This window comes from Lutra lutra, chromosome 2 (assembly GCF_902655055.1).
Source record: "Lutra lutra chromosome 2, mLutLut1.2, whole genome shotgun sequence".
Lineage (NCBI taxonomy): Eukaryota > Metazoa > Chordata > Mammalia > Carnivora > Mustelidae > Lutra > Lutra lutra.
Window position 1 is genome coordinate 85,543,628 of NC_062279.1, and position 144,179 is coordinate 85,687,806.

The following is a 144,179-nucleotide window of genomic DNA, read 5'->3' on the forward strand; positions in this document are numbered from 1 at the left end:
CATCTTTTATCCAAATCTGTAAAGATAGCACATAAAAGAAAAAATTAAAGATCAGTTTCACATAAACAGTAATAAAAAAATTCTAAAGGAAATGTTAACAAATAGATTTTAACATCACATTAAGAAAATAGTTCAGCATAACCAAGTAGGTTTTATGCCAAGAGGGTTGAGCATTAGAAAATGTATTAATATCATTCACCTTAATAATAATCTTAAAGAGAAATATCATATACTTATCTCTATAGATGGGGAAAAAGACTTTGACAAATTCAACAACCTTTCCTTATACAAATATTTGAGAAAATAGGACTAGATGAATACTTAACATTATAAATTATATACTATAAAATTATAAAAAGCCAGCATTTTAATTATATAGAAATACAAATGGCATTCCTGCTAAGGTCAAAAACAAAAAAACAAAAAAGATGTCATCAATCTCTACCAGTTTTATGAATGGTATTAGCCAATGCAATTAGATAAGAGAAAACAAGTAGAAACATAAGAAGCAGAAAAAAAGAATCAAAACTATGTCTATTTGAACACGATGTGATAGGATACCTGGAAAACTTCAGAGAATTAATCATAAACAAATTCAAAAAAAGAAGACAGCAGGATGTAAATTACAGTTGACCTTTGTCAACACAGGTTTGAACTGTGCAGGTCCCCTTATATGTGGATGTTTTTCAACAAATACAGTATAATACTATAAATGTGTTTTCACTTCTTTATGATATATTTTTTTAAAGATTTATTTATTTGACAGATCACAAGTAGGCAGAGAGGCAGGCAGAGAGAGAGAGGAGGAAGCAGGCTCCCCACGGAGCAGAGAGCCCGATGTGGGGCTCAATCCCAGGACCCTGAGATCATGACCCGAGCCGAAGGCAGAGGCTTTAACCCACTGAGCCACCCAGTGGGTGATTTTTTAAAAATATTTTTATGATATTCTTAATGATTTTATGATACTCTTTATGATATTCTTAATAACATTTTTATGATATTCTTAGTAACATTTTTTATGTTTTTTATGATTTCTTTAATGATATTTTATGATCTTTATGATATTCTTAATAACATTTTCTTTTCTCTAGCTTACTTTATTGTAAGGATGCAGTATATAATATGTATGGCATAGAAAATGTGTTAATTGACTATTTGTGTTATCAGTGTTTTCCAGGTAACTGGAAGCTATTAGTAGCTAAGTTTTTGTAGAGTCAAAAGTTGTATGTGGATTTTTGACTGTGTGGGGGTTGGCATCTCTAACTTCTGTGTTGTTTAAGGACCAACTGTAATATGCGAAACCAATAGCCTTTGGATACATAATAACCAGTTAGAAAATAAGATCGAAGGGAAGACTCCATTTGCAATGACAACAAAAAGGATAAAATACTTAGGAATATACTTAAAAACTTCAACAAAGAGATAGAAAATATCTTTAAAATATAAGAGCTGTAAGAATACAATAACCGAAATGAAAAATATACTAGAGGAAATCAACAGCAGATTAGAAGATGTAGAATAGATCAGTGATCTGGAAGACAGGGTACTAGAAAGCACCTAAGTTGAAGAGCAAAAAGAAAAAAAGAATAATACAAAATGAGAATATGTTAAGGGAACTCTACAACATGATCAACCATAATAACATTTCCATGATAGGGATCCCAGAAGGAGAAAAGAGAGAGAAGGGGGCAGAAAATTTATCTGAAGAAATAATAGCTGAAAACTCCCCTAATCTGGGGAAGGAAATAGACATCTAGGAAGCACAGAGAGAGCACAAGTTGAATTCAAGGACACAAGACGTGTAATAATTAAAATGGCAAAAAGTAATGATAGAATATCTCAAAAGCAGCAAGAAAAAAGAAAACAGTTACATACAAAGGAAATCCAAAAAAGCTATCAACTGATTTTTCATCAAAAATTTCTGGGCAAAAGGGAATGGCATGGTGTATTAAACTGCTGAAAGGAAAAAAATCTACAACCAAGTATACTCCACCTAGCAAGATTATCATACAGAATTCAAGGAGAGCTAGTCTTACAGACAAACAAAATTTTAAGGAGTTTATTGCCACTAAATAAGCCTTATAAGAAACATTAAAGCAGGGAGGCCTGGGTGGCTCAGTCGGTTAAGCATCCAACTCTTGATTTTGGCTCAGGTCATAGGCTCAGAGCCATGGGATCAAGCCCCAGGTAGAGCTTGGTGCTCAACAGGGAGTCTGCTTGAGATCCTTTCCCTCTGCCCCTACCTCTAGCTTTCACACATGCTCTCTCTCTCAAAATATATAAATAAATCTTAAAAAAAAAAAAGAAATGTTACGGGGAATTCTTTAAGGGAAAAGAAAAGACAATAATTAGGAGAAAATTATGAAAAGAAAAAATTTTATAGTTAAAAGCAAATATATAGCAAAATAATAGATTTTATAAAGCCAGTATGGAGGTCAAAATACAAAAGTAGGAAAACATATTTACAAAAATTAGTCAAGGGTTACACAAAATAAAAATATGTGAACTATGACATCACATACATAAAACACACAGGAAGGAGTAAAAATTTAGTACTTTTAGAATGTATTTGAACTTAAGTGACCATCAACTTAATATCGACTGCTATACATATAGGCCATTATCTATGAATCTAATTGTAACTACAAATCAAAAACCTATAATACTTACACACAAAATAAAGAGAGAGGAAACTAAGCATTACACTGAAGAAATCCATCACATCACAAGGGAAAGAGTAAGAGAAAAAAGGAACAGAGAAAAACTACAACAACCAGAAAACAATGAACAAAATGGCAGAGTACACACCTATCATTTAAATATAAATGGACTAAATGTTCTAATCAAAAGACATAGGGTGACTAAATGGATAAAAAAAGAAGACCCTCATATATGCTGCCTACGAGAGACTCCTTTCAGATCTAAATATATATACAGACTGAAAATGAAAGGATGGAAAGATATTCCCTGCAAGCAAAAGCAAAGCAAAACAAAACAAAACCCAAAAAACAAAGAGCAAGGGTAGAAGTACTTTTATCAGACAAAATAGACTTTAAAAGAAAGACTACAGAAAGAAACAAAGAAGGGAATTATGTAATGACATAATGACCAATCCAACAAAAGGATATAACAATTTTAAATATCTATGGGTCCAACATAGGACCACCTAAATAACAAAGTAAATATTAACAGATATAAAGGGAAAAATTGACAGTATTACAATTGTAGGTGACTTTAACATCCAACTTACATCAATGACTAGATTATCTAACTAGAAATTCAACAAAGAAACAATGGCTTTGAATGACAGGTAAGACCACATGAACCTAACAAGTATATACAGAACACTTCACCCTAAAGAGTAGAATACACGTTCTTTTCAAATTCACATGAAACATTCTCTAGGAGAGATCAGATCTTAGGCCATAAAACAAGTCTCAATAAATTTAAGAAGATTGAAATTACACCAAGCATTTTTTCTGAACACAACCGTATGGAACTAAAAATCAATTACAAGAAAAAGAAAATTTAAAAAAACCTACAAACACGTGGAGGTTAAACAATGCTACAGACAAGATAACCAATGGGTCAACAAAGAAATCAAAGAGACAATAAAAAATACATGGTGACAAATGAAAACAAAAACACAACAATACAAAATCTTTGAGACACAACTAGAGCAGTTCTAAAAGAGTTTATAGTGATAGAGGCCTACCTCAAGAAACAAGAAATATCTCAAGAAATCTAACCGTACACCTAAGGGAATTAGAAAAAGAACAAAGTCGAAAATTAGTGGAATAAAGCGAAAAATAAAGATTGGAACAGAAACACATGAAACTTAAAATGAAAAAAAAAAAAAAAAAAGAGGGACGCCTGGGTGGCTCAGTTGGTTAAGCAGCTGCCTTCGGCTCAGGTCATGATCCCAGCGTCCTGGGATTGAGTCCCACATCGGGCTCCTTGCTTGGCGGGGAGCCTGCTTCTCCCTCTGCCTCTGCCTGCCATTCTGTCCGCCTGTGCTCGCTCTCTCTCCCTCTCTCTCTGACAAATAAATAAATAAAAAAAAATCTTAAAAAAAAAAAAAAAAAGAAAAGAAAAGGAATCAAAGAAACTAAGAGCTGGTTCTTTTTTTTTTTTTTTTTAAAGATTTTATTTATTTATTTGATAGAGAGATCACAAGTAGGCAGAGAGGCAGGCAGAAAGAGAGAGAAGGAAGCAGGCTCCCTGCTGAGCAGAGAGCCTGATGTGGGGCTCGATCCCAGGACCCTGAGATCATGACCTGAGCAGAAGGCAGAGGCTTGACCCACTGAGCCACCCAGGCCCCAGAGCTGGTTCTTTGAAAACATAAACAAAATGGATAAGCCTTTCGCCAGACTCATCAAGAAAAAAAGAGGACTCAAACATAATCAGAAATAAAGAAGAAATAACAACTGGCACCAAGAAATATAAGAGAATATTATGAGAAATTATATGCCAACAAACTGGACAACCTAGAAGTAATGGATAAATTCCTAGAAATATATAATCTTCCAGAAATGAATCAAGAAGAAATAGACAATTTGAACAGACCAATTACTGGTAACCAAAGTAAACTGGTAATCAAAAACTCCCAACAAACAAAAGTCCTGGACCAGATGGTTTCACAGGACATTTAAAGAAGAGTTAATACTATTCTCCTCAAACTATTCCAAAACAATAGAAGAGGAAGCAACACTTCCAATTCATTCTACAAGGCCAGAATTATCCTAATACCAAAACCAGACAAAAACAATACAGAACCAAAACCAAATCAAACCAAATCAAACCAAAACTGCAGGTCAATATCCCTGATGAACACATGTAAAAATCCTCAACAAAATATTAGCAATTAGCTAACTAACAAACCATATTAAAACTATCGATTACCAAGATCAGGTGGGACTTATTCCTAGGATACAAGGGCAGTTCAATGTTCACAAATCAATCAATGTGATACCTTACATTAATAAGAGAAAGGAGAAAAACTATGACAATCTCAATAGATGCAGAAAAAGCATTTGATAAAATAAAACATCCATTCATGATAAAACACTCTCAACAAAGTGGTTTTAGAAGGAACATATCTCAATAGAATAAAGGCCATAAAGGAAAAACCCACAATGGTGGAAAGAGAAAATCTTTTCCTCTAAAATCAGGAATAAGATGAACACATCCACTGTCACGAATTTTATTCAACACAGTTTTGGAAGTCCTAGCTGCAGCAATCAGATTAGAGAAAGAACTAAAAGCCATCAAAGATGAAGTACAACATTTACTATTTGCAGATGACATGATACTATATACAGAAAACACACACACACACAAAAACTATAAGAATAAATGAATTCAGTAAAACTGCAAAATACAAAACTAATACACAGAAATCTGTTGCTTTTCTATAAATAATGAAATAGCAGAAAAAGAAATTAAGAAAGTAATCCTATTTACAATTGTACCAAAAAGAATAGAGTATTTAGGAATAAATTTAACCAAGAAGGTGAAAGGCTTATACCCTGAAAACTATAAAACACTGATAAAAGAAACTGAAGGTGATACAAATAAATGGAAAAATACACCATGTTTATAGACTGGGAGAACCACACATTGTTAAAACATCCAAAATATCCAAAGCAATGTACAGATGCAATGTAATCCCTATCAAAATACCGATAGCATTTTTCACAGAACAAGAACAAATAATCCTAAAATTTCTATGGAACCACAAAAGGCCTTAACTGGCCAAAGCAATCTTGAGAAAGAACAAAGTTGGAGGTATCATAATCTTAGATTTCAAGATATACCACAAAGCTATGGTAATCAAAACAGTAAGGTACTGGCACAAAAATATAAACACATAGTTAAATGGAACAAGACAGGGAACTCAGAAACAAACCTTGTGTTGTATAGTCTATTAATCTATGACAATGGAGGCAAGACTATACAACAGGGAAAAGACCGTCTCTTTAGTAAGTGGTACAGAGAAAAATGGACAGCTACAAGCAAAGGAGTGAAACTGACCACTTTCTTACAGCATATACAAAAATAAACCAAAATGGATTAAAGGCCTAAATGTGAGACCTAAAACCCTAAAACTCCTAAAAGAAAACACAGGCAGTAATCTCTTGAACATTAACTTTAGCAGCATATTTATGTATACCTATCCTCAAGCAAGAGAAATAAAAGCAAAAATAAACTACTGGGAATACATCAAAATACAAAGCTTTAGCATGGTAAAGGAAACCATCAACAAAAAGGAAAAGCAATCCACTGAATGGGAGAAGATATTTGCAAAAGATATATCTAATAAAGGGTTAGTATTCAAAAATTAACCCCAAAAGGATTCATATCCAAAAGAACTTGTATGACTCAACACCAGAAAACCAAACACTCCAATTAAAAGATGGGCTGAGGACCTGAACATTTTTCTAAAAAGGATATACAGATGGCCAGCAGACACATGAAAAGATGCTCAACATCACTAATCATCAGGAGAAATGCAAACCAAAACCACAATTAAATATCACCAATCAAAAGAGCTAGTATCAAAAAGATAAGAAATAAAAAATATTGGCAAGGATATGGAGAATAGAGACCACTTGTGCACTGTTGATGGGAACGTAGATAGCTACTGTAGAAAACAGTGTGGAGGGGCACCTGGGTGGTTCAGTGTGTTAAGCCTCTGCCTTCGGCTCAGGTCATGATCTCAGGGTCCTGGGATCGAGGCCCACATCGGGCTCTCTGCTCAGCAGAGTGCCTGCTTCCCCCTCTCTTTTTGCCTACTTGTGATCTCTCTCTCTGTCAAATAAATAAATAGAATCTTAAAAAGAAAAGAAAACAGTGTGGAAGTTCCTCAGTCAGAAGAGCATGAAACCCCTCTTCTTCCATATTTTTTAAGAGCATTCAACTCTAAGGGCACCTGGGTGGCTCAGTTGTTAAGCGTCTGCCTTTGACTCAGGTCATGATCCCAGGGTCCTGGGATCAAGACCCATGTTGGGCTCCCTGCTTGGCGGGAAGACTGCTTCTCCCTCTCCCACTTCTTCTTCCTTGTGTCCCTCTCTCCCTGCCTCTCTCTCTGTCAAATAAATAAATAAAATCTTAAAAAAAAAGAGAGAGAGAGAGAGCATGCAACTCTTGATCTCAGGGCTGTGAGTTCAAGCTCCACATTGGGTATAGAGATTACTTAAATAAATAAAACTCTAAAAAAAATAGAAATAGCATACGATCCAGGAATTCCATTGCTGGGTATTTACCCAAAAAGAATGAAACACTAATTTGAAAAGTTATTGCCGTCCTGTTTTACTGCAGCATTACTTACTATAGCCAAAATATGGAAGCAACCCGATGTCCACTGATGAATGGATAAAGATGTATATAAACACTCCATGAAATATTACTCAGCCACAAAAAAGAATGAAATTTTGCCATTTCCTATAACATGGATAGACCTAGAGGGCATTATTCCAAGGGAAGTATGTTAGATAGAAAAAGGCAGAAACCATATGATTTCACTTATATGTGGAATTTCAAAAACAAAGCAAATGAACAAACAAAAAAACAGGCTCCTAAATACATACAGTAAACCGGTGATTGCCAGAACAATCTGGCAAAGTCAGTGGTGGACAAAGTCAGTGAAAGGGATTAAGAGGTATAAACTTCCAGTTATAAAATATACAAGTCATGGAGATGAAAAGTACAGCATAAGGAATATAGTCAATAATATTCTAATAATGTTACATGGTGACAGATGATGACTTTGCTTATGCTCAACATCACTAATCAGCAGGGGAAATGAAAACCAAAACCACAATTAAATATCCTCATACCAATCAAAAGGGATAGTATCAAAAAGACAAAAAATTAAAAAAATGTTGGCACTGAACACTAATGTATAAAATTGCTGAATCACTATGTTGTATACCTGAAACTAATATAACATTGTATGTCAACGCTATTCCAATTAAAAAAAAAATAGGGGTGCCTGGGTGGCTCAGTTGGTTGGGTGTCTGACTTTAGCTCGGGTTGTGAACCCAAGGTCCTGGGATCAAGTCCCACATCAGGCTCCCTGCTCAGTGGGGAGTCTGCTTCTACCACTCCCTCTGCCCCTCCTCCCACTCATGTTCTTTCTCTTTCTCTCAAAAAAAAAAAAAAAAAAAGAAGAAGAAGAAGAAGAAGAAAACTGAAACTGGGGGAAAAAAGAATACACTTAAGAAATGTGAAAAATCCATGTGAAGAAAATTATGCAATCTTTAGAAAAACACAAAGGTATGCTTGAGCAAGTGGAAAGGTATCACCTGCTCTTGGTTCTTGAATAGGATGCTTCATCATCATGAAGATATCAAATCTCTCTATGTTAATTTATAAACTAATACGATACAATTTTAAAAAATAGCACCAGGATTTTTGTTCTGCAGTTTGAAAAGTTGAAACTAAAGTTTGATCTCAGGTCAGTTTGTCAAACTGATATAAAACTGTGACTTAAAGAAGAAAGCTGTGGGGCGCCTGGATGGCTCAGTTAAGCATCTGATTCTTGATTTCAGCTCACTCAGGTCATGATCTTAGGGTCCTGGATCCAGCCCTGCCTCAGGTTCCTTACTCAGTGGGGAGTGTGCTTAAGATTCTCTCCCTCGGCCTCTGCTGCTCCCCCTGCTTGTGTGTGCACATGCATGTGCTTTCTCTTTCCCTAATAAATAAAAAAGTCTTAGTGAAAAAAAAAAAAAGGCAAGCAAACAAGCTATATGCTGGCATTCCTCCAAGAAAAGAACTCATTACCATTGAGTTAGTCCTACTACCTCTAGTTGATTTGTTGCCATGTGTAACGAGGATTTAAGATTACTAAGTCATCCAGTTTCCAAAAGAAGCTCAAAAATCTCAATTTGCAAGTGACATCTTCCATGGGGATACGTTGGCAAGTAATCTAAGTTAAAAAATAAAATACAGGTTAGGCAAAATAAAACATACCTTGCAGGTCATATGCAGCCCACAGGCTGTCAGTTTTTGACCTTTTCGATCAAATTTTTCTGTAAAGGGTCAGAGAGTTAATAATTTTAGGCTTTGCAGGCCGTAAACACCCTCTGTTGCATATTCCTGTCCATTTTTACATCATTAAAAAATGTAAAAGGACATCCTTAGCTCAAGGGCTGTAAAAATCAGGCCTTGGATTTGGCTCTAGGGGTTGTAAATTGCCTATCTTGGTTAATAGAAATCATTGCCTTTGAGATTCAACGAATACTTCTAAAGGCAGCCATGTTATCTGACTTCCATCTCTCACAAATATATATATTTTTAATTAAGCTGAGATAAGTATATTTAAATTCAATGCTGTGGGACATTTCATAATGCAGTACATTTTTCTCTTGGTATATGGAAAATATTCAGAAAGCATATCCTGAAAATGAGTTTATGTGTGATTTTAAGATACAGTCCTACCATCTGTCACATTTTAACTGCTCTTACAAATGATGCCATATTGGCTGAAAATGTTTCCTATTTTATTCCAATCAGGTTCTCAAAAAAAAAAAAAAAAAACCAAAACTAACAGTTTTATCAGGTTTACAATTTAGACTTTTGTGTTCAAGAATTATAAGGGTGGTTTTTGTTTCTTGGCTGGCCAACTATATTCATTTCCTTTTTTAATCCCTTAAAAAGAAGCATGTTTGATAAAGTTGGATAATAGCATCTATTTCTGAGACAGGCCAAGAAATTTGTAATCCCATTAGACTAATGATATGGCAAACATCAGGGGAAAAGTCATATCCAATTCATCCTTACAGATCGTTTTGGTCCTGGACCAACCTCAGAAGGGACATCAGTGATACAATCTGGCCCTGAACAACTGTGAAACTTATTAGGAGACTATAAAATCTTTCTCCTAGTATTCTTTAAAAACAGGATAGTGAGATTTAAAAATAACTACAGGGGCGCCTGGGTGGCTCAGTGGGTTAAAGCCTCTGCCTTCGGCTCAGGTCATGATCCCAGGGTCCTGGGATCGAGCCCCGCATCAGGCTCTCTGCTCAGCAGGGAGCCTGCTTCCTCCTCTCTCTCTGCCTACTTGTGATCTCTGTCTGTCAAATAAATAAATAAATAAAATCTTTAAAAAATAAATAAAAATAACTACATGTGAAGAAGACTAATTAGAGACGGATGTCAGCTCTCAAATACCTTTTAAACTTCACAACTCATTTGGAAAGATACTGGGAGTATCAGTTATAGTATTATTTACCAAACCAAATTTGATCATGGATCACTAGTAATTTGACTCTTGTTCTACTCCAGTTGTACTCAGTCTTCACATCAATAAAAAAACCAGCCTGGGATGAAGGATTTCCTAGAGATTAGCTGGACCAATGCCCTGTGCTTCTTTGTCAGTATCTCTATTTCCAGGGAAAAGCAAGCTTAAAAGCAGCTTTTTTTTTTTTTTTAAGATTTTATTTATTTATTTGACAGACAGAGATCACAAGTAGGCAGAGAGGCAGGCAGAGAGAGAGAGAGGAGGAAGCAGGCTCCCTGCTAAGCAGAAAGCCTGATGCGGGGCTCGATCTCAGACCCTGGGATCATGACCTGAGCCAAAGGCAGAGGCTTTAACCCACTGAGCCACCCAGGCACCCCTTAAAAGCAGCTCTTAAAGATGAAGAACAATGATGTGCTAGGGTAGGCAGGCCAAGTGTTAAGTAGCAGTGAACCACCTGTTAAACACAGCCATCACTAAAGATTAAATTACATGAACTATAATGAACCCTTATATATTAAAAACAATAATATTGAAGGTAACAACTCATCACTCCCTAATTATTTTACATTTTATCCTTCTTTGTATTCTTGACATTATTTGCATCTATTATATCTGTATGGTAGAAATATTTATACCATGCAGATGGACAAATAATATAAATCAGGTCCCATCTTACCTCCTATAGAGTTAGTTTAAACACTTAAAACCAAATTACTGTATATTGGTTAACTGACCATAATAAATAAATAAATAACCCAGAAAGAAAGAAATAACCATATTCTTGGGGGGGGGGGTGCCTAGGTGGCGCAATTCGTTAAGCATCCACAGTTTTGGCTCAGGTTGTGATCTCATGGTCATGGGATTGAGACCTGCATCTGGCTTCACACTCAGCATGATATGCTTGAGACTCTCTCCCTCTACCCTGCTGTGCCTTTCCCACCTCCACTAGTGCTGTCTCTTTAAAAAAAAAAAAATGAAATCTTAAGAAAAAAAGCACATTACTGGCTTGGGAGGGTAGCCTATTCTCTGGTTGGCTCATATACAGACCCCATCTCAATCATTCTTGTTAGCCCCATAATATGGACTTAAAAGAAAAAAAAAGGTGCCAAGCAGCAGATACACATTTTTCTCAAATGTCATAGAGCATTATCCAGAATAGATATGCTGGCCACAAAAAAAAGTCTCAGTAAGTTTAAAAAGCTTGAAATCTCATCAATTCTTTTTTTTTTTTTTTAAAGATTTTATTTATTTATTGGAGAGAGAGAGCCAGAGAGAAAGCACAAGCATGGGGAGCATCAGAGGGAAAGAGAGAAGTAGGCTTCCCGCTGAGCAGGGAGCCCAATGTAGGGCTCGATCCCAGGACTCTGGGATCATGACCTGAGCCAAAGGCAGATGCTTACCTGACTGAGTGCCCCAGGTGCCCCAGAAATTGCATCGATTTGAACCATAATGGTTTAAATCTAGAAATCAATTATAAGAAGAAAACTGGAAAAACCACAAATATATGGAGATTAAACATGTTATTTAACAACCAAAGGACAACAAAGAAATCAAGAAATAAAAAAACACCTGGAGACAAATGAAAATGGAAATCAACATACTAAAATCTATGGGATGCAGCAAAAGCAGCTCTAACAGGGAAGTTTATAACCAACCATACAGGCCTACCTCCAGAAACAAGAATAATCGCAAATAAATATCTAACTTTACCGAAAGGAACTAGAAAAAGAATAAAGGCCAAAGTGGCACCTGGGTGGCTCTGACAGCTAAACGTCTGCCTTCGGCTCGGGTCATGATCTCAGGGTCCTGAGATCAAGCCTCACATAGGGCTCCTTGCTCAGTGGGAAGCCTGGTTTCCCCCTCTCTCCGCCTGCCTCTCTGCCTATTTGTGATCTCTGTCAAACAAACAAACAAACAAATAAATAAATAACGAATAAAGGCCAAAGTTAGTAGAAGGAAATAATATAGATCACAGCAAAAATAAATGAAATAGAGACTAGAAAATACAATAGAAAAGATCGGTGAAACTAAGATCTGGTTCTTTGAAAAGATGAAATTGATAAACCCTTAAGAGAGGGCTGGGGCATCTGGCTGGCTCATTTGATAGAGCATGGGACTCTTGATATTGAGGTTGTAAGTTTGAGCCTCAGAGTGAATGTAGAGATTACTTAAAAATAAAATCCTTAAAAAAAAAATAAGAGAGGGCTCAGAAAATCAGAAATGAAAGAGGAGAAATTACTATTGATGTCACCAAAATACAAAGGATCATAAGAGACTATTATGAATAATTATATACCAACAAACTGGACAACTTAGAAGACCTGGAAAATTTCCTAGAAATATACAATCTTCAAAGATGGAATCAGGAAGAAATAAAAAATCTGAATAGACTGATTACTAGTAAGAACAGAGAATCAGTAGTAAAAAACTCCCAATGAACAAAAGCCCAGGACTAGACATCTTCACCAGTGAATTCTACCAAACATTCAAAGAAGATTTGATACTTACCCTTTTCAAACTCTTCCTAAAAAACTGAAGAGAAGGAAATGCTCCTAAATTCATTTTATGAAGCCAGCATTACCCTGCTAACAAAACCAGAGAAGGACATCACATACGCACACACATTACAGACCAAATCAGTGTGATACGCTACATTAACAAAATGAAGGATAAAAATCATATGATCATTTCAACAGATGTAAAAAAGACATTTGACAAAATTCAACATCAATTTAGGATACGAACTCTTGACAAAGTGGATATAAACAGAACATAACGTATCATAATAAATGCCATATGTGACAAGCCCATAGCTAACATCACACTCAACAGCAAAAAAGCTGAAAGGTTTTCCTTTAAGATCAAAAGCAAGACAAAGATGCCCACTCTCACCACTTTTATTCAACACAGTACTGGAGTCCTAACAAGACCAATTAAGCAGGGAAAATAAATAAAAGGCACTTGAATTTAGAAAGGAAGAAGTAAAACTATCACTATTTGTGGACATGATTTTATATATAGAAAGTTTTAAACACTCCACAAAAAAACATTATAATAAACAAATTCAGTGAAGCTGGAGGGTACAAAACTAATATATAAAAATCTTTTACATCTTTATAAACTAACTAACAGAAAAATCCTAAATAGGCAAAGTAATTCTGAGAAAGAACAAAATTGAAGGTATTACATTTCCTAATTTCAAACAATATTAATCAAAACAAAATGGTAAATGGCATAAAAACAGACACATAAATCAATGGAACAGGTAGAGAGCTCAGAAATAAACCCAAGTATATATGGTCAATCAGTTTATAATGACGGAGGCAAAAATATACAATGGGGGTAAGGAAGGCTTTTTAATAAACAGTGATGGGAAAACTGGACAACCACATGTAAAAGAATGAAACTGGACCACTATCATACCATATATAAAAATTAACTCAAAATGGACTAAAGACTTAAATGTAAGATCAGAAACCATAAAAATCCTACAAAAAAATACAGGCAGTGAGCCCTGTGACACTGCTCTTGGTGATATTTTTTTGGATTGGACTCCAAAGACAATGGCAACAAAACCAAAAATAAACAAATGGAACTACATCAAACTACAAACTTCTATACAGAAAAAAAAAAGTTAAAAAAATTAAAAGACAATCTACTGAATGGGAGAAGATATTTTTTTTGCAAATCACATATTTAATAGAGGTTAGTATCCAAAATATAAAGAACTCATATGGCTCAATAACAATATAAAAATAATCCAAAGAGAAAATGGACAGAGGGGGCTGCCTGGGTGGCTCAGCGGGTTAAGCCTCTGCCTTCAGCTCGGGTCATGATCTCAGGGTCCTGGGATCGAGTCCCGCATCGGGCTCTCTGCTAGGCAGGGAGCCTGCTTCCTCCTCCCTCTCTCTCTCTCTGCTTGCCTCTCTGCCTACTTGTGATCTCTGTCAAATAAATAAAATCTTTAAAAAAAAAAAAAGAAAATGGACAGAGGATCTGAATATACATTTTTCTGAAGAAGACATACAGATGGCCAACAGACACATGAACAGATGCTCAACATCACTACCCATAATGAGATATCACCTCACACCTGTCAGATTGGCTATTATCAAAAACAAAAAATAATAAGTGTTGGTGAAAATGTGGAGAAAAATGAATCCTCATGTACTATTAATAGAAATGTAAATTTCTGCAGCCACCATGGAAAACAGTATGGGGTTCTCTAAAAAAGGTAAAAATGAATGAAAATCCAGTAATTCCACTTCTGGATATTTATCCAAAGAAAATGAAAACACTAATTTAAAAAGATATGTGCAGTCCTATGGTCAATGTAGCATTATTTATAATAGTGAAGATATGGGGGCATCTGGTTGGCTCAGTGGGTTAAAGCCTCTGCCTTCAGCTCAGGTCACAATCCCAGAGTCCTGGGATCAAGCCCCGCATCAGGCTCTCTGCTCCGCGGGGAGCCTGCTTCCCCCTCTCTCTATGCCTGCCTCTCTGCCTACTTGTAATCTCTGTCTGTCAAATAAATAAATAAAATCTTAAAAAAAAAATATAATAGTGAAGATATGGAAACAACCTAAGTATCCATCAACAGATGAGTGGATAAAGATGTGGTACAAAATACTACTACTCAGCCATAAAAATGAATGAAATCTTGCCATTTGCAACAATGTAGATGGACCTAGATGGTATTATGTTAAGTGAAATAAGTCTGACAGAAAGACAAATGCATAGAATCTTGTATGTGGAGTCTAAAAAAATTAGCAAACAGAACAAAACCAAACTAAACTCATAGATACAGAGACCACACTGGTAGTTGCCAGAGGGAAGGCTGTGGAGAGTAGGCGAAATGTGCGATGGGGATCAAGGGGTACAAACTTCCAGTTATATAAATAATAAGTCATGGAGGTGTAATGTCTGTAATGCACAGCATGGTGACTATAGCCAATAACATCATTGCAAATTTAAAAGTTGCCAAGAGTAAATTGTAAAAGTTTTGATCATAAGAAAAATTTTTCTATATCTTTTATATGGTAACTAGACTTACTGTGGTGATCATTTTGCAAAGTATACAAATGTCCAATTGTTACCCTGTACACCTGAAACTAATATAATACTATATGCTAATTATACTTCATGTTTTACAAAGGTACCTAAAATCTTTTAAGGATCATTAGAAATGGCTTCCTTTTGGAAGATACATACACTCTCTTTAAACAAAGAAGTATATTTTCTAATAAATAGCAAACTGTATCTGAGAAATTTTGGAATTTCCACAATTGGTGTTTCTGGGAAAGGCTTATGACTAGTTATTTTTATTTTTTGTCCTTTTGTCTCTCACTTCAAATACTTTCTCCTGTGAAAAGAGCTGTTGCCCTAAGGCAACATAAAATAGCTTTGAGAACAAAGAACAAAGATGGACCAATTTGCTCCCCCCAACCTCCAGGAAGTAATTAAGAAGGCGCAGAGCAACTCCATGCAATACAAAGGCCAGATTCACCAACAAATGGTTTGGATGGTGTGGTCATTTCAGACATATGGGGTATCTTATTCAAGTTACTTAAAAGAACATCAAAATTAGTATGAGACAAATTAAGGCATGTGAGTAAAGAGCATTACACACATTAGTTTTAGTTTTTTTTTAAGTTTTTCTTAGAGTGCCTGCCCATACTCTAAATATCCAAGCTGAACTGGAAAAAAAGTTATACACACAAAACAAACTATTTTTAATTTGCTTTTTTAAAATGTAGTTGAAAAAAAGAAAATCCCTGAACTCTAGTAGGTGATGTGTGGCAGGCTAATGCCACTGTATCTTATAAAAAGTGCATAAAATGGGACAAAGGGTCCCATGCATGTTCTTTACAGTAAAAGGGCATCAAAAAGTCAAAAGAAGTTTTCATGACTGAGAAATTACTACCTAACTCTAAACTTGAGTACACCAACATTTTGTATTTTTTTCTATAGTAAATTCACAAACATGATGCAGTATAGTGAAAATCAACCACATACATTTTCCACTAAATAATGAAAAATAGTAGAGAATCCATTAAAGTTTTAAAGGTTTTTTTCCAAGTATTTATGTGTGGGTATATGTCTGTAATAGGATCTTCAAAGGTACCCTTAGTTCTCAATGTTTAATATTTGAGTGAAACTAAAAAAATGTTATCATGTCATGATGTCTGTGATCCCTAAAAAATTATTTGTAAAGTAGATGATTTTATTTGCATTATCCTACTTTGATGACCACCTGGGAATATGGTCATAATCCTGCTTTTGATAGATCAAAAAAAGAGAAAACCAAGTCCACTTTGTACTTTATTTAAAATTAATTAAATGATAAACACAATTATAGGTAAATGGCAATTCGGTACATTTGAATAACATTTTAAAAATTACATATTCACAAGTACATAGATCCTTTACCAACATTGAACATTTTAGTCTATGTAGTCAAAGTCTTCTGGAATTCCAAAGTTTTTATCAATTTTATTTTCTTCGAAACCAAATTTTCTTTTGGCCCAAGATTTTATTGCAAATATATTATCTATAAAGAAAATTGAGAAATATTTTTAAGAATTAAAAACACAATCATAAAACATGTTAAATATAATATTCTTTTTCGTTATTTCTATTACCTTCAGAAGTGTCAACATAGGAAGTGTGCTTTATTTTCAAAAGTAATGGCAATTCATTTCCGAATTAAGAATATTCTTTAATTAGTATTTTGAGCAATGAGATTGCATATTTAAAAATGCAGGAGATTAGCTGCCATTAAAGAATACTCAATTTAGGAATAATCCAAAAACAGGGAAAGGATAACAATGGTGTTTCTTCCACCATTTCCACAGCAGAGGCTCAGGAATTAAATTGCTCCTGTTCCCAAAGGGTACACATTCTCTCTAGACTTTTTCACAGATAATGATGGTCCCCAGATAATCAGGTCAGTGTGAGGAGAAGGGGAGAGGAGAATAGAAGGTAGTTCTCCTATCTTAAGACTAAGATAGGAGCAGAGGTATCTTTCGTGTCCTCTGAGGGGAATTTAAAATGTATTTTGCCACAGAAGAGGTACTGTATCTTCCTACAAGGATTTATCCCAAGGAAACAAAGTAAATTGTGTACAAAGATTTATGGTTAAATCTTTATTCCAATATAATAAAAGAAAAAGTAAAAAGAATATAACTATCTAATCTCATCTATTGTACTTCACTTTATTGTACTTCAAAGATAGTGCAGTTTCTACATATTGAAGGTTTGTGGCAACCATGTATAGAGGAAGTCTTTTAGCACCATTTTTCTAATAGCAGTTGCTCACTTCATGTATTTATGTCACATTTTGGTAATTTTCACGTACTTGAAACTCTTTCATTAATATTATTATATTTGTTCTGGTGATCTATGAGCATTGATCTTTGATGTTACTATTGTAATTATTTTGGGGCACCACAAACTGCACCTATATAAGATAGCATACTTAATCAATCAATGTTTTGTGTGTCTGTCCCACCAACTGGCTGTTCTCCCATCTCTGTACCTCTCCTCAGGCCTCCCTATTTCCTGAGACACAACAATATTGAGATTAGGCCAATGAATAAACCCTACATCGGCCTCTAAGTATTCAAGGGATAGGAAGCATTGCATATCCCTCACTTTAAATCAACAGCTAAAAATGATTAAGCTTGGTGAGGAAGGCATGTCAAAAGCCAAACAGGCTGAAAACTAGGCCCCTAGTGCCAGGCAGTCAAGTTGTACATGCAAAGAAAGAGTTCATGACAGAAATGACAAGTGCTACTCCAGTGAACACACAAATGATAAGAAAGTGAAAGAGCCTCATTGCTGATATAGAGAAATTGGAGTAGTCTGGATAGAAGATCAAACCAGCCACAACATTCCCTTAAACCAAAGCCTAATCCAGAGGAAGGCCCTAAGTCTCCTCAGTACTCTGTAGGCTGAGAAGTGAGAGTTGGAGAAGTTGCAGAAAGAAGAGTTGGAAGCCAGCAGAGGCTGGGTCATGAGGTTTAAGGAAAGAAGCCATCTTCATAACATCAAATGCAGGAAGAGGCAGCACGTGCTGATGGAGAGGCTGTAGTAAGTTCTCCAGAAGATCTAGCTAAGATCATACACTGAACAACAGATTTTCTATATAGATGAAACAACTTTCTACTGAAAGATGACACCATCTAGGACTTTCATAGCTAAAGAGGAGAAGTCAGTGCTGGGCTTCAAAGCTTCAAAGAGCAGGCTGACTCTCTTGTTAGGGGCAAAAACAGCTGGTGACTTTTACTTGAAACCAGTGCTCATTTGCCATTCTGAAAATCCTAGAGCCCTGAAGGACTCTGTTCAAATTAAGCCCTGAACGATCGACTCTGCCTGTGCTCTCACACAACATCCATTCTGTGGCCCATGGATCAAAGAGTATTTTTGACTTTCAAATCTTCTTAAGAAATACATTGCATAGAGCTATAGTTGCCATAGATAGTGAGTGATTCCTCTGATGAATGTGAGCAAAGTAAATTAAAAACTTTCTGGAAAGCATTCACCATTCTAGATGCTATTAGGAACATTCATGATTTATGAGAAGAGGTCTGAATATCAACATTAACAAGTGTGGTGGAAGTGGGTTCCAACTCTCAAGGATGACTTTGAGAAGTTCAAGACTTCAGTGGAGGAAGTAACTGCAGATGTGGTGGGAACAACAAGAGAACTAAAATTCGAGGTGGAGCCTGAATGGGACTGAAATGCTGCAATCTCAGGTTAAAAGTTGAAGGTATGAGGAGGTGCTTCTCATGGATGAGCAAAGGAAGTGATTTCTTGAGATGAAATCTCCTCCTGGTGAAGATGCTATGAAGACTGCTGAAATGACCAACAAAGAATTTACAGTGTTACATAAACTTAGTTGTAAAAGCAGGGGAAGGGTTTGGGAGAACGGACTCCCAATTTTGAAAGTTCTACTGTGGATAAAATGCTAACAAACAGCATCACACGCTACAGAGAAATTGTTTGTGAATGGAAGAGTCAATCAATGTGGCAAACTTTTTTGTTGTCTTATTTTAAGAAATTGCTACAGCCATCGTGACCTTCAGCAGCCACCACCCTGGTCAGTCAGCAGCCATCAGCCTAGAAGCAAAACCCTCCACCAGCAAAAAGATTACAACTCACTGAAAGCTCAGATAGTTAACGCTTTCTGGCAATAAATTATTTTTAAATTAAGGTATGTGCCTTACTTATTAAGACATAATGCTATTGTATACTTAATAGACTACAGTATAGTAAAAACATAACTTTTACCTGTACTGGGAAGCAAAAAATTGATTTGACTCACTTTATTGCAATATTCACTTTACTGCAGTGGTCTGGAACTGAACTTGTAATATCTCTGAGCTATGTCTATATTTTGTTATGTTACCCTTAACAAATTAAGGGTAATTTGTTACCTTTAACAGATTAAAGTTTGATCACCTTTAAATATATCATTTTAGGAAATTTAATTCCAAGTACCGAATAATAATTACATGTTTGGGATGAAGTTTGTTTCTCAAGTGACTACTACTCCATCAAATAGAATGTTAACAAAACATCCCCAGTTTTTTAAATTAAACTGTAATGGAATATCAGCAGATGTTAAAAAATGAATCTTTATGTAACAATTTAAAGCAAATCTTTAGTTTTCCTGGGGACCTATGAGAGACCACTACTAACATGAGGCACTCCAGAATGATTTGTTTCGTTTTCCTAGAGTCTACATAACCATACATTCTTGTCAGTCACAGTTAAATACTTACACGGGGCCCACTGCTGGGTGAGAAGGGTATGAAGTTATTACAGGTACCTATAAGGTAGACAGCCTGCACTTTCCAGCTGACACAAGAGTTGAGAGAGAAATATTAACTTATTACTAGATAATTCCAAAGGGTTATGTATGTTAAAGAGAAAAGAGAAAGTATTATGCGTATAGCTTCCAGAACAGGCTCCAAGAGCACAGAAAGACTGCCAGCAAATGAGAGAACAGATGCAACACTGTAGGAAGCATGAAGGAACAGACTTCAAACCTGGATTGGGAGAGAGAAAAACTAAGGCAGCACAGTAAGGTTACGGGCTTAGCAGGAAGGAGTTGCTGGTTCACATGAATGCAAGGAACCATTTTATTATAAACATCCAAAGATTACACTCGATCTTTGCCAAAAGGCCGAGAAGCGATTAAATCTCCAAAGATTAAAACGAACAGAAGACCAAACAAAAGCCTATCCACAACAACGCTTCATGGACCAACTCCAAAAGACTGACTAAACCTGTCTCGGCCTGCTGGATGTCTGCCTTCAAGACAATGTTACCTGCGATCTTGATAATTTATTCCCTGTCAAATAAAATTTTTCTATTATGTGGAAATTTTTATAAATGGATAAAAAATAGTTTTTTTTTCCTTTAAAGAAACAGCCTTACGAGTAGTAGGATTTCTGTTTATTTCCATGGTGGCATCCCCAGGATATATGCAGAAATAAAGATGGGCAAAATCAGAAACGTGAAATATGTGTTTAGGACCTCACAACACCTATCCCCCTCCTCACTCATGGAGATGCCTCTCACACAAAGTCATAAAAACTCCACTATCTTAATTATTATGCAAGATTTTATATAAGTTGTTAACTGACATTTAAGGTGTATTTAAGGGGTGCTTGGGTGGCTCAGTGGGTTAAGGCCTCTGCCTTCGGCTCAGGTCATTATCCCAGCATCCTGGGATCAAGCTGCATCTGGCTCTCTGCTTGGCAGGGAGCATGCTTTCCTTCCTCTCTCTCTGCCTGCCTCTCTGCCTACCTGTGGTCTCTGTCAGATGAATAAATAAAATCTTAAAAAAAAATAAGATGTATTTAATGCCATAAATCATTTAGATGTGATATTTCCAGTTATATTTATACCCTAAGGTCATCTCTCATTTTATAAAACTGAAATAATGAATTACAGAACAGTAACTATCTTCCATTCTAAACACATTTTAAGAAACTTTTTAGATAAAAAGAAAGCAAAACCTTAACTAATAAGTAGGTAACAATCTCTGGTTACAAGTATTACCGAAGTTTAATTTTTGTTTGAAGACAGGTTGGTTTTCTGAGGTGTAATTTGTTTTAAATTCCATGCTTTTCTTAACACTTTTAAATTGGAAGGATCAAGTTGTAACTTCAAATGGAAATATGGCTCCCAACAGCTGTTTCTGCTGTGCTAAAAACATGTTCCTTCCTACATGATTTTAACAGTTTCAGGTTCTTTCTCAACTAATAACATAAGGGGAAAAAGTTCAAATTATTCCTTTTTTCATAACTGGACGTTTATGATCAAGTGGAAAACATGAAAGGATTTTTTAAGAGAAGAACGGGAAAGGGGAGTATTTGTTTATCTATGTATCTAACATTGCATGAAAGGGCTTACAAACTGTTTTATTTAATTCTCCCAAAACATAAGGTAGATATAATCTACACGGAGGAAGCAGGTTCAGAGAAGTTCAGTAAGTGATACAGCAGCTAAAGCACACAAGCCGCATTCCTTTTAAAGTGAAGTTCTTCTCACCATATACAAAGGCGGCTTGTTCCTACTGCTTACTGAGCTGCTTTCCCGAGAGCTATTGCGGGAAATCACTTTGTCTTATTTTTAACCTATGAGTCCACTTGTCTTCCTTGCTCAAAGTTTTGTATTTCTCAAATTTTCTATTGATATCAATGTATTTATTATTTAATTATAGTTATTGGACACACATCTCATTTTTCTCTTTTAGTCAATGTTAGCTTGCTGTTTTTACCCTCGTCTGTTCTCATCACTAAAACATTACAATATTTATGAAATGTATTACTTTGTAATAAATAAGATTGCAAATTTATCGGAACAAAAGGACAATTACAATTATTTTATCAACCTACTTAATTCTAAAATAGACAAGGACATGTGATTCGTGAATGTTGTGTGACATACAGAATCCTTGACAGAGTCAGGAAACCTGGCTCAAACCTTTGTACATCCAGTGACTAATTACCTTTGCCTCAAGGCGTCACTTTAATTTTCTGCGTCTCTGTGTCAATAGAATTTTACCCATACTCTCCCAGACAAACAGAACGATGATGAGTGGTACATGTGAAGGTATTACAGACTCTTACCAGGATGGTAAAAGTTCAATTACCATTACTTTAGAACACTAGAAAAACATCAGTGTAATTTGTAGACATGTTTTAACAATACTGATCACACCTGTATATATTTGATAACAATCCTTATTGTCTTCTGCACTTTAAGACACAGCGGAAAATACCTTATTAATTCTCATTTCTTAGAACATCTCTGGTGTAGACCAGAGTGTATATCCATTGGCAAATGGATTAATGAAGTATTTATATGAAAGCAGGTATACAGAGAAGACAATATCATGTAGTGGTAAGAGCTTGGACTCTGGGATCAGAAAAGCTGGATTCTAATTTCCTGTTCATTGCCTAGCCCATGTGTCGCCATGGGCTCCCAAAGGCCTCAGTTCCATTGCTAAAATTAGGGATGATAATCCTATTTAACTCACAAGATTGTTGCAGAGATAAAATGAGAATGCACCACAGGTACTCTTTGTGATGCCTGACTTATAGTCCGGCCCTCAACAAATGTTAGCTATTATTATTATGAACAAGAAGACAAATCTTTAGGATTCATAAAATTCCTGAAGTTTTATCTTGTACTAAAATCATAAAGCTTAAGTAATTAGCCCAAGTGACTTATCTAGGAAAAATTACACAGAAGTTAAACTGTAAGCAGTCGTTGGTTTTACAAAAATACATCGTATTTTACATACAAAATGACTCACAGTACGATTTTTAAAAAAATAAACTTAAGTAGGGGTGCCTGGGTGGCTCAGTGGGTTAAAGCCTCTGCCTTTGGCTCAGGTCATGATCTCACGGTCCTGGGATCGAGCCCCACATCAGGCTCTCTGCTCAGCGGGGAGCCTGCTTCCTCCCTTCTCTCTCTGTGTCTGCCTCTCTGCCTACTTGTGACATGTCTGTCAAATAAATAAATAAAATAAAAAATAAATAAATAAAAAAACTTAAGTAACTAAAATGATTTAATATAATGATTTAATAAAAACTCAATACAGGGATGCCTGAATGGCTCACTCAGTTAAATGTGTAACTCAGTATTGGCTAAGGTCATGAACCCAGCATCATGGGATTGAACCCTACATCAGGCTCAGTGCAGAGTCTGCTCGAGATTCTCTCTCTCTCCCTTTGTCCCTCCCCCTGCTAACACTTGTGTGCACTCTTCCTCTAAAAATAAACAAAGTCTTTATTTTTTTATTTTTCTAAAGATTTTATTTATTTATTTGACACAGAGAGAGAGAGAGAGACAGCAAGAGAGGGAATACAAGCAGGGGGAGTGGGAGAGGGAAAAGCAGGCTTGCTGCTGAGCAGGACCCTGAGATCATGACCTGAGCCTAAAGCAGATGTTTAACTGACTGAGCTATCTAGGAGCCCCAACAAACAAAATCTTAAAAAAACAAAAAAGCAAAAAACAAAACTTAATACATACACTTCTGGAAAGGTATTTTCTTGAACAAAACTAGGCACAATAGCTTCTGCATTTCATATCACAGTAAGTGTGGAAAAAGCTTAACTATAGCTTATCAGTACCATTATAATACATACCAGTCCATCTGTTAGCAGCTTCTTTGGCTATTTTATTTGCTTGACCTGAAAAAAAATTTTATAAATAGTCATATTCATCTATTTATACATTTTTTAAAACATGAACAAAATGTTATACAAATAAGAGTTTATGTAAAAAGTTCAAATAGTGACATATTGCATCCGACAATCCTACTTAACTTTTCAGATTTTAGTTTCAATTGTATTAGTCATGAATAGTCAATGTAAAGAATTTCCCTTAAATGTCCATTATTATTGCACTTGTTCCTTTAAAGGTAAGTGTGAGATGTGTTTCTCAAATAATTATAATATCAAGAGTATAAAATAATTTAAATTTAATGATAAGGATTTTAGAGTATATGTATTAGATTATAATGAATCTGACTTTAAAAAAATATATTATACATCTTACTATTAAATTATCTATGTCTATGTCTCTCAGGTTAATCTACATAGCACATAACAGTGCCATGATCAGCTGAGCACAAATACTACTTATTATGATGGCAATTATTTATTGAAAGATAATTTATATACTACATAATTCACCATATTAAAGTGCATAATTTGGTGGGTTTTAGAACAGAGTTGTAAAACCATCACCACTACCTAATTCCAAAACATTCTCATCACCCAAAAGAAAATCTGATACCCATGAGTAGTTATTCTACATTCTCTTTCCCAACAGCCCCTGGAGACCATTAATCTACTTCCCATCTCAATGAGTTTCCCTATTCTGGACATTTCATATAAATGAAACAATACAATATGTGACTAGCCTCTTTTACTTAGCATCATGTTGTAGCATATATCAATACTTCAATCCTTTTTATTATCAAATAATATTCCATTGCATGGATATACCACATTTTGTTTAGTCATTCATCAGGTGATGGACATTTGGGTTGTTTATTGCTAATATGAATAATTTAATAATTTTTATGTGAACATGTTTCCAATTCTCTTGAATTGGATATATATATCTAGGAGTGGAATTGCTGGCTCAAATTGTAACTCTACTATAACATTTTGGGGGAATAGATAAATTGTCTTCCAAAGTGGCTATATCATTTTAACACTACCACCGGCAAACTAAGAGTTCCGATTTCACCACATCCTCACCAACAATTATTTTCCATTATTTTTATTATAGCCATCCTATGCATTGTGAAATAGTTTCTCATTTTGGTTTTGATTTGCATTTCCCTAATAACTAATAACGCTGAGCATCTTTTCCTATACTTATTGACCATTTGTATATTTTCTTTGGAAAAATTAATAATCTGCCAATGTTTAAATTGGGTTTTTAAATACTGTTCAGCTGTAATTTTTAAAAATATACACATTTTGGATATTGGACACTTGTCAGGTACAGGATTTGTACATATTTTCTCCTATTCTGTGGGTTTTCTTTTCACTTTCTTGGTAAGGTAACTTGATGCACAAAAGTTGTTAATATTGACGAAGTCAAATTGATCTGTTTTTTCCTTCAGTTGTTTGAGCTTTTGGTGTCCTAACCAAGAAACTGCTGCCTCATCCAAGGATACAGAAATTCATCTTAACAATATTGTCTTTTAACAATTATTTTAGTTTTTCTATAAACACAGAATGTCTTTTTAACTAATGAATTAATTAGTTATTTTTTTGAGAGAGAGAGAGAGATTGAGAGAGAGAGAGCACATGAAAAGGGAGAGGTCAGAGTGAGAAGCAGGCTCGATCCAGGGACTCCAGGATCATGACCTGAGCCAAAGGCAGTTGCTTAACCAACTGAGCCATGGAGGCACCCCACAGAAGGTCTTTCTGTTTATATGTCTTTAGTTTCATTCAGTGTTTTGTAGTTTTCCATATAAGTTTTGCACTTCCTTGACTAATTTTTTGTTCATCTGTAAATACATTTTTTCTTAATTTCATTTTCAGATTGGTCATTGTTAATATATAAGATACATGTGATATTTATATATTGATTTTTGTACCCTACAACCTGCTGACCTCACTTACTATTCAACATGGATGACTTTTAGTTCTCTTTTTTGCCTAATTACCCTGGCTTGAGCTTCTAGTACAATGTTGAATAGAAGTGTTAGGGAGGCCAGACTTGAGGAAAGCGTATGGCCTTTTACCATTCAATATGATATCAGCTTTAAATTTATTATGAATGCCCTTTTAAAAATTGAAGAAGTTTGGGGCACCTGGGTGGCTCAGTGGGTTAAGCCTCTGTCTTGGGCTCAGGTCATGATCTCAGGGTCTTGGGATTGAGCCCCGCATCAGGCTCTCTGCTCAGCAGGGAGCCTGCTTCCCCCTCTTTCTCTGCCTGCCTCTCTGTCTACTTGTGATCTCTCTCTCTCTGTCAAATAAATAAATAAATCTTAAAAAATTTAAAAAAAAAAAAACAACTCACTTTGAAAAAAAAATTGAGGAAATTCACTTCTTTTCCTAGTTTGTTGAGTGTTTGTATCATGAAAGGGCGTTGGATTTTGTCAAATATTTTACTTTGTCTAATGAGACAATCATGTTGTTAGTGTCACAAATTACTTTTTATATATTGTGTGTCCAACAAAATAGCTTATTATATTTTTATGCAGCTGTATTTTAAATCAAATAGGAGAACGCTAAGGAGATAAAAACAAAAATACATATATATTGTCTTTTATATTTACCTATGAAGCAGACTTTACCAGTATGCTTTATTTTTTTGTGTCACTATCTAGTGTCCTTCAATGAGAAAGACTCCCATATTTTTTTAGGGCAGGTCTGCTAGTGACAAACTCTCCCAGTTGTTGTTTACCTGGGACTATCTTACTTTGTCCTTCTCTTTTGAAGAAAAATATGTCTGGATATAGAAATCTTGGTAGATAGTTATTCTACCCCTCCTCACTTTGAATATGTCATCTCAATGCCTTTGGCCTCTATGGCTTCAAATAAGAAACAACTTGTTAATATGATTGAAAATTCCTGGGGCACCTGGGTGGCTCAGTGGGTTAAAGCCTCTGCCTTCAGCTCGGGTCATGATCTCAGAGTCCTGAGATCGAGCCCCACATCGGGCTCTCTGCTCTGCAGGGACCTTGCTTCCTCCTCTCTCTCTCTGCCTGCCTCTCTGTCTACTTGTGATCTCTGTCTGTCAAATAAATAAATAAATAAAATCTTAAAAAAAAAAAAAAGAAAATTCCTTCTGTATGATGAATCACCTCCTTGCTGCTTTATAGAGTCTCTGTTTACCTTTTGACAAGTTGATTATGATGAGCCTTTCTGTGGATCTTTTAAGATTGTCCTAAATTAGAGTTTGTTAAGTTTTTTTGATGTATAGATTGTTTTTCATCAAATTTGAGAAGGGTTCAGCTCTTATTTATTTATTTATTTATTTTTAAAAAGATTTTATTTATTTATTTGACAAAGATCACAAGTAGGCAGAGAGGCAGGCAGAGAGAAAGGAGGAAGCAGGCTCCCCGCTGAGCAGAGAGCCAGACTCGGGACTCCATCCCAGGACTCTGAGATCATGACCCGAGCTGAAGGCAGAGGCTTTAACCCACTGAGCCACCCAGGTGCCCCTTATTTATTTTTTAAAAACTATTCTTTCAGTCCCATTCTCTCCCCTCTCCTTCTGGGACTTCCTTTATGTATATGTTGGTACTCTTGATAGTGTGCCACAGGTCTCTTGACACTCTGTCAATATTTCTTCATTCTTTTTTCTTTCTGTTCCTCAGATTGAATTACCTCTATTGAACTATCTCCAAGTTACTAATTCTTTCCTTTGCCTGCTTTAATTGGCTGTTAATCCCGAGTGAAATTTTCATTTCAGTTATTATGGTTTTCAACTCCAGCATTTCATCTGATTTCTTTTTTATTTCTGTATCTTTGCTGATATTTTCTACCTGGTGAGTTTTCATTCTCAGACTTTCCTTCAGTTCTTCAGACATGTTTTTCTTTAGCTCTTGTAACATATTTAAAATAGCTGACTGAAATTCTCGGTCTAGCAAGTCCAACATCATGCATTGTGCATGAACCATGCTTCCTTTGTACATCTCGCAAATTTTTGTTGAAAGTTGGACATTTTAAATAATATAATGTGGCAACTCTGGAAATCAGATACTTTCCTCCCCCCTTCCCAGGGTTGTTTTTGGTATTGTTATTCTTGTTTGTTCAGTGATTTCTCTGAACTAATTCTGTAAAGTCTGTATTCTTTGTTATGTATGGCCACTAAAGTCTCTAATTTGCTTACCAGGCAGCTAATAATTGAATAGAGGTTTCCTTAAACACCTGAACTAAAACTCGAAGTGTTTGCTGAGAGGCTTTGTATGTGGTTGGGGCAGGATTCAACATTCAGCTAGGCAATTTATAACTTTGCCTTGGCCTTTGCTTCTTGTATGCAGAGTGCTACAGTCTGCTAGAAGGGGGAGTTTAGGAACTTCCCAGGACTTTCCTGAGAAGGTGCACAGCCCTATGGATGCATATGGCCTTCTATATTTCCAAAAACATGTTGCTTTTCAAGGCGCATATGAACATCTCTTCCAGCCTCTCCTTGTAAGCTCTTTGATTAGTCTACTGTTTGGCTTAACTGTTAAGCCAGCTAAAATAGCTGTGAAGTTAAAACTCTTGCCTGTAATTGTTTTAGACTAATGCTCCCCAAAAAGAGGCTGTTAGCACTGGTCATACTACAAGCCAGATCAAATAAGGACAATCCTTCCTATTGGTGGCTTTTAGAAAACCACCGAAGATGTCAAATAGTAACAATTTGGGGGAAATGAGGGTCTTAAAGAACTCCAGTTCCATTTTACTCCCTCTGATACCAGGAATGCATGGCTGTTATTTTTTAAGGTTAGTGCTGAGCTAGAGAGTAGGGGATGACAATAGGACAAGTTAAAACACCATAAGGCTTATTATTCTTGCTGAGATACAGCCATTTTTTCTTGAATAGGCAAACCATTGGTGAATTTCTAGAATTCTGGAAAAGTTGCGACATTTTTTGCCAGCTTTCATGGAAGGAAAATTTCAGAGGTCCTTACATCATTTTCACTGTCATCCTGGCATTTCTAAGAAAATTTCTTAAGTACTTCTAAGATTTACTTTCAAGTATTTTTGTAGGATTCAATTTTTACCACAACTTATTTTGACCTTAAATAATGGTCAAAGTAGTTAAAATTAAATTTCATTTTTTATATATTATTGCTTGACTTATTTCTTAGATATTTGCAACCAATCTTGCTAAAACTTATTTAATGTAGATATCAATAAGTCAACTTGTCTGATGAAATATGTTTCCTGCAAGAATAAGTGAGAAATAAGTAAAAGATTATACACATGAATATATATATATTCATGTCTACATGAATATAAATGTTACAGCTCTTCTCTGCAGAAAAACTGTTTCAAAATAAATCATGATAGATTTAGAGATTAGCCTGATTATTGTGACATGGGTGCTATAACCACACTATTAAGAAACAAATCTTATTAAAATCAATTTGTGAAACTCATAATCCTTTAATCCACTGTAATCTGTTCTGCAAGAACATGACAACCAAAATCCTCTGAAACCCTTCATTATCAAAAAGCATGTTTTAAAAACAATACTCTCTTTGGGAAAAGGAAATAATCTCATTTGGGGGAATAGGGGTTAAAATCTAAAAAAATTCTCTAGCTTTAGTAATAAAGAGATTGTTGCCATTTACTACTTAAATGTTTAAATTTCTTGAATCTGTGGGTTTATAGTTTATATCAAATTTGAAAAAAATAGTCTTTATTTCTTCTGACAGTTATTTCTTCAGATATTTTTCAGGCCTGGATGCACACACACACATACACACTCCCAAGATACACACACACATATACACCCTCCCCACCCCCAGCATACACTCCTTTTGGGACTTTGATTACAAATATATTAGGTCACTTGAAGTTGTCCTACATGTCATGGATGCTATTTTCGTTTAAAAATTTTATTTTTCCTCTCTGGTTTCATTTTGGATAGTTTCTACTGCTATGTCTTCAAATACTCTAATCCTTTCTCCTGCAAAGTTTAATCTATTAAACCCAATCCAGTGTATTTTTTATTTCAGACATTGTAGTGTTCAACTCCAGAAGTTTAACATGGATCTTTTTTATATCTTCCATGTTTCTACTTAACTTTTTGAACATATACATTTTTTTTTTAAAGACTTAGTCATCTATTTTCGAGATAGGGGAAGAACGTAAGCAGGGAAAAGGGGAAAGGGCAGAGGGAGAGACTCCCCAAGTAGAATACCCACTGAGCACAGAGCCCTGATGAAGGGCTCCATCTCATAACCCATGAGATCATAATCTGAGCCAAAATCAAGAATCAGGTGCTCCTGTATGATACATTTATAACAGTTTTTAATGTTGTTGTCTTCTAATTCTACTATCTGTGTGAGTTCTGGGTCAGTTTTGATTGAAGAATTATTCTTTTCATTAAGGAACATATTTTCCTATCTCTTTGCATGCCTGGTAATCTCTCATTATATGCTAGACATTATGAATTTTATTTTGTTGGGTGCTGGGTATGTTTGTATTCGTATAAATATTCCTTAGTTTTATTCTGGGGTGTATTTAAGTTACTTTGCAATAGTTGGATGTTTTCAAGACTTGGCTGTTATGGTCTATGAGCTGAATGGAGAACAAAGTTCAGTCTAGGGGTAATTAATGCTTGCTAACGGAGGCAAGATGTTCTGGAGTGCTCCACCTAATGCCTTGTGAACTGTAAATTTTTCCAATTTGCCTGGTGAGAATAGGCATTATTCTTGGCCCCATGTGAGTGTCAGGCACTTGTTCCCTCTAATTCTCTGAAATTGTTCTTTCCCCAGCTTTGTGTAGTTATTTCACTAGCATTCACCGCATAATTGAGGGGAACCCTCTGTGGATACCCAGGGATCTTTCTTTGAAACTTCTCTCTAGTATGCTGTCCTGGGAACTCTAGCCACACTGGTCCCCTGATTCTCAGTACCCTTTGCAGGGCTCTGCCTAGGTTCTCCTTTCTTGCGCCACAGCCTAGAAATGCAATAAAACAAGCTGACACAATTTTAAGACTTACTTTGTCTGCTTCCCTTTCTCTAAGAATCATTGTCTGTTATTGTCTGATATCATGTATCTTAAAAACCCATTTCATATATTTTACGTGTTGTTTTTCAGGTGGGCAGATAAATCTCATCGATTACTACTCAATTTTGTCTGGAAGTAGAAGTGTCACATTTGAATAAAATTTTATTTGTTAGCTGTCCTGAATTTTAAAACAGAGGAAATAGACATTTCTCTCTAAAAGTATGAACGGAAGTTAGTCTAAAGTTAGGTGTACAGGTTTTGATAAGATTTTTTTTTCTTCTGATAATAGTTTGGTAGCTTTCCACAGGAAAAAATATCCTACCTTCACATCTAAAATATACTTAGGGAATAAGAAAATTATCCTACATAACTCTATCTACTAAATAAGTTGAAATTCTCTATAATTAATGTATTTTATTAAAATAGATAAATTTTTAATGGAGTGAAATAAAATACAAAGCCAGGAAGGACCCTTATTCTCTCACTCCCCTATAAATATCAGACATGCACAATGTAAAAATGTCAAAAATTAATACACATGAATTCATCATTACAAAATTCTACAGGATCCAAATACAGACCCATTTTATGTGACTACATAATCAAATAGAAAAAGATAACCTAGGTCTGATGTTGATGAAAACTGGTAAAGTTTAACTCACTGTTATCCAGAAAACATTTTCTTCTCACTGACTTAGACCTCATAGCCTGCTTAATACTCATACACACTGACAAGTTTTCCTTAGGTTGAGAAATAAATTACCAACCATAAGGGTTAAGATGGAGAATAGAGGTCAAGCAACCACTATAAATTACAGCTGGAACTTCCTACTCAACTATGCTATGCTACTCTCCACAAAATTCATCATCCTTTATATAACCTGAAACTTCTTCCATCAAATTTCATCAGCTCTCTAAGAGGTGAGGCAAATGCCAAAATTGCTGCTTGATTCAGAGATACAAGGAGTGGCAACATCTAAAATCACATGCCTGAAATAAATATCTTCCCTCTCAGTGAATCAGTCTGGCACAGTTCTCTGCCCTTGTGGATTTCCTGCATCTCAAGACGATCCACTGGCTGAGGATCACCATCGGGGCAGGTCAGAGGAGTTTTGTAAGACTAAGTAAGTTTTAGCGATTCCTCAGGGATCAGAAGTAACCAAAGTTATGAAAAGGACTGTAAAAATAGGAGGTCATAAGGAGAGGTGATGTCAGTCATGGTCATGTGCCCAGGGAAAGAGCAATGGCAATATAATGGGGGCCACAAAGTAGAAAAGCAGAGCCTTGACTGGGTATGGCTGTGAGTTTTAAGTCCTTGAAAGAAAAGAGAATGAAACTGGGTAAGCAAAGAATTGGAATCATCAAGGAAAAAGTCCCCTAACTACACAACACTGAAATCACAGAGGAAGGCAGAACCAAGTTAGAGTAATATACATGGGATCAGATTTGATAACTGTGAAAACAGAATTTTCATGATGAACTGCTAGAGGGCACAGACACGCTGATCCTAAAACTAAATTACCTGAAGCCATTCAATCTGGGAAAGAAAACTGTTCTCAAAGTTTTCTTTCATGACACAGTTGATGTCCTCTTTAACAAGCAGTATGCACTTCCTTTTAAAGATGATTCATGAGCAGGCCAGCTTTCTCATAGTAAACTCCTAATTGCCTCTTGCTGCTTTGAAGTACTTGTGTTTGCGGAAGGTCATTTGACATTAATTAAAACTTCAAGACTGATTAAACTGGTTAATTTTGTAGCAGATTTGGTTAGCACCTTTTTCTGAAGGATGCTGATAAATGATAAATGAATTAATCTATGGGCAGCATGAAAGAGCAAACATGTCTCTTTAAATAGTAAATACTTGATTTACAGAAAATGATTGGCTCAGGGGTGGAGAGGTTCTTCTGACTCTACCTCTCAGTCACCCTGGCTGAATCAGGGCCAATACATACCACATCTAGACTGGGGACTGCATGTACAGGATTAATGCCTCATGGAGATGTGCAAACCGGTGACCTGTCTCTGATTACACGACCTGTCTTCAGATTACACGAACTAAACTGCTTAAATATTTTTTAATCAAAGACGACCATCAGGAACAACTTAATTGTAATCCAATTATTCTCAAGCTAATTTTAAAGTACCAAATAGTTTAGATTTCTCTCAAAGCCTTCAATCACATACTATTAGTTTTTCTTTTATAAACATTTCACTAGGTAGAGTTCCCTAAATGAAAATCAGGCCAAGATAGAAAAATGTGATGAAAGTTATACATATTTTCCTAAGCAATTAGATGAAGTATCCTTATAATGTACTCTTTTACTTTCTTAAATGTTCCAATTTATATCTTTACATAAATATATTAAAATCATTCAAAATAAAGCTTTGGAGATTGGTTTTAAAGTAGAGGAAAACATCACTGGTATGTTCAAAAGACAAGTCAATGCACAGACTGATTTTCTGTAACTTGCAACATCATATTTTTGGTATTATCTCGCCTAGAAGATAATGGTGGGTTTTGTTCTCAAGTCAATATACTTGGGGGCAACTTAAACTCCTCTGACTTCTCAGTTTCCTAAACTCAGTTTTTGTCTTTATCCTCCTACCCTCTCTACCGTTCTTCTTCTTAAAATGCTTATAATTTCAGAGTTATCACTATTCAATGCCTTAAGACTCTTTGATGGAAACACTAATGCAATATTAAAGCTGTTCATGGCTTGATTTTCTCATATACATGGAGAATGGTTACCAGGTAACTAGAAGTACGAAGTCTCATTGACAAAGTCAAAAACTTTCAAGGTGTGAGTCTGCTTGAGATTCTCTTTGCTTCTCCCCTCAGGTGTGCCCTATCAAAAAATAAATAAATGAATAAAATAAAATAAAATAAAAATTTTTTAAAAAAGGAAGTGCCTGGGTAGCTCAGACAGTTTGGCATTCGACCGTTGGTTTTGGCTTGGGTCGTGATCTCAGGATTGTGAGATCAAGCCCCCTGATTGGCTCCACACTGGGCATGGATCCTGCTTAGGATTCTACCTCTGCTCCTCCCCTCACTCTAAAACTTAAAAAAGAATTTTAAAAAACCTTCTAGGTGTGATATAAACTTACGTATTTCTTCCACAACTTGTGGGTCACATTCCTTGTATTTTTCTACTTCTGCCTTTAGCTGTTCCCTTTGGTCTCGAAGTGAAGAAAGCTCTTTTGCTAGCATGGTTCGCTCTTCCTGCATTCAACATAGTTTTATGTAAATTAAGGCAAGCAAAATGCCATTTGTTGTAAGGTTATACATTTTATAAACATTTCATTTTATTTCTCATAACTAATGTGCACTAGGCTTTTGGACAGTATTATACAGACACATACCTATATTCACAGTATAAGAACAAACTCAACTCACATTTTTCTCTGATATCTCAAGCATCTTTCATATAATTTGACTGGTTGAATGGGAATTAATATGTAGAATCGACCAGTCATAAATAGACGATTATCAAATCACTGATTATCAAATGTTTGGAAAAGATACTGCCTCTTGGGTAGTTTCATGAGATTGTGTCAATATAAGTAATATTTTATGGCAACATCATCATTATGCAATTTTCCTTAAAAGTGTGACAATTTTTCAACCTTTAAGGATGATTAGCCTTTAAAAATATTTAAAGATATCAGAAATAAGAAATTATTGCTTGTGGCCTCCTATCACTTTCCTTTAAAGGCAAACCACAATAAAGCTTTTAAAACAACAGGATCCAATAAACACATTTGAAATTTCTAGCCATAGTTCTCACTAACAGGTGGAAGTCACTGTGCCACAGTTTTCAATTCATATGTGTGAATGGTTATGACACAAACTTATAGGATAAGTCTGAAGCAAAGCCAAGCAGAGTTCAAGCTGCCTTGATGGGATTTATTTAAGGTTCCTTGCTAGCTTATATTTTGGTACTTGTATTTTTTGCCTTTTGCCTTTAACTGTTCTCTTTTGTTCCAAAGTGAAGAAAGGCTCCTTTGCTAGCATTTGTACAAGGGAATGCAGAGCATTGTACAGAGCAGCATGGGCTGAAGCAGCAGAGTCCAACAGAACTCTACAATGATAGAAATGTTTTAGATCTGTGTTCTCCAATGCAGGAAACATTAGCCACATGGACCTCCTGAGTATATGATATATGGCTATTGTTACTGAAAAACTGAATTTAATTGCATTTATTTCTAATTCAAATGTAAATAGCCACATACAATTATAGTGTATATTGTATTAACATAACTCAGAAGAGATTTAAAAATAATTACAATATAAGATGGCTATTTACCATCCACACCAAAATTATACATGCTCCACTATGAAAATTGAGAAAAGTAGCAAAATGGTGAAGAATCTGTGTGAAGGCAATAACTCTAGACACCCTGAACTGGGAGACACCTCAGACTGTTACTAGCACTGAGATCTGTGCCACATTACTTTAATTTTTTGTGCCTTTGGTTACCTGAATTAAAAATGGAAATAGTAATAGTGGGTACCTCCTTGCACTGTTGGCAGGATTCAATGAATATAAAATGCACTGGGATATACTTGCCTGGCTCACAGTAAGCAGATTATGTATGTTAGCTATTTCTCCTTCATTGTCAGCAGCATCATCGTGACCATGAATAATGCCTAGTAAATGGGGGCTAGGTGTTTCTGGAAGATCCTGATTGGTGTGCTCAGGATGAACACAAGAGTTCATCTTTCTCAGGAGCTTTTTTAAACTGTTGTACTCCTCCAAGCACTGCAGCATCCATAAGGATTTTTCCTAGGTGCAATGGAGCCAGGGGACTGGGTAACACTCAACAGACAACTTTTGGGCATGGATATTAGTTGAAGGTGCATCTATAATTTATTGCCAACGTTAAGGAGGAAAAAAAGGATCAAATAAAGAAAGGGTATTTGCTACGGTCCGTTAAAGAAAGATAACAGCTTCAGGTTATGCCCAGAACTTATCTTTCCTTAAAAATTCTTAAAAAATTACCATTCTCTAATTCTTTTTTTTTTTTTTTTTAAAGATTTTATTTATTTATTTGACAGGCAGAGATCACAAGTAGGCAGAAAGGCAGGCAGAGAGAGGGGGGAAGCAGGCTCCCCGCAGAGCAGAGAGCCCGATGTGGGGCTCCATCCCAGGACCCTGGGATCATGACCTGAGCTGAAGGCAGAGGCTTTAACCCACTGAGCCACCCAGGCGCCCCGCATTCTCTAATTCTTATCTGTGACTGCTGATTATTCACATAAAAGAAAGTATGTGAAATTATTTTGAAAAGCCACGATAAGCCTGTGGTGTATTCTTTTCTACACTGTGACTGTTTTTGAGTCTTTCACAATTAAGTGGTACAAATAGAGGCCTAGATAGAATGCTTAGCAGTGCATTTAGATCTTTAACATTTTTTCAGGTCATAAATCCATACTGGAGATTAATGAGGAAATTAGAATGTAAAGTGATTTTTTAAAAACCCCTAACATATACTTCAGAGAACATTATACTTTGTGAAATAATGTCAATATTCACTTAAATATTTTAGAAATGTTACAAAGCCCCAAAGATAATAAATTGATAGTTTTCAATTTGTTCTATGCCAAAGACTTAAAAAGCATGACTCTTAAAATTTTACATAAACATCATAAGGGCTTACCTTGTGCCAGGTACTCTTCTGAGTGCTTTGCAAATATTTGCTAGTTTAATCCACACAATAACCTAATGAGGTAGATTTTATCCCCTATTTTACAGCTGGGATAATTAAGAACAGAGAATTTAGGAGACTTTCAAACCCAGGCTGTCTAGCTCCAGGGTTTATGCTTCTATGCTATGCTGCCATACACAATATAGTACAATAATAGAAAATAAACCTAGATTACAATTAGTGAATTCTACCAGGTCCAATGTTCATGTCCTTTGCTGTACTCATCTCTCTTCTGGTAGGAATGGTACACTCCTCACAGGAAGCTCTAAATTCTTACTCTTCTATTTTTTTTTTTTTTTAAGATTTTATTTATTTATTTGACAGAGAGAGAGAGATCACAAGTAGGCAGAGAGGCAGTCAGAGAGAGACGGGGAAGCAGGCTCCCCACTGAGCAGCCCAATGTGGGACTCGATCCTAGGACCCCGAGATCATGACCTGAGCTGAAGGCAGAGGCTTAACCCACTGAGCCACCCAGGTGCCCGTTACTCTTCTATTTAGAATTGACACTATTAAAGACTATAAAGACAAACTTACTGTTTCATGTCGGCCAATTTTAGCTTTCTCAATGCTTTTCTGTAGATTTGTGTGCTTCTGGTTTCCTTCAGATACCTGGAAAATTAAAATAAAATGGCTTTCTAAGATAAACTTGCTTAACATCAAGTTTATGAGTCAAGAAGTCAAAATGAGATTTTGACTTTTTAGTCCAAGGCAGTGTAACAAACAAGTCAAGACTACAATGGAAACTAACTTCTCTAATTTGAAGAAAACCAAGTACCATGAATCATTAGGGCAGAATGGAAAAAAAAAAAGTTCAAAAACGTTTCCTCTCATCCCATCAGATTTATCTGCAATCTTTATCTGCAATCTTTATCAAGTCCCCTAATTCCATGTCAAGTAACTTGAGGTATATTAATTAGAAATTGAATTTGAAAACTCAAAAAAAATGTTTTATATGAATTCTTTCTTCAAATTTCATTTCACTTCTGCCTAAGTCTTTTGAAAACATCTTAGACTGTTTCTTATAGGCTTGTAGTATTATGGCCTGTTTCACTAACATAGAGTTAAAATAATGCATCACTTAATATTCTTAAATCAGGTACAATATGAGGAATTACATACTTGATATACTAAATTCTTTTTTTTTTTTTAAAGATTTTATTTATTTATTTGACAGACAGAGATCACAAGTAGGCAGAGAGGCAGGCAGAGAGAGAGAGGAAGAAGGCTCCCCGCTGAGCAGAGAGCCTGACTCGGGGCTCAATCCCGAGACCCGAGCTGAAGGCAGAGGCTTTAACCCACTGAGCCACCCAGGCACCCCGATATACTAAATTCTTAAAGAAGAAAAATATCTATGAGCCTGTTGTTGATTTTAGGCATGTTTTACATACTTTAAAAGTGATCAGTTCAAGTATTGTACTAAGCCTAGAAAGTAGTAAATTTTATGTAGAAATGGATCAAATAAAACCAGCATAAAGAGACCATAAATATAGGATATTCATTAGCACGTGGCTGAGCCCACACCAAATAGGACTGGTTAATTTCAGAACATCACTCCCCCTGCTTCTCAATTTTATTAATCTCTCCTGGGCCCATGACTAGATAAATAACCAGAGGATTTTCCCAGTATTAAATTCTCCACCACATCTTTTGCTAGTTGGAAATTTCAGACTCATATGATTGGGTAAGAACCTCCTTAAAATATAAATTACTCCTTCCTCACTCTTGAGTTACAAACATTTGGAAAGTAATAATTGGATGAATGATTTCTCTAAGTTGATTATAAGAAGCTGACCTTTTATAGTATGACCTAGTTATATGTATAGGGTAAATAATACTATGTGTCACAGATTAAAAAATCACAAACAGTATCTTCAAAAAGTTAGCTTTACCCTGGCTTTAGGAAATCTTCCATTACTCAATATGCATAAAGGAAATGCTGTCAGCTTTCCTTTAATTGTTCTCTAGTCACTGATTCTAATCCATACCATGAGCAAGATCCATCTGTGATGCCAAGAAGACAACACCACCAAACCAGTTATACCTCTTCTGAGGGTAACTACCTTCCTAATAATTAAAAAACAAAACAAAACAAAACTGCTATACATTTAGGAGTCAAAATAAAGCTTTAAAGTCCTAAATTTAACACAACAGTTCTCATTTATAAAATAAAACCATGTTTAAAACGTTAATAATCCATCATGCAGGACTCACCTGAAATAATTAATAAATTCATGTGACTTTTTTTTAAGAGATGGAAGAATTTTTTTTTTTTTAAGATTTTGTTTATTTATTTGACAGAGATCACAAATAGGCAGAGCGAGGCAAGCAGAGAGGGAGAGGGGAGTAAGCAGGTTCCCTGCTGAGCAGAGAGCCCATGTGGGGCTCGATCCCAGGACCCTGAAATCATGACCTGAGCCGAAAGCAAAGGCTTAACCCACTGAGCCATCCAGGTGCCCCTTCATGTGACATTTAAATTCAGGAATAGAGAATCATCCAGTGAAAAAAATACATTAACCTATTAGCATAACATATTTCCATTAAAAGTGTTCTTAAGGGGCGCCGGGTGGCTCAGTGGTTAAAGCCTCTGCCTTCGGCTCAGGTCATGATCTCAGGGTCCTGGGATCGAGTCCCGCATCGGGCTCTCTGCTCAGCAGGGAGCCTGCTTCCCTTCCTCTCTCTCTCTCTGCCTGCCTCTCTGCCTACTTGTGATCTGTCTGTCAAATAAATTAAAAAAAATAATAATAATTATAAAAAAAAAGTGTTCTTAAAATATCCTGATAGGTAGATGTTATCCAAGTAGTTAATAATTACAAAAATAAGCCAATAATTAATGGATATATATCTTAGTTATATTAATGAAGTGTCTTCCAGGTACTGTATGTCTGCTTATAATTATTTATAACTCAAAAACATTTGAAAGAGAGCTGATTCAGTAATTCCTTAAATCTGAAAATATTATCTGCTTTAAATGTGATCTCACGGTTTGTCATTTTAAGTATGTCAGTAATGGAGGAAAGACCAACTTAGATGATGTGATCAAATGAGAAGCTTCTGCTAACCCTCCTAAGTACTGAAGCAACTAGGTTCAGCTCCATAGTGAAGGATTCTTGGTGCTCTGTTCTTAAAATCTCAGCTACCAGAAACAGTGAAACCAACTCTTGCAAGGTAGCCCTGGCTAACAGCTTTTCATCTACACATCTCTTAGAAGCAATACCACTGAGTTCTTTTTTTATATATATATTTTATTTATTTATTTGAGATGTAGAGAGCGACAATGAAAGAGAGAGAGCATGAGAGGAGAGAGGTCAGCGGGAGAGGCAGACTTCCTGCTGAGCAGGGAGCCCAATGTGGGACTCGAATCCAGGACTCCAGGATCATGACCTGAGCCAAAGGCAGTCGCTTAACCAACTGAGCCACCCAGGTGCCCCACCACTAGAGTTCTTAACAGGCACCTGGAATTCAACCAAACCCAGGCTTTCAAGGGATAAACACTGAGATTTGTAGCCACTGTGCAGTTATTATCTAAACCAGTCCTCAAACTTTAGCATATATCAGAATCACCTGAAGGGCTTGTTAAAACACAGGTTCCTGGGCTACACCCCCCAGTATTCTGGAGTAGAACCTAGTAATCCGCATTCTAATGTGCTCAACAGGTGATGGGTGATGCTGATGCTTTGCATTCATGGGCACCACGATTTTGAGAACTACTGACCTTAACAAAAACCCGTTTTGTTACAATAACGAACCCAACTACAAATACACAAGATATTAAGATATGGGAGAATATTTTCTAGTTCAGCAAAAATGAATTACTGCTAAGTACTGTAGCCTGAACTAGAAACAAACAAAATATTTTAGTAAGTCTCCCACTAAAAGAAATACAAAAGTCTGCATTTACAAATAGAGAAAAACAAGTGATACTTGGTTTGTCCAGAACGTTATTCACCATAAAATTCCTTTGAAGAACTCTCTATATACATTTTCATGAATAAAACAAGAGCCAACTATATACTATACCAAACCCATTTCCAACCTTCACTAAATAATTTGGTAAAACCCAGTGATTCAGAACAAGCAACAAAAAAATGACTTATAATTACTAAGAAGAGGATTTCATCTTTAGATTTGAGGATCTGATACAATGCCACTCTTTAATGCATTCCAGACCACCTATACAGACACTCAGGGTTAAGAAACATAATGCCAATGTTTTCTAAAGGGCTAATTCACTGCCTGGAGGAACTGCCTGTTCATAAGAACAGAAAGACTGATTCAAGCTGTCTGCACTGGAATTCTCATTTGCTCCTTTTAAGAAATAAAAAAATTTCAAAGCATTGCAGAGGAATATATAAGTTCTCATAGGTGGGAAAGAATGTCAGGCAACAGGGAATGTGGAAAAGAGGTAACACCAAGAGAAACCAGATGAGTCTACTGCTTTATCAAAATTCACATACAGTTATGTAGGGAAAAATAAGTTCTATGTCTTGTTCTTCCTTAAAAAAAAGACGCCTGGGTGGCTCAGTTCGTTAAGCAGCTGCCTTCAGCTCAGGTCATGATCCCAGCGTTCTGGGATTGAGTCCCGCATGGGGCTCCTTGCTCGGCAGGGAGCCTGCTTCTCCTTCTGCCTCTGCCTGCCACTCTGCCTGCCTGTGTGCTCTCTATCTCTCTCTTTGACAAATTAAAAAAAAAAAAAAAAGGCAGTATCATTTATTTTGGTATTTTATATATTTAAAAAATTTTGTTAGAGTATCTACAACTTTAAAATTCACTTTTTAAGGTGATATTTCATTTAGGCATCAGTCATAAGGAAACTATGAACAGTAAAGACATTTATATATAATGAAAATTGCCTTATAAATTGCCTTTATATATAAAAATATATATATAGCCTTTATATATATAAAACATTGCCTCTCTATATATGTAAATTCCCTTTATATATATAAAGATGCAATTGCCACAATAGAGAAATCTTAAATCAATATTTTATGGTATGAATGTGTCACAATTATGTAGCTAAAGGAAATGTTCAGGAAGAATTTTTAAATGACACTTTGAAATATAGAATAGAGTTTTTAAAAAGGTGGAAACAAAACCATCAATACATTTCAGAGTCTATGACCAAAAAAACTGCAATAAAATGCACAAAATTTTAAAAATGATTACCTCTGTATCATGGAACATACTTTTAAACTTTCTATATAATAAGCAAACATCATTATTATTTAAAAAATTTTTCCCATTATAAGCAATATTTGAATATTCTCAAGAAATGAGTAACTTTTATTTTAAAAGACTCAAACAGTGCAGAAGAATTTAAACAAAGTGTCTTTTTACTCCCACTTCTGCACCATCCCCAGAATCCCCTCTCTACAGGTGACTCCTGTAAAGTCTAGAGGGCATCCTTCTTTTCCCATTCCTCTGCTTTATTTTCAGATATAGGTCAATATAAAGAATATCTCAAACACATACAGGTTTATCTTTCGTTATGTTCTATAACTTGCTATTTTTATTGAAACTTCCATGTCAACATACATACATAGGTCTACTTAATTTTTAAAAAATTTTATTTATTTATTTGAGAGAGAGTGAGAGCATGCACAAGCAGGGGGTGGAGGGTGGGTGAGACAGAGGGACAAGCAGAATCCCTGCTGAACACAGAGCCCAATGAGGGCCTCCATCCCAGGACCCCAAGATCATGACCCCTTCCAAAGTCAGACGCTTAACCAACTGAGCTGCCCAGGCACCCCTAGTTTTGTTTTGTTTTGTTTTTTAAGATTTATTCTAGGACAGCGTGTGCACACAAGTGGCGGGGGTCGGGGGGCAGCAGAGGGAGAAAGAGAGACTCTCAAACCAAGTACCCACTGAATGCAGATCCTGACTCAGGGCCCAATCCTTCTACCCTAAGATCATGACCTGAGCTGAAATCCAGAGTCAAATGCTTAACTGACTGAGACACCCTGGTGCCCCTAATTTTTTTTAAAATAGATTTTATCAGAGTACTTCTAGGTGCTGGATGGAAGGCACAGAGAGTTTTCCAAGTAACTCCTGCCCCCACTGACACAAGTACCAGATTCATTTTCATTTTCAAATGAAACCCCCCATTTTCAACCCCCGCCCCCAAAGTGATCCACTGAACCTACATTGACACATCATTATCACCCAAAGTCCATGTACATTAAGGTTCACTTTTTGTGTTGTACATTCTATGGTTGTGACAGATGCATAATGATATGTATTCATTGGTATGGTACATACAGAGTATTTTGCCCTTAACATCTTTTGTGCTCTATTTATCCCTCTCCCTCTGCCTATTTATCCCTCTCCCCTGACTCCCGCCAACCTCTGGCAACCAATGATCCTTTTCACATCTATATAGTTTTATCTTTCCAGAATGCCATATAGTTGGATTCACACATTATGTAATCTTTTTAGACAGGCTTCTTTCATTCAGTATGAATTTAATTTAGTATGAATGCATAAATATGCACTTATGCTCCTCCATGTCTTTTCATGTTTTGATACCTCATTTCTTTAAATCGCTAAATAACAGTCCATTGTCTGAATGTACCATAGCTTATTTATGCATTTACCTACTGAATGACACCGTGGTCACTTTTGAATTTAGGCAGTTATGAATAAAGCTACTATAAAATTGACATACACATGAGTTTTCCACTCATTTGGGTTAATCTCAAAGAGTGCAACTGTTGGATCATAAGAGTCTGTTCAGTTTTATAATCAGCTGCCAAATTCTCCTTCAAAGTGGCTGTACCACTTTGCATTCCCAAGAGCCATGAATGAGAATTCCTATTGCTCCACATCCTCACTAGTAGTTGGTGGTAGGTTCTTTCTTTCTCTAGTGTCTACATACTATTACCTTATTATTCTCTTGTCAATAGCTATTTTATTAATGTCTCCTTTTCCATTATGGCAAGGCTCCAACACTCCCATCATTTGACATAGACCTCTGTGCACACATGCAAGTCTTTCTGTGAGGTATAGTATAAGCAAAATTGCTGGCTCAAGACACAAACATGTAACTTTCTGTTAGTACTTTTTATTGTGGAAAATTCACATTAAAGTTAAACATCTTAACCATTTTAAGTGTATAATTCAGCAGTAGAAGTACATCCACAATGTTGAGCAATCATCACCATTACCCATGTTCAGAATTTTTCATCACCCCAAACAGAAACTTTATACCCATTAAAGAATAACTCTCCATTCTCTTTTCCATGCAGCCCTTTGTAACCTCACTTTACCTTCTGTCTCTGTGAATTTGCCCATTCTAAGTACATTATTTAAGTGGATCATGTAATTTTTGTCCTTCTGTGCCTGACTTATTTCACTTAGCAAAATGTATTCAAGTTTCATCCATGCTGTAACACATGTCAGAATTCCATTCCTTTTTAAGGCTGAATAATATTTCATTTTATGTATGTATCACATTTTGTTTATCCATTCAACTGTTGATAGACATTTGGATTATTTCCACCTTTTGGCTATTGAGAATAATGCTGCTATGGACACTGACATACAAGTATCTGAGTCCCTTCCTTGCTTTCAGTTCTTTTGGGCATGTGCTTCAGAGCAGAATTGCTGGATTATATAGTAACTCCAAGCTTTAATTTTTGAGAAAATATTAGACTGTTTTCCACAATAGCTTCACCATTTTACATTCCCACCAGCAGTACACAAGGCTTCAGTTTCTTCAACATTTGTTATCTATAATTTTTTCTTACATAACATATGTGAAGTAAGTGTTTAACTTTGAATTTAGTCATTTTGCCCTTCACTGGTAGTATAATACAAGCTTACTCCCTGCAGTTTTCCCAAAGTGGTTACTGGTAGTTTGAATCTGATAATCTGATGCCTGAAAATGATATTCCATTATTGTTTTAATAGCATGTCTTTGATTATCAAGATTTAGCATCTTTTCATCTATCTACTGATCATATATATTTTTTCAATGACTTAATACCCTTTGACCATTATTTTATTGCATTTTTTTACCCTTTTTTGGGGGAAAGATTTTATTTATTTATTTGATAGAGGGTGAGAGAGAGAGCATAAGCAAGGGGAGTGGGAGAGGGAGAAGCAGGCTTCCTGCTGGGCAGGGAGACAGATACGGGGCTCAAACCCAGGACCACGGGATCATGACCTAAGCCAAAGGCAGATGCTTAACTGATTGAGCCACCCAGGCACCCCAGTTTATCCTTTGCTTAAATATTTTTAGAAACTGTGTGATAGATGGTAATCACTTGGTTATATATGTTTGACTTTTAATGTCTTTCAATGTACAAGTTTTAATTTTTTTTGGCAAATCATCTATCTTTTGGCTTCCAGATACTGTGTCTTACACAGAAAAGCCTCTCAATCTAATACTGTACAAATAGTTTCCTTCTATTATTTGTATTCTTTTGATCTTTCACTTTGTAAAAGGCCTCTGGTTTATTTTGGAAATGATGTGAGCCAGGGCTCTAAATTCAATTCATTTCGATGGATATCCAATTATTCCTTAACTCATTTACTAGTCTGTCCTTTCTCTACTGAATTGATAAAGATGTATAGAATCTTTGTTATAAAGTAAACAAGCATGCATAACCCTGTTTAAGGTTTCTTTTTACTGCTATACTTATGTTTGTCTATTCTTACACAAGTAGCAAGTTTTAATTACTATGGCAATATATTTTTTTTGATATCTAGTAGGGAGAATCCCACCTCATTGTTTTTATTTTTTTTAAAGTTTATTTATTTATTTACTTGTCAGAGAAAGGGAGAGAGAGCACAAGCAGAGGGAAGGGCAGAGGCAGAGGGAGAAGCAGACTTTCTGCTAAGCTAAGAGCCCGACGGGCTCTATCCCAGGACCATAGGATCATGACCTGAGCTGAAGGCAGACACTTAACTGACTGAGCCACCCAGGCATCCCTCACCTCACTGTTCTTTAATACTTTCTTGTTCCTTCCTACAATTTCTCTACCACATGAACTTGAGTATCATCCATAATTATCTAATGGGATTTTGATGACCACATTAGCTATATAGACATAAATTGACATTTTTACAGTTTTCTCATTTGTGAATTTATTGCTCCATTTTGTAAAGAGCTCTTTCACGTCCTTCAGTAGAGTTTTGTAGTTTTCTTCATGTATGTCTTGACCATTCCTTTTTAGATTTTAATATTGTTTTGGGTGCTACTGAGGGAAGCCAATGACCCCTTGCCTAAGTCTATCACTGTATGGAATGTTCTTTGTCACAGTAGTTGATCTCAAGTGTTACTGAATCTGAATAAAGTCAGTCTTTTTTTAATGGTTATGGGAAAAAACTCTCTCCTGCCCTCTGGATTGTAAACTCCAAGGCTAGAAGGAAGCAAACAGCCCAGATCACTATCGGCAGCCATTTCACAACAGTCTAGAAAGCCAACTTTAGGACGTATCACAAAAAAGGCAAAGCTAATATAAATGCAGAGAAACAGAGTCACAATCTTGATTAAACGATGCCTAAAGTATGTTCTACTTTTGAAAAATTTTAATTTAAATGAGTCATTAAGTCAATTCCACCTTTATCATTCATGCCAAGTAAATTTAAGTGTTCTGCCATTACCACGGTAAACATCTTAACTATTACAGCAGATAAAGCTTTAATAATAGTCTATTTCATTTACTGCTGGCTAGCAATGAATGCTGTGAATTATTTTGGAAGATATCAGATTTAAAACATTCTTATTCCTCTATATTGGGTTATAGAAATAAGTCTCAAAGAATAAGAGTGGGTGGAATGAAGTGACATATGCCAGGAAGTTCTTCATTCAATAAGCTTTTATAAAGTGCCCACTATATACAGTTTGAATAATATGAGCTTGAATCTTTTCACTAAATTAATATAGTAACGAATAACTCAAGGCATGTAGTGAGCACTGTTGAGTATTTTTGAATTTTTTCCTTATGCAATAAGATAGTTGCTCATTAAAAAAAAAAAAACAACAACACTCTGTGAAGCTAGCAAATCAGTACTCCACTTAACAGGGAGATCACATTTCCAGCAATCCAACCTGGGCAGCACACTAAAGAACCTGGAAATGAGAAAAGTATACCAGAAACTTTAAATAACGGACTTAGGAATTAACAGTGAGGATCCCATTAAGAAAGCAACACAGGGGCGCCTGGGTGGTTGAGTGGGTTAAAGCCTCTGCCTTCGGCTCAGGTCATGATCCCAGAGTCCTGGGATCAAGCCCCGCATCAGGCTCTCTGCTCAGCAGGGAGCCTGCTTCCTCCTCTTTTTCTGCCTGCTTCTCTGCCTACTTGTGATCTCTGTGTCAAATAAATAAATAAAATCTTAAAAAAAAAAAAGAAGAAAAGAAAGCAACATAAAGGGAAAATGAAGCCACTTGGTAAGCGCATACTTGAGAACCCAAGGAACTCAAACTCTCACACATAATATACCTGCTGAAGATGAGATCACAACAATCAAAATTACAATGTGAAGAAATGAACTATGAGTCAGAGCAGTGCACAACAAACAGGAAATAAGCATTCTTTCAATTAGGAGTATTAGGAGTATGTATGTTCAATAAGACTAAGTAATAAGAGGAGAAATGGAAAACTAAAGAAATTACAAGAAGGAAAAAGCAAGAAGATTTGGAAATGAACTACTTGAAGCTGAACTATCTGAAAATGAACTATTTTTGATTTCTAGGAAGTGATAAAAAATTAAAAAGTAGTTAAAAGATGTGGAAGATAAAAACAAGTCCTGTTAACAGAAGCCTTATATAGTGTAGTGAAAACAGACTTAGAAGTTGTAACTATAGTCAGAATCCAATTAAAAGTCCCTCAGATATTTTGAAAGCCAAAAACATGAAAAATCCAACTGACAAAGTGAATCAAGTTAGATACAAAATTACAGAGGATTAGACTCTTCAGACATGAGAACTGGGTTCTAATATGATAAACTCAAGAGATAAGCGGTATGCAGCAGAGGTTACTGTTTACCAACATCCTCTCTTCCTTGTAAGAGGACCCCACTGAATAGTGAAAATAAATGCAAATTAGTACGTCTGTCAGTGGGGTGAGCAAGAATATCTCCTAGATAGGAAACCTCTATTAAGAAACTCATCTGCTTGAGAAGGAAACCCAAAATCCACTTAGAAGGGCAAGCCTAAAATTATTTGGAATGACATACTTGTTTCTTCAATAGATGAGTTTCTTCTTTCTTTCTTTCTTTCTTTCTTGATCAAGGAGAGACTTAGAATTAGGTATAGAGATTTGGGGGGGTCTGGGTGGCTCTGTTGTTAAGTGTCCGCCTTCGGCTTGGGTCATGATTCCAGGGTCCTGTGTTCGAGCCCCACATCAGGCTCTCTGCTTGGTGGGAAGCCTGCTTCTTCCTCTCCCACTCCCCCTGCTTGTGTTCCCTCTCTCACTGTCTCTCTCTCTCTCTGTGTCAAATGAATAAATCTTTAAAAAAAATAATAAAGATGAGATTTGTATTAATATTTTTGTATTAAAAAAACCTCTATACATATTTTGCACTGTACTCATGGGGTAAAGTCATAAAAGCAACTTAATTCTGCCCCCAAATGCCATTTTAAAAACAGCTCAATGTGGGAAGTACTTCTCTGCCACTGGATGAGGAGGTAGGAGTCCATGACTTCCCTGATGACTCTTACTATCTATAGTGATTTTAAGTTGTGAAGCAAAGCCTTGAATCGGAAATTACACTAACAAAATAATACTTTCAATCTTGATTTAAAGGTAAGATTTCCCTTTTCAGCCACAGCTGGCTGCCAGTGGTTCTTTTGCTAGAAGAAGGACAATGTCCTCCTCTCTTTCCTGGACTAGAGTTTCTGTTCTCCCTCCAGTCCACTGCCTGGAGAAGGGGAAAGAAAAAAGGTAAAGGAATAGAAAATAGCATAGACTAGGTACTGTTGCTAAGATGTCTCAGTGCTCTCTGGGCTTGACAGATGTTTAAGCTAAACTCTTGCAAAGCTACACTCCTGGGTTCTTTGTAGGCTTCCCTTTTGCGTCCTCCTAATCATAATCCCCACAATGCAGAAGATACATTCCTCTGAGGGCTACACAACAGTCCACTGGCTCACCGTCTCCCTTCTCTATCTTGCCCCTCATTCCCTTCCAGTCTGCTTTTTCAGAAGTTCGTTCCACACAGACTTTATGCTAGGTTCTAGTGCTCTCTGGGTGGAATTGAACGCAGCTCCAGTGCCTCTTGCTTTCTCACTTTTGACTATGGCTCACATGTTGCCCATGGAGACACTTATACCCAACAACACTCCAGGATTGCTGGCCAATTCCATACTTCCATGTAATAATTGACAGAATCAAACAATACATAGATGGTAAAATGAGCAAAATTATTTTTACATGAGGAATTGGCTATTTTCATACAGTCTTTCAAGAGCACTGTGAAATAATATGCCCAAATTTTACTCTCACCATTTCTGAATATTTATAAGAATTAAGATTGTCCACTATTAAAATTGTTAATAAAAATATTGCTGAAATGTTATTTAGAATGTTTTTGATCCAATAACTTACCCAGTTTCTTTAAGTAATTTAGTTTCATTAGAAGCTACCAATCTAAAATACAACAAATTACTTGCTAAGAAGCATCAGTTAAAGAGTTTAAGCTCAAAGTACTATTTAATTTAAATACAGACGTTAAATGTAAAACCTCAAATTTCTATTTACGTCATGTTAAAGATTTACTTTTTTTAAAAAAGATTTTATTTATTTATTTGACAGAGAGAGAGACAGTGAGAGAGGGAACACAAGCAGGGGGAGTGGGAGAGGGAGAAGCAGGATTCCTACCAAGCAGAGAGCCTAATGTGGGGCTTATCCCAGGACCCCGGGATCATGACCTGAGCCAAAGGCAGATGCTTAACAGACTGAGCCACCCAGGTGCCCCAGTCATGTTATAATAAACTCCACATTAAATTTATAAATCCGAAGAACAAGTCATAAAGAGACAACAGTTTTGAGAAAGTGATTAGAGGACCTGCTCATAAAAGGCTTTCATCTTTTTAAGAAAATAAAGTCCATTCTTCTTTTTCTACTTCTGCCTCTTATGGTAGAAAGATTCACAAGAACTTAGATTTCAAGGGATTAAAAAGGTAACCTAAAACTTTCTCTTCCATAGCCAAAATAGCTTTAGCAGAGTAAAGGGAACAACCCAACACATTTGGATGGTAAACTAAAGAGTCAAGAATAGTCAACCAAACTAAGATTCACAGCAAATTTAAGTGTTAGAAATTATTGAAAGGTGAGATAGATATAAGTTTTAAAAATATAATAATTAGGGGTGCTTGGGTAGCTCAGTTGGTTGAGTGTTGAATTCTTGGTTTCAGCTGAGATCATGATCTCAGGGTCCTTGGATGGAGCTCCATGTCAGGTTATGTGCTCAGTGTGGAGTCTGCTTGAGATTCTCTCCCACTGACCACCTCCATCCCCTGCTTTTGCACTCGCTCACTCTCTTTCTAATAAATAAATAAAATCTTTAAAAAAAAGGTAATAATTAACAAAATTTAAAATTGAGGTTGTTTTGCATCTAATCTAAACCAACACTTACAATAAATACAAATACTAGGGAGCGTGACCAAAGCCCTATATTTGAATCTGATGAAATATAGGCCTGGAAGTTTGAACCACACCTTTGGTCAAGTAAGAAACATACTTAAACAAAAAACACCCAACTAACAGGGCCATTCTGGTGAAACTTCTAAATAGATAAAGCAGCCACAGACATTAAAAATATTGAAACATTATAATGTATAAAATATTGATGTTTTTATGGGTAAAGCAAGTCAAACTAATTGAAATTTTAGGGCTATCCCAAGAAATTAATACATATATATTCTTCTATCTTGACACTGCCACCACCTGGTGGCAGGATATCAAAATTGTAGGCTCAGTTTTTTTGTGGAGTCAATCTCTTCCAGGTTGGCTGATTTGTGGAGAAGATAGTTATGAATGAAGAATGGAGGTCACAAACCTGTAACTCACATGAAGCACAGAAGAGTACAGAGAATTCTATAGCTCTAGAGTCAGGCTTTTCTTTTTCTTTCTTTCTTTTTTTTTTTTTTTAAGATTTTATTTATTTATTTGACAGAGAGAGATCACAAGTAGATGGAGAGGCAGGCAGAGAGAGAGAGAGGGAAGCAGGATCTCTGCCGAGCAGAGAACCCGATGCGGGACTCGATCCCAGGACCCTGAGATCATGACCCGAGCCAAAGGCAGCGGCTTAACCCACTGAGCCACCCAGGCGCCCCTAGAGTCAGGCTTTTCAAACATCCAGCAACTAGCTCCAATAACAAAGGAAAATAATTCTTGAAGAAAAGTTTAAAAAGCCAAGTCCAAAGCTACCTACTACTAAAGAAAACATAAATAAATATAAAAGAGAAATCATGAGTCTTATCAAAAATCTCTGAATTCTGCGGAAAAAGTCATGCAAGTTTGAAGCTGTAATATTACCCATTGTAATTATTAAATTCTTTATCAACGAAAATACTTAGTTTATATACTCTCCACTCCGAATTTTTTAGTCACTCAAACTCATCAAACATATATTTATTCTTGGGGCGCCTGGGTGGCTCAGTGGGTTAAAGCCTCTGCCTTCGGCTCAGGTCCTGATCCCAGGGTCCTGGGATTGAGCCCCACATCTGGCTCTCTACTCAGTGGGGAGCCTGCTTCCTCCTCTCTCTTTCTCTGCCTGCCTCTCTGCTTACTTGTGATCTCTCTCTCTGTGTCAAATAAAAATCCTAAAAAAAGAAAAAGACAAAAAAAAAACCAAAAACCAAACCAAAACAAAACAACAACATATATTTATTCTTGATTATCTGAGACGAGGAGAATAAGAACATTCAATGTAAAAGACATGACTTCTAAGTGCATATAGATATAATTTTGCAGACCCTGTTAGTTGCCTTTTTTTTTTTTTAAAGATTTTATTTATTTATTTGATACAAAGAGACAGTGAGAGAGGGAACACAAGCTGTGGGAGTGTGAGTAGGACAAGCTGGCTTCCCTCTGAGCAGGGAGCCCAATGTGGGACTGGAACCCAGGACCCTGGGATCATGACCTGAGCCAAAGGCAGATGCTTAACTAACTGAGCCGCTCAGGTGCCCCTGTTAGTTGCTTCTCTACAGCCTTTCTCTGTAAACAGAACTCCAGCTTTGTTCAGACTGGGGTACTAGAATGCTCAGAGAGAAATGCATCCCCTCCCAATCCCAGAGGATGAATTATGATGGCTTACCCTTCCAGCATGAGCATGTGACTCAAAGCTGACAGAGGAACATAAAGAAAAGCCTAGTTGGGAGAGGGGGCATTCTGGGATTTTTTTCCAGGAAAAAAAAAAAAAAGAGATGTACAAGAAGCAAATCCATCTTTCTTTCGTTCTGCTTTGAACCCTGTCACAGAAGACACAGTAGCTGCAGTAACTACCTGGATCTAAAAGGGGAAAGCCAAAAAATGGCAGAGAAGCTAGTCATCAATCCACGGTTAGAGTGACCAATCCTGACAGCCCATCTCCAAATTTCTTATATAAGAACCCCTACTATTTAACCCACTTTGGATCTACTTTTCTGTTATTTGTGGCTGAAAATATCCTGATTCATGCTTATAAAAAAACCCATAATGTTGGGCAGCATTTCCCAATGGAACATTAATCCCTCATGATAATGGGTCAATTAAGGGGCACCTGGGTGGCTCAGTCAGTTAAGCATGACTTTGGCTCATATCATGATCTGAGGGTCCTGGAACTGTGCCCCATGTCAGGCTCCCTGCTTTGTGGGGAGTCGGCTTGTCCCTCTTTCTTGGCTTCTCTCATGCTCATGCTCTCTCAAATAACTAAATAATCTTAAAAAAAAAATGGGTCAAGTAAGATTCACAATGCATATGCCAGCATATTATAGGATCTGAGAACTCAAATAAACTAGTTTATCTTTATTAATCCAGGATCCCCCAATACTTTTCATTATAGAACTTTCCTTTTAACTAACACCTATTATATATCCATTCCACAGAATTACTTTGGGTAATGATGAGCTAGTGTCCCGCAAATCATAACTCAGGTAAAGTGGTAAAAGAAAGTATGGTAAAAAGTGGTAAAAAGAAAGTGTGGAGTTTAAAATTCATGCTTAATCATTCATATACATGATATTTCTGAGGCTAAATCTTCCCCATGATGAGATTACTATAATCATGACTACGTAGTGGAAATCATCTTTACTGCTATATGTTGTAGACTGAAAGACAAAGAAAACCTATAGGCTAAGAAGGAAGGCTCCTAGACCAAGAACACAGTATTAGGGACTGAAACTGAACAGAGCTGTATTGATTTACGCTTTCATTCAACATTTATTATGTCTCTTCCTGTCTCAATAATTGCATTAAATGCTAGGGAGAAAGCATGATTAAGATATCTCTGCCCTCAAAGAACGTCTGCTGTGGAAATAAGGCACATAAAGACTTTACTCTATAAAAGGAATATATATAAGATGGTCAAAGCACAAAGAAGTTCTAAACTATTGAGGAGGAAGGGATAAAACTCAGAAAAGATTCTTAAGGTGGGTCCTAATGGATATATGTCTCTGGTTGCTGTACAGGTTGGAGTCTGTTAGTTGCACTAGTAAAAAAAGCCAGCCAGGCACAGCATGTAAAAACACAAAGATATAAAATGAGTAGCACTTAGGAAGCTATAAACAATTCAGTATAACTGGTCTGTAGGGCTAGCAAAGGGGTAATAGCAGGCTATTAGGCTGGCTAGTGGCGGGAGCTAGATTACAGAGAGCCTTAAGCCAGTCTGAGGAATCTGGACTTTATTATTCAAGAGTGAGAAAAATCTAAAGGACCTTAAAGATAACAACTATAGCAGATAGGAGAAAGTGAAGACTGGAGATGGGGAGACTGGTGAAGAAAATAATTCAAAATTCTGGGCCAGAGATAATGAAAATCTAAGCCCAAACAGTGGCAATGGGGCTGGAGACAGAGACATTTGAGAAATATCACTGTGTAGAATCAACTGAGGTTTTAGCATGAGCTGGATAACTACCAGGTTTGGGCAACTAAGAGGACAGTAGTTCCAGGGTCTAGGAGATACAGAAGCAGGTTTGGGTAATGAACTGAGCTGTGAACATAGGACTGCGATTTGCCTCTCAGCCATTCAAGGAGAGAGGTCTAGTCAGTAGCTGAACACACAAGTGTGGAGCTCAAAGCAGAGGTATAGGCAGGAGATAAAAACTGGGAAATAAGAGGTATGCAGGTGGCAATGGAAGTTACAGGAATAGATAAGATTTCCCAAGAATGCTCAGAGCAAGAAGGGAGAGGGACTGAGGAGAGAATGCTGTGGGCCAGCCTAGGGATCCCTAGTGTGTCAAGGAAGTTGCTTGAATTTGAGTTATTTTTCCCTATTTCAAAAACCTTCACAGAAAACCTGTATCCTAAGACAGAAGCCACTTAGGCTAAAGTCCCATGAATGGTAGTCTTAAATGATAGTTCTTCAAAAATGAGACTCGGGTAAAAAGAATATGCAAACTCTTCCTTACAATTAGGGAGACTGAAGTACTATTTTAAAGCTTAGATTTATATCAGCTAAATATGTTGGCACTAGTTATTTCACATCAATTTTGTAGAGCTCTTACTGGTGTCACTTAGATCTCTGGTTGAAAAAATGAAAAACAAAATGGAATAGGAATGAAATAATAGTCATGAATCTAAAACAGGGCCTTCATAATAATTTGGAAAACACCAGACTAAGATTATTACAGGAATGAAAATAGGGCAAGTACAAGAAACACTAAACTAACTAAAAGTAACTGACAATAATTGGTAATGGATTACATAAAAGGTAAATAGAACCAAAATTAAACTTCCAATGTGAAGGCACCAGAATTATGGAAGTGACAGACGCCAGGATGATCTCCATTTTCTATATTCTTAGACATGCTCAGTTAAAAATTGAAGTCTGTAGGGGCACCTGGGTGGCTCAGTGGGTTAAAGCCTCTGCCTTCGGCTCAGGTCATGATCCCAGGATCCTGGGATTGAGCCCCACATCAGGATCTCTGCTCAGCAGGGAGGCTGCCTCCTTCTCTCTCTCTGCCTGCCTCTCTGACTATTTGTGATCTCTGTCTGTCAAATAAATAAATAAAATCTTAAAAAAAATTGAAGTCTGTAAAGAATAAGAAGTTTCTTTTAGAGCTACAGATTTTACTCAGATATTGGTTATACAGATTAAAACTGTAGTCTAAGGGAATAAGTGTGGAGGAGAAAACATTCTTTAGAATCAATCTTGAAGGACATGAGAGAGAAGAGAAGAAAACAGGAATAAATGATAATAGAGTAGTGCCCCCCGCTTATCTGCAGGGGATAAGGTCCTAGACCCCTAGTGGATGCCTGAAACTTCAGGTGGTACTGAACCCTACATATACTGTTTTTCCCTATACATAGATACCTGCGATAAAGCTTAATTAATACATTAGGCACAAGAAGAGATTAACAACAACAGCAAAATAAAACAATTACAATATGTTATAATAAAAGTTAGTGAATGTGCTCGCTACCCCTCTCAAAATGTCTTATGGCACCAATACTCGCTCTTCTTTTTGTGATGAAGTGAGATGAGAAAACATCTGAGTGATGAGATGAAGTGAGGTGAAGGACACAGACACCGTAACATGGCATTAGGTTGCTGTGGGTCCCGTGACCACACGTCAGAAGGAGATTCCTCAGCTTCCGGATACCATGGAGAGCAAAACTGCTGACAAGGGGGGGACCACCATGGAATGGCCAGAGAACTTTTAATTATCAGGAGTAAGGAGCTCTACAAGGCAGTCAACCTTGTCAGAACTGGTAGAAGGAAGAAATTATGAAGAGAGAGCAAACCAGCAGAAAGGCACTGAAAGCATTTAGTACTGGCACCAGAAGCAGTGAAATTCAGGAGAAAAAACTGAGGCAGCAGTATAATGAATTAAGAGTTTGCTCCCTCTCTGCTACTATGGAATAGTACCTGATCATTTCTCTTTGGCTGAACATGTTAACATGCAATTCATTTATGGTCTAGTTTCCTTCTGAATCAAAATATGAATCTGCAAGGACATGGTTAGCATGGTGTTACAGGACTGAGAAAGCGCACCAACACTTTTTGAAGGACTGAATGGCTCCCCACTTCTTATGGTAAAGGCTTTCCAATCGGGTGGATGGCTTTCCACTGTCTGGCCATTGTCCCCTTTAACTCCCTAAGGTCCTATCAGTCCATTTCAGTCATTCTACTCTAGTCACACTGGCCTCTTTCATGTTTTGTAAATTTAATGTGTTCATTAAGGCCTTTGCACCTGCTGTTTTCATTGTCTAGATAGGTCTCTCTGGATGTTCCTCCCCAAGATATCACAGGTTAACTCCCTCTCCTTCCAACTTTGCTTTCTCAGTAAGGTCTACTCTGACCACTTGTTTTTTAAATCTGCACCCTGCCCCCCAACTCTAGCACTACTCTTTTTTTTTTCATATACCCATCATCTATTCATATAATACATAGTCTGCATGTAATTATGGTAACTATGTTTATTGTTTGATATCTGTCTCACTCTACTAGAAAATGAGCTCCACAAAGGCAGGAATCTTTATCTGTTTTACTCACCGACACATGTCCCATGAGCCCAAAACAGTGCCTGGCGCAGAGCTGAAGCTCAATAAATACTTCTTGGATGAATGAACAGATGAATCATGGGGAGAGACAGAAAGTGAGTCTTCTGGAAGGTGTGGTGAAGCTTTTTCAGCACTGTCTTTGAGGATATATCATATCCAGATATTGAAAAAGTTCAGCCCAGGAAGAGAAAGCTGGTAAGGTGGAAGCCAACAGAAAGCATACAGACTCACCATAGCTATGCTTGAGCGCAGATGGCCTTGCTGAAGAAAGAAGGGATGTGATACATGAACAATAAAGGAACATCTCCACGTGTGAAAGTTGGGGAAGTAAGACCTGATGCTCTCAATCTTCTCCATCAAGTAGAATGCAATTATCAAAGCTCCTGAAAGGGGCACCTGGGTGACTCAGTCAAGCAACTACTTTTGGCTCAGGTCATGATCCTGGAGTCCCATGATTAAGTCCAACATCAGGCCCCCAGCTAGGTGGGGAATCTGCTTCTCCCTCTGATCCTCTCCCATCTCATGCTCTCTAATTCCCTCTCTTTCAAATAAATAAATAAAATCTTAAAACAAACCCCTGAAAGACTGAATCTTACTTAGGAACTACAAATGTTAAGTAGCTTTGTAATTTAGCTTACTAAAGAGGAGAAATAGTTGCCAACTATTTACCTTGTTGATATAATGTGACCTTAAAGAAACCAAATTCCACAAAAATCAAAGTCCCTTCTTATCTGAAAGAAATACTAAAAATGATAAATCAAGAATGGAATTATTACGGGCGCCTGGGTAGCTCAGTGGGTTAAAGCCTCTGTCTTTGGCTCAGGTCATGATCCCAGGATCCTGGGATCGAGCCCGGCATCGGGCTCTCTGCTCAGCAGGGAGCTTGCTTCTCCATCTGGTTCCGCCTGCCTCTCTGCCTACTTGTGATCTCTGTCTGTCAAATAAATAAATAAAATCTTTAAAAAAAAAAAGAATGGAATTATTACAATTTCTCCAGCTGGACTTTATTCCTTATTGAATATCTTATGAACAGAAAATGATTAATACAATAAAGACAGAACTTCCACTGAGAAAAACCAGCTTGATTTTGATATATTACTTCTCAGGATTTTACTTCCTAAAAGAAGTCCATTTTGGAACATTAGTTAGGCATAATTATTGATGCTTATAAGGTGATTATGCCATTAGGTGATGATTTTCTGGCTTACTACAGGAAAAACAGGCATTACTCTTCTTTCCTCATTAACAAAGGAGTAGAAGACTTTACAAGAGAGAGATAAATATAAATTTTACTGATAGAAAGCTGCACTGAATTCTACAAAACTAACATTTTAACAAACTGAACTAAGTTGATAATACTAACGCAGCAAGTAATGTCATTCCAAGCAATTTTATTTATTACTTTCTTTTGTCACTTTCTTTTTTCTTCCTTCATGTTGTAAAAATAATGACAAGAGCAACAAATTATAAATACAATGAGCCATACAGTCTCCCTGTGCTTTCTGCTATCAGAAGAGTCACTAAACTGTTATACTAGGTATCAATGAGGGCCTCCAGCAAGCCAGGTCCTGTAAGGGACATAGTATACACATGATCTCACTGGAGATTTTAATATTGCCATTTTACGGATTAAGAAATGGAAATCCAGGGACGCCTGGGTGGCTCAGTTGGTTGGACGACTGCCTTCGGCTCAGGTCATGATCCCGTAGTCCCGGGATCGAGTCCCGCATCGGGCTCCCAGCTCCATGGGGAGTCTGCTTCTCCCTCTGACCTTCTCGCTCATGCTCTCTCTCACTGTCTCTCTCTCAAATAAATAAATAAAATCTTTAAAAAAAAAAAAAAAAAGAAATGGAAATCCAGAGACAGTAGGTAATTTTGACTAGGTAGTAAATGGCAATATTGCTAGCTGAAATGAGGTCACCTAGATATAAAAATCTACGCTTTCCAAAGAGAATCCTGTCCCTGTGGGTATCATATGTTAAATCTGTCAACGTTTTAAATACTAATAAACAATGTCCAGAACAGGGGTGCCTGGGTGTCTCGGTTGAGTGTCTGCCTTTGGCTTGAGTCCTGGGATCGAGCCTCGCATCTGGCTCCCTGCTCTGCAGGGAGACCACTTCTCCCTCTCCTCTGCTGTTCTCCCTGTTTGTGCTCTCTTTCTCTCTCAGTGAAATAAAAAATCTTAAAAAAAAAAAACCAAAAAACCCCAAAAAACAATGTCCAGAACAATTTCAAATGAGGTATCTTCAAAAACAAACTATATTTTGAGCTATATAGCATATACTTAGCTAAGATTAATCTTTTGAAATAAAATGGTATCTTTGGTCAAGAAGAACCTTTCAGGGGTGCCTGGGTGGCTCAGCTGGTTAAGTGTCTGCCTTCGGCTCAGGTCGTGATCCCAGGGTCCTGGGATCCAGTCCCACATCGGGCTCCCTGCTCAGCCAGGGGACTGCTAGGAGACTGCTTCTCTCTCTCCCTCTGCCTCTGCCCCTCCCCTGCTTGTGGCTTTCTCTCTCTCACTCTCTCAAATAAGTAAATAAAACTTAAAAAAAAAAAAAAGAACCACTTTTCAATGCAGCAGTAATCAAAATTATTCCCCAAAATTATTCAATAAGTAAGACCCTCTGGCATTTAAAAAAGTAGAAAAACCTTGGGCAGACAATATTTGTAGAAGTATAAACATATACCAATGAAAATGTATTTGTACAGCAAAACTAGCAAAAAAAAAAAAGATTATACAAGAAAATGGTCAAGTATTACCATATTTCAAGGAAGAATGAAAACACAAATATTATTTGTTGATTATAAGTTTAGCCCAGCATCACTAGTGCACCCCAAGGGGGGAAAAAAATCAAAGATAAAGCAGAGTGTTTTCTGTATAACTCAGGTATTCATAGAGAATGGACTACATTATCAATAAACACTTTATTATCTGATCAATTATGCTACAGTTATAGAACTTTATACTACCATAAAATAATGTCCTATTTATGTTACTATGCCTGAGGCCAATCCTTTTGGCTCACTGACTCATCTAATCTACCTCCAACCTCCTTCCTCCTGTACCCAGTTCCATTCCCAGTTTCCTGCAGAGTTAGAAGTGGCAGTGACAATACTTCGACCTATAAAAATTAAGTAAAAGCCTATTAGAGAGCTTTTGGAAAAGCTTTTGTTTTCCTGCTAAGAGAGACAGCCATTCCAGCAACTTCCCTTTCCCCCTTCCATACCATTCTTCAGATATGACAAGAGGAACTGTGGCAGCCATGTCATGATCATGATGGAAAGGCCAAGGGGATCACAAAGATGCCGACTCTGATACCAACTGCGTCACTGATCAAGACTAAGACACACCTACCTCTGGACTGTGTGTGAGAAAAATAAACTTCCATTTCAGCCACCATTAGTCAGATACTCAATTACTTGCAGACAAAAGTAATCTTTATCAAACCTCCTAGAAAACTTTAAAGCTAATAAGAATGGAGTTTAGAAGCTGATCAGTTGTATGATGTGTTCCTTTATTTGTTCAAATTGTTAAATGCCTACTTTCTATCAGCCTCATGTTAGCTTTGGGGGAGAGAAGTTGAAGATAAAAAAGTCTCTTAGTTTGAGCCACAACCTTAATATGAGAGAGAGAGGTATAAATATGACAAGTGTGATAAATGCTCTAATAGAGCATGAACAGACTTCAATAATAGCAAAGGGGAACCATGAGATTTTCTTTCTTTTTGTTTTTGCAGAATTCAAAGTCTAGATGTAAATCAGAAAACTCTAAGACCAACCAGGACCAGTCCTGCTCTTTCGTCCCAAATGATCAACGAAAAGTGGGAAAGGAAGAAGAAAGTCCAGGAAGCAAATGAAAGTTAGACATTAGTGAGGATTTCTGATAACCCTGACCTACCTACAGCTGTTGTCCACACTATTAGGGCACAGGAGGTGCAAATCAGCACTCTGGCCTATTGTCTTCAGGAGCACAGTGGGCCTCAAATTGCTCCATCTTGTTTTTACAGACCCAGAGTGGTCTGGGAGACCTCGTTGGGAGAGAGGGTGCCCATGCCCAAGGAAGAGAAAGAGTACACTAACTTGAGTAGGAGACGCAGCTGCAAGGCAGAGAACTAAGAAGGAACACTGGTATTTTAGGTGATACCAGCCTGGGTAAATGCTAAGGACCAGACACTTCTTCCAAAACCGCTCCTATGTAAGCCAGAATACAGATGTTCACCCCAAAGAGAAAGTGGGCCACTGGGGAGGGAAGAATCCAAACTGGCTGAATTTACCTCAGTTTACTGAGAAATCCTTCAGGTGACTTCCGTTTTTTATTACCAGGTAGAATAGGCTCAAATTTGAACTTAGGTTTAATTCTTGCCCATGTGAGTTTGTAAGTTGAGCATTTATATTGGCTACGTAAGGATCCTGTATATATTTTTACCCAAAAACATTATCAATGTCATCATTTATGCTACCTGAACCTTTCAGAGAATATAGAGAGACAGCATGTGTTCTCCATCCAGATACACAGACAAGCAGCAAAAGGGAAATCAACTTTTAGGTTAAAAATGCTGTTTTTTAAAAATCTGAGCTTTGTAGGGCGCCTGGGTGGCTCAGTGGGTTAAGCCGCTGCCTTCGGCTCAGGTCATGATCTCAGGGTCCTGGGATCGAGGCCCGCATGGGGCTCTCTGCTCAGCAAGGAGCCTGCTTCCCTCTCTCTCCCTCTCTCTGCCTGCCTCTCCGTCTACTTGTGATCTCTCTCTGTCAAATAAATAAATAAAATCTTAAAAAAAAAAAAAATCTGAGCTTTGTAGACTCAAAGTGTACACTACTCATGACTATGGATTCTACTCCTAAACTTCTCCCCAGCCTATTTTCCTCCACCCTAGAGCCAGTGTCTTATTTTAGGACTTCATCATCTCTTAGCTGAACAATTTTACAGTGGACATTCCAACTTACCCTCTGTTCTGCCAGCAGGAGCATCTTTCTAAAATAAGGCTCTGAGGGGCACCTGGGTGGCTCAGCTGGGTTAAGTGGCTGCCTTCGGTGCAGGTCATGATCTCAGGGTCCTGGGATCCTGCCCAGAGTTGGAGTTGGAGTCAGGGCTCCCCACTCAGTAGGGCTGTGCTTGTCCCTCTCCCTCGACCCCTCCCCTCAGCTCATGCTCTAATAAATAAATAAAACATTTAAAATAAAATAAGGCTCTGATTATCTCATGTCTCTACTCAAAATCCTTCAACTGAGAAAGAGTCCTTTATTATCTGCCTACCAGCTATATAGTTCATTCATCCCTTACACAAAATGGAGCAGTACAGAACACCACCTCATACATGAGGTGCCTGACTAGCTCAGTCTCTAGAGCATGTGACTTTTAACCTCAGGGTTTTAAGTTCAAGCCCATGTTGGGTGTAGAGATGACTTAAAAAAAATCTTAAAAAAAAAAAAAAAAGATTCTGTCACACATTATCTAGTTCTATACACATCAGGTCTTTGCATAAAATAATAAAAGCTAAAGCATTACTATGTATTGCGGCACCTGGCTGAATCTGTAGAGTACGTACGTGACTCTTGATCTCAGGTGGTGAGTTCAAGACCGACATTGGGCATAGAGTTTTACATTAAAAACAAAACAAAACAAAACAAAACACATTTCTATGTATTAGCCATTGCTGTAAGCAGCTATATGTAACACATTTGATTATCACAGCTACCCTGTGAAGTAGGAAACATTAGGAACATTTTACATATGAGAAAAAAAAGAGGCAAAAGAGATCCCTAGTAAATGGAAGAAGTTGGATTGGAATCTAAAGAATCTTGGTCTGGAGTCTACTCTCTTAGGCCACTGCCTTAACATACTGGTCTCTGTTACCCACTATGCCCTTCACCCTCAAGACCCTTATGAGCTCCTGTAATTCTTTTCAGAACCAACTTAAATGTCTCCTTCCTTAACTGCAAAGGCTATCCTCAGGAGAATTAACCTTCACCTCCTTTTGTACTACATCTTCTTCAGTATAACACATATCACACCACCATGCAATGATTTGTGGACATGTGTGTCTCCTCACTAGACTGTGAGGTTCTGGGGACAGGAACTACCTAATTTATCATTATGTCCTTCTCATCAGTTTCAATGCCTGCCGCAGCATCTTTAAGTTACAATAAGATAATCTATTAGGGTCTTCCAAATCAACACACTGTGTCTGAAATCCAGCTTAGCATGGATTTTGAAATGTAATGCTTAACTTTCATAAAAAGTTTATTACTTGCCTTACCAAGTACAGAACATGAGACACAAATTTGAATATTTTTATATTGCCCAAAGAACTTAGCACACTGCACTGCATAATTGATGGCTTATTTGGCACCTTAGAAAATGTTAAAGAGAAACATAAATTATAACCATGAGGCTTTTAGACTGCCTTTAATAATGATCAATGCATACAACCTAAAGGCAAGGAAGAAAAAAGAATGTGTTTCTTGATTTAATTTTCGGATCTACTACGAGAATGTCCATTCTCAAGAGATGAATACATTCCTGTACATAATCACTGGCAGAAACAAAGCAGAACAGAATGATGAAAAGAAAGCCAGAAAACAAGCAAGCAAGAAAGAAATGAAAGAAGGAAATTTAGAGTTCCTCCACTCTCTCTCTAATCTGGAAGTAATTAACAAGAAACTCAAAGGAAGCTAAACTTTCACTTTGGCAATATGCTAAATAAACTAATCCTTCAAGCGCAACCTTGAATTTGGAATCTGATTCGCTGCCACACCAAGTGAGTACTTTCTATCCTATATAAATCCCAACATCTCTTGCAGCACTTTTAATCACAACTCTATTATACTTTTCACTCTTAATTTCACTCTTTCATGGGCATATATCTTATCTTTAGCACAGTTACAAGTTCTTTTTTTTTTTTTAATTTATTTATTTGACAGATAGAGATCACAGGTAGGCAGAGAGGCAGGCAGAGAGAGAGAGAGGGGAGGAAGCAGGCTCCCTGCCGCGCAGAGAGCCCGATGCGGGGCTCGATCCCAGGACCCTGGGATCATGACCTGAGCCGAAGGCAGAGGCTTTAACCCACTGAGCCACCCAGGCGCCCCTACAAGTTCTTATAAAGCATGAATGTTGACTTCTACTTCTACAAGCTACCTCCAGTATTTGGTAAAATGTTTTGCATGTGGTAGACCCTCAAATATTTGTTCTGACTGAATAAACTTAGAGTGTATATTCCTAGGTATAGGAGAATATAAAATATAGCTGAATCTTTGGCTGCCACATACTGAACACCATATCACTTAATCTATATCACAACCCTTTCGAATATAATCTCTATTTTACAAACTGGGAAACTGAGGCTTTAAAGAGTCTAAGAAATTTTCTGGAAGATCCTACAACTAGTAAGAAGTGAGGTTGTGATTTCAATCCATGTCTCACTTTGAACTACTTCTGTTTCCATTAAGTCACATTGCTTCTTTAAAATAAGTGATCTTCAGAACCATGGCTGAGGGGCACCGTCTGATATTGACATGCCATCTCAAATTTTAGTGAAAGAATAAAGCGGGCTTAGGTCAGTGAAAAGGCACTGAGTTTTGTTTGTTTTTTTAAATAACTATTTATAGCAAATGTCAAGCGTTATCAACCTTTTACAAATGATTTATCATTTATCAAATCATTTATCAAATGACTATCATTTATCAAAATCATGTTTTTCATTTACTTCTGGAGTGCTTAGAACAGAAGGTATAGGACTACTGCCTAGGTGTTCTCTTCTGACTTGACCTGATTTCTGAGCATGTGTGTCAGATTAATCTTTGACCTCCAGCTTGTAAATGGGGGAGTGGAGAGAGAGGTGTATCACAAATACATCTGATGCCAACTCTCAGACCTGTAGGGAGAGGAGTATGTTAATAGTAACTAATCAGAACATCGTATTCCTCAAACATTCATAGCAGTGATAAAAAGTTCACTTTTTAAAAACAGATTCACTGAACTAGAGATTCTAACTAGACCTCTTCCTTACTTCTACTAAGGTAGAATTTTTTTTCTACTAAGGTAAATTTTTTTCTCATATGTAAATTTGCCAAGCTCCTTCCCTTTTAAGTAGATATCATGCAAAATCCAGAGGCAACGAAATAAAAAACGTACATTAAGCCTTTTTTTCCCTGAAAGATAAAGAGTTTTTCTGGCTTAAGAAATCAACCAAGAAATATTTAATCAGCACCTGTTATGCCCAATTTCGGGCACAAATAATTACCTGGAAGAAGGTAATGAATTAATTACCTACTAATAAAGAAATAATTACCTGGAAGAAGAATGAAAAGAACAAAAGACTGGTAGAAAAAATTTCAGAGAACAATTATCTAATAAAGGATTTGCATCTGGAATATATAAAGAATTGTCTAAACTCAAAAATAAAAACAAACCAAGTTTTAAAAAAGACCAAAAAAAGGGGCACGTGGGTGGCTCAGTTGGGTAAGCATTCAACTCTTGGTTTTGGCTCAGGTCATGATCTCAAGGTTGTGAGACTGAGCCCTGCATTGGGCTCCACGCTCAGTGTGGAGCCTGCTTAAGATTCTCCCTCTTCCTCAACCCCCCACCCACAACTCACACATGTGCTCTATCTAAAAAAAAAAAAAGAAAAAAGAAAAAAGAAAAATATTATTTATTTATTTTTTTTTAAAATTTTTTTAAACTTTTTTTTTTTAAGATTTTATTTATTTATTTGATAGACAAAGATCACGAGTAAGCAGAGAGGCAGGCAGAGAGGCAGGCAGAGAGAAAGGAGGAAGCAGGCTCCCTGCCAAGCAGAGAGCCCGATGCGAGGCTCGTTCCCATGACTCTGGGACCATGACCTGAGCTGAAGGCAGAGGCTTAAACCCACTGAGCCACCCAGGCGCCCCAAGGAAAAAAAATTTTAAATAAGAGATCTGTATCAACACTTTATCAAAAGAAGACATATGGATGACAAATAAAGACGTGCAAAGATGCTCAACATTATTAGTTTTTGTGGGAATGAAAAAAAGACATAATGAGATATCACTATATACTTATTAGAATGGGTTTCATACCAAGTATTGACAAGGATGTGGGAGGACTGGAAGTCTCATACATTACTGGTGGGAATGTAAAATGCCATAGAATTTTAGAAAACAGTTAAATATACACCTACCATATGATCCAGCCATTCCACTCCCAGGTATTAATCCAACATAAATAAAAATATATGTCCCTACAAAGACTTGTACACAAATATTTATAACAGCATTACTTCTAATAGCTCAAAACTAAAACAAAAAACCCAAACGTCTATCAAAAGGTAAACAGACTGTCATATCTCCATACAATGGCATATCACTAAGCAATAAAAATGAATGAATAATACAGCAACATGGATACATCGAGATAATTACGCTGAGTAAAAGAAGCCAGGAAAAAAGAGTATGTACTGTATAATTCTATTTATATAAAATTCTAAGACATATAAATCAATGTATAGTGACAGAAAGCAAATCAGTGTTCGCTTGGGGATAGGGGCAGAGAAAGCAGGGAAGGGAAAGTAAGAGAGAAAGATTAAAAAAGGGAATGAAGAAATTTTTAGGGATGAAGGATATGCTCATTATCTTGACTGTGGTAATGGTTTCATGGACATATACATATGCCCAAACCTACCAATTTATAATCTTTAAATGTGAGCAGTTTTTGTATGTCAATTATTCCTCAATAAAGCTGTTAAAAACTAATCAAGAAGGTAAGACTTATACACGTGAAAGGTTAAACAAAATTTAAAATCTGTGGTCTGTATCCTCTAAATGGCCCCAATGTTTCCTGCTCCTTGGTATTTATGCCCATCTGCAATCTCTGCTTATGTGTGGGCTGTGTTTAATGACTGTTTCATTAAAATAGAATGTAGCAGATGTAAAAAGATGTCATTTCCAAGATTAAGTTGTCAACAAATCCAGTAACTTCTGTCTTGGACTCCCCTGTTTGCTCTGTGGGAAGGCAACTGCCATACCATGAGCTGCCCTATGAAGAAGCCCTTCATATAAGGAATGAGGGAGGTCTCTGTCTAAACTCAGTCCAACAGCATTCAGGGGACTAAATCCAATAACCATCTGATTGAGTTTGGAAGCAAATCCTTTCCCAGATGAGCCTTCTGATGAGAATGCAGCCCTGCCCAACTGTTTGACTACAACCTGATGTGAGACTCTGAGCCAGAGGTACCTAACTAAGCCATGCCTGGATCCACAGAACTGTGAAATATCAATATTTGTTTCTTTAAGCCCCAAAGGTTTGGAATACACAATTTGTTACAAAGTGATAAACAACTAATAAAAAATCTAAGTTACCTTTACGGAAAAGAAGTCTTCAAAGCAATTGTATCCACTTAGAATACTTTCTGATAAAATAACAGAATATTTGACTAAAACTGGATTAAGCAAAGGTTAATCAGTCCAAGGCTAGTGCATATCTCAAAATGCCACCAGAAACCCAAGCCCTTTTTATTCGTGCTCTAACATTCTTAAGGAACAGGTCTTCCTCCTAATGTTTGTTATTGTAGGGTTACAATATAATCTCATGTCCACATCATGAAAAGGGGAAAAGACTGTGCCTTTATGAGGAGAGTAAACACTTTCCTACAAACCTCAAAGCTAGTCTTATACTTACATCTCACTCATGAGAACTGTTTTCCATTGCCACTCTTAGTTGAAAGGGAGTGTGGGAAGATGAGCATTTTTTCCACAAGACACACTGCTGCCTCAACAAAGTGTTTTGTTAGCAAAGAAGAAAGGGGCAATGTTCATTACATAGAAAACCAGCAGTATGTGCTGGTTTACATTATATTATGGTAAAACCAAAAATATTATAGATTTAGAGAAGGACCAAAACAATGTAAGCTATGGGAGCTTGAGATGGTTTCTGAGAAGAGAGATGGTTAGAAATTGGCTAGGTAGAAAAGAAAGGCAAGGGAATTCTCTAAGAGGATAAAAGAACAAAAACCATGAAGGCAGGAAAATGCAATAAGGCCTAAAAGCAAATTACCCTGTATAAAGCATCTGATATTATGACTAACTTAAAAAAAAAAAAAGCTGCTGAGTGGTGAATATGCATGTTGTTTCCTAGCAGAGAAAACAAATGCAGCATCATGTTTAAAAGATTAAAAAAAAGGGCAAAAGGATCTGAATAGACACTTCTCCAAGGAAGATCGCAAATGGCCAGTAAACACATGAAAAGCTGCATGACATCATTAGTCATCAGGGAAATGTAAAGCAAAACCATAACGAGATGCTACTTCACAACCACTAGGATGGCTCGAGTCAAAAAAGTCAGGTAATTGGGATCGAGTCCCACATCGGGCTCTCTGCTCAGCAAGAAGCCTGCTTCCCTCTCTCTCTCTCTCTCTGCCTTCCTCTCCGTCTACTTGTGATCTCTCTCTGTCAAATAAATAAATAAAATCTTTAAAAAAAAAAAAAAGTCAGGTAATGATAAGTTTCAGTGAGGATGTGGTGAAACTGGAAGCTTTACACACTGCTGGTAAGAATGTAAAATGGTACAGCCAAATTAGAAGTCTGGAAGTTCTTTAAACAATTAATCATGTTATCAAATGACCCAGCAATTCCCAATAGAAATGAAAACATATGTCCACACAAAAACTTGTGCGTGAGGTTTACAGCAGCATGTCATATAAGAATCAAAAGGTAAAAAAAAAAAAGAATCAAAAGGTAGAAACAACACAAGTGGCCATCAAGTGGTGAATGGATAAATAAAATGTGGTATATTCATACAATGGAATACTATTTGGCCATAAAAAGGAATGATGTACTGATACATACTACAACATGGACAAACCTTGAACACATTACACTAAATGAAATAAGCCAGTAATGAAAGATACACATTATGTGATTCCATTCATTTGCAATGTCCAGAACAAGCAAAATTTACAAGACACAGAAAGTAGCTTACTGGGGGGCACCTGGATGGCTCTGTCAGTTGAGTGTCTGGCTCTTGATTTTGACTCAGGTCATGATCTCAGTGCCCTGAGACTCAGCCTCAAGTCAGGCTCCCCACGCAGCATCGAGGCTGCTTGATATTCTCTCCCTCCTCCTCTGCCCCTCCCCCTGCTCACATGTGCTCTAAAATAAATAAAATCTTTAAAAAAAAGAAAAAGGAAAGAAAGAAGTAGCTTACTAGTTGCCTACAGCTAAGGAGGGGTAGGTGGGCTGTTACCACCTTGCTCCAAACTACCATTACTTCACAACTGGTTTATTCCAATAACTTAATCTACCTGTTTCCCTGCTTCCATTCTTTGTCCATTAATGGATTCCAAGTGCCTAGAATAGTATCTGGTACACAGAAGACAGAAGGTATTCAGTAATTTTGTTGTTATTCTGACTCCAAGTCCTGTGCTCTTTTCCAGTGTTTTCCCTTGATTTATTTTCAAATATCTATCCTGGTAGAAGAGAGAGTGCTACTCAGCATACAAAACCCCTTCCTATTTCCAGGAATTGCTGGGGCCAATAAGAGGGAGCTAGCGCCCATCACAGAAACTAGAAACCCCAATTATTTATTTCCCCAGCTCCCCTGACAACTAGAGCGTGGGCCTGTAACCCAGTTGGCCAATCACTCGTACTTCCCCAAACTGTGACTGGTAGCTAGGCCAGAAGTTTTTTTTTTAATTTTTTGAGGTTTTTTGAGGGGGGAGGGGCAGCAGCAACATCTGCTTCTTTAGCCAGGGTCAGGAGCACCAGTGGAATCATCTGAGGGCAGCAATGCCAATAGAGCTAGGTGCAGGGGTCATGGCATGGTTCTGGGGCAGCAGAATCCTCACCACACAGGATTCATGGTGTAACTCTGGCTGTGGCCTGGCTGTGCACTTTCCCTCAGTTCCTGCCTACTTCTAGAACTGGGTTTCTAGCCTTCCCAGTGATTCTGTAAGTCCTTCTTGTATCTTCCAATAAATTCCTTTTCTGCTAAACGCAGCCAGACTTAGTTTGTGTTGCTTATGATTAAAAACACAGACTGACCGAGGGCTGCCTACAAACTTTGACCTTAAACCCAGGAGCAGCACTGTAAAAAAGTGGTGTTTCAGAATTTTCCTGTGAAGAAATGTAATCCCATATTCTTTCCAGCCAGAAAAAAATTCATCTCCTTTACTATTCTTGATTAACTTTTCCTATTCCTGTTATCTTCTAGAGAATCAGAGATCTTCCTATCTCATCCCAAAACAAGTCCATAGCCCATTTCCCTAAAGTTCCAGTTTTTGCATACACTGTAAATGCCACATGATAATTCACCCCTTCAGTTGCATAAAAGAATAAAAAAATAAAATTCAAATGTAGAGGAATCTCATAATGCAGACAGAATACATGTTCTTGGAAGCAACCAAGAATACAAAATACATGTTGCTTGGAAGCAACAAAACAAGTTTTGTTTATTCATAAACAAACTGCAGCACATCTATGCAATGGAATATTGTTCAGCAATAAAAAGAAATGAGCTACCAAGCCACCAAAAGACATGGAGGAAACTTAAATGTATATTACTAAGTGAAAGAAGCCAATCTGAAAAGGCTACAGACTGAGTGATTCCAACAATAGGACATTCCAGAAAAGGCAAAACTATAGAATAGTAAAAAATGCCAGTGGTTGTTAGGGATTAGGGGAGAAGGAAGGATGGATGAATACTGGCGCATGGGAGATTTTTAGGGCAGTGAAACTACTCTGTATGATCCTATAAGTGCGGATACATGGCGTTTATGCATTTGTCAAAATTCATATAACATACAGAATGTGAATCCAAATGTAAACTATGGGCTTTATTTAATGACAAGGTATCAGTGTTGGTTCATCAACTGTAACAAATGTACCACACTAAATGCAAAATGTAAATCACTTTACAAAAGTTCATGTTATGCCATTTTACTTTTATGAAAGACCTATATTCATACCTATTTTGCTAATTCAGAGAAATCTAAAGAGTATTTTTGCTTTTACAAAAAAAAGATAAAAGCAAAAATAATGTCTCAGTGTTCATTTTGTAGCAAACCAGTATAGAGGTAGCACGTACTCAGATCACTAAGCGTAGCCCCACCAAGTTCCTTCCCTGGGAATGATACTCAGCATTTTAGTGTCAACCTCCACAGCTTTGAGCTGTATCTATGAGCATCTGCACTTTATCTTGATTTATTTTGTGCATCTGTTAGCAAGATGGTGTCTTACAGGTATCACAAAAACCTAAGAGAGGCTACTTTTGGGGTCATGGACACTCAAATTTTTTCCATATAGATTATTGGTAATTGCTTTTTCTCTCTATGCCATTTTAGCTTACAAAAGGTTTCATAGGAATGCTCCACTTTTGGTTAGTGGAGAACTAAACAGTTGACCACAGAACAATGCAGAGGTGAGGAGTGACCCTCATGAAGTAAAAAATCCACATATAACTTTTGACTCCCCCCAAACTTAACTACGAATAGCCCACTGTAGGCTAGAAGCCCTACCAATAACATAAACAGTTGTTTAACACATATTCTGTATGCTATGTGTATTATATACTGTATTCTTACAATAAAGGAAGCTAGGAAAAAGAAAATGTTAAGACAATCATAAGAAAGAAGATAGATTTACAATATTACATGTATCGAAAAAAAATCCATGTGGAAGTGGACTCATACAGTTCAAACCCATGTTAAAGAATCAACTGTATTTGGGAACTTTCTGTAGCTTCCCATCCAATTTGTAACCCTAAAAGAAACTAAAATAGTATAAAAAATATCATGGCATATGGAAGGATGAAAGTTAAAACATTCTAAGCAGCTGTTTAAGAGAAAGAGATCTTGATTATCCTTAGATTTTGACTCAAATAATGCATGTTAAAAATTTAATGGAAACCACTAAATGAAAAGAAGATTAAATGAAACAAAATCTTTTTCTAAAAAGCAGATCTGTAATTTTTAACTGTGGTGGCTTACCTGAGATTCCAGAATCTCCAACTTGCGTTTCCTCGCATGAAGAGCTTTACTTGGAAAAGCCCAGTAATAATTAGACGTTCCAATCCTCTCACAGTCAACCATACCATCATCAACCAAACTTTGAAGGACTTCTTTCACTGACATAGCAGCTAAAAGAGATCATTTTTAAAGATGCTATATTGACACATCATAAATATAATTAAAAAGCTAAAACTGAAGATAACACTTGCAATAAATATTACAGATCAAAGGTTAATAAATTAACAAATAAGGAGCTTTTAAAAATAACAACAAAAAAGGCAAAACACATCAACAGAAAAACAAAAGTATATCAATGGACATCTACAAAATACGCAATCAATAAACAAAAATGTTCAACTCCATTAATAATTGAAGAAATGCAAAGTAAAGCAGTGAGATATGATTTCTTGACTACTAAATTAAATATATCTAAAAAATATAGTAAAGCATTCAGGGTAATGGGTACTCTCAAAATGGGAAGAAAATCTGGCAATATGTATCTAAAACCTTAGATATATGCATACCTTTTATTTAGAAATTCCACTGTTAAAAATTCAGCCAAAAAAAATAATGATGGATATGCACAGAGATGCTTGTCAAAGCACTGTTTTCCACAGAAAAAAATCCGGAAGCCAGTCCAATAACTGGACTTTTCAAAGTATTTTATTGTGACAGGATACTATGTAATCATTAAATTTATGTTATAAAGTATTTAATGGCATGGATATATATATATATATATATATATATGTATGCATTAAAAATGTACTTTGTAGAATTATAAAAAAATATAAAGTTAAAAGACAACAGGCATTAATTAGACAGTGGTTATCTTTAAACTGTGGGTAAGAGACAGTTTTTATTTCCTTCTTTTTTGTTCATTTTTCTTAATTCTTTTCCAAAAATGAACATGTATTGCCTTTTTTTGCTAAAAAAAACTAAAAAAGAAAAAAAACCCTTGTGAACTGAATGTTATGGGTAGGAGTAAGATAAAAAAATCAGAAAGAGGGGCACCTGGGTGGCTCGGTTGTTAAGCGTCTGTCTTCAGCTCCAGTCATGATCCCAGGGTCCTGGGATCGAGCCCTGCATCAGGCTCCCTGCTCAGTGGGAAGCCTGCTTCCTCCTCTCCCACTCCCCCCGCTTGTGTTCCCCCTCTCACTGTCTCTCTCTCTCTGCCAAATAAATAAATAACATCTTTTAAAAAATCAGAAAGCTTTTAAAAATAACATATAGGGGCGCCTGGGTGGCTCAGTGGGTAGAGCCTCTGCCTTCGGCTCACGTCATGGTCTCAGGGTCCTGGGATCGAGCCCCGCATCGGGCTCTCTGCTCAGCGGGGAGCCTGCTTCCCTTCCTCTATGCCTATTTGTGATCTCTGTCAAATAAATAAATAAAATCTTAAAAAAAATGCTTATAAAAATAAATAAATAAATAAATAAATAAAAATAACATAAAAATGTGAAGTCATTTCATAAATGTTTGAAATTCACAAACTATTCTTACTTTTTTTTCCTATTCTTACTTTCTATTAAGTAAAACTGTACCAAGAAATTATTCATATTTTATTATTTTATTTACTTGTCAGAGAGAAGAGAAAGAGCACAAGCAGGGAGAGCAGCAGGCAGAGGGAGCAGCGGGCAGAGGGAGCAGCGGGCAGAAGGAAAGCACGCTCCCCACTGAGCAAGGAGTCTGATGTGGGACTCGATCCCAGGACCCCAGGATCATGACCTGAGTTGAAGGCAGATGCTTAACTAACTGAGCCACCCAGGCGTCCCAAAATTATCCATATCCATAAAATTCAGCTTCAATTTTTCCTACAGCAAATCCCCAAATATAATAAAATCTATTAGAAAACTAAAGATCTAATAAATTTAAAAAAATTGATACCAAATGTGCAAACCATCCAACCTCACTTGCAAAGAAGTACAAAGTGAAATGAAATATCAAGGATTCTAAAAATGAAAACACAGTTCTAAGAAATGAACGTTAATATAACTTGGTATAACCTTCCCTAAAGGCACTTTGAGAGTACGTATTAAATGCCTAAAACTACACAAGGTCCTACTTTCTTTCTTTTTTTTTCCCCAAGTGTGAGACTTGAACTCATGACCCTGAGATCAAGACCTGAGCTAGGATCCAGAGTCAGATGCTTAACAACTAAGCCACCCAGGTGACCCAAGTCTCTATTTTCTATTCTATTTCTAGGAACATTTCCTAATGAAGTAATAGGAGATGTGGAAAAAATTTAGGGGTGAGGAGGGAAAGGGATGAATAGATGGAGCAAAGAGGGTTTTTAGGGCAGTAAAAATACTCTGCATGATACCATAATGATGGATCTGCGTCATTAAACACTTATCCAGAACCACAGAATGTATGACAGCAAAAGTGAATCCCAATGTAAACCATAGACTTTGGGTGATTACAATGTGTCAACTGCAGTGTACCACTGATGAGTGATGCTGACATCAGGAGAAGCTATGTCTGTGAGGAGGGGGAGCAGGAAGCATATGGGACCTCTCTGTACCTTCCTCTCAATTTTGCTGTAAACCTAAAACTGCTCTTTAAAAAATTATAGATAGCATGTTACACATTAATTTTAGCAGCAAAATTTGGGAACCATCTAGGTGTTCAATAATAGTAACAGGCTAAACAAATTATGGTACAGCAGGCGGTCACAGAATGAAACATTAGAGATGCAGATGTTGTAAATCTTTTTTTAAAAAAGTAAATGACATAGGGAAATGTAGATGATATAATGTTAAGTGAAAAAAATACATGAACACAAAACTGCATTTGCAGCATGATTCCCTCTGGGAAAAAAAGGACAGATAAATGCATACACAGACACAGAGAACCTAAGAATTGGAAATCAAAATATACCAAAATGTTAATAGAGGTGATCCCAGAAAAGAGGGCTTATGAACAAATTTTACTTTGATTATATACTTTATAATTTTCAAATTTGTTAAAATAAACATGTATAGTTTATACAAGGAAAACAAGGTTTAAAAAATAAATATATCATACATAGTGGGTTTAACAGTGACCCTTCAAAAGATAACTCCCAAAACCTGTGAATGTGACCTTACTTGGAGAAAGGGTACAATTAAGGATCATAGGATGAAATCATACTAGATTTAGGGTGGGTCCCAAATCCAATGACGTATGTCCTTATAAGAGATAGAAAGGGAGAAAACAAAGGGGGAAGTTTATGTGAAAACAGAGGCAGAGATTAGAATGATGTGTCTATTATGCCAAGCACTACTGACAGCCACCAGAAGCTAGGAGAAAAGCATGAAATAGATTCTCCTTCAGAATCTCCAGAAGGAACCAACTCTACCAAAGCCTTGATTTTAGACTTCTGGCTTCCAGAATTATGAGAGAATACATTCTATTGGGTTAAGCCACCAAGTTGGGATAATTTGTAAAACTCCAATAGAAAACTAATACACCATGTAAAAATATGAAGTCACATTTAAGAAATACCAGAACATACATGAACAGTTTTTACTTCTTTTGAAGTAAATTCTGCCTATAAATAAATGTGTGTTATTTGTGCATGGATGTGTGTGTGCATGTGTGTGTAGGTATAAGTATGCATGCATACTCCATTTAAATTTTTCTAAAGCAGACACTTCATACGTGTGAATCATGGCCATGGCCCAAGGACATCATGGAAGTGTTTTTACAGTCTTCATCCCTAGAAATTTATGTTTTCATAAAGGAAAGACCATTGCAGAAGAGATGACCAATATTTCCCAAAATGTCTCAGCATGTCTTTGATACTCACTAATGCCTTTCTCTTTGGGAGCAATCTTCTCCATGTCTTTTAATTGAAATACATCTTTCTGTTTAAAAAAAGTTTAAAAAGAGATGAAAAACATGTATTTATCTTCTACCATATATTTATATTTACCATCATGTATTAATAAAACATTGTACTATAAAAGCTGTGTCTGGTAATGAACAGTGCAACAGAAATCAAGTATTTTAGGGTTAGAAGAAACTGCAATTATCCTGTTTGATAGCTTCAACAGAACTTAAAAGGGACAGATTTTGCAAGAACATACAGTTCTTTCAAGTCACTGGAGAGCAGAATGTTAAGAACATCTTTCTAATGAAATATAAAAATTACTTATAATGAATTCTTTAACATGAGATAATCATCTTCTCTGACACTTTAAGACACAGTGATTTGCTTAGCATATATCATATGCCACAGACTTAGCAGTTCTAAATAAAAACAAAACAGACAACTGTCAAGATTTGTTTCCATTTAAGGTTTCATGGAGAGCTATACCTAAACAATAGGAAAATTATACAATTCATGGGTGCCTATCAATGATTCACCTATACAGGTGGCACGTGCACCACATGCAAAGCAAAACATTATGGGAAGAGAGGCATCTGGGTGGCTCAGTGGGCTCAGGTCATGATCCCAGAGTCCTGGGATGGAGCCCCACATTGGGCTGTTTGCTCAGCGGGACGCATGCATCTCTCTCTCTCTGCCTGCTGGTCTCCCTGCTTTTATGCGCTATCTCTGTCAAATTAATAAACAAAATCTTTAAAAAAAATTATGAGAAGATAAACATGTAGACTATTTAATCTTAGTTGTAGTTGGAAAAAATCTATGTAGAACACTCCTTTATTCTTTTTTTTTTTTTAAAGATTTTATTTATTTGTCAGAGAGAGAGAGTACCCACAAACAGGCAGAGTAGCACTCTTCTTGTAGGGAGAAGTAGACTCCCTGCTGAACAGGGAGCCCAATATGGGGCTAGAGCCCAGGACTCCAGGATCATGACCTGAGCTGAAGACAGATACTTAAGTGAACAAGCCACCCAGGCATCCCGAACACTCTTTTATTCTTGTACTAAGCCTTGATTGAAGTGGTGAAAAGAGCTTAAATAACAAAGTGAAATATTTGAAAAGACTCAAGTATTCAGTAATTGTAACAGAATTATTGTGATTGCTTTAAATGGAAATGTAGGATCTATTTCTTCTAAAATAAACTTGAAAAGGTAACTTCAATAATATAGAAAATAGACTTCATAAAAATTTAAAGTTCTACTCATGTAAGGGCGTGTTAAGAAAGAAGACAAGGGGCGCCTGGGTGGCTCAGTGGTTTAAGCCTCTACCTTTAGCCCAGGTCATGATCCCAGAGTTCTGGGATCGAGCCCCACATCGGACTCTGTTCAACAGGGAGCCTGCTTCCCCCTCTCTCTGTCTCTGCCTGCCTCTCTGCCTACTTGTGATCTCTGTCTCTCTCTCTGTCAAATAAATAAATAAAATCTTTAAAAAAAAAAAAAAAAACAAAACTGAAGACAAATACTGACCAGAAGGCAATATTCATGAAACATACCTGACAAAAGACAGGTACCCAGCATGTATAAGGAACTCTTTTAAAGTGTATTCCCTCTCCTCTCCCTCAAAAATGAACATACCAATGAATAAAGGAGAGGACAGATGAATATATATGTGGTAAAGTGAGTAGAGTAAAATGTTAATGGTAGAATCTAGGTGTTGGGCATCCAGGAATTAACTGTAAAATTCTTTCGTCTTTCATAATAAAATATGGGAAGAAGTAACTTCATCTCATTACACTTAAGATTTAGTAAACTAAGAAAAACATTGTCATTGCTCTTACAGTGTGAAAACAATTTTTGCACATCTATAAATAAACCATTTAAAGAAAATACTTCAGGATCTCAGAAAACATGCAATAAATTATTGCCTTCAGGCCTCTAATGCATTTTTAAAAATCAATTAAATCTATTTGCAAACATTTAGATTTCCTGAAAAAAGAACATGAACTCACTGAGATATCTGCCTATATGTGGTCCTCAAGGAAGAGCTCTGAACATACTGGCTGCCCCTGTGGGGTTATCATGTAAATAAGTGGGCTTACAGAGTACTAACCTCAGAACTAAAATGTGGTCCCTTAAGTGAACAGAGAAAATGGCCTTAAGGAAATATTAGTTCTCCACAGTATTAAACAGAGGTAATAAAGGAGAGATGAACAGAAAGGGCTCTAGCTCTTTACATGTATGTGTGTGTGTGTGTGTATGTTCGCACATTTTTTCACACATTTTTATAATTTATAAAACTTATATATGTAAATAAATAAAAGCATGTGTAAGATACCATGGAAGGCACATAGTTTAAAGCTAGATAATGTTTAATTAAGTACTTAAGACCTGGACATTGTGATGATTTACATGGATTATCTTATTTAACCCTCACAGCAACACTGTGAGCTAGGTACAATTATTACCATCCTCGTTAATAAACAAGGAAGCTGAGACATAGGTCAAGTTCTTGGTTAAGTTCACAAAGCTATTCAGTAAAATAGATTTCAGGTGCAAGTGCTTTCTCATTTAGTTATATTGTTCTCATGCCATTCTTCAGTTTTTCTATTACATTAGCAACTTCAAACACAAACACACACACACAAATGAATATATAAGAATAAATGAACTGAAACCAGTATCAATTTTTAGCTTTACATAAAAACTCAGTGATTACTGAACTTCTGGAAGCTGTTAATACTCATCAGTATCATGTTATTAATTGATATCAGGGTTGAAAATTTTCAATCTGAAACAGCCAATTTTGATACTTGAGAAAATTAACAACATCATAAAGGACAAAATCATTCCCCCCACCACTATTCCCAGCTTTCCACTGCCTAGCAAGAATTAAGTCTACTTTTCTTGCTGAGATCATAGGAAAAATATTCAGACTCAGTAGAATAGTCATAATCTTCAATGTAAACTTCATCAATTTACCTTTCTAATCATTATTTTTTTAAAGATTCCATTTATTTATTTTAGAGACAGAATGTGTGTGAGCAGGGGGAGGGGCAAAAGGAGAGGGAGAGGATCTAAAGCAGACTTGGAGCTGAGTGTAGAGCAATGTTGGGCTTGATCTCACGACCCTGAGATCATGATCTGGGCCAAAATCAAGAGTCAGAGACATATAACTGATTGAGCCACCAGGCACCTCTTTCTAATCATCATTATTAATATGACACTCTGTTCTGAATTGTCAATGACTTTTGGTAAGTCATTCCAGGCGGTTAACATTAGTAAGATTACACTTAGAGGGTGGTTTTTAAAACAATACTCCCCAGAATGTTTTGCTTGTTCTACTGATAATCTGCATTATCAAAATGAAAATGTCAAGTATTATCACTAATTATCTTATTAACTTCATATTATACTTTGCCATTTTCTCCCAACTTCTTTACACCTGTATATAAGGAAAGCAGCCATAGGTTGAGGCCAGACTAGACTTTGAAGTTACAGTCAAGTATTACGCTAAGACACAGGAAGTTGAAGTTAGTGTTTTTTGTAAGCCAAAGATTTAGACTTGAACCTGGAAGAAAGAAAAAAAAAAGCAACATAAAGCAACATGGTAAAGAAAACAGCCTCTAGAGTCAGGTGCCTGAGTTTGAATCCTGGCTTTGCCACTTAGGACCTAAAACTTCAAACCTATTTCCTCTTAGTGGAAGGCACAAATATCTGGAATAAATTAAGGGAGCCCATGTACCATGATATATATATATATTACACTACAGACAGATTTATCAATGTAAAAAGGCAGCATTTAGCACTGCCTCTAAAAATCAGATGGTCCTCCCGGGATTTGAATCCTAGTACTACTGCTTTTAATTTTTGAGATCCCATGCACTTGGGTGTGTCTCAGAGGTCCTCATCTGTAGAATGAGGATCATAGAGTTAAGAAAGAAGGAATCAGATAACATACACCAAGTGGTCAGAACAATGACTGGCACCTAGGAAGCAATTAGTAGATGTCAACTATTATCATTTCCAGGCAGAAAAGGGACACAACCAAATATACGCTTCAGAAAGAGCATTCTGGACAGAAGTGAACATTGGGGTAGGGTTCTTCCTTCCTCCACAGCTTCGCAGAAACAAAAAACGTTTGCAGAATTTTATCCATTCCTCAGGAAATTGATCAGCATTGATATTTAATGAAAAAGGTACAGTTTAACACTGACATACACTTAAGGAGAAAATTACATAAAATACTAAAAATCTTATAGAAAACAACTCACCGTCTCAAAAAATATTTCCATCATGCGGGCTCTCTTCTCTTCTGCACTTAGTCCTTTTTTCTTCGACTATAGCACAAAAGTAAAAAAGTAAACACTGCATTAAAAAAAAAAAAAGACTGCATTTTAAAACAACTTGGTCTGAAACATTATCTGAAATGTTATGGTCTTGTCTGCTAATGGGTTTGATAACTCTAAAGACTCATTATTTACATGCCAAGACTTGTGATTAGTGCTGCCTGTGTAGTAAGAAGAACTGTGGTTGAAATAGAGCCTGGGGGGGGCGCCTGGGTGGCTCAGTGGGTTAAAGGCTCTTCCTTTGGTTCAGGACATGATTCCAGGGTCCTGGGATGGAGCCCCACATCAGGCTCTCTGCCCGGCAGGGAGCCTCCTTCTTCCTCTCTCTCTCTGCCTGCCTCTCTGCCTATTTGTGATCTCTTTCTGTCAAATAAATAAATAAAATCTTAAAAAAAAAAAAAAAAGAAATAGAGCATGGGTGGCTTAGTTGTTAAGCATCTGCCTTTGGTTCGGGTTGTGATCCCAGGGTCCTGGGATCAAGCCCTGCATTGGGCTTCCTGCTTGGCGGGGAGCCTGCTTCTCCCTCTCTCACTGAGTCTCTCTCTGTCAAGTAAATAAATAAAATCTTTAAACAAACAAACAAAAAGAACTGTGGTTAAGGTAAAGTCTGGCAGTTTACAGAAACTCAATATTTATCAAATGATCCAATGATATGTCACTGTATTTACCTTCAAAAGACTTACAACCTCATGGAGAGAATAGACCTAACTAATAAATGATGAAAAGATCATTGCACAAATTGCTACAAGGACAGAATGAATTCTACCCTGGGGAAGGCTGAGGGCTCTCTAGAAAGGCTGGAGATGAAAAGGATTTTGGCAAGTTGAGAAATGCTGAGGTGTCCTGGGCAGACCACACATAGGCACGATGTTATGGAAATACGTGGAATGTTCCAGAAAGACAAGAACTCAGGGATGACTGCTGTGTGGTGCCTAGAGAAGGAGTGGTAGGTAAGGGGAGAAAAGTTGTCTGGGGCCAGATCATGGGATGCTGACTGTCCAGCCCAAGGGAATGTATGTTATTCTAGATAGTGAGAAGCTATTGAGCAACCTCAAAAGCAGGAGAGTGACAAGATTACAGCTACATTTTAGTAAGATGACATTTTAGTAGCATTGTGGAGGGTGTAGGATGGAGAATGGAAAAACCTATCCAAGTAGAAAATGGAAGCCTATTGCAGTTTACTATTATTCTATAACTACAGTTTAGCCAAGTGAAAATTAAGATAGTTAACACATAACTAAAATTCGTTGATAATGAATTTTATTATATATTGTATTCAGGATATATACACAAAGGTGAAATACAAAATTTTTTTTTAAAAAGCCAAATTCTGGGGCGCCTGGGTGGCTCAGTGGGTTAAAGCCTCTGCCTTCGGCTCAGGTCATGAACCCGGGGTTCTGGGATGGAGCCCCACATCAGGCTCTCTGCTCAGCAGGGAGCCTGCTTCCCCTCTCTCTCTCTGCCTCCCTCTCTGCCTACTTGTGATCTCTGTCTGTCAAATAAATAAATAAAATCTTAAAAAAAAAAGCCAAATTCTCTCAAGGTGAAGATTCACAGAAAATAACAAAAGAGAAAAATCTCATCTCTAATGGAGAATTCCACACAATATTTAAGTGACCTGCATCTTTCTCAAAAATCACAGATTAGGAGACAACATAAACTGTTTAGTAAGAACTCTGAAACACTTTACACCACCTAAAAAAGCAGACATAAAAAACAAAGACTGAGCCTATCCAACCAAATACTCCATCAGAAAAATGAAAAGCCTAAAATAGATGGGGAAAGGGATTTGAAATTGCCATTCTGAATACATACCAGGTTACATTAGTCTTTATTCTACTTATACAACCTACAAACCCACTAACTCATTTTTTTTTTAAGATTTTATTTACTTTACAGACAGAGATCACAAGTAGGCAGAGAGGCAGGCAGAGAGAGAGAAAGGGAAGCAGGCTCCCTGCGGAGCAGAGATCCCGATTCATGGCTCAATCCCAGGACCCTGGGATCATAATCTGAGCCAAAGGCAGAGGCTCTAACCTACTGAGCCACCCAGGTGCCTCCACTAATTCATTTTCACAGCAATAAAATTATCTGGCATTCCTTGATGAGTTGTATGGGTAAAAAAAAAAGGAGGCATAAAGTGGTATTTCTCCTTTTTGTCTGTCTGCTCTCAAACACTGCAGTTCCTCCAGGGTTCTCTACTGATCCCCCTCATCTCCCCACACCTTTTCTTTAATCTCTTCTGCCTTTATAGTTTCAACTAACACTTAGGCTGAATCCTCAAATCTTTACATCAGCCTCTGAAGTATGCTCCTAAGCTTCAATCTCAAGTGTCTACCTGCCTGCTGGACAGACTTCAAACTCTGAGGATTTAAACTGAACTCTTCTTCTCCTACATCTACTCCCCAAACCTGCTGTTCTAGATCCTGAACTCAGTTAGATACCACCTTGTTAGCCAAGCCAGAGGCCTGGCGCTCATCCCAGGTTCCTTCATCCCTCTTACTCCATATTAGACCAGTCACCAAGTTCTGCCAAGGTTAGTGCTGAACTATTTCTCAAATCCACCCTGTCTGCTCCATCCCTACAACTCTGACCTCAGTTCAGGCCTTTATTACGGGTTCTGTCTCCAGCGGTAGGCAAGCCCTCTGGCCACACTTTGTCCCACCCTCTACGTTCAAATTCCACCCTGCCAAGAACCAAATCTAACCAAGCCTCTCCCTTGCTTAAAAGCCTTCAGTGGCTCCGAACCATTGGAAGTATCCAGTCACTCTGCAGTGATACACAAAGCCCTTTCCCACCTGACCCCAATCTACCCAATACCACTCTCCACCTCAAATTTTACCATAATGTGGAGAGTTAAGCAACTTGAGCTGTAATACAAAACCTAGACAGTCCCCGACTTGCCATCATCTGACTTTTTCAACTTTGTGATGGTGTGAAAGCGACACACATTCAATAGAAACCATACTTCGAATTTTGAATTTGAACCTTTTTCCTGGCTAGCAATAGGTGGTATGGTACTATCGTGATGCTGGGCAGCCATAGGACCATAATGTCAACAACCCATACACACACTTACAACCATTCCATACCCACACAACCATTCTGCTTTTCAGTACAGTTTTCAACAAGTCACATGAGATATTCAATACTTTATTATAAAACAGGTTTTGTCTTAGATGTTTTTGCCCAGCTATAGGTTAATGTCTAAGTGTTCTGAGCATGGTTAAGGCAGGCTCTGATGTTCCATACATTAGGTGTATTAAATGCATTTTTGATTTAATGATATTTTTGACTTACAATGGGTTTATCACCGTGTAACTCCATTGTAGGCTGAGGAAGATCTGTATTTTTTTTTTTTTAAAGATTATATGTATTTACTTGCCAGAGAGAGAGAGAGACAGCACAAGCAGGGGGAGTGGCAGGCAGAGGAAGAAGCAGGGTCCTCACTGAGCAAGGAGACCGATGTGGGGCTCAATCCCAGGACCCTAGAATCATGACCTGAGCCAAAGGCAGAAGCTTAACCGACTGAGCCACCCAGGCATCCCAATGAAGATCTGTACTTGTAATTCTCTACTCCCAGCATGCTCTTTCCCAACTTTGTGTTTTAAAAAAACTGTTCTGGGCACCTGGGTGGCTCAGTGAGTTAAAGCCTCTGCCTTCGTCTCGGGTCATGATCCCAGGGTCCTGGGATAGAGCCTCACATCAGGCTCTCTGCTCAGAAGGGAGCCTGCTTCCTCCTTTCTCTCTCTCTTCCTGCCTCTCTGCCTACTTATGATCTCTGTCAAATAAATAAATAAAATCTTTAAAAAAAAAAAAAGAAAAAGGTGTTCTAAAACACTTATTCCTCTTGCCTATTTAAAATTCCAAAAAGTCTCCCAAGGCTTAGTTCAACTATTCTGTAAAAGAGCTTCCGTGAGCTCATAGGACAGTCTGAGTGTCATTCCATGTGTTCCCAGAACACACCTTCATCAAATCAATTGGTATACTTCTCTTTCTCAACCGACTCAGCCAACTGTAAATTTCTTCAGAACACACACTACCCATGCTTTCCTAGAGCTTAGTGCTAGATTAGAGCAGACACAAAGGCCAGCCCTTGACTTCAAGGCCATGTATCTAAAGCCCTAACCATAAAATTTGAGACTATTCAATCTCCCAAATCCTGTAACACCCACTGCACTCACATAAATACAATACAGGGTAAATTAATAACAAAAATTCTGTGATAACCACTTGGTGCCTTTCTTGGAGAGATAAATCACAGAAATCTCAAGTAAGCAATCTCTAAGAAATCATATAGACCTAGTCACTAAATCAAGAGTCAAGAGCCAGCATTCAATACTGCTTTAATTAGTACCCCTTCACACTGGCCTCAGCAGTATCAGAATAACCAAGCATGAAATTCACACTCAGTTAAGAAGACTCTCTTGGCTCATTTCTCTAGTATGGTGGGTTTCAAACTGCCATTAGAATCATCTCAGGAGCTTTTAAAAAGTACTGATGCCAAGTCACATGCTATTATGAAACTGAAAGAGAATCTCTGAGACCAGGCCTGGGCCTGCAAGTTTTTAAGAGCCTCTCTTACTTTACCTGGTGTTGGGATTGAGAATACTGCTCTTCTCACCCCAGAATCTAGAGGCGAGTCATGTCACTGTGGGGCAGTGAGGATCCCTTTAGGGCTTTAGTCTGTGGCTGCATCAGTGGAAGACAGATCCAAGGCTTTAGGAAAAGCTCCACATATTTTGGTATTGTTAAACTGCTCCCTGGAGAGACTCACAGACTCTATAAGAATCTGCCACCAAGACACAGACCATGAGACAATGTAGAGTCCTGGAAGCACACAGTTTTGTGAAAGCTCTTATTATTCAGTTCAGTAGCTAAAATAGTTACTCAAGAAATATGGATGAGCTGTAACATCCATTTAAATTGTTTTCAGGCTAATTTGTTAGCCTCTTTCATGACTGGAAATAGTTTTTATAATTAACCACCGTAGGACAGTATCATGGCCAGAATTAAAATAACTAATGTAAAAAGGATGCCATACTAATTCATATTTAGAAATTTCTCCAAAAAATCAACAGGGGCTCATTTAATAGTTAATATTAAAGAAAATATGCTGACAACATAAGTTAGAGATGCTTTCAAATTAATAAGTCAGGGGACTCAAGAACTGACCTGAGGACAACAAAGCTTTGGGCTGACCAACATACAGCTATCCCCACCTTTCAGAAGACCTACATTAGTACCTGTTTTCACTAATCAAAAGAAATCGTAAGAGTATTTTCACTGGTATGAAAAAAGGCAAAAAGCAAAGATAGGAAAATAGTGTTGAGAATTGTTTTGCGAAGGGCCCACCATGTTCCTTCCCTGGGAACCACATTCAGCACCTCAAGCATAAGCCACCACAGCTTTGAACTGTGTCGGTGAGAATGTGGGCTGTATCTCAATTTATTTTGTGCCCCTGTTAGCAAGTTCTGTCCTAAGGTATCCCAAAAGCCTGAGAGGAAAAAAAATTAATTTTTTTAAGCCTCAGAAGTTATTCTTTGGGGCCTAGGAATGCTCAAAAAATTTTTCCATTAATAATTAATAATTGCTTCCTCACCTCATGCCATTTCAGATTATGAAAGGCTTCATAGGAATGCTAGTTTCAAAGAGTGGGGGAAACCTGTATTTTTAAAAAAATATTTTATTTATTTATTTGACAGAGATCATAAGTAGGCAGAGAGGCAGGCAGAGAGAGAGGAGGAAACAGGCCTCTTGCGGAGCAAAGAGCCTGATGTGGGGCTCGATCCCAGGACCCCAGGATCATGACCTGAGCCACAGGCAGAGGCTTTAACCCACTGAGTCACCCAGGTGCCCTGGAAACCTGTATTTTAAACCACTTAAAAAACCATACATTTAAGAAACCTCCAATTAGGAGTTACAGAATTCCTCAAATCAGCCCCGTTTCCCAATTACAATAAAATTTAGAAAAATTAAAATAGAGGATATCTGTTGCCCTCAAAACAGAGAGTACATTGCATTTCTCCGATTCCAAAAATATGCCTGGATTTATAATAACTGTTTATTCACGAAGCCTAACCAAATAAAAACAAACAGCTATTAACTCACAATCAGGAAAGAGAACAAAGGTTTGTCTTGTCTCTGATCAAGGTAACACTAAACTTACTTCTTCAGCATACATAAAAAATAGGATGTATCTCAAAATTTTATTCTAATTTATTTCATGTTTCTTCATTATCAGAGATAATCATCTGAAAATAGTTAACAGCATATTACCATTTAGTATTAGAAGGTGATTCAAATATAAAGGTAGATTAGGTAAAGGATAAAGTTAATGCATTTGTGCTGCATAGTTCTGTCAGTTGTATTAGACCAGTAACTATGAGAAACATGCAATCACGCAGCACTGGCAACAGATTTAACTGTGGTCCTGTTGTTTCTGAGACCACTTTATGCCCAGGTGGCTGCGTTGTTAGTTTAACCACAAAGAAGCCGTTATCAGTTGTAATCGCATCTGGGCAAGTATCCTCAAATAAATACCGTACAACCTAGATCATGCCCAGCAAAATAACGACCACTTAACTAAATTAAGATATTAAAATCTTAGATCCATTTAATTAGATGTTGATTCTCTGCCAACAGAAGCAGAAAAAAAGGACACCAAACCGAAGGTTTATGAAAATGATTTGATGAGTTGTAAGACATTAAATTCACCAAGATAAAAGGTCGATCTGGAATCTTACCAGAACTTAACCTATCATGGTATGCAAGGAAGGCAAACTCAGTGCTTCTCTTATAAAGGGACCAAACAACTAGCAATCCGAAGCACAAAAGGACATCGACCCCTGAACTTTAGGGAAAAAGCAGCGATCTTCAAAGAAATCTTACTGGCATAAAAGACTCGCTAGGTTACTGCTGAAATCGTGAGCCATTCAGAAACATGCTCTAAGAACTACAATACATGGCAACCCTCAATTGTCAAAACACAAGAGCCATTAAGATCCAAGGCTTTGGTCCGTCCCGCTCACACCCTTCCCGGTTCTTCTTAAGAGGCTGCAGCTTGGGCGGCCAAACCCCGGGAGCCCGAGGCTCGGGTTCTGAAGCGACTCGTGCTCTGACTGGTCGCTAAGTTTGTGAGGCACACCGGGCCACGTTCGCGAACGCTACTCGGGTGTGCTCCGAGGGCAGCGCCGGGGGTAGGGGGGCGGAGAGGCCCAGGGGTCGCGGGGGTCGCTGGGGTCGCGGACCCCGGGCCCCAGCTATGTCGGCCCGGCGGCCCCAATAGAGAAGCCAAGCACCCCAAGGCCACCGAGGCCCTAAGCTGCGTAGGGGCCTTGCAGCCCGGAGACAGGAGGCGCGGGACCCGGGAGCGCAGCCTCAGCTCTTACCATGGCTCGGGCGGCGGGTCTTCCGGTGGCCGGGCCTGAGCGGGAGGCGAGGGGCGGGGCGGGGCGGGGCGGGTCCAGGCGGGTTTGATTTTGGCGCCTACGGCGCAGCGGGGCGGAGCCGCTACAAGGACGAGGTGGGAGGGAAGTAGGAGCCAAGCTGACTTCCATACCGCAGCCCCGGGGACCCCTGGTGGCGGTTCCGAGAGGCCGGCCCGAGAGCGGCGGACTGGGGGTTCGGCGGCGCGACTGGTCCCACCTCTTCTCCCTGTGTAGAACGTGCGTGACTCCTTTTCTCTCTCTGAGAAAGTCTTGAGCCGTCACTTCAGTGCGTGTTTTCTTCGCGCTGCAGAAGCCGGCCTAAGTTTGCTTTAAAAAAGAAAAAAAAAAAAAAAGTGGTTTGGGGCTCTTCGGCGGCTCAGTCGGTGAAGCGGCTGCCTTCAGCTCAGGTCATGATCCCAGGGTCCTGGAATTGAGCCCCGAGCCCCGCACGGGGCTTCCTGCTCAGCGGGAAGCCTGTTTCTCCCCCTCCCTCTGCCTGCTGCTCTGCCTACTTCTCTCTCTGTCAAATAAATAAATAAATAAAATCTTAAAAAAAAATCCCTTTGTATATTTGGCTTGTTTATATATAGTCTGTTATTTTTTAAGTAACCAAGAGAATGAATTTCAAATGAAAGCTGTGGGAAACTCGCTCCTTCATGACCTGACAATAGATGGGGATTGGGTCTAAAGCTTGGGCCCCTTTGCCTAAAGTCACTACAAAATTAACTCAGACTTGTCAATTGTTTTGAAAATTATTTTACGTTATTGGGGACCATTTAGAAGTATTCTAACTTTACTGAAAGCATAAAGAGTGGCATGTTTTACTATACTAGAAAAAACATAAGCAACACATTATACTCTAGATTTCTCACACATTCCTCCAGATATGAATGAAACACACCTGTCTGAAAAAATGAAACTGATATTTAAGAAAAATATTAACTGCCCTGGTGGTATCTAGATTTGACAAAAATCATAAAGGTGACGTTTGTGGGAATGCTTGTCTTGGTTCTGAGACTGCCATACCTGTTCCTCCATCAGACGTGGTCCTTCTTCACTTGGCTTACTCTTAGCCCGCTTCAGAGGTAACCTTCAGGAATCTTTCTGTTTCCCCACTCCCACGGCACAGCAGAGGGGGTCCCTTCTGTGCTACCCTACAGCACTCTGCAGTTTTATCATAGCACACCACATTCATTTTAGAACTGTTTTTGGAGTACCAAACCTCAGAATGATTCCATCAAGGACATGTACTCCGAACTGAAGAACCTTCTCTTAGTTCTTCCTTGAAATTCTGGAAAGTGCGTCCTCGAGAGGAAACTTGTTAGGAAGCAGGTAAAGAAGGTAAAGCCATTTAAAAAGAGACAGGAAAATCTGTAAGGTAGGGAAACCAGTAGGAAAATGAAAAAACCAAGAGAGGAGAAACTTTCCAACAAGAAATAGTCAACATATTCTCCTTTTTCAGTCACATGGCATCCCCTGAGTTAGAAATGGCAATGCTATTGTGTCATTCGCACAGAGCAGCCGTCCCGACAGGGACAATACCCAAACTGGTTCCTGGAGGATGAAAAAATATCAGATGGTTTGTGGCCCTCCAAAGGACTATAGTACCCAAACAGATACATGACATATTTCTGGTATTCAAATTTTATGGAGTAGGGGTGGGAGGGATTAGAAAAAAAATGTCTACAAGAGCTCCTGAGAGGGATGACAATGGGAAAAAATGTCGAGAAACACTGGTATAGAATAAGTATATAATTTATCATCCAAACTGGATGAAAGGGACTGTATTTACCATTATGTGGGGACAACAAACATAAATCAGTATTGTCCCCATCAATCTTGTGAGAACTTGGAACTTCCATAGTGCTATATTAATAACACTTAATGGTTCTTACCTTAATTTGCTCTGTATCAGAGTTACTGATGCTCTTTTAATCTTTCCATCTGGGAGAACAGGCAGAGTAGGTAACTTCCTTTTCTTTGTAACCCTGTCTCATCTCTCATTTCTTCTTGAGCATTCTCTGGTCTCACAGCATTCAACTATCTGTTCTTCCCTAGACAACTTATGCTCTCTTGCCCTCTTTCAGCAAGCCTTGGTTCATCAGTGGTCCGCCTCTAACACCCCTCCTCTGTGTTCCTCTGGGGTGAGTTCTTAGCTACCCACTTCCTCAGCTCCACCCAGCAACTCCTGCCACCCTCCACTCCTGGCAGGGTACCTGGGTGCAAGCCCAGAAGAGTCTGAGTTGAGTCTGAGTGGGGCCCTAGGTGCCCGTGAGGGTCTCTACTTACCTAGCAAGTATCCCTATGTCCAAGAGTGTGTGACATTAGATAGCAAATGAAAACCATAACCGTAGGTCAAGAGGCCACAGGAAAAAGGGAAAAGCCTTTTAACATTCTTTTTGAAGAAGGGCTCTGTGTTTCCACTTTGCACTAGTCCCTACAAATTGTTACGTATCCAACCACATATATATATTCATTTAAGTCTCACCCCAGTAGAATAAAGCTCCATAAGAACAGGGAGTTTTTAGTTTGCTACTGTTCCCCAGTGGCTAACTAGACTCTATAAATATTTGCCAGTGAATACATATAAAAGTAGTTCCTGGTATTATAATTGCCTGGCCTGGTTCACTAACCAAACTGTAAGCTCTTAGAGGTTATAGGATTTGGTTCATCTTTATATCCTTACACCTACCCTAAAGCCTGGTGTATAGCAAGTGCTTAGACCTTTGTTCAGTGACAAAAGCAATGATAACAAAAGACATTAGGGCTGGCTAGAGGATAGAATGTCATCTGCCCTTCCTGCCTCTTTACTTAAGCAATAATAAACCACAACTTTAGTTGAACTTGTCTGCTCTGGAGAAGGGTGCATCTGGCTTTACGTGAAATGAGTCCTCAAAGCACAATTTGAAATATGCTTATATGTGGGGCAACTGGCCTATATCAAGAATGCCATATCTCTGCTTCTGGAAACTTCCAAAGAGCCCACAATGGCAATGGTGCCTGCTTGATTAAACAAAAAAAAAAGAAATAGAAGAATAGAAGCAGGATTCAAAAATACTAATATTCACAGTTACCAGTTGGTAGCGTCCCATTTGGCTTATTTCTCATTTCTGTTTCAGCTCTCCTTCCAAGACTGATTGAGGGTCCTCTTCTAGACTTATAACCTATTATAGATTTTTAATCCTCAAAAAAAAAAACAAAAAACCCAAGAAATTTTTAGTGTCCCTCCATTGTTTTCAGAAAGGACACTCAAAAGATAAATTTTAGTATTCATTCCATCACAGCAAAACATAAATCACAGACTTAATGAAAAATCAAAAAGCCTATAAATACATCAGGAAAAAAAGCTGTATACATAAATGCAAGGCTGTGACTTGTTTACACAATGAAGAAGGACAAAGGTCCTTTATAGAACAAAGACCAAATACCAAATCCATACACCATTCAAGATTGAGAGCTTGTCTATCCTCAAGTCTCATAGGGAACTTACTGGCATGCGCCTAAGGGGCATTAAAATGACAAATCTGACATTATAAATGGAGACCAATTTAAATTTTATTCGACTTAAGAAAGACAGAAATTAATCTCTTTGAAAAGCTAGGATTGGGACGCCTCTGTGGCTCAGTTGGTTAAGCAGCTGCTTTCGGCTCAGGTCATGATCCCAGCGTCCTGGGATCAAGTCCCACGTCGGGCTCCTTGCTTGGCAGCGAGCCTGCTTCTCCCTCTGCCTCTGCCTGCCACTCTGTCTGCCTGTGCTCACTCTCGCTTCTCTCTCTATGACAAATAAATAAATAAAATCTTTAAAAAAAAAAAAAGAAAGAAAAGCTAGGATGTAGTGATAACCCATGATTTGTACAGCCAGCATCAGGTTCTTTTACAACAGAACCTCCAGAGGACTGTCCAACATATTCTTTAGATGCTGTGAATACTGTTGGAAATGCTTGGCCGTCAGCTTGATGTTTATTACAATGAATTTTAATTAAACTCTGGACCCTAAAGATTGCAGTTACAGTGCGGTCCCTTTCTAGTTCTCATGCGCACTTATTCTCAAGAGCTTTTTGCCTATCGATTTGGGCAGAAAGCTAACGAGAACTGGCTGACAACCCTGGCGAACTCGCTTCCGGCGGCAGAGGCCACACATGTAAGTACTGTTTCTAGGGGCCAAAGTTTCATTAAAATTTATTAGAAGAAGAAAAGCGCGCAGCGCACGCGTGCTTTCTGCCCAAATTGATTTGGGCAGAAAAGTCGTAAGAATTTGCTTGCATTCTGCAGAAATTCGGACCACGTGGTATTTACAGCGTGCTCTCACGAGGTTCCTGCCGTCACTGCACTGGACCACCACGGAGGGGCTCAGGCGGCTCCCCTGAAGGCCCACGCCTATGGAAATGAGTTCACTAGGGGTTTCCAACCAATTCTCACCAGCTTTCTGCCCAAATCGATATCGATTTGGAATATCTATATCGGAAATTCAGTATCAGCGGAAACCTCGTGAGAATTGGCTGGCATTCTGCAGCAATTGGGCCGTGGGAGCGTGTGCCCAGCGTTTGGAGCGTATTCTCACGAGGTTCCGGCATGACTGGGCGGGACCACCGGCAGGGGTAGGTGCCCCCCCTGAGGGCCCTCGCTGCCAGAAGCGAGTTTGCTGGGTGTTTCTGACCAATTCTCAGGAGCTTTCTGCGCAAATTGATATGGGCAGAAAGCTCGTCAGAATTGGCTGACATTCTGTGGCGATTTGGGGCTGGCAGGCGGTGTGGGGGGCGCGTATGGAGCACTTTGTCCTGAGGTTCTTGTTGCAATGCCTTCCATCACAGTCTAGCCCCAGGCAGCTCCCCTGAGGGCCCCCGCCATGGGAAGCGAGTTTGCCAGTGGCTTCCTGCTTCTCCCAAGCATTCTGCCCAAATAGATATCGATTTCGATTTGGGCTGAATGCTCGGGAGAATTGGCAGGAAACCTCCCACAAACTCTCTTCAAACAGCGGGTGACCCCTTGGCAATCACGCGGGTTCACCGGTAATCCCCGAAGTCTCCTCTGGAACCTTGCGAGAACTCATTTCCGATGTGAATGTGCGCAGGCGGAATGGCGGGACAATGCAGGCCAAATTTCATGAATCTTTTATCCAAATCGCTATCAATTTGGGTAGAAAACTCGTGAGAAATTCCTGGAAACCTTTGGCGAACTCTCCTCCGATGGCGGAGGGCCTCAAGGGAATCGCACAGCTAGTCACCTAATCCCGCCAGGTCTCGGCTGCACCCTCAAGAGAAGTCATTGCAAACACCCAACGCTCCCGACCCAAATCACCAGATAGTGTGGGTCGGTATTGATTTGGGTAGAAAGGTCATGAGAATTGGCCAGAAACCTCTGGCAAACTCGCTTCCAATGGCGGGGGTCCTCAGAGCTATCACACAGGCTTGCCCGGAGAGGTCTTGGCCAGAACCTCCTGAGAACTCATTCCCAACACTAAGTGCAAGGGCCTGCCCCTCCCCTAGAGGAACTTGCTTGTGCACCCCGATGTAGGGGTGGGGCAGGCCGGGTGGAGACCTCCAATCGGTGGGGCGCGCGTATATCCACTGAGGTGAATTGGGATTCAGCTGGCCGCCTGTGTAGGGGCAGGGCTCAACCACCCCCATAAAGGTTGGTCTGTGAGGCTGTGGGAGGAGAAGAAGGAGAGCTGTTGGAGGAAGAAGAAGGCAGAAGAAGGAAGAAGGAGAGTCGGCGGGAGCAGAAGGAGAGTCGGGGGAGAGAGAAGGAGAGCTGTAAGAGCTGTAACAGCTCTTGTCAGAGCTGTACGCAGAGCTGAGACCATGAGCTGAGGGAGGCAGGCGGTTCCGTTAGCTCCCGCGCTCAAGCTGCCCTCCAGCGGCATGCTGGGCCTCAGCCCGCAGCGGAGGCGCCTCCACCGTGCGCCCCAACGGCGCCCGCCCGACAGCTGATGCTGGAGTGAGCGCTGTGGCAACGGGATGCTAGCCTGCTGGCCGTCGGCTTGGCGCTTGTCGTGGCCACTGGCGCCCAAGACGGCCCGCCAACCGGCAGCCGCTTTGTGTGCACGGTGCTGCCCCTGGAGGCGGCGTGTGCCGGCTGCCCGTCGCCCGCGATGCCCATGCAGGGCGGCGCTCTGAGCCCCGAGGAGGGGCTGCATGCTGCGGTGTTGCAGAGACCATCGTGCAGCAGAAGGAGACGCTGGCGCGCTGTGAGGGGCAAGGACACTATGGGCGCTCCCCTGCGGGACCCCGGCCACGTCGTGGAGCAGCTCAGCTGCTCACTGCAGACGCCAGTGGCCCCGCCACCCAGAACCGCGGCCCTCGGCAGCGGTGCCGCGGGGAGCAGCCTTGCCACCACCGAGACGCCAGTGGCCCCGACGCCAGTGGCCCTGCCCACACACCATGGCCCTTGGCAGCGGCGCCACGGGGAACGGCCTAGAAGCCGCAACCTCGCCAAGAACGGCCTCGCCACCCCGAGCCACGAGCGGCCTTGTCACCCTGAGCTGCAGCCTCATTGGAGCTGCGTCATTCCGGGGAGCGGCTTCGTCTGGGAAGAGGCCTCCTCGGTGAGTGGCCCTGCGGGAGCAGCATCATCAGGGAAGACGCTTCCTCCAGAGTGGCCTCTTTTTGGGAGTGGCCCTGTCTGGGGAGTGACCTCATTAGCAGCGACCTCGTCCTGGGAGTGGCCTCGTTCAGAGCGGCCTCTTCTTGGGAGCGGCTCCGACCGAACAGCGGCCTCACCTGGGGACTGTCCTGGGAGTGTCCGGAGTGGCCTCATCTGCGGAGAGGCCTCGTCCAGAGCAGCCACATTGGGAGCGGACTTGCCGGGGTCATTGTCATCACCTTTTCGTAAGAGACAGCCCTGACCGGTCAGTTTGATTCTTGATGCTTGGCACAAAATAAAGCTTTGCTTGACCTTCGCTTTGTATCAGTCTCATTCCTTTGATCATGGACCCTAACACTAAGCAAGCACGCGGTTCAAATCGGACAATGCGGGCCATTTCTCATGAGCTTTCTACCCAAATTGGTATCGATTTAGGTGGAAAGCTCGTGAGAATTGACCGGAAGCCTCAGGCGAACTCTCTTCGGAAAGTGGGGGCCCTTAGGGGAATGGCGCAGATTTGGCCCATAATCCTGTGAGGTCTCAGCCAATTCTCAAGAACTCATTCCAAACACCGAGTGGGCCACCCAAATCACCGGACAATGCGGGCCAATTTTCACGAGCTTTCTAGCCAAATCAATATCAGTTTGGTTAGAAAGCTTGTGAGAATTGGGCAGAAACTTCCTGTGAACTCTTCCCAAGGTGGGAGCCCTCTCACTGCCTCCAGTAGCCATATTCTGCACAGGCATGCCATTCATTGTCTCGCACTGCAGATCATCACTGCTTCTAGTGGCGTTAATGAGCACTGCAAAACCTTCTGTCATGCTTTGCATTACAGCTGACCACTGCCTCCAGTGGTAGAAAACTGCACTGCCACTCCTTGCAGCTCACCAGTGGCTCCAGTGGCGAGGTACTTCACTGTCACTCCATCCAGTGGCAACTCAACACTGCCTCCGATGGCAACAAGCTACACAAGCACGCCATCCATGTTCTCGCACTGCATCTCAGCACTTCCTCTCCTGGCTATCAGAAGAGCTACAAATCCTTCTGGCATCCTTCACACTGCAGCTGACCACTGCCTCCACGGGTGGGAACTGACATTTCCATTTTTTCCAGGGTCTCACAGTGTGGCTCAACACTGCCTCCAGTGCCTGCAAGCTGCAATGGCACGTCTCTCAGCAGCTCTCCCAATGCAGCTCAGCACTGCCTCCAGTGACATAATTCTTCACTGCCATGCCATCAAGCAGCTCTAATAATTCACCTTTCCACCACTGGAGGCAGTGATGAGCTCCAGTGCCACAGATGCTGAAAGATGGGGCAGTTCAGCTTGCCACCAAGGGAGGCAGTGCTGAGCTGCAGTGGGTGAGACACTGGAATATGTATCACTGGCGCTTCCGAACAATGGATGCAGTGGAGAGATACAGTGTAAGGCGTGGGAAGGAAAGGCAGTGTGGATTTACACCACTGGCGGCAGTGCTGAGTTGCAGTCTGAGTGATGGTGGAAGACATGCCAGTGTGGCTTGAGACCAGTGGAGGATGTTGCAAGCTGCACTGCAGGACGCTGAAGGTCTGACAGTGCAGGTTCATGTTACTGGAGGAAGTGGTGAGCTACAGATAGTCACTGGAAGGCAAGGCAATGCTGCTTGCCACCACTGGAGGCAGTGGCGAGCTGCAGTGCAAAAGATGTTCAAAGATGATTCTGTACAGCCCGTTCACACTGAGGGCAGTGGTGAGGTGCTGGGTGAGAGACCCTGAGAGGCAATGCGCTGGAGCTTGTTTCTCCAGGAGGCAGTGGTGAGCTTTATATCCTGTTTCCCCAAGTTCAGGAGTGAGCTAGAGCCATCCACCAACTCAGCATTGTGCCCCATGTCCCTGAGTTTGGTGGTAATGAGTTGTCAGGATGAGGTAGGAGGGGCCTCCAGATGAGGGTCTGGAGCCTGGAGGAAACCGTCCTGACTCATGTTGCATTTGGAACAGATGAGTTGAGCTTTTTTTTTTTTTTTTTTTTTGGAAGAGTAGCTTCACTACTCCAAAAAAAGGATAATGGCATTGGTCGACTTTAGAATGAAGCTAATTACTACTTAAGAAAGCATGTGTCTCCCCTTCTCCAGGAACTGGAGCAGGTGTGCAGGCCTTAGGTCAGAGGTACCTTCTTATCCCCACCTGACAACACTTCTCCACTCTGGCTTCATGAGACCCAAAGTTTTAAACATCAGTGTTTGAGTCAGTCATGCAGCTTGTCACAGGACGTCAACATTCAGAGAAATCAGCAGGTACACGGGACGCAATGTCATATCCATGTCAAGATGGGAGGTAAAATTTCTCTTTCACCCCAAACCTCCTGGGCTTTTCTCTTGTCTCTAGTGGAGCCACAAAGTCAAACTGAAGTAGCTGTCAGCAATTTAGAGTGGGTGCAAGAGTTCCTGATTTTCCCTGCAGAGAGAACATTACAGGGGATCCCATTTTCTCTGCTCATTTCTGGTTTATGAAGGTATGTGGAACATGTCTTTCCTAGGAAATCACTTTGATTAGAAAGGGAAGATGAGATTGACTATTGTGTATTTTTAACTTAGAATGTGTTCCTTCATCTAACAGTGTTTATTACACTGGGCATAGGTTGTGGAGTGGCCAGCATCTAGAGTTAGGTGGCTTTTTGAGGTCAGATAGAGACTTGGATGATGTCTTGTCATTTGTCAAAGGTGAAGTTTCCTAACTGATTAGTCTTTTCATCCAAAGAGTTACAATGATGCCAGAGACAAAAGTCAAAATGAATCCAGGGAGCCTTTGACGATTTAAAAGTGAAGCTTGACTTTCTAGTTTCACTAAATGGATCATCTAGATAGTTGGATATGCCACATTTTCTCTGTAGTTTCATTGGTGGTGAAGTCAGAAGGAGATCTTTGAGAATTCTCCTTGATAGAGGCATGCTGGTGGCTTCAAGGGGCTTGGCGTCAGGAACCCTGAGTGAATTTCTGGAACTACTTGCCTGATGCTGGTGAATCAGGTTATCCCCCACGTTTTCCATTTCCTCCTTAGGAAATTGCTGGCAGGTAATGTTCTGCTTAAAGCAGAACCCTCCTGCACTGTTGGTGGGCATGCAGGCTGCTACAACCACTCTGGAACAGAGTATGGTGGTTCCTTCAAAAGCTAAGAATTGAACAACCCTAGGATCCAGCAATTGCACTCTTAGGTATTTACCCAAAGGACACAAAAATGCACATTCAGGGGGGTCCAAGCACCGTGATGTTTATAGCAGCATTATCAACCATAGCAAAACTATGAAGGAAGCCCTAGCATCTGTTCACTGATGAATGGAGGAAGAAGATGTGGGAGATAGATATACAATGGAGTAGGACCCAGCTTCACAAAGAATGAATTCTTACCATCTGCAAGGATGCAGATACATCCAGAGCGGATTAAGTTAATCAAATTCTGTAAGGAAAGACAAATACCCACTGACTTCACTACTCTGGCATTTCAGAAAGAACATGGATGAATATAGTGGCAGGGGGAGGAGGATAGGCCAATGAGAAAACAGACACAACCTCAGAGCACAAACCGAGGGTTGCTAGCAGGCAGGTGTTGGGGGGGAAGGGTTGAATGGGTGCTGGCTATTAGGGAGGGCACTTGTTGTGATGAGCTCTGGTTATTCTATGCAGGTGAGGGATCATGAAATCCTACCCCTGAAGCAAAGGAATTAACACTGCATGGAAACTAACTGGAATTTGTCAATGAAGAAAAGAAAAAGATGTTCTGTTTCATGAAGAGTGAGGCAAAAATAGAGTGATTTTTCACTCTCCTATTATGTAGATGATAGTTTTCAAACACAGTGATGTAGGATACGCTAGTGTCTTACTGCATACTGAGTCCTCGGAAAGCTGCAATGAAAGATTCAGCTCTCAGAGTGTGTTCATGTTCCATGATATGTTACTTACAGTTTGCCCAGGCAGAAAGTTAAATGGAGAGAAATATGACAGAAGAGGAATAGAGGTGTTAACCATTTAGGAGGTAGCCTTCTCCCTTTCTCATGAAAGACTTGGGCCAGGGTAATTTGGAAGAAGTGGGGGGAGGATCTTGGAGCTTTGTAGCAGATAGGGGAGTTCCAAGTCTGGGTAGAGCTGATGGGTTCTGGAGGAGAGTGGAATGCATTCTGCAGTAATGAGTGAGCAGGGCTGGCTCCGGGGGTGGCTGTGTGTCCTCTGTGTGACAGTTGTGACAGGTCAGGGCTATAAGCATGTTCCTGGCTAAAGACAGGTAAAGCACAGGTGGGGAGTTGGCAGAGCACCTTCTTCTGTGCCACCAGCCTCAGCCAACACACATGACCTCATCGTCTCTCCCTGTCACTCCAATTCAGACTTGTCCATGTTACCAGTCCAAGATATTGGTTTGTGCTTCGTTCTTTGTGTGTGGGTGAAGTTTCAAAAGTTAGATGGTGGAAATGACAGGTCATCAGAACATCTGTTCCTCTTTTATTTCCTGCTTTTCTTCCAGTCACTGAAGTGGATCAGACCTGCTAGTGGAAGGGGCATCTGTGTATTTCTTTTTCCTGTTTTAATTAAACAATGGGAAAACAGCCTTCTGAAATAGTCAAAGAATCCTTTGTGGGGGTTCATATTTTTCTCTTCCATGAACCACTTTCTGATACTCAAAATTATTTTTAAGGGGCACCTGGGTGACTGTGTTTTCAGCATCTGCCTTTGGCTCAGGTCATGATCCCAGGGTCTGGGATTGAGCCACGCATTGGGCTCCCTGCTTCGCGGGAAGCCAGGTTTTCCCTCTCCCATTCCCACTCCCCCTGCTTGTGCTCCCTCTCCTGCTGTGTCTCTCTCTATTTATTTATCTATAAATAAATAAAATCTTTTTTAAAAAGGAATTTTTTTTTTTTTTAAAAGCACAGCCTCAGAGCTGTAACAGGGTGCAGTGCCCTTTGTGAGGGGGAGAAATGAAGAAGGAATGTACATTGTTTAGGAGCCTGGGGAGTGGCTCATTTTGTTCTCAGTGGAACACAAACCCCTGTTAGCCTTCCTTGGCAGTGGGGTAGGGAGTGATTGCTGCTCACCTGGTGGCCCATTCTGGGCTCTGAAACCTGACCTGGTAAAACACTTACAAGTTGAACTGGGAAATTTATGAAGAAAACAGAATGAACCCTGGAGGGTGCTTGTATTCTTTGCATTCAGACAACTCCATGGAGCAAAGGAGCTCTTCACCTGTGAGGTGTGTCAGGGTCCCGAAAGCTGTGGGCTTTGCTTCATGGGAGGAGGTTTTGTCTTCATCCTTATCCAAACCAGTTCCATGTCACCTGGTTATGGAGATCCAGACATTTATGTGACCATGCCATTATTATTTTTGTTATTTTAGAAAGCAGTGTAGACATTGACTTTGGGATACCAATATCAAAAGGAAAAATATAAGGTCCAATATATATATGAGGACTGAATTTGTGGTATCTCTCATTAGTATGGGTAATGTCGGGCTGCCCATATGAGAAAGAACAAGGAATTCTATTTGAATAGAAGTGTGCTGTGCACATGTAGTGTTTTATTCTGTCCTTTTCCTTACTTTTCTGAAGGAAAAATAGAGTGGTGACTGGAGCTTCATTTCTTATTTTAAAGAATGGGAAACAAGAAATTTAAAAGAGCAGGGTTCATGCTGATGTGGTGCTCTGTGCCCAGGGAGTGAGGGTTTGAAGCTTGGACTTGGGAGCGTTGGTGTTCAGGTAGGATGTTGTCTGAGTTTCCTGCACAGAGTCACTTGGCTGCTCTGCCTAAATAGACCCATTCCTGACTTTTGAAGGGCAGGTGGCTCCAAGGTGGCTTGAAACCCTAGGACACTGGAGGAATGATGTGGAAGGGACACCTGGGTGGGCCAGTGTAGACAAACCCAGAGAATTCCAGAGCTAATGATGAACATGTTTCTGAGACTGGAGTTTGCTTCTCTGTGAGTAGCTTTGAGCTGGGGTGGAAAGCAGTCTCTGGATCTTAGGAGTCACTGTGTTATCAGGTGTGAGCCTGGCAGGGTAGTCAGATCAGATAGCTGGGAGACTGTGAGGCCATGGCAGTGGGCCATCACTCTTGATGCACAGGTCAGCTTGCTCCAGGGACAGGGCTCTGCTCCCTGGCCAACTCTTCTGCTGCCCCTGTGATACAAAACTTGCTTCCTGTTGGATTCTCAAGCCCGCCTCTCAGCAGAGGGCTTGGTGAGAAGCAGCCCACAGACAGCATTATGGATTCTTGCCTAGTGTGCCCCTTGCTCCCTCAGATGAGGCACCACAGGTGTCCTCTGTCTGGTGTTTTTGAATTCAGCCAACAGAAGCAATTCTTCCAGAGCCACACCCCTGAGAAATCCTCCACTTTCCTGTGCTGTGTGGAAGAGGACACTTTTCATTTGGAATTGAAATCTCAGCTCCTGCCATTAGGTTCCAAGACCACATGGCACACCAGTCTCCTTGAAGCTCTAGTTCCACATGGGGCCTGCCGTGTGAGACTGAGACCGAACCTGGGAGTCCTGCTGCTGCTGCTGCTGCTGCTGCAGGTTCCTTCCTGAAATATGCACAGCAAAGCCTGGTTTTTGATGACATCCCAGGAAAGAGGGACAGGTGCACCATTCTGACCCACCCCAAGAGGATGCCAGATGCCTATCCCAGGTAGCTGGTGCAGGGAGGAGAAATGTCTGTTTCCCAGGCATCCCTTCCTTGGCCAGAGGGAGATTTGGATCCTGGGATGATTCTCTGCTCAGCTTTATCAGATGAGCACATCAGGCAAAGGTAGGAAGTGTGTGTGCTCACATGGAATTGAGGAAGGTGTTTTCAGGTTTCATGTGCAAGTGGTTTCCTCTTATGGCTCATTTCCCTGATGGTCTTCAGGGTTCTGTGGGTGGACCCATTGTCCCAGGCATCCTGGCTGTGGAAGAGCTCTGATCACATTTTCCCTCAGGGCTCTGGTCTGGGAAATAGGAGGGAGTTCGTGGTTAAACCACCCAAGTAAGCCTCCATTTCTCCCTTGCCGAGATAGATTGGTGACTGTGATAATTGCTCTGGAAATAGAAAGCAAGAGACGGCTGTGGTGCTGATGGGGAAGTGGCAGTGGTACTTGTTATTCATGAAGGGTCCAGGTGGGACTTCATTAGGAGGTGAAGCTTAAGTTAGCTTCGAAAGGTGAGTGATGTCACATCAAGAACCTTCTAAATGGAAGGGAAATTGTATGCAAAGGTCCTGGGGCAGGAGCATACCAGATATATCCAGGAGCAGCAGGAAGGCCCTCTGGCCACAGTAGACAGCTTAGGACATGACCTCAGGGAGGTGACAGTAGGGTGACAGAGAGCCATTGCAGGGCCGTGACCCCACGGGATGCTGTTTCACTGGGCTATCCTGGCTACAGTATTGAGAACAGATGCCAAAGGGTTGAGGATGGCCAAGAGAGGACAATGATGAAGCTTTTCCAGGAACTCGGGCAAGAGATGGGCTCCAGTGTGAACCAGACAGGTGGCCTTGGAAGGAGGGGTGAATCCTATTCTGGGTACCTGTCAAAGATGGAACTCACAGGATTTGCCAATGGGTTCGATATTGGGAATGGGAGAAAGGAGGAACTGCGGTAACTCCCAGCTCCTGTGGGTTGTCCCCAGCGAGGTGAAGGAGGAGGTTTCTGGGGGTAGAAGGTGTTCCATGTTCTGCCTGCTGAGGAAGTTGCCTTTCACAGTGGACATGCTGATGTTTGTGTCTGGGAGAATGTTGAACTTCTACCCCCTCAGCAACTTTCATGTACAAGTCTTCACACTTTTCTCAAAGATCATGGTAAGACACTTGGCTTTTTGAAAAGATATATGTTATTACCCAGCTCTAGTATCAGGAAGAAACCTGAAGAGGATTTCCCTCTTATGAAAAAAGTCAAAAAGTGGGCATCGCATTCAGCATCTGTTTTGTGGGGAACCACTACAGAGGTGGTATGTACCCAACCAGCTCATTCCTGGGCATTGGTCTCCTCAACCGGCCACCAGAACTTTGAATTTTGTCTGTGAGCATCTGCTGTGCTTTATCTCCATTTATTTTGGGTATCCGTTAGGATGTTGTGTCTTGAGGCCTAAGAAGGGCCAAAAAGAAGGAACTTTTCATGTCTGACGTGTTCATTCATTTTTCTGTAGAAATGAATAGTCATTCACTTTTCAGTGTACATCATTTCTGCTGCGCAAGGTTTCCTAGGAACACTGTACATTCAAGTAGCAAGGAAGCCTGTACCCCATCCTGCAGGGTTAGCTTTTATATCTATGCTGCACAGAACATTCCATGACTTGCAGATTTTATTACTCAAACATGGCATCTTGGACCACCTTCACCCCTTTCCCCCCTTCCCTGAATCTGGCAACCACCAATCTGTTGTCAGTATGTGTGCATTCAGTACTTTTTGGATTACATGTGGAATGTCCATGAGAGCCTCTGGTGTTTGTCTTTCTGTGTCTGAGTGACTTAGCATAATGCTCTCAAGGTCGATGTTTCCATGTTTGGTTATTATGAATAATGCTGCAGTGAACATGAGAGTGCATTTCTCTTTTGGAGGGAGTGTTTTAGTGTTCTCCAAAGAAATACTCAGTAGAGCAATTACTGGGTCATATGGTAGTTGTGTTTGTTTTTTCCCCAGAACCTCTGCAGCATCTGTCACAGTGGCCATACCAATTTCCATTCCCACCAGCAGTGCACAGGGTCCCTTTGTGTACGCACCCTTGACCACACCTGGTATCTGTCTCTGGTATGATTGCCATTCCCTCAGTTGTGAGGTGATAGCTGATTGCACTTCTGACTTATGTTTTCCTGATGACAATTAATGATGTTGAACAACTTTTTCTGTGTCTGGTGGCCACCTGTACGCCATCTTTGGAAAGTATCTATTCACATATTCTCCCCAGTTTTTATTCAGTTTTGGTTTGGATTTGAAGGAGTGTTTTGTGTATTTTGGATATTAGCCTCTTATCACACATAGGATGTGCAGATATTTTTTCTCACTGGGGAGGTTGCCTTTTAGGGTTTGATGGTTTCTTTGTCATGGAGAAATTTCAGTTTGATGTCCTTCCACTTGTTTATTTTTGTTTTTGTTGCCTTTGCTTTTTGTGTCTGATGTAAAAGACGCTTCCCCAAAACCAATATTGAGAAACTTACTACCTGTGTTTTCTTCTTGGAGGTTTATGGATTCAGTTCTTATGTTCAAGTCATTCATCCATTCATAATTTGTATGTATGGTGTAAGAAAGTCACGTTCTTCTGCATTTAGTGTCCAGTTTCTCCAGTACCATTCACAGAAGAGACAGTCCTTTCCCCATTGTATATTTTCTGTTGCTGTGTCATAAGTTAAGACCATACATGTGTGGGTTAGTTTCTGAGGTTTCTTTCTTTCTCCCTTCCTTCCTTTCTTCCTTCCTTCCTCCTTCTCTCCCTCCTTCCCTCCCTTTCTTTCTCTCTCTCTCTCTTTCTTTTATTATTTCTATTTTTTTCTTCTTTCTCTCCTTCCTTCCTTCCTTCCTTCCTTCCTTCCTTCCTTCCTTCCTTCCTTCCTTCTGGTCTTACTGTTTATTTGTTTGGAAAATATTTTTCCTGTCAGTCATATGCATTGTGGACTTCATTGGCAACATCTTCATACTCTTTGTTAGGACTTAAGTCTGAAAACTGTGTTTTTGTAAATGAGTAGCAGGATCTGTAGCTTTCAACATGTTGAATATTTGGGCAGAACTACTTAAGTAGTATTATATTCTTCCATCAGATACCAGATTGTGTCTGATTGACTTCTTTTGTGATGATCTCAGTTGTGATGATGGATATCTATATTCCTTTTCTGTGGTAAGTTTATTAAACTGCATTTAATTTTTCCTAAAAGTGTGGATTCTAAATCATCCTTATTTTATAATATATATGTATATAAAACAGCAGGTTTTAAAAATGCATCTATTGGAAACAAACGTTGGAACAGGACATTAAATATTATTAATTCCCATTCAGAGTTAATAATCCTATCAGAGCTAAGTTTAAACATACCTTTAATATAAGAATGAATAATCTTTGCCAAGAGTAGTATGATTATCAGTTTTTGAGCTTTCTATTGTGTTCCATTGACTTGAGTGTCTGTTTTTTTGCCAGTACCATACTGTTTTGATGACAACAGCTTTGTCATCTAGCTTGAAATTGGAGTGTGGTTACTCCATATCGCTTAGTTGCTTGTTTGCTTGCTTGCTCTTTCTTTCTTTCTTTCCTTCTTTCTTCTTTCTTATCAATGGGATTATTCATTTTTACTTAGTTTACATTTGTATTCTAAATGTTTTTCTTTCACTTCTTTTTATTATGATCATATAATGTGTTATTTGTTTCAGGGGTACAGGTTTGAGATCCTTCTGTTTTACATAGCACACATTTGTCACAATAGCACATACCCTCCCCATGCCTATCACCCAGCCACCCCATTCCCTCACCTTCCTCTCCTTTAGAAACCCTCAGTTTGTGGGGTGCCTGGGTGGCTCAGTGGGTTGGGCATCTGCCTTCAGCTCAGGTCATGATCTCAGGTTCCTGGGATTGAGCCCCACAGGGAGCTCTGCTCAGCAGGGAGCCTGCTTCCCCCACTCTCTCTCTGCCTGCCTCTCTGCCTACTTGTGATCTCTCTGTCAAATAAATAAATAAAATCTTTGAAACCCTCAGTGTGTTTCCTGAGATTGTCTCTTTTGCTTTGACTCCCTCTCTGGTTTCATCCTCCTTCCCTTTTTTTTCCCCCCTCTTCTCCTATGATCCTCTGTCTTGTTGCTTAAATTCCACATATCAGTGAGATCATATGATAATTGTCCTTCTCTGATTGACTTATTTCACTTAGCATAATACTTTCTAGTTCTATCCATGTCATTGCAAATGGCAAGATTTCATTTTTTGCTGGTTGCATAATATTCAATGGCGTATATATCCATATATATCCTTTCATCTGTCGATGGATGTCTGTTCTTTGCATACTTTGGCTCTTGTGGGCATCGCTGCTATAGACATTGGGGTGCAGGTGCCCCTTCAGATCACTACATTTGCATCTTTGGGGTAAATACCCAGCAATGCAATTGTAGGGTTGTAGGATAGCTCTATTTTCAACTTCTTGAGCAAACTTCACACTGTTTTCCAGGGTGGCTTCACCAGCTTGCATTCCCACCAACAGTATAAAAGTGTTCCCCTTTCTCCACATCCTCACGAACAACTGTCGTTTCTGACGACATTCATTTTAGCCATTTTGACTGGTGTAAGGTCGTATCTCGTTATGGATTTGATTTGTATTTTCCTAATGTCAAGGGATGTTGAGCAGTTTTTTATGTGTCTGTTGTCCATTTGGATGTCTTATTGGAGAAATGTCTGTTCATGTCTTTGGCCTATTTCTTGATTGGATTATTTTATCCTGCAGGTGTTGAGTTTGGGAAGTTCTTTCTAGATTTTGGATACTAGCCTTTATCTGATATGTCATTTGAGAATATCTTCTCTCATTCTGTTTGTTGTCTTTTGATTTTGATGACTCTTTCCTTTGCTGTGTAAAAGTTTGCTATCTTGATGAAATCCCTACAGTTCATTTTTGCTTTTGTTTCCCTCGCCTTTGGGGACGTATCTAGCAAAAAGTTGCTGTGACTGATGTCAAAGAGGTTGCTGCCTCTGTTCTTCTCAAGGATTTGGATGAATTCCTTTCTCACATTGAGGTCTTTCATCCATTTGGAGTCTATTTTTTGTATATGGTATAAGGCAATGGTCCAGTTTCATTATTCTGCATATGGTTGTCCCATGTGCCCAGCACCATTTGTTGAAGAGAGTCCCCTCCACCCACCTGCCATTGGGTATTCTTTCCTGCCTTGAGGAAGATTAATTGACCCTAGAGTTGAGTGTCCATTTCTGTTCCGTTGATTTATGGGTCTGCTTTTGTGCCAGGGCTGTGCTGTCTTTTTTTTTTTTTTTTTAAGATTTTATTTATTTATTTGACAGAGATCACAAGTAGGCAGAGAGGCAGAGAGAGAGAGGGAAGCAGGCTCCCTGCTGAGCAGAGAGCCCGATGTGGGGCTCCATCCCAGGACCCTGAGATCGTGACCTGAGCTGAAGGCAGAGGCTTAACCCACTGAGCCACCCAGGTGCCCCGTCAGTGCTGTACCGTCTTGATGATCACAGCTTTGAAATAGAGCTTGAAATCTGCAATTGCGTTGCCACCAGCTTTGGTTTTCTTTTTCAGCATCCTTTGGCTATTCTGTGTCTTTTCTACTTGCATACAAATTTGGGGATTATTTATTCCATTTCTGTGAAAAATGTGGATGGTATTTTGATAGGGTATGCATTGAATATGTGGATTGCTCTGGGCAGCATAGCCATTTTCACAATATTTGTTCTTCCAATCCATGAGCATGGAATGTTTTTCCATTTCTTTTTGTCTTCCTCTTTTTCTTTCATGACTATGGTATGGGTTTCTGAGTACAGATCCTTTGCCTCTTTGGTTAGATGGATTCCTAAGTATCTTATGGTTTTGGGTACAATTATACAATTATACATTAAGAGATCCTTAATCTCTCTTTCAGTTCTAGCAATTTTGAGGTGGAGAATTTTGGGTTTTCCACAGAAAGTACCCTATCACATGCAAAGGTTGAGAGTTTGACTTCTTTGCTGATTTGGAAGCCTTTTATTTCTTTTTGTTGTCTGATGGCTGAGGCTAGGAATTCTGTATTTTGTTGAACAATCGTGATGAGAATGGGCATCCCTGTCATGTTCCTGACCTGAAGGGAAAAGCTCTGTTTTTCCCCATTGGGAATTATATTCTCTGTGATTTTCCCATAAATGGCCTTCATGATGTGGAGGTATGTACCCTCTATCCCTCCACAGTGAAAAGTTTTGATCAAGAAGAGATGCATTTATTTGTCAAATGCTTTTTTCTGGATCTATTGAGAGGATCCTATGGTTCTTGTTCTTTCTTCCATTAATATAGTGGATTCCATTGATTGATTTGTGGTTGTCAAACCACCCTAGCAGCACAGGAATAAATTCGATTTGGTAGTGGTAAATCATCCTTTTAATGGGCTGTTGGATCCTATTGGCTAGTATGTTGGTGAGAATTTTTGCATCCATATTCATCAGGGATAGTGGTCTGTAATTCTCCTTTTGGGTGGGGTCTTTGGTTTTGGGATCAAGGTAATGCAGCCTTATCAAAAGGGTTTGGGGAGGAGTCAAGATGGCGGAGAAGTAGCAGGCTGAGACTACTTCGGGTAGCGGGAGATCAGCTAAATAGCTTATCTAAAGATTGCAAACACCTACAAATCCAACGGGAGATTGAAGAGAAGAAGAATAGCAATTCTAGAAACAGAAAATCAACCACTATCTGAAAGGTAGGACTGGCGGAGAAGTGAATCCAAAGCAACGGGAAGATAGATCGCGGGGGGAGGGGCCGGCTCCCGGCTCCCGGCGGAGCAACGGAGCAAAATCAGGACTTTTAAAAGTCTGTTCTGCTGAGGGACATCACTCCAGAGGCTTAACTGGGGTGAAGCCCAGGCGGGGTCAGCGCGGCCTCAGGTCCCACAGGGTCACAGAAGGATCGGGGGTGTCTGAGTGTCGCAGAGCTTACCGGTATTAGAACGGGGAAGCCGGCTACAGAGACAGAGCCGAGGAGTGACTCTCAGCTCGGGGTTGCCTTGAACCGGTCGCAGGCTCGGTCAGCTCGGAGCGCGGTCGGAGGCCAGGGTGACGGGAGTCATTGGGCGCTGTTCTCTAAGGACACACTGAGGAGTGGGGCCCCGGGCTCTTGGCTCCTCCGGGCCGGAGACCGGGAGGCCGCCATCTTCATTCCCGCTCTCTGGACTCTACGGAAAGCGCTCAGGGAACAAAAGCTCCCGAAAGCAAACCCAGCAAACCCGAGCGGATTACTCAGCCCGGCCCCGGGTAAGGGCGGTGCAACTCCGCCTGGGGCAAAGATGCTTGAGAATCACTACAACAGGCCCCTCCCCCAGAAGATCAACGGGAAACCCAGCCAGGACCAAGTTCACCTACCAAGGAGTGCAGTTTCAATACCAAGGAGAGCGGCGGAATTCCAAGGAGAAGAAAGCAAAGCACGGAACACATGGCTTTCTCCCCATGATTTTTTAGCCTTGCAGTTAATTTAATTTTTTTTCTTTTTCAATTTTTTTTCTTTTTCTCTTCTTCTGCTAAATTTTTTTAACTTTTACCGTTTTCTGTTTTAACGTTTTTTAAATAGTTTATCTAAGATATATATATTTTTTCCTCTTTTTATATTTTTTCTTTATCGGCTTTCTTTTTTTAATAGTTTCTTTTTTTTTTCTTTCTGAACCCCTTTTTATCCCCTTTCTCCCCCCTCACAATTTGGGATCTCTTCTGATTTGGCTAAAGCATATTTTCCTGGGGTTGTTGCCACCCTTTTAATATTTTACTTGCTCCTTCATAAACTCTTATCTGGACAAAATGACAAGGCGGAAAAATTCACAAGAAAAAAAAAGAACAAGAAGCAGTACCAAAGGCTAGGGACCTAATCAATACAGACATTGGTAATATGTCAGATATAGAGTTCAGAATGATGATTCTCAAGGTTCTAGCCGGGCTTGAAAAAGGCATGGAAGATATTAAAGCAACCCTCTCAGTAGATATAAAAGCCCTTTCTGGAGAAATAAAAGAACTAAAATCTAACCAAGTTGAAATCAAAAAAGCTATTAATGAGGTGCAATCAAAAATGGAGGCTCTCACTGCTAGGATAAATGAGGCAGAAGAAAGAATTAGCGATATAGAAGACCAAATGACAGAGAATAAAGAAGCTGAGCAAAAGAGGGACAAACAGCTACTGGACCACGAGGGGAGAATTCGAGAGATAAGTGACACCATAAGACAAAACAACATTAGAATAATTGGGATTCCAGAAGAAGAGGAAACAGAGAGGGGAGCAGAAGGTATATTGGAGAGAATTATTGGAGAGAATTTCCCCAATATGGCAAAGGGAACAAGCATCAAAATTCAGGAGGTTCAGAGAACCCCCCTCAAGATCAATAAGAATAGGTCCACACCCCATCACCTAATAGTAAAATTTACAAGTCTTAGTGACAAAGAAAAGATCCTGAAAGCAGCCTGGGAAAAGAAGTCTGTAACGTACAATGGTAAAAATATTCGATTGGCAGCAGACTTATCCACAGAGACCTGGCAGGCCAGAAAGAGCTGGCATGATATATACAGAGTACTAAATGAGAAAAACATGCAGCCAAGAATACTATATCCAGCTAGGCTATCATTGAAAATAGAAGGAGAGATTAAAAGCTTCCAGGACAAACAAAAACTGAAAGAATTTGCAAATACCAAACCAGCTCTACAGGAAATATTGAAAGGGGTCCTCTAAGCAAAGAGAGATCCTAAAAGAAGTAGATCAGAAAGAAACAGAGACAATAAACAATAACAGTCACCTTACAGGCAATGCAATGGCACTAAATTCATATCTCTCAATAGTTACCCTGAATGTTAATGGGCTAAATGCCCCAATCAAAAGACACAGGGTATCAGAATGGATAAAAAAACAAAACCCATCTATATGTTGCCTACAAGAAACTCATCTTAAACCCGAAGACACCTCCAGATTTAAAGTGAGGGGGTGGAAAAGAATTTACCATGCTAATGGACATCAGAAGAAAGCAGGAGTGGCAATCCTTATATCAGATCAATTAGATTTTAAGCCAAAGACTACAATAAGAGATGAGGAAGGACACTATATCATACTCAAAGGAACTGTCCAACAAGAAGATCTAACAATTTTAAATATCTATGCCCCTAACATGGGAGCAGCCAACTATATAAACCAATTAATAACACAATCAAAGAAACGCATCGACAATAATACAATAATAGTGGGGGACTTTAACACTCCCCTCACTGAATTGGACAGATCATCCAAGCAAAAGATCAACAAGGAAATAAAGGCCTTAAATGACACACTGGACCAGATGGACATCACAGATATATTCAGAACATTTCATCCCAAAGCAACAGAATACACATTCTTCTCTAGTGCACATGGAACATTCTCCAGAATAGATCACATTCTCGGTCCTAAATCAGGTCTCAACCGTTATCAAAAGATTGGAATCATTCCCTGCATATTTTCAGACCACAATGCTCTGAAGCTAGAACTCAATCACAAGAGGAAATTTGGAAAGAACCCAAATACATGGAGGCTAAACAGCATCCTTCTAAAGAATGAATGGGTCAACCAGGAAATTAAAGAAGAATTGAAAAAATTCATGGAAACAAATGATAATGAAAACACAACGGTTCAGAATCTGTGGGACACAACAAAGGCAGTCCTGAGAGGAAAATATATAGCGGTACAAGCCTTTCTCAAGAAACAAGAAAGGTCTCAGGTACACAACCTAACCCTACACCTAAAGGAGCTGGAGAAAGAACAAGAAAGAAACCCTAAACCCAGCAGGAGAAGAGAAATCATAAAGATCAGAGCAGAAATCAATGAAATAGAAACCAAAAAAACAATAGAACAAATCAACGAAACTAGGAGCTGGTTCTTTGAAAGAATTAGTAAGATTGATAAACCCCTGGCCAGACTTATCAAAAAGAAAAGAGAAAGGACCCAAATAAATAAAATCATGAATGAAAGAGGAGAGATCACAATGAACACCAAAGAAATACAGACAATTATAAGAACATACTATGAGCAACTCTACGCCAACAAATTTGACAATCTGGAAGAAATGGATGCATTCCTAGAGACATATAAACTACCACAACTGAACCAGGAAGAAATAGAAAGCCTCAACAGACCCATAACCAGTAAGGAGATTGAAACAGTCATAAAAAATCTCCAAACAAACAAAAGCCCAGGGCCAGACGGCTTCCCGGGGGAATTCTACCAAACATTTAAAGAAGAACTAATTCCTATTCTCCTGAAACTGTTCCAAAAAATAGAAATAGAAGGAAAACTTCCAAACTCATTTTATGAGGCCAGCATCACCTTGATCCCAAAACCAGACAAGGATCCCATCAAAAAAGAGAACTACAGACCAATATCCTTGATGAACACAGATGCAAAAATTCTCGCCAAAATACTAGCCAATAGGATTCAACAGTACATTAAAAGGATTATTCACCACGACCAAGTGGGATTTATTCCAGGGCTGCAAGGTTGGTTCAACATCCACAAATCAATCAATGTGATACAACACATTAATAAAAGAAAGAACAAGAACCATATGATACTCTCCATAGATGCTGAAAAAGCATTTGACAAAGTACAGCATCCCTTCCTGATCAAAACTCTTCAAAGTGTAGGGATAGAGGGCACATACCTCAATATTATCAAAGCCATCTGTGAAAAACCCACCGCAAATATCATTCTCAATGGAGAAAAACTGAAAGCTTTTCCGCTAAGGTCAGGAACACGGCAGGGATGTCTGTTATCACCACTGCTATTCAACATAGTACTGGAAGTCCTAGCCTCAGCAATCAGACAACAAAAGGAAATTAAAGGCATCCAAATCGGCAAAGAAGAGGTCAAACTATCACTCTTCGCAGATACGATACTATATGTGGAAAACCCAAAAGACTCCACTCCAAAACTGCTAGAACTTGTACAGGAATTCAGTAAAGTGTCAGAATATAAAATCAATGCACAGAAATCAGTTGCATTTCTCTACACCAACAACAAGACAGAAGAAAGAGAAATTAAGGAGTCCATCCCATTTACAATTGCACCCAAAACTATAAGATACCTAGGAATAAACCTAACCAAAGAGACTAAGAATCTATACACAGAAAACTATAAAGTACTCATGGAAGAAATTGAGGAAGACACAAAGAAATGGAAAAATGTTCCATGCTCCTGGATTGGAAGAATAAATATTGTGAAAATGTCGATGCTACCTAAAGCAATCTACACATTTAATGCAATTCCTATCAAAGTGCCATCCATTTTTTTCAAAGAAATGGAACAAATAATCCTAAAATTTATATGGAACCAGAAAAGACCTCGAATAGCCAAAGGAATATTGAAAAAGAAAGCCAAAGTTGGTGGCATCACAATTCTGGACTTCAAGCTCTATTACAAAGCTGTCATCATCAAGACAGCATGGTACTGGCACAAAAACAGACACATAGATCAATGGAACAGAATAGAGAGCCCAGAAATAGACCCTCAACTCTATGGTCAACTCATCTTCGACAAAGCAGGTAAGAATGTCCAATGGAAAAAAGACAGCCTCTTCAATAAATGGTGTTGGGAAAATTGGACAGCCACATGCAGAAAAATGAAATTGGATCATTTCCTTACACCACACACGAAAATAGACTCAAAATGGATGAAGGATCTCAATGTGAGAAAGGAATCCTTCAAAATCCTTGAGGAAAACACAGGCAGCAACCTCTTCGACCTCAGCCGCAGCAACATCTTCCTAGGAACATCACCAAAGGCAAGGGAAGCAAGGGCAAAAATGAACTATTGGGATTTTATCAAGATCAAAAGCTTTTGCACAGCAAAGGAAACAGTGAACAAAACCAAAAGACAACTGACAGAATGGGAGAAGATATTTGCAAATGACATATCAGATAAAGGGCTAGTGTCCAAAATCGATAAAGAACTTAGCAAACTCAACACCCAAAGAACAAAGAATCCAATCAAGAAATGGGCAGAGGACATGAACAGACATTTCTGCAAAGAAGACATCCAGATGGCCAACAGACACATGAAAAAGTGCTCCGTATCACTCGGCATCAGGGAAATACAAATCAAAACCACCATGAGATATCACCTCACACCAGTCAGAATGGCTAAAATTAACAAGTCAGGAAATGACAGATGCTGGCGAGGATGCGGAGAAAGGGGAACCCTCCTATACTGTTGGTGGGAATGCAAACTGGTGCAACCACTCTGGAAAACAGCATGGAGGTTCCTCAAAATGTTGAAAACAGAACTACCCTATGACCCTGCAATTGCACTGCTGGGTATTTACCCTAAAGATACAAACGTAGTGATCTGAAGGGGCACGTGCACCCGAATGTTTATAGCAGCAATGTCTACAATAAGCAAACTATGGAAAGAACCTAGATGTCCATCTACAGACGAATGGATAAAGAAGATGTGGTATATATACACAATGGAATACTATGCAGCCATCAAAAGAAATGAAATCTTGCCTTTTGCGACGACGTGGATGGAACTAGAGGGTATCATGCTTAGCGAAATAAGTCAATCGGAGAAAGACAACTATCATATGATCTCCCTGATATGAGGGAGAGGAGATGCAACATGGGGGGTTGAGGGGGTAGGAGAAGAGTAAATGAAACAAGATGGGATTGGGAGGGAACAAACCATAAGTGACTCTTAATCTCACAAAACAAACTGAGTGTTGATGGGGGGAGGGGGTTGGGAGAGGGGGGTGGGGTTATGGATATTGGGGAGGGTATGTGCTATGGTGAGTGCTGTGAAGTGTGTAAACCTGGCGATTCGCAGACCTGTACCCCTGGGGCTAAAAATATATGTTTATAAAAAATAAAAAAAAATTATAAAAAAAAATAAATAAAAGATGTAAAAGAAATAAAAAAAAAAAGGGTTTGGAAGTTTTCCTTCCAGTTCTATTTTTTGGAAAAGTTTCAGAAGAAGAGGTATTAAAGCTCCTTTAAATGTTGGTGGGATTCCCCTGGGAAGCCATCTGGCCCTGGTCTTTTGTTTCCTGGGGGATTTTTGATGACTGGTTCAATTCCATTGCTGATTATGAGTCTCTTCAGGTTTCCTTTTCTTCCCGGTTCAGTTTTGGTCATTTCTATGTTTCTGGGAATGCTCCATTTTTTCACTGTCTGATTTGTTGACATAGAGTTGCCATCCTATGTTCTTATAATTGTTTGTATTTCTTTGGTGTTGGCTGTGATCACTCCTTCTTGATTCATGATTTTATTGATTTGGGTTCTTTCTGTTTCCTTTTTGAGAAGTCTGGCCAGGGGTGTATCAATCTTATTAATTCTTTCAAAGAAGCAGCTCCTAGTTTCGTTGATTTGTTCTACTATCCTTTTGGTTTCTACTTCATTAATTTCTCCTCTAATCTTTATTATTTCTCTTCTTTTTCTGGGTTTAGGCTTTCTATCCTACACTTCCTCCAACTCCTTTAGGTGTGTGTGGGGTTAGGTTGTGCATTTGAGACCTTTCTTGGTTCTTGAGAAAGGCTTGTAGTGCTGTATACTTCCCTCTTAGGACTGCCTTTGCTGCATCCCAAAGATATTGAATGATTGTGTTTTCATTCTCCTATGTTTCCATGAATTTTTAAAATTCATTTTGAATTGACTGGTTGACCCATACATTCTTTAGTAGGATGCTCTCTAGCCTCCATGTATTTGAGTTTCTTTCCACCTTTCCTGTTGTGATTGAGTTTCATTTTCAAAGCATTGTGGTCTGAAAATATGCAGGGAATGATCCCAATCTTTTGGGATGAGAATGAACATGGTGGTCTCCCTATCTCTGGCCTAGAGTTGAGAGCTCAGGGCCCCATTCCTCAGTGTTCTCTCACAGAAAAGTGGTCAGTCCTTCATGTCTCCCTGGTCTCTGTCCACACTCCATGCTCACCAGACCTGTGACCAAGCATTTCTGTCTCTGACACAAAATTCAGTTTGGAATCTCCAAACACATCAGACTCCTGCAGCATGCTCAGGCACCACTCCTCCTGGGGGAGGAAGGGGGCTCTCCCCAGTTTTTCTGCTTCTTGGGCCCCTTCTCAAAGAGCAGTGGCCAGACTGTGCTGTGAATCACAGTTTATGGCAAACTCCAGCTTAGAGTCCACTCCTGGGATTACTCTTTGCATCTGGCTTCCCTGCTCCAATACCTGGGAGCTTTGCTGCCCTCAAGTGCCCTTGGTCTTCCTGGGACCCCAAGGATCCTGAGACCATACTGTCCCATCGAGGGTTCCACCCCCTGCCCAGTCGCCAGAGTGACATCCCTCACCAAAGCAGACTTCTAAAATTCCAATTTTGTGTTTTGCAGGCCCTAGCACTTGGCAGTAGCTGGCTGACAGAGGCTCCCTCCCCCTAGGGTTTATCTTCCCACCTATCAGCTTAGACTCACTTTTTTGTACCTCCTACCTTGTGGAAAGTGGTTACTTTTCTGTTTCTAGAGTTGCAGTTACTCTTTTCTTGGATCTTTGCTTGAGTTTACAGGTGTTCAGAATGGTTTGTTAGCTCTCTACCTAAATTCTTTGTGCCAGATGAAATGAAGGTGTCATACTCTTCTGCCATCTTGGACTCTCTCTCTCTTCTTTCTCCAGGTTGCCTTGGGTATGGTGGATATGTTAACATTATTAACTCTTCCAGTTAATGAGAATGACATATGCTTCCATTTATTTGAGTCATCTTCCAAATCTTTGGCTCATATATTCACCCAGCAACATGCACATATTTTTCCTTCCTTTTCCACCATGTGTTCAGTATAGCAGGTCTTTCTCATTCTTGGTTACTTTTATTCCTAGTTTTTTTTTTTTTCTTGATGCAATTGTCAATGGCATTTATTTCTTTTCTCTTTGTGAAAATTTGTCATCAGTATATAGAAATATAGAAATACAAGTTGGGACACTTGGGTGGCTCCATTGGTTAAGAGTCTGCCTTCAGGTCAGGTCTTGATGCTGGGGTTTTGGGAATGAGTCTGGCACTGGGCTCTCTGCTCAGCAGAGAGTCTGATTTTCCCTGACTCTCTGCTGCTTCCTCTGCTTGTACTCTCTCTCTCTCTATCTCTGTCTCCCTCGGTGTGAAATAAATACATTTAAAAAAAAAAAAGAAATGTGACATGTCTCCATATATTGACTTTGTATTCCTGCAGCTTTACTGAGTTTGTTTATCCCAATGTATTCAAATTTATTTGTTAATAAGAAAATTTATTTTTTGTGGACTCTTTAGAGATTTCTACATATAGTATCATGTCATCTGCAAATAGTGACCATTTTCTTTTCCTATTTAGATTTTATATCTCTTTTTGTTTGTTTGTTTGTTTAAATGGTTCAGCTAGGGCTTTCAATATGACAATCAATGAAAGTGGAAAGAGTGGGCATCTCTATCTTGTTCTTGCTGGTAGTGGGAAAGTTTTCAGCATTTCACCCTCAAGTATAATGTCAATTGTGGGATTTTCATAAGGGTCTTTGTTTGGTTGAGGTATGTTCCCTCAGTACCCAGATGGTTTAGAGTCTTTACCATAAATGCATATTGAATCTTGTCAAGTGTTCTTTCTGCATCTATTGTAAGAATCCTAGGATTTTTATCTTTTATTTTGTTAAGGTGATGTTTGCTATCGGTGGATGTGCAGATGCGGAATCATCCTTGCATCCCTGGAATAAATCCCACTGGATCATGTTGTGTGATTCTCCAGATGTATTGCTGAATTAATGTTGCCAATAATTTGTTGAGGATTTTTGCATCTCTGCTCATGAGGGATATTGTCCTTTCCTTTTCTTGTAGCATCATTGTCTTGTTTTGGTAACAGGGTAATGCTGCCTTCATAAAATAAGTTTGGATGTATGCCCTTCTCTCCTTTTTAAAAATCAGTTTGGGAAGGGTTGGTATTAATTCTTCTATTGTCTGGTTGAACTCCTCAGTGAAACTGTCTGGGCTTGGGCATTTGTTTCTTGGGAGGATTTGACTATTGAATCAATCTTTTTCCTAATAATCAGTCTGTTCAGATTTTTTTTCCCCTTCACAGTTCATTCTAGATTGTTTTTAGGAACTTATCCATTTCTTCTAGGTTGTCCAAGGTGTTGGCCTCTACTTGTTCATAGTACTCTTTAACAATCTTTTGTATTTTTGTGATATTTATTGTAATAGCTCACCTTTCTTCTATTTTGTTAAGTTTTTCACATTTATAATTTAAATTCAGTTAGCCAAGGTATAGTTTTTGAGGTAATGGTCAATGATTCATTAGTTGCTTATAACACCCAGGGTTCATCACCATATGTCCCCTCCTTAATACCCATCACCCAACTACTCTGGCCCCAACCTACCTCTCCTCTTTGACAAAATACAGCATCCTTTCCTGATCAAAACTCATCAAGGTGTAGTGATAAAGGGTATATACCTCAATATCATCAAAGCCATCTACGAAAAACCCATAGTGAATATCATTCTCAATAGAGAAGAGCTGAGAGCTTTTCCTCTAAGGTCAGGAACATGGCAGAGATGTCCATTATCACCACTGCTATTCAACATAGTACTAGAAGTCCTAGCCTCAGCAATCAGACAACAAAAGGAAATTAAAGGCATCCAAATCGGCAAAGAAGAGGTCAAACTATCACTCTTTGCAGATGATATGATAATTTATGTGGAAAACCCAAAAGACTCCACTCCAAATCTGCTAGAACTTGTACAGGAATTCAGTAAAGTGTCAGGATATAAAATCAGTGCACAGAAATCAGTTGTATTTCTATACACCAACAATAAGACAGAAGAAAGAAAAATTAAGGAGTCAATCCCATTTATAATTGCTCCCAAAATGGTAAGATACTTAGGAATAAATCTAACCAAAGAGGCAAAGAATCTGTACTCAGAAAACTATAATGGACTCATGAAAGAAATTGAGGAGGACACAAAGAAATGGAAAAATGTTCAATGCTCATGGATTGGAAGAACAAATATTGTGAAAATGTCTATGCTACCTAAAGCAATCTACGCATTTAATGCAATCCCTATTAAAATACCATCAATTTTTTTCAAAGAAATGGAACAAATAATCCTAAAATTTATATGGAACCAGAAAAGATCTCGAATAGCCAGAGGACTGTTGAAAAAGAAAGCCAAAGTTGGTGGCATCACAATTCCAGACTTCAAGCTCTATTACAAAGCTGTCATCATCAAGACAATATGGTACTGGCAGAAAAACAGACGCATAGGTCAATGGAACAGAATAGAGAGCCCAGAAATAGACCCTCAACTCTACGGTCAACTAATTTTTGACAAAGCAGGAAAGAATGTCCAGTGGAAAAAAGAGAGCCTCTTCAACAAATGGTGTTGGGAAAATTGGACAGCCACATGCAGAAAAATGAAACTGTACCATTTCCTTACACTACACACAGAAATAGACTCAAAATGGATGAAATAACTCAATGTGAGAAAGGAATATATAAAAATCCTTGAGGAGAACACAGGCAGCAACCTCTTTGACCTCAGCCACAGCAACTTCTTCCTAGGAACATAGCCAAAGGCAAGGGAAGCAAGGGCAAAAGTGAACTATTGGGACTTCATCAAGATCAAAACTTTTGCACAGCAAAGGAAACAACCAACAAAACCAAAAGACAACTGACAGAATGGGAGGAGATATTTGCAAACGACATATCAGATAGAGGGCTAGTATCCAAAATCTATAAAGAACTTATCAAACTCAACACCCAAAGAACAAATATCCAATCAAGAAATGGGCAGAGGACATGAACAGACATTTCTGCAAAGAAGACATCCAGATGGCCAACAGACACATAAAAAAGTGCTCTACATCACTCAGCATCAGGAAAATATAAATCAAAACCACAATGAGATACCACCTCACACCAGTCAAAATGGCTAAAATTAACAAGTCAGAAAACGACGGATGCTGGCAAGGTTGCAGAGAAAGGGGAACCCTCCTACACTGTTGGTGGGAATGCAAGCTGGTGCAGCCACTAGAAAACAGCATGGAGGTTCCTCAAAAAGTTGAAAATAGAGCTACCCTACAACCCAGGAATTGCACTACAGGGTATTTACCCTAAAGATACAAATGTAGTGATCTGAAGGGGCATGTGTACCTGAATGTTTATAGCAGCAATGTCCACAATAGCCAAACCATGGAAAGAACCTAGATGTCCACCAACAGATGAATGGATAAAGAAGAAGTGGTATATATATACAATGGAATACTATGCAGCCATCAAAAGAAATGAAATCTTGCCATTTGCAATGATGTAGATGGAATTCGAGGGTATTATGCTGAGCGAAATAAGTCAATCAGAGAAAGACAATTATCATATAATCTTCCTCATATGAGGAATTTGAGAGGCAAAGTGAGGGGTTTGGGGGGTAACGAAGGAAAAAATGAAACAAGATGGGATTGGGAGGGAGACAAATCATAAGAGACTCTTAATCTCACAAAACAAACTGGGAGTTGCCAGGGGGAGAAGGGTAGGGAGAGGGTGGCAGGGTTATGGACATTGAGGAAGGTATGTGCTATATTGAGTGCTGTGAAGTGTGTAAGCCTGACGATTCACAGACCTGTACCTCTGGGTCTAGTAATACATTATATGTTAATAAAAATTAAAAGAAATGAGAGATAATAAAAATGGAAAAAATGAAAAAAAAATGAAAAATCGAATTGCTCTGTGACTCTTCTCCCAGATGAATTCATTGGGTCTGTCTTTCTGGTGTTGGCTAAAAGCATCTTCTCAGTGGACTTCCTTAATAGGCCTCTCTAAATAGAATGACTCTCTTAGCCCTTAGCCTACATTCCATCCTATCACTGATCCGTTGATTATAACCCACACTCTTTGCAAGCTCCCAGGTGGGACTAGAGCTATACATTTGCATGAAGTAGATAATCCATAAATATTTATTAATTCAACAAGTATGGCTTTCTTTTTAATAAAAAATATCCATGTTTTATCAGTGAATTTTTTTCCATATCAGAATATATTTGGAGAAAGCTATTGCTCCATAAATATATATCACTCAAGGCTGTGACTTTATTATGTCCTGTGTCATGTTTCCCTGAGCTAGCTGGAGTGCTCATGACCCATGTATGAACCTCAGCTTCAAACTTTAGGAGTTAGTTCTGTGAAGCTGCTGGGAGCATTTGGGGGTTTGCCCTGCTGGACACCAGCATGTCATCTGGGGCCAGATGTGACGTGAGCACCCCCTTTTTCCCTAGCTTTTTCCATCTTCCTCTACCCTCTGTCAGCATGTGGTTTTCCCACCAGCCATATGTTTGCAGACAAACTCGGAGATGGCCTATGACTTGGGACTCCATTGACAACATGGAGTCTCATTATAACCAGTGTCAGAGCTTTCTATGACTCTGACATGACCTTTGTTCCCAGAATATGCCCCATGAAGAATCCCATGAGTGTCTGGGAGTCAGGAAAGATAAATGGGTGATTGCGGCTCTAGCTAAAGCCACTCTGGGGATCATGCTGTAGACCATCACACATCTCAGTCTGGCTCTTTTGCTGATTTCCAATATAACCTAGGAGAGTCACTTCCTCGGGGCTTGAAGTTCATCATTTCTAAATGAGGAAATGTTTTTAGATTAATTGATTCATTCAAGACTATGGAATGAACTAGGAAGTTCTGGGCAGTCTCCAAGATGGATTCTATCTCAGGAGTTCTGACTCCCATTGTCCCCACTCCTATTGAGTTCCCTCACTGGACACAATAGCTGTTCCATGGAAGTTCCCCAGGGCAACACTGGAGTAGCAAGTGTCTTCAGGGTGTGCGCTCATGCCATATGATGTGGTTGAGGGACCATGAGCAATTCTGAACCCAAACCAAGGTTTTGGCTGTGCTGCCTTACTTGCACAAAAATAGCAGTGCCTGGATCAGGCCTTCACTGCAGCAGCTTAGCTGGCTTAGTGAGGACCTTGCCCAGGGCACTAGCCCCATGATGACACTGTGAGGGCACTGAGAGTCCACAGTTAAGTCATGCAATGCAACAGGTGATTCTACATCAGGGTTGATGTTGCAAGGTATAGTTTCACAGCATACATGACAAAAAAAAAAAACCATTTAAATGACAGAATAGTTAGTAGTTAAACGTATTCTGTACTATGGCAATGATGAGAAAAGTGAACAATGGGGTCAGGAAGGGGAATAGAAGTTCTAAGAAGCAGGCTGGAATCGTCAGGGGGCAGGGGGTGTTTCATGGAGGAAGGGACCAGGAGGCTTGTCATGGGTTACAACAGTGCAGCATCAAGGTGTGCGCTCTGCCTAACCCATGACCCCCAGGGGCACTGGGGACATTCTAGCTCCAGACTGAAAATTGACCTGAGCCAAATGTTCATGGTATGTCTTTGTTCCTGGGTGTGGCTCTTTCTCTGCTTCTGGAGGCTATTGATTCTCCTTTGTTTTCCTCTGAGCTGCACTACTTTGTGTGGATTCAGTGCTGCTAGTTGACATAAATTCTTCCTGAAAAGACGTGGAATAAAATTCATCCTTGTTTCCTAAATAGACCTGAATAGATTCGATAGAAATAGCCTTTTGTCCTTCATCTGCTAGTCAACTCCAAGATTTTAGAAAACATCTTCTATTCTTAACAGGCTGAAATAAGTAGTTTGGTTTTTAAAAAACTCATCAAAGTCACACTTTTCATAATCTATACAATAATCTGTAAACATTGAGCAAGATTTGACAGGATGAAGGAGGAATTGGCTTTGCAGGGCGGTTTGGGGCACTGTTTACTCACTGTTGCCCCCGTGTGGCCACTCTCCAGATAGCACGTTGCTGAATGTGTTCTGATTTACCAGATTCAAGGGAGAATAAGACAGAAGAAGGTTGGTCCCTGAATTCCTTAGCTCCTAAAAACCATCCTCTAATTTATAAGCAATATTCTAAATCGAGTATATCTTAACTAGAGATTAGGGTTAGGGTCAGGGTCAAGTTACATACATTAACTATGGACAGATTATGTACGTCAATCTTTTTTTTTTTAAGATTTTATTTATTTATTTGACAGACAAGTAGGCAGAGAGGCAGACAGAGACAGAGGAGGAAGCAGGCTCCCCGCTGAGCAGAGAGCCCGATGCGGGGCTCAATTCCAGGACCCTGAGATCATGACCTGAGCTGAAGGCAGAGGCTTTAACCCACTGAGCCACCCAGGCGCCCCTATGTACGTCAATCTTAACTGCTTCAGGTGTTTTTAAAAAATAAAATGGGAGAGGATATAGTCACCAAGGCACTGAGGACATTACTTGTACCAGGAAATAGGTAACTAAACATAATTATTGTTTCATCTTAGTTGAGGACCAGGAGCTGGTCCTACAGGTACTTGGCAGGTAGCATTTATGGCCAGCTGGCCATCTCCTCCTGACACCCACACCCAACTCAGCACATCCTCTGCTCTGCTCAAGGGCAGCAAACGGACAGACCAGGTGCAGGTATGACTCCATCCTGTTAGGCATGACTTACTTCCAGCAGGTAGAGAAGTGGGCCTACTCACATGCGTATGATGTATTCTTTTGGTTCCTTGCTATCTGCCTTCCCTTTCTGTCACTGTGGTCCTGAACCTTTAGATCCTGTGAGAACTTGGGTTTGCAGATTTCTGTTGACATTTTGGGGTGTAGATCTGTGTTGCCTTTGTTCCCTGTCTTTGGGTCAGAGATGAAGGTGGGAAAAGTCATCATACTCTGAAAGCAGCAAAAAGAAATATCAAGTGTACTCTGCCCCCAGCACCTCAGGCTTGAAAGAAATGGCAAGCTACGTACTTTGTGTTCTACACACTCAGCTTTAGGGACTCACAAATGCATGTGAAGTGAAATTGTACTGAAAGAAATTTCATTAGTGAACTTTTGCTTTGCAGAAGACAGTTTAGGGACACCATCCCTCACCTGCCCTGTCATTTCCAGTCTGGCCAATGCCCAGTCACAAGTCACGGACATGTGTAGTCACACAAGGGCACAACTGTAACATCCTCCTGGAGCACTTCTGGTCCCCCTGCTCCCTGGTCTGGCCAATCCTGCACACCCCGTCTTTCTGAGCATCCCTTCTAGTGACATAGCTATGATCACCCTCCTGGAACATTCCCGGTCTCCCTACCCCTGGGTCTGGCCAAACCTGCACACCCCCCATCCTCCTGTAACAAGTTGCACTTGTCACACAAGGCTGTCATTTGCTGTCTCTCGGTCTGTCTTTTCTGCTTGGAGTAGATCTCCTTCACAGATGCCTGGCTGGATGACAGGTGGATGAATGGTTATGGGATCTTATGTCCTGGAACAGCAGGTGTCCTTCAAAATCCTGATGGGCAGGGGGAGTCTCTGTTCCTCTGTGTGCCCCCAGCATTGGTGGAACATAGTGTCCAGGACAAGGGATTTGGGAGTCCTCCCAGATGAAGTTTATTCTATGAAGGTGGATTCATTCTGAGACCATTATGGAAACACATTGCATGGCTGTTTCTGTGGGACAGAAAGCATACTAGTGTGTTGTGTTCCACTTGCACACTGTGGCTAACAAAGAGAAAACACATGCTTACACTCACAAGTTCACACTTACACCTCTGTTTCTGAGCATCACTACCATGTACTAAACTGAATTCCCATTGGGCCGCAGGCATATAGATGTACCATTCAAGGCATAAATAGAGGAGGATGGATATGGAGTTCAGGCTAAAAGGATGAAAGTCCTCACCTCTGGGGGTGAAATCAGATTTTACCCAGAAGGTGCTACATTCTACTCAAAGAAGTGACATGATCTTAGGATCTTTGAGACCATGGATTGGCACAGACTTTTCTGTAAAGTCTTCTGTAAAGATTTTCTGTTAGGTGTTGCAGTCCATGTGGTGTCTCTGACAATGACTCCACTCTTCCATTGTGGCTTGAAAGTGGCCACAGACCACCCATAACTAAAATTCCAGCCATACTTAATTGACAGAACACAGGGGGAGGTCCCACTTGGCCCATGGGTGGTAGTTTCCTACATCCCAGATCTGCAACATGATGGATGATGGGGGAGAGGACTCTTCTTTTCCAAATGTAGAGTGGGAGTACACTTTTCCAGTGGCAGATTGGGAGTACACTGGGATCTATCCTGCCTGACCCCAGCCTGATGATGGTGAGATTGGCCAATAATTAAGGCCTCAGGAATTCTCCCACTTTTCTCTGGAGGCCTCGAGCTTCCCACAAAATGTTTGTCTGTGGTTGAATTCCATGTAAGTATTGTTTGGCTGAGTATGTCCTCATTGCCTGGTGGGTATATCTTGCAGGTTATATATCACACAGACGGTCATCTTCTTCAGGCCAAGACTATGAGCACATTTACGGTTCTCCTGAGTTAGTGGAGGATCTAGCATATGCTTCATGGGCTTCATCTAGCATGGCCTTCAGGATGAGTCTGACAGCCCTCAGCAATGTTATAGAGAACCTGGCTTCCTGGGCCCTCTGTGGCACTGGCATGGGCCTGGACTAGGCCACTTCAGCAGTTGTAATGGAAAAACCCCTGGCCTGGGAGGTCCACCCCATGCTTGGCTCTGCAGGCTGAGACCCGAGGTTCCTCCCACCTCAATGGCTGGAATCAGGTCACATGGCCAAGGATGACTCAATCCCTGGAGCCAGGGAGTGGCACTGTGGAGTTTGGCACAGTTTGTTAGGACCTCTGTTGTAATGACTTCTAATGGCTGTGGTGGCAAGATTTTCTGGGATGCATCTATTAATAAAACAAATATTAATTTCTGATGTAAGTGGGTCCAAGGTGCAGGGTTAGCACCTAGCACCTCAGTACTACTGTACTACTCTGAAGAGACAATGGCTCTGGATGGAAACTGGTCTGGAGTGCACAAGGGAAGGGTGTGTGTGTGTGTAGGGGGTTGGGGAAAATAGCTCTGGCCAAGGTGAATCTCCAACTTATCTAGGTTCAAGAAGGTGCAGGGAATCCATGGCGTTTCACCGTCCATCATTTTGCAGTGATGCTCATCCACCAGGATGCCTGAATATGAGGGTGTTGTTATTGTAATGAGGGACCCCATGGGCATTCAGGGATTTCAGCCCTTTTTAGACATGAGCAGTGGCCCCAGGACTCGGCCCCTGCCCCATCCTTCTCCCTCCACAGGTCCCCACATCTCTCCCAGTGCAGGCCTTGTCTTCAGCCAGTCCGCCCTCCAGCCACTAGAAATCCAGCTGCTCCAGGGGGCTACAAACTGATTACAAGCTGGACCTGAGTCAGCCCTAAGGGACCTGGTTCTGGGTCCTGGAGCCCCACAGGGAGGAGAGGTGATGTGGCACAGTAGCTGGAAGAGGGCAGATTGGACTCTCCCTGGAGGCCATGGCTCCCTGGTCAGCACAGACCCTGTTGTGTGCTGGCCCCTAGGGCACCCAGATTCCAGCTCCCCAGGCAGGTTCTGGGAGGGAGACCAGAGTGGTTCCTGCTAGCTCAGATGTGTCACTCTGTCCTGTAGCTACAAACTGTCCCACCAGCTCCACTCCCCCTCCTAGTTGGCCAGCAACACCCTCAGGGCCAAGAAGAGTCCATTATCCAGCTCTGGGGCCAGTGTGCGGCTAGGCAGGCAGGGGAGGGCTCTCTCTGGGCTCAGAGAGTCTCTGGCTGGGCTAACGGGGGCTCAGGAGGGCTGGCCTTCCAGCCCCTCTGCTGACCAGCCCTGTGATTGGAGCCATTTGCCTCCCCTCTCTGGGCCTTGCTCTGTGCCTCTGTGCAATGTGGTGATACTGAATGATTGGTCCCATGGTAGAGGCATGTGAGTTGATGTTGATTGATCTAAGCTGGGCACAGAGCCTGGACTGCAGAGTGCAGTGGGGGATGGTGAACTGTGTCACCAGTGAGCACCCCTTCCCCCAAAAGCAATCCAGCCCTTCCATGCAGGCCCGTAGGAGACCACATTCCTAACACAAGGCCCCGTGTGTGGCTCTTCCTCAGCAGTGGGACAGGCTGGGAACCCCAGGATATGGAATCAGCTTTTCCCTCTGAGGGCATGAGAACAAGGAAGACTTTTTCTGGGGTCTCCCAAGGCCACAAGAAGTGAGGTGGGTGCCTCCAAACAGGACATTGAAATTCTGCTTCTGTTAGAACCTGAGCATTGAGGTTTGGTTCTTTCACTTGGTGGGTCGATGAGGCACACACGCTCTTCATGACTCCTCCTCAAATGATGAGCTCTTGCAGGGTCCTGGACAATCTGGACCTGGGGAGGGGTGAGGGGCCTGTCCCCTCCCTGGCTCCTGAAGGAGACTCGTCTTCCCAAAGACAGGATCATTTCAGGTTATGATCCTGGGCCAGGATGGGAGACAACCCCTCGCATATCCCGACTCTGGGGCTGAGAGGGCCTTTCTCAGGCACAGCAATGCCCACAGAATGTGGGGACTTCAGAAAGAACACACACCTGGCCTAGGTTCTGCCCCAGGATGGTGGCTGCCTTCCCCAGCTCCGGAGAAAGAGGGACAACCTCTGCTTCTCTGGGCAGGGGTACTCTGACCCATGAGCAGGCCCTGAAAGTTTTCTAGTCCACCTCTGGAAGTGCATCAGCACTGAGTGGGCCAATCACTGTCCACACATGAACATGGACAACAAGCTAAAGAAGCACTGGAGGTGATCCTGTGCAAATGATCTGCTACGGGCAGGGCTGGTGGCCTCAGTGCCCTCCAGCAGGCCCCCCCTTCTCTGGATGGGAATTCTCTTGGAGTCCCTGTTCTCAGAGCTTCTTCCTGCTGGTTTCAGGACCAAGGGAGAGACTGTGGTGTGGTTTAGAAGGCTCCACAGCAGCCTCCCTCCTTCTGTACACATCACTGCTCCCCAAGAAGCAATGGCTGCTGCTCCCACATGCCATGCATAAGGTTGGTTTAAGGCACTCATTCCATCCAAGACCCAGTTGCTCTGGCTCTGTCACATACACAGTGGCCACAGCTGCCTGGCTGGGCCAGGAGTCCCAGGAGAGCTCTCCTTTCCCAGGATCAGTGTTCACAATCCTGGCCAGAGAAAGAAATCCCATCTGTCCTCTGCTAGAGAAGGTGAATTCCTGGGCTGGATGGCCCTCAGGTGCCTGAGGATATGGGGGCCCCCTGGAGAGAAGAGTGATGGGCACCCCTGTCTGAGAAAACAGTGAGCAGCACCCATCCCAGGCCGTAAGTGAGCCCATCACTTAGCAGTGCTTGTACTCAGACTCACCCCAGGAAACTGGCATGATTTTTCATAGATATATTTTCAGGAGTGTTCAGAACAGTGGTGGTAGAGAGAGCAGGGAGTGCACCAATACTAATGTCCAAGGAGATGGGTGGTGGCTCAGTCAGTTGAGCCACTGACTCTTGATTTTGGCTCAGAATGTGATCTCATGGTGTGGAATCGAGCCCCATGTAGGATCTATGTTCAGTGCAGTGTGGGCTCACAAATCTCTCTTCTACTTCCTGCCTCTCCCACCACTCTCGTGCCATGCTTTCTCTCTCTCTCTTTCTCTAAAATAAACTAATAAAATCTTTATAAAAATGGAATCATACAGGATGTACTTTTAAAATATTGTAAAAACTCCTAACATTGACTTTGCCATTTTAAACATTTTCAGTATAAAGTCCAGTAGTGTTAAGCATATTTACACTGCTGTGAAAATCTTTCATCATGAAAACCTATTTCACCATGGGAATCTGAAATTCTGTTCCCATTATTATGTTTTTCATGTAGAAAGCATATTTATTTATCCATTTATTTATTTATGTTCAGTTAGCCAACATATAGTACAACATTAGTTTTTGATGAAGTGTTCAACAATCCATTCATTTCATGTAACACCCAGTGCTTATCACAACACATGCCCTCCTTAATACCCATCACCCTGTTACCCCAACCCCTCCACCTCTGTAAACCTCAGTTTGGTTCCTAGAGTCCAGAATCTCTCATGGTTTTTCTCCCTCTCTGATTTCTTCCCATTCATTTTTCCCTCCCTTCCCCTACAGTCTTCCACACTATTCCTTACATTCCACATATGAGTGAAACCATATGGTAATTGCCCTTCTCTTCCTGACATTTCATTCAGCATAATCCCCTCCAGTTCCATCCATGTCGATGTAAATGGTAGGTATTCATCCTTTCTGATCGCTGAGGAATATTCCATTGTGTATATGAACCACATCTTCTTTATCCATTCATGTGTTGAAGGTCATCTCATCTCCTTCTGTAGTTTGGCTGTTGTAGACATTGCTGCTATGAACATTGGGATGCAGGTGCCCCTTCTTTTCACTATGCCTGTATATTTGGGGTAAATATCCTGTAGTGAAATTGCTGGGTGGTAGGGTAGTTCTATTTTAACATCTTGAGGAACCTCCATACTGTTATCCAGATTGACTGCACTGCACCTGCTTGCTTTCCCACCAGTAGTGTAGGAGGGTCCCCTTTCTTCACATCCTTGCCAACATCCGTCATTTCTTGACTTGTTAATTTTGGCCATTTTAACTGTATAAGGTGATATCTCATTGTAGTTTTGATTTGTATTTCCCTGATGGCAAGTGATGTAGAACACGTTGCCATGTGTCTATTAGCTGTTTGCATGTCTTTGGAGAAATGTCTGTTCATGTCTTCTGCCCATTTCTTGATTGGGCTATTTCTTTTTTGGGTGTTGAGTTTGAGAAATTCTTTATAGATCTTGGATACCAGCCCTTATATGACATATCATTTCCAAACATCTCCCATTCCATGTGTTGCCTCTTTGTTTTGTTGACTGCTTCCTTTGATGTGCAAAAGCGTTTTATCTTGACCAAGTCCCAATAGTTCATTTTTGCTTTTGTTTCCCTTGCTTTTGGTGATCTGTCTAGGAAGAAGTTGCTGTGGCTAATGTCAAAGAGGTGACTGCCTATGTTCTCCCCTAGGATTTTGATAGATTCCGGTCTCATATTGAGGTCTTCTATCCATTTTGAGTTTATCTTTGTGTGTGATGTAAGAGAATGGTTGAGTTTCAATCTTCTGCATGTGGCTGTCCAATTTTCCCAGCACATTAATTAGAAAGACTGTCTTTTTTCCATTGGATATTCATTCCTGCTTTGTCAATGATGAGTTGACCATAGAGTCGAGGGTGAATTTCTGCAGTCTCTATTCTGTTTCATTGATATATGTGTCCATTTCTGTGTGAATACCATGCTGTCATAGCTTTGTAATATAGCTTGAAGTCAGGCATTGTGATCCCCTCAGCTTTGGTTTTCTTTGTCAACATTTCTCTGGATGTGTGGGGTCTTTTCTGGTTCCATACAAGTTTTAGGATTGTTTGTTCCAGCTTTATAAAAAATGCCAATGGTATTTTAATAGGGATGGTGTTGAAAGTAAAATTGTTCTGGGCAGCATAGACATTTTGGCCATGTTTATTCTTCCAATCCATGAGCATGGAATTGTTTTCCACCTTTTTGTGTTTTCCTCCATTTCTTTTATAAACATTCTGTAGTTTCTAGAGTATAGATCCTTTGCCTCTTTTGTTAGGTTTATTCCAAGGTATCTTACAGTTTTTGGTGCTATCGTAAATGGAATAGATTCCCTAATTTCTCTTTCTACAGTTACATTGTTAGTGTAGAGAAAAGCAACAGATTTCTGTGCATTGGTTTTGTATCCTGCCACATTACTGAATGGCTGTATGAGTTCTAGTAATTTGGGAGTGGAGTCTTTGGGTTTTCCACATAAAGTATCATGTCACCTGTGAAGAGAGAGTTAGACTTCTTTGCTAACTTGAATGCCTTTTATTTCTTTTTATAGCGTGATTGCTGAGGCTAGGACTTCTAGTACTATGTTGGAGAATAGTGGTGAGAGTGGCCATCCCTCTTGTGTTCCTGATCTTAAGAAAAAGCCCTCAGCTTTTTCCCATTGAGAATGGTATTCGCTGTCGGTTTTTCATAGATGGATATTATGAAACTGAGGAATTTCCCCTCTATTCTTATACTCTGAGGAGTTTTAATCAGGAAAGGGTGCTGTATTTTGTCAAATGTTTTTTCTGCACATATTGAGAGGATCCTATGGTTCTTGTCTTTTCTTTTATTAATGTGCTCTATCATATTGATTGATTTGTGAATGTTGAACTACACTTGCATCCTTGGAATAAATTCCAGCTGGTCATGATGGATAATCCTTTTAATGTATTGTTGGAGCCTATTAGCTAGAATCTTTTTTTAAATATTTTTTGTTATGTATTTATTTCACAGACAGAGATCACATGTAGGCAGAGAAGCAGGCAGAGAGAGAGGGGGAAGCAGGCTCTCCGCTGAGCAGAGAGCCCGATGCGGGGCTCGATCCCAGGACCCTGGGATTATGACCTGAGCCAAAGGCAGAGGCTTTAACCCACTGAGTCACCCAGGTGCCCCTATTAGCTAGGATCTTGTTGAGTATTTTGGCCTCCATGTTCATTAGGGATATTGATCTGTAATTCTCCTTTTTGATGGGGTCTTTGCCTGGTTTTTGGATCAAGGTAATGTTGGCTTCATAGAATGAGTTTGGACGTTTTCCTTCTGTTTCTATTTTTTGAAACAGCTTCAGAAGAATAAGTATTATTCCTTCTTTGAATGACAGCCTTGCTGGATAAGGTATCCTTGGCTGCACATTCTTCTCATTTAGTATGCTGAATATGTCTTGCAAACCCTCTATGGACAGGTCTGACATTATTCTGATGTTCCTCCCTCCATACATAAGAAATCTCTTCCCCTGGGCTACTTTCTGGATTGTTTTCTTGGTTCTAAGATTTGCAAGTTTTCCATTTTTAATTCTAATAGTGTATTTATAGACTATTTTATATTTTCTATGTACACCCTCATATTATCTGTGCATAGTCACAATTATCCCCTCAATTCTTATTCTTTTTGTTTCTCTTGCCTTATAACACTTGGTAAATTCTCCAGTGCAATGTTGACTAGAGTAGCATTGTTTGAAGATTTTAATATACCTTTCTCAATATCTGATAGAAAAAGCAGATGAAACATTATTAACAAATGTGACCTAATTGACATATATGAAACATTACACATTAAGTACAGAATACATTATTTTGAAGTGGTCCTAGAACATTTACCCAAGTAGACAAAATGTTAGGCCCGGAAGCAGGTCTACACATTTTAAAGCCTGAAATTAACTAGATTATATTCTTCAACCACAGGGAAATTGGGCCATAGTTGAGATTGGGGGTCTTGCAACCCTTCAGACTCTTGGTATGTGGTCGGGGGCCGAAGAAGCTGGGAGTAGCCTCAGGGTGCATGCAGGTTTTTTCTTCCTCTGAGTATTCTGTGCACTCCAAACAATACTGTTTCCTCTTTGGTGGCAGACGGAGTCCAGGGGTGTGGATCAGTGATCCCCAATCCGGAGGGCTTGGAGGCCAGGCATCTGGGGGCAGAGGCCTGAAAAACCATCCTAGCATTATTGTTAGGGCCTAGAGGGATGGAAGGCCTGAACCCTACACCCTAACCCTCGGCCCTAACCTGAAACCTAGGTTGGGTTTTCAGGCCTCCGTCCCCAGAGCCTGTCCCCCAAGCCCTCCAGCTTGGGGACCCTGGAGCCACAGCCCAGGAGTCTGCCTGCCACCCAGATGGAAACCGTGTCCTTTGGAGCTGCACAGAACCCTTCGACTGGGAGGAACCCACAAGCCTCCCTGAGGCCACCCCCAAGTTCGGTGGCCCCCCGACCTCCAAACTGGAGCCTGATGCACTGCATGACACCTGTCCTCAATTCAGATCCCGCCTCAGCTCTGGCAGATTGGAAAACCACGCCCCTAGGCTCTAACCCTAACTCAAGTTTAGGTTTCTAGTCTTCTGTCCCAAGAGGCCTGGCCCCCAACCCCTCCAGAATCCACACGCCAGGAATCCCCCTGCCACCCAGAAGGAAACCGTGCCTTGTGGAGCTGTGCAAAACCCTCAGAGCAGGAGAAACCTGCATTCCACCCCGAGGGCACACTTATATTCTGCGCCCCACCAGGCCACCAACACGGAGCCTGATGCTCAGCCTGAATGGCCTGACACTGAGCCCTCCACATTAGGGACCCTGTAGCCACACCAGAGGAGTCCACCTGCTACCCAGATGGAAACTGTGCCATTCAGAAAATGCTGTGCTGTGCACAGAACCCTCAGACTAGGAGAGATCCACAGGCTTCCCAGAGGCCACCCCAACCTCAGACGGAAACCTCTGGCCACAAAATCCAGAGCCAGACACGCTGCCTGACCCACTTCCTTGACTCAGCCCCCCAGGAATCCCACCTCAGCACTGTCAGATCATGCCTGTCATACACCTAGGCCCTAATCCTTACCCTAGATTGGCTTTTCAAGCTTCTGTCCCCAGAGAACTGGCCCCAATCCCTCCAGATTGGGGACCCCTGAGCCACACCCCAGGACTGTGCCTGCAACCCAGGTGAATACCGAGCTGTTCAGAGCTGCGCAAAACCCTCAGAGTGGAAGAAACCTGCATGGACCCCCTGAGGCCACCACTACCTTCAGTGCCCCACTTGAACACAAACACAGAGGCTGACAATCAGTCAGACACCCTCCCTAAACTGTGCCTGGAAAGCTCCCCTGTGTGGGGGTTCTTAGAGCCACATGGGCCTGGCCCATGTTCCCAGATGGCCGCAATACGCACCTAGTGAGAAAGCGCTGTAGACCACGGGCACCAATGTGGCCCAAATTGCCACCCAATGCCAAATTGATATCAATTTGGGCAGAAATCTCATGAGAATTGGCTGAAAATACACCAGCAAACTTTCTTCTGGTGGCGCAGGCCCACAGGGCCACCGCCTGGGCCTTGCCTGGGATCCTGAGTGGTTGTGGCCCAAATCCTGGGAGAAAGCCCTTTTTGAGCCAGGAGCCTGGAAGCCAACCCCTTCTGCTACTCAGACCCTTGGGGTGCCCTCCCCAGCGCTGGTGGAAGGGGACTACCATGCCCGAAGGCCCTGTCCCTATTCCTTGGTAGGGTTTTTAGGCTTCAGCCCCAAGGGCCAGTACCCTGAGTCCTCCAGAATGGGGACCCCGGAGCCACACCCCAGGATTCTGCCTTCCACCCAGGAGGAAACTGCACAGAAACCTCAGACCGGAAGAAACCCTCATGCTTCCCTGAGGCTACCCAAACCTCCAGCAGTGCCCTAGTCCACAAAACCCAGAGACTGACATGCCACCCAAAGCCATCCTTGACTCAGCCCCCAGGGATTCCTGCCTCGCTGAACCCTCAGAGGGGGAGAAGCATGCATGCCCCCCAAAGCCACCCCAAGCATCAGTATCCCTCTGGCCATAAAGCCAGATTTTGCCACGCCACCAGATGGATGCCCTCAACTCTGCCCTGAGGGGAGCCTGCCTCAGTGCAGGCAGATCCAGCCTGCCCCACCCATAGGCCCTATCCGTAATCCTAGGTGTGGTATACAGGCTTCGGAGCCCAGAGGGCTGGCTTCTAACCTCTCAGATTGGGGATGCCTGAGACTCACAGTGGTACTCTGCCTGCCTCCTAGGGAGAAATGGTACCATTTGGAGCTGTGCAGAAACCTCAGAGTGGAAGAAACCTGCATGCACCCTGAGGCCCCCCAGCATCTGCACCCCGCCTCCCTTCCCAGAACCAAATCCAGACTCCATCCTGCCACCTGACTCCTGCCCTCCACTCAGCCCACTGCAGAGACCACCTCAGCACTGGGAGATCAGGACTGCCATGCCCCTAACCCTAACCCTAGTTTGGGTTTTCACGCTTCCATCCTGAGAGACCTGGCACCCCGGGACACCTGGATGGCTTAGCTGGTTAAGAGACCTGGCACCCAAGCCCCCAGATAAAGGATCCCTAAGTGACAATGCATGAGTCTGCCCACCATGGGAGGAAACCTTGTGGTTTGGAGCTGCGCCAAACTCTGAGATGGGGAGTAAACTGCATGTCCCCCTAAAGCCAGCCCCAGCATTGGCGGCCCCCCTGGACATAATGCTGGATTCCACCATGTCACAGGATGCATGTCCTCAACTCGGCCCTGAGGGGAGCCCACCTCAGTGCCAGCAGATAACTTGTGGCATGCCCCAGGCCCTAAAACTAACCCTAGTTTGGGTTACAGGCTTCCATTCCGAAAGGCCTGTCCACCAAGCCCCATGGATTAAGGACCACTGAGCTACACCCAGGAATACGCCTGCCACGCTGTAGGAACCTGTGCCATTTGAAGCTGCACCAAAACCTTAGTAAGGGAGAAACCTGCATGCCCCACCCCCAAAGTCACTCCCAACATTGGCATCACCCCCAGCCATAAAAATGGATTCTGCCGCCTCTGGACACATGACCTCAACTAAGCCCCGAGGGGAGTCCACCTACCATTACCAGGCCTACCATTACCCTAGGCCCTGGTCCTTATCCTCAGTTGGGTTTTCAGTCTTTCTACCCCAGGGGCATGTCCCTTGACCCCTCAAATGGAGGAAACCTGAAACGCACACTATGAGTCCATGCACCACCCAGGAGGAAACCATGCCATTCAGAGCTGTGGAAAACTTTCAGAGCAGAAGAAACCTTCATGACTCCCCTGAGGGCATCCCCCAACTTCAGCGCCACAATGGGCCAAAAACTCAGAGTCTAATACCCAGTCAGAACCCCTCCCTCATCTCTGACCCCAGAAAGCTCCCCTATGTGGGGTCCCTCCAGGGAGCCACGTGGGCCCAGCCCATGTTCCTGGATGGCTGTGATACGAACCAAGCGAAAAAGTTCTCTAGACCATGGGCGCTGGCCCAGCATGAATCATCACCACAAAGTTGGCCATTTCTTAATTCAATAATGATTTGAGCAGAAAGCTCTTGTGAATTGGCTGGAAAACCCTCGGCAAACTAGGTTCTTGTGGAGCATGTCTGCTGGGCCTCCACCTGGGCCTGCCCGGGGTCCTGAGTCGTCTACCTGAATCCTGGGAGAAAGCCCTCTATGAGTCAAGTGCATGCAAGGCCAACGCCTCGCCTCCTTCTACTCAACCCCTCTGGAGTTCCCGCCTGGTGCTGGCTGATTGGGCCTGCCATACTTCTAGGCCCTGGCCCCTAACCCTCAGTTGGGTATTCAGTATTCTTTCCCAGGGGCCTGTTCTTTGACCCCTCAAAGTGGGGAACCCCGAAACACACCCCATGAGCCCACCTGCCACGCAGGAGGAATCCATGCCATTCAGAGCTGCGGAGAACCCTCAGAGTGGGAGAAACCTGCATGCCCACCTGAGGCCATCCCCTTTTTTCGGGGCCACACTAGGCTGAAAACTCGGAAGCTGACACCCAGCCAGAACACCTCCATCAACTCTGCTCCCTGAAAAATCCAGTGTGGGGGGGGCTGTTATGGCCGGAGAGTGGACCTGGCCTGTATTCCAGGATGGCCACGATATACACCGAGCAAGATAGTGCTCTAGAAAATGGGCACCAGCACAGCCCAAATCGCTGCCCAAATGCTCACAAATGCACATGAGCTTTCTGCCCAAATAGATATTGACTTGGGCAGAAAGCTCGTGAGAATTGACTGCAAAAACCCTGGTGAACATGCTTCCATCGACATGTCTGCAGGGACTCCCCTGGGCCTCCACCCAGGGTCCTGAGTGGTCGTGGCCCAAACCCTGTGAGAAAGCCCTAAATGACTAAGGTGCATGCGAGGCCAACCCCTCCTGCTACTCAGCATCCTGGGGTACCCTCCCTGGCACTGGCAGATTGGGCCTGCCGGGACCCAAGGCCCTGGCCCTAATGCTCGGTTGGTTTTTCAATCTTCCTCACCCAGGGTCCTGTCCCTTGAGCCCTCACCTGGAGGAACCCTGAATCACACCCCATGAGTCATCCTGCCATCTAAGTGGAAACCGTGCCATTTGGAGCTGTGGAAATCCCTCAGAGCGGGACACCTGCATGCCCTCACCTGGTGTCATCCCCCACCATTGGCACCACACTAGGCTGAAAACTCAGAGGCCGACACCCAGCTGGGACCTCTCCCTCAGCTCTCCCCCAAGAAAGCTCCCCTGTACCAGGACCCTCGGGGGACCCACTTGGTCCCGGAATATTTCCCAGGGGGCCCTGGCACACACTGAATTAGAAAGGCATCTAGACCACGGGTGACAGTGCTGCCCAAATCACCGCCCAATGTGGGCCAATTCTCACATGTCTCACATGTCTGCTGCCTACACCTGAGCCTGGCCTGGGGTCCCCAGTGGTTGAAGCCTGAATCCTGTGAGAATGACCTCTAGGTGCCAGGCACATGCAAGGCCAAAGCCTCCTGACTCTCACCCTCTAGTTTTCCCATGCCAGCGGTGGCGGCTTGGGCCAACTATACCCCTAGGTGCTGGACCTAATCTTTGGTTGGGTTTTCAGTGTTTTTTCTCCAGGAGACTGTCTTTAGAGCCCTCAAATTGGAAACACTGACACACTCCATGAGTCCACCTGTCACCTAGGAGGAAATTGAAACTTTCAGTGCTGCACAAAACCCTCAGAGCAAGAGAAACCTTCAAGCCCCCACTGAGGCCATCCCAAACCTTCAGTGCCACACCAGGAAAAAACCTCAGAGACTGACGCCCAGCCACAAACCCTAACTCAACACTACTCCCGGTAAACTCCGCTTCACCAGGGCACTCAGCTCATGGCGCATTTGCTGGGTGGCAGCAATATGAACCAAGTGAGAACTCTAGACCATGGGTGAGTGTGTGACCCAAATTGCCACCCAGTGCTGGACAATCAATTTGGGCAGAGAGTTCATGAGAATTGGCCAGAAAATCCCCAGTGAACTCACTTTCTGCAGTGCATATCTAAGGGCCCCTGCCTGGGTCTGGCCTGGAATCCCGACTGGCTGCGACAAGAACCCTGTGAGAAAGCCCTCAATGAGTCAGGCGTATGAGAGGCCAATGCCTCCTGCTACTCAAAATCCTGCAGTACCTTCCCCGACTCTATCCGATAGGGCCTACTATGCCTCGAGACCCTGGCCCTAACGATCGATTGGTTTTTCAGTCTTCCTTACCCACAGCGCTGTCCCTTGAGCCCTCAACTGGGGAAACCCTAAATTACACCCCATGAGTCATCCTGCCACCTAAGAGGAAGCCATGCAAATCAGAGCTTCAGATCCCTCAAGTGGGAGAAACCTGCATGCCCCCCCTCATGAGGCCATCCCCACAACGGGCGCCACAATGGGCCAAGAACGTGGAGGCTGACGCCTAGCCACAACCCCTCACTCAACTCTCCCCCCAGAAAGCTTCCCTGCACTGGGGCCCTCAGGGGAGCCACATGGTCACGGCCCCATTCCCGGGGGCTTCGACACACACCAAACGAGAAAGGGCTCTAGACCACGGGTGGCAGTGTGGCCCGAATCGCTGCCCAACGCCGGCCAATTCTCACGAGCCCAAATCAAAATTGATTTGGGCAGAAAGCTTGTGAGAATTAGCCAGAAAAACCCCAGTGAATTGGCTTCCTGCACCACATGTCTGCAGTGCCCCTGGCTGGCCCTGGCCCGGGGACCTGAGTAGTTGTGGCCCGAATCCTGCAAGAGCACCCTCGACGAGTCACGCACGGCTGCGTGAGGATAAGGCCTCTTGCTTCTTACCCTCCAGGGTTCCCACCACACTGCTGGTGGTTCAGCCGTGCTATGCCCCAAGGCCTTGGACCTAACCCTCAGTTGTGCTTCCAGTGCTCCTTTCCCAGGGACCTGTCCCTCGAGCCCTCCAACTGGGGAAAGCTGAGTCACAGTACATGAGTCCACCTGCTGCCCGGGAGGAAACGATTTGGGCAGAAAGCTCGTGAGAATTGGCCAGAAACTCCCCAGAGAACTCACTTCTTCGACGCAGGTGCAAGGCCGCCCACTGGCCATGGCCCGGGATCCCGAGCAATGGTGGCTAGAAGCCTGCAAGAAAGCCCTCTGAGAGTCAGGACCATGTGAGGCCAACACCGCCTGCTACTCAGCCTCCGGGGGGGGGGGGGGGGGGCGGTAACCTTCATGGTGCTGGCAGATGGGGACTGCCATGCCCCTAGGCCCGGGCAATAACCTTCGCCTGGTTTCTCAGTCTTCCTGTTCCAGAGTCCTTTCCCTCGAGCCCTGCAATTTCGGGAAGCCTGAGTCCCGCCCCACGAGTCTACCTGCCACCCAGGTGGAAACAGTGACTTTTGATCTGCAGAAAAGCCTCAGAGCGAGAGAAAACTCCAGGCCCCCACTGAGGCCATCCCCAAACTTAGGCACCGCAATGGCCCAAAAAGCCGGAGGCTGACGCCTGGCCACAACACCTCCCTCAACTCTGTTCCAGGAAAGCTCCCCTGTGCCTAGGACAATGTTGGGCTGTGTCAACTCTGCGCGTTTTCTGGGTGGCTGTGACATTCCCTGAGTGAGAAATGGCCCTTGGCCATAGGGAGCAGGGCAGTCCAGAGGGCTGCACAACGCCATCCAATTCTCACGAGCGTTAGGCCCCAAATGAACCCGGTTTGGGCAGAACACTCATGAGAATTGGATGGAAAACACCCCCGCGAACTTGCTTCGGGTGCCGCATGTCTGCAGGGCCACCCCTGGGCTTGGACCGGCATTTGGAGCGGTCATGTCGGAACCCTGCCAGAAAGCCCTCCAGGAATCAGGCGCTGGTGAAGCGGAGGTCTCCTGGTCCTCAGCCTTCTGGGATCCGCTCCCTGGAGCTCTCCAGTGGGGCCGGGCCTGCCCCGAGGCCCGGGCACGAACCCTCGCCTGCTTCCTTAGCCTTCCATCTCCAGGGTCCTGTCCCTCGGGGCCTCCAACTGGGGAACCCTGATTCCCGTGCCACGACTCCCCCTCCCAGCCCGGCGCAAACAGTGCCTTTCGGCGTTTTGGACAAGCCTCAGAGGGAGAGAAACCTTCGTGCCCCCACTGAGGTCAGCCCCATCCTTGTGAGCCCCAATCACTGGAAAAGTCGGACGTCAACGCCCGACCACAATGCCTCCCTCAGCTCTGCTCTGTGAATGCTCCCCTGCGTCGGGGTCCCTAGGTGGGCCGAGTTGTCTTGGTGCATTATCCGGGTGGCTGCATAATGCTCCGAGCGAGAAAGGGTCCTTGGGCACGAGGAACAGGACGGTCCACAGGCTGCCCAAGGCCGGCCAATTCTCATGAGTGTTCTGCCCAAACCGATCCCGTTTTGGGCAGAACGCTTGTGAGAATTAGCCACAAAACGCCCGGCGTACTCACTTCGGGTGCCGCACGTCTGCAGGGCCTCCCCCTGGGCTTGGCCTGGCATCCGGAGCGGTCCTGCACGAACCCGACCAGAAAACCATCTGGGAGTCAGGCTCCAGCGAGACCGACACCTCCTGCTCCTCAGCCTCTGGGGGTCCCCTGCCTGTCGTGGTCCGATGTGGCCGGGCCTGCCCTGAGGATCTGGCACGAACCCTCACCTGCTTCCTCAGCCTTCTGTTTCCAGTTTCCTGTCCCTCAGGGCCTCCAACTGGGGAACTCTGAGTCCCTCGCCACGACGCACCCTCCCACCCCCGGGCAAACGGTGCCATTCGGCACTTTGGACAAGTCTTGGAGCCAGAAAAACCTTTGTGCCCCCACTGAGGTCAGCCCCATCCTTGGGCTCCCAGCAGCCCTAAAAGTAGGAGGTAGACACCTGGCCACAACCCCTCCCTCAACTCTGCTCCGGGAAAGCTCCCCTGCGCCCCGGGTGGGCCGCATAGTCTCAGCGCGTTTTAAGGTTGGCCATGACATGCCCCAAGCAAGAAAGCTCCCTCGGTCGCAGGGAACTGGGCGGTCCACTGGGCTGCCCAGCGCCAGCCAATTCTCACCAGCGTTCTGCCCAAAATGATGTGGTTTGGGAAGAACGCTCGTAAGAATTGGCCGGAAAATGCCCGGTGAACTCGCTTAGGGAGCTGCACATCTGCATGGCAGCCCCTGGGCCTGGCCCGGCATCATGAGGGGTCGCGTCCGAACCATGCCAGAAAGCTCTCTGATAGTCAGGCCCTGGTGAGGCCGAAGCCTCCTGGTCCTAAGCCTCTGGCGGTCCCCTCCCTGGCGCTGTCTGATGGGCCCTGGACTGCCCCCGGGTCCGGGCTTGAAGCCTCGCGTGCTTCCTCAGCCTTCCTTTTCCAGGGTCCTGTCCCTCGGGGTCTCCACCTGGGGAACCCTGAGTCCGGCACCACGATGCCCCCTTCTGCCCCAGCGAAAATGGTGCATTTCGGCGTTTCGAACAAGCCACGGAGCAAGAGTAACCTTCGTGCCCCCACTAAGGTCAGGCCCAACCTTGGGCGCCAGAGCCGCCCGAAAAGTCAGAGGCGGACGCCCGGCCACTATCCCTGCCTCAACTCTGCTGCAGAAAAATCTCCCTTTCCTCAGGGCCCACGGGTGGGCCTCTTTGTCTTGGCGTGTTTTCCGGGTGGCCAACAGGCCCTGAGTGAGAAAGGGCCTTCGGCCTCAGGGAACTGGGCGGCCCGCAGCGCTGCCCAACGCCGGCCAATTTTCACAAGCGTTCTGGCCAAACTTATCCTGATTTGGGCAGAACGCTCATGAGAATTGGCCAGAAAATGGCAGGCAAACTCGCTTCGGGCACCCCACGTCTGCAGGGCCTCCCCCTGGACCTGGCTCGGCATTGCGAGGTGTCGCCTCCGAAAGATGCTAGAAATCCCTCCAGGAATCAGGCGCTGGTGAGGCTGAAGGCTCCTAGTCCTCAGCCTCCCGGAGTCCCCTCCCTGGCTCTGTCCAATGGGCCCTGGCCTGCCTAGTGGCCAGGGATCGAAGCCATGACTTCTTCCTCAGCCTTCAGCTTTCAGGTTCCTGTGCCTTGGCCAGAAACACCCCACGAAATTGCTTCGGGCGCCGCACGTCTGGCAGGGCTGCCCTCTGGGCCTGGCCCAGCCTCGCCAGCATTCGCAACCGTCCCCCTCCAGGAAGCCCTCTGGGGTCAGGCTCTGGAGAGGGCAATGCCTCCTGCTCCTCAGCCTGTGGTGGTCCCCTACCTGGCCCTGTCCATTGGGGCCAGCCCTGTCCCGAGCACTGCTTCCTCAGCCTTCAGTATCCAAGTTCCTGTACCTCGGGGCCTCCAATTGGGGAACCCTAAGTCCCACGCCACGACTCCCCTTCCCACCCCGGTGCAAACCATGCCTTTCAACGCTTTGGACAAGACTCAGAGGGAGAGAAACCTTCATTCCCCAACCGAGGTCAGCCCAACCCTTGGGCCCCACAGCCGCCCCAAAAGTCAGAGGTGGACGCCCGGGCACAACCCGTCCCTCAACTCTGCTCTGGGAACGCTCCCCTGTGTCAGGGGCCCGGGTGAGGCCGTGACAGGCCCCGGGAGAGAAATGGCCCTGGGCCACGGGGAGCAGGGCAGTCTGTAGGGCTGACCATCGCCGGCCAATTCTCAAGAGTGTTCTGCCCAAACTGATCCTGGTTTGGGCAGAATGCTCGTGAGAATTGGCCAGAAAACGGCAGGTGAATTTGCTTTGTGTGCCACATGTCTGCAGGGCGGCCCCCTTGGCCTGGCCCGGTCTCCCGAGCGGTGGCGACCGAACCACGCCAGGAATCCTTCTGGGAGTCAGGCTCCGGTGAGGGGTACGCCAACTGCTCCTCAGCCTGTGGTGGTCCCCTACCTGGCACTGTCCGTTGTGGCCAGGCCTGCCCCGAGACCTGGACAGGAACCCTCGCCTGCTTCCTCAGCCTTCAGTTTCCAGGGTCCTGTCCCTCGGGACCTCCAACTGGGGAACACTTAGTCCCGTGCCACGACTACCCCTCCCACCCCGGCCCAAACCTTGCCTTTCGGCACTTTGGACAAGACTCAGTGGGAGAGAAACCTTCGTTCCCCAACTGAAGTCAGCCCCACCCTTGGGCGCCCCAGCCGCCCAAAAAGTCGGAGGTGGACGCCCTGCCACAACTCGTCCATCAACTCCGCTCCAGGAATGCTCCCCTGCGCCGGGGCCCCCGGGTGGGCTGCGTTGTCTCGGCGTGTTTTCCAGGTGGCTGGGACAGGCTGCGAGCGAGAAATGGCCCTTGGCCAAGGGGAGCAGGGCGGTCCGTAGGGCTGCCCAACGCCGGCCAATTCTCACGAGCGTTCTGCCCAAACCGATCCCGGTTAGGGCAGAACGCTCGTGAGAATTGGCCGGAAAATGCCGGGCGACCTTGCTTCGGGTGCCGCACGTCTGCAGGGCTGCCTGCTGGGTTGGCGGGGCCTCAAGAGCGGTTGTGTCCAAACCCCGCCAGAAAGCCCTCCGGGAGTCAGGCTCCAACCAGGGCGATGCCTCCGGCTCCTCAGCATGTGGTAGTCCCCTACCTGGCCCTGTCCATTGGGGCCGGGCCTGCCCCGAGCCCCGGACACGAACCGCCGCCTGCTTCCTCAACCTTCTGTTTCTAGGGTCCTGTACCTCGGGGCCTCCCACTGTGGAACCCTGAGACTCGTGCCATGACTCCCCCTCCCACCCCAGCGAAAACTGTGCCTTTGGGCGCTTCGGATAAGCCTCAGAGGGAGAGAAACCTTTATTCCCCAACTGAGGTCAGCCCCACCCTTGGACGCCGCAGCCGCCCGGAAAATCGGAGTCGGACGCCCGGTAGCAACCGGGCCCTCAACTCTGCTCCGGGAACGTTCCCCTGCGCAGTCCCTAGGTGGGACGCGATGTCTCGGTACGCTTTCCGGGTGGCCGCGACAGGCCCCGAGCGAGAAAGCCCCTCGGCCACGGGGAACAGGGCGGTCCGCAGGGCTGCCCAACGCCGGCCAATTCTCACGAGCGTTCTGCCCAAACTGGGATCAGTTTGGGCAGAACGCTCGTGAGAATTGGCCGGAAAACGTCCTGCGAACTCGCTTCGGGCGCCGCACGTCTGCAGGTCTGCCCCCTGGGCCTCTCCCGGCCTCTCGAGGAGTCGTGTCCAAACCCCGCCAGGAAGCCCTCTGGGTCTCAGGCTCCGGCGAGGGGGACGCCTCCTGCTCCTCAGCCTGTGGAGTTTCCCTACCTGGCCCTGTCCATTGGGGCCGGGCCTGCCCCGAGCCCTGGACACAACCCGTTGCCTGCTTCCTCAGCCTTCAGTTTCCAGGGTCCTGTCCTTCGGGGCCTCCAACTGGGGAAACCTGAGTCCCGCGCCACGACTCTGGCTCTCACCCAGGCTCAAACCGTGCCTTTTGGCGCTTGGGATAGGACTCAGAGGGAGAGAAACCTTCGTTCCCCAACTGAGGTCAGCCCCAGCCCTGGGCGCCCCAGCCGCAAGAAAAGTGGGAGGCAGACGCCCGGCCACATCCCGTCCCTCATCTTTGCTCCGGGAAGGCTCCCCAGCGCCAGGGCCACCGAGTGGGCCGCGTCCTCTCGGCACATTTTCCGGGTGGCCGCGACAGGCCCTGAGCGAGAAAGGGCCATCGGCCACTGGGAGCCGGGTGGTCTGCCGGGCTGCCCATTGCCAGCCAATTCTTTCGAGTGTTCTGCTCAAACTAATCCCAGTTTGAGAAGAACGCTCATGAAAATTGGCCGGAAAACGTCCAACGAACTCGCTTCGGGCGCTGCCCGTCTGCAGGGCCGCCCCCTGGGCCTCGCCTGGCCTCCGGAGGGGTCGCGTCCAAACCACGCCAGGAAGCCCTCCGGGAGTCAGGCTCTGGTGAGGCCAACGACTCCTTCTCATCAGCCTGTGGAGGTCCCCTACCTGGCCCTGTCCGTTGGGGCCGGGCCTGCCCCGAGCCCTGGACAGGAACCATCGCCTGCTTCCTCACCCTTCCGATACCAGGGTCCTCTCCCTCAGGGCCTCCAACTGGCGAACCCTGAGTCCTGCCCCACGACTCCCCCTCCCATTCCGGAGCAACCCGTGCCTTTCGGCGCTTCAGAAAAGACTCAGAGGGTGAGAAACCATCGTTGCCCAACTGAGGTCAGCCCCACCCTTGGGTGCCCAAGCCGCCTGAAAGTCGGAGGCGGACACCTGCCTGCAATCCGAACCTCAACTCTGCTCCGGGAACGCTCCCCTGCGCTGGGGCCCCCGGGTGGGATGCGATGTCTCGGCACATTATCCGGGTGGCCGCGACAGGCCCCGAGCGAGAAAGGCCCTCGGCCACGGGGAACAGGGCGGTCCGCAGGGCTGCCCATTGCCGGCCAATTCTTTCAAGTGTTCGGCCCAAACTGATCCCGGTTTGGGCAGAACACTCATGAAAATCGGCCGGAAAGCGTCCGTCAAACTCGCTTCAGGAGATGCAAGTCTGCAGGGCCACCGCCTGGGCCTCGCCCGGCCTCTGGAGGGTTCGCGTCCGAACCCCGTCAGGAAACCGTCTGGGAGTCAGGCTCCGGCGAGGGCAACGCCTCCTGCTCATCAGACTGTGGTAGTCCCCTACCTGGCCCTGTCCGTTGGGGCCGGGTCTGCCCTGAGCCCCGGACATGAACCATCGCCTGCTTCCTCACCCTTCCGTTTCCAGGGTCCTTTCCCTCGGGGCCTCCAACTGGCGAACCCTGAGTCCCGCCCCACGACTCCCCCTCCCAGCAACCCGTGCCTTTCAGCACTCTGGAAAAGACTCAGAGGGAGAGAAACCTTCATTGCCCAACTGAGGTCAGCCCCACCCTTGGGCGCCCAAGCCGCCCGAAAGTCGGAGGCAGATGCCTGCCCGCAATCCGAACCTCAACTCTGCTCCAGGAACGCTTCCCTGCGCCAGGGCCCCTGGGTGGGCCGCGTCCTCTCCGCGCGTTTCCGGGTGGCCGTGACAGGCCCCGAGCGAGAAATGGCCCATGGCCAAGGGGAGCAGGGCGGTCCATAGGGCTGTCCAACGCAGGCCAACTCTAAACAGCGTTCTACCTAAACAGATCCTGGTTTGGGCAGAACGCTCGTGAGAATTGGCCGGAAAACGCCGGGTGAACTCGCTTCAGGCGCCGCACATCTGCAGGGCCGCCTGCTGGGTTGGCGGGGCCTCAAGAGCGGTTGTGTCCAACCCCCCCCCCCCCAGAAAGCCCTCTGGGAGTCAGGCTCCAATGAAGGCGATACCTCTTGCTCCTCAGCCTGTGGTGGTCCCCTACCTGGCCCTGTCCATTGGGGCCGGGCCTGCCCCGAGCCCTGGACACGAATCGTTGCCTTCTTCCTCAACCTTCTGTTTCTAGGGTCCTGTACCTCGGGGCCTCCCACTGTGGAACCCTGAGACTCATGCCACGACTCCTCCTCCCACCCCAGCGAAAACTGTGCCTTTGGGCACTTCGGATAAGCCTCAGAGGGAGAGAAACCTTTATTCCCCAACTGAGGTCAGCCC

General features: G+C 41.5%; 1 protein-coding gene across 3 annotated transcripts; it reads right to left on the minus strand.

Moving 5' to 3' along the window:
• Positions 1-16,547: 16,547 nt before the first annotated feature.
• MND1 (meiotic nuclear divisions 1) lies at positions 16,548-87,098 on the minus strand. 3 transcript variants are annotated; one of them, XM_047717861.1, is made up of 8 exons: positions 86,825-87,098; positions 79,359-79,424; positions 75,072-75,129; positions 71,264-71,412; positions 37,198-37,272; positions 34,066-34,180; positions 23,911-23,955; positions 16,548-16,793 (listed from the first exon to the last, which is right to left on the minus strand). In XM_047717861.1, the coding sequence occupies exons 1-8, from the start codon at positions 86,990-86,992 to the stop codon at positions 16,687-16,689; spliced, it is 783 nt and encodes a 260-aa protein (XP_047573817.1). In that variant the 5' UTR covers positions 86,993-87,098; the 3' UTR covers positions 16,548-16,686. The 3 variants fall into 3 exon arrangements, with proteins under 3 accessions (XP_047573817.1, XP_047573819.1, XP_047573818.1); XM_047717863.1 differs by lacking the exon at positions 34,066-34,180; XM_047717862.1 differs by lacking the exon at positions 23,911-23,955.
• Between the last annotated feature and the right edge of the window lie 57,081 nt (positions 87,099-144,179).

Excerpts from the sequence above, each read along its gene's own strand:
- MND1 (XM_047717861.1), bottom strand. The coding sequence starts at position 86,992 with ATGGAAGTCAGCTTGGCTCCTACTTCCCTCCCACCTCGTCCTTGTAGC. Across the intron at positions 75,130-79,358 it reads TGGAAATATTTTTTGAGACG|AAAGATGTATTTCAATTAAA; the intron begins GTGAGTTGTTTT and ends TTTTTTAAACAG. Across the intron at positions 71,413-75,071 it reads TCCCAAAGAGAAAGGCATTA|CTGCTATGTCAGTGAAAGAA; the intron begins GTGAGTATCAAA and ends GATCTCTTTTAG.